Source organism: Mus musculus, chromosome 18 (assembly GCF_000001635.26).
Source record: "Mus musculus strain C57BL/6J chromosome 18, GRCm38.p6 C57BL/6J".
Classification (NCBI taxonomy): domain Eukaryota; kingdom Metazoa; phylum Chordata; class Mammalia; order Rodentia; family Muridae; genus Mus; species Mus musculus.
The window spans coordinates 28,063,110-28,207,288 of record NC_000084.6 but is presented as its reverse complement, the minus strand read 5'-3'; the positions used below and the strand labels follow the sequence as shown (position 1 = coordinate 28,207,288).

At 37.3% G+C, this 144,179-nt stretch overlaps 1 long non-coding RNA gene and 1 pseudogene across 6 annotated transcripts; both read left to right on the top strand.

The window, feature by feature from the left end:
- Gm5064 (predicted gene 5064) lies at positions 18,462-20,380 on the top strand (annotated as a pseudogene).
- Positions 20,381-45,628: 25,248 nt separating this feature from the next.
- On the top strand, positions 45,629-137,337 carry Gm33860. 6 transcript variants are annotated; one of them, XR_003952582.1, is made up of 7 exons: positions 45,629-45,689; positions 45,850-45,917; positions 59,776-59,905; positions 73,499-73,582; positions 73,673-73,727; positions 100,108-100,196; positions 105,599-105,810. It is a non-coding gene; the product is annotated as a predicted gene, 33860 (long non-coding RNA). The 6 variants fall into 6 exon arrangements; XR_386133.2 differs by having other exon boundaries at positions 100,088-100,196; XR_877261.1 differs by lacking the exon at positions 59,776-59,905 and having other exon boundaries at positions 100,088-100,196.
- The last annotated feature ends 6,842 nt before the right edge of the window (positions 137,338-144,179 follow it).

Below are 144,179 nucleotides of genomic sequence, written 5' to 3'. Positions count from 1 at the left end.
TTATATATTATTTATTTTTATTGTGATACTTCATTTAATAAGACATGTCATTCCACTGATTTTATTTTGGTGTCTTGGTTAAAGTAAATTTTCAGCCATATGTTCCTCCACATACACATTGTCTGGTATAAATAGTCATTGCATGCCTCCAATAATAAGAAGCTGGGAATGTTCACATTTTCAAAATCAAATAATCCTGTCTGACCCCATATCTGTGTCCCTATCGAAAAGTTTCATAAATGCACTGCAATTAAGAGGGTCTGCCAGTGCTTTAAGGTACAGAAATACAAGAGTTTATGAACATAGATTCTTTCAAGGGCTATATAGAACAGACAGCAAGAAAACTCTCAATAGCAACTTGACCATTAACTTGGATCTCATGTACACCAAGAAATGGATGCATAATAAGGAGGTATGTAAGTCCCCTTTAGAGAAAACTACTTTCTCCTTGTGTCCACACAAGTCAGAAAAGTGATTCAGGAATGACTTTTCCAATATAGTATATTAAAAACCCTTTCTTATGGTTTCATACTCGTGATGGCATCTCTATGATTTAACCTGATAGACTGAGACAGGATTTGCCTTTATTTGTAACCAACCTTAAGTGGAGAGCCTCTTGTTTTGTCTTCCCACTACCAACAGACCTGTATGCTCATAAGCACAATTGTCCCTGGGAACATTTCCTTATTTTGTATTTGCAAACCCCAAAATTATCAGTTTTAACTAAGTAATCGATTACTGACAATATATATTGTAAATGAAAGTTGGAGGGCCCAGGACTTTTCATAGTCTACTGGTGTGGGACATAAAACCATGCCGGGAAATTTGGTAAGGTAGAGCAGGTCAAGACCTGGAGACTCTCTGGGCACACACCTGAGGCTGAGGACACTCCTAGCTTCCTGCTAGACTCCTGACTTGGAACAGCAGGTGCAATGCTTCTCAAATAAAAGAGATGTGACCTGTGGTCATGTAGGTCCAAAACAGAGTTCTCCAGGATAATGAGGTACCTAGAGGTATGGAAGGCATAGTCAATGAGCTTCCCTTCCCAAACATTGCTTCCTACAAAAGGTATTAATCTCAGGGTCAACCTGAGAAGTAGGGTATTGTTTTACACATCCATTTTCTTCTATGACAATAAACTGTTTAGAACCATGGACTATCTTTTCATTGAGATCTGCAGTGGGGAGCCATGAAGAAGGCTTTCTTCTCCAGAGCAGTAGCCTAGTCTCCTGTCAAAGGCCTCTCTGTACTCCCAGCTACAAATGCCACCAAGCCTGCAGCTGCCAAGCTAAGGACAACCACTTCCTGCTGGGACAAGCCAGTGCTCCCCTTTTCCGTCTAGCCCCACAATAGCCACTGTTGCCAGCCAGCGGGCCCCCTATTCCATTTTCTGCTTTTCCACAATTTTCAGTAGTTCCTGGATGTGCAAGGGTCCAAGAACCCCCTGGGCCTGAGGACCCCTTCCCCTACCCATCAGCTCCGGCATTCCCACACCTAAACCTGTGCTTCCCCACCCCTAGAGCACAGAATGGGGTCTCAGAGCTTCCCTACAGCCCAGGTCAGTCAGTTAAGCACGAGACTTTTAATCTCAAGGTGGTGGGTTCGTGCCCCACTTTGTTGGGCACCTGTTGTAAGGTTGCCTGCCCGAGTCTGCTCAGCTACTGGGCACAGGTGCTTGGGGAAGCAGAACAGATGCTGGTATATGCTCCAAGTCTGGAGTATGGCAGGAAGCTGGGAGTTACTTAAGCTTCGGGTTTATGCCCATCAAGTCTCTAGGTCTTGATTTGTTCCATGTTACCAAACTTCCTGGCATGGTTTTATGTCCCACATACTGGGACTCAGTTCGTTCGTTCAAGATGATGGGAGATGTTGCACTGCTCTCCTGATAATTTCAAGTTCTCAGTTCAGAGTCATTGAGAACATCCTCATGACAGTTTTAGGCTGTTGTGGCTGGACCTGGACTCATCACTGAAACAATACTCAGATAAGGGATAGATATAGCAGGGATAGTTGCTGAGATGCCAGAGCTGTGCATCTCAGTTAACCTGCGTATATTTATCTCTGGAATTGCCCATTTTTTATTTTGAAATTCAAATCCCAGCACATCCTAGATATCTTTGAAAGCCTATGGTAGGTTCTTCCTTATGCAAAACAGTTTATAGAAGACTCCAGTTTCCAAATCCTATTGCATGTGTGTGGGGGTGTTGGTGGTGGTGGTAGACATTCCTTTTCACTGTGAAATTCAACAAGAACTCATATTCAACCTCAAACTCGCTAGTTTTCCTTTTAAATCAAGTCTATTAGGTAGTCTATAGGACCAAGTGTATTTATTTTATACTCAGTGCCTACATTTCACCATCTGTAAAATGGAATCAACAGAACTACTCATTTCATAAGACTAGTTAGCATTAGTGAAGCAATATTGACAATGCTCATGAAACAGAAAGTGTCATGCTTTAAGCATTGCACTTCCAATGTTGTTAACTCTCCTTTCTGATACCCAGTAATATCCCAAGCCTAATCTCCCTTTATATACTTTACTGTAAAGCCTTGAAGTCATGTTGTAGAGCCACACCTCTCCAAATCTGTCCCATCATTCTGCAGAGGACTGCAGCAGTACAGAACACAGAATAAAGTCAATCAACCCTTTACAGGTAATTTCTTTTAAGACTGAAAGTAATTTTCAAGGGAATAAACATTAGTCTGTTTTCTAGACCCAGTGCTCAGAGACATAATAAATGTCAGGTCTAGAGTTAAATATCAAGGGAATGCTGAGGACAACAGTGTTTGTGTTTCACACTACAATTATGTTTGCTGCATCTGTGATTACTGCCCTCCCCAATCTATTCTTGATGGTTTCCAGTTCACAGAGAAGACAAGAAGGCTTAAAATTGATAATAAAACCAGAAATGGATATGTTAAAAGAAGTCTGTCTGGTGTTGTCCTTACAGATCTAACCCCTGAGATTCTGCCTTCCCTCATGCCTTTGATGCTACAGTGTATATCCTTTAATTTTTTGGCTTTTAAAAAAACTTTTTTATTGCTTATGGGATGTAAAAGGATGATAGTTTATAGCATAGATAAAATGTCCATGAAGGTTTCCTGATGGTCCTGCCTTTGAACCTGATTTTTTTTTACAAATGTCCTGACTTGGCTTGTGACCACCAAAGCTGGAGAGGTCAGATAATAGAAATGAAGCAACTGGAATATGACCTGAAAACTTCTCCATGTATGCATGTTTGTGCTTAAATCACTCCTCCAACAGCTAAAGGTGATGCTTCCTAAGTACTTACAAGAAAATAGAGCTATACATGCTGTGTAAAGTAATTACCATGATAAGATTTCTTAAGTTTATAATTTTCCTTATAGGTAGGGTTGTTGGATTAGTACCTAGGAAGGAGCTTAAGACTGATCCAAAACAGGATATATATATATATATATATACATATATATGTATATATATATATAATTGCAATTACAATTTTCACATAGACATAAAAATCAACACATGAAATCTTGATGTAAAGTAAGGAAATCCAATGTATTTTATTGTAAGCTTGAAGAAAACTTCAAAATATGCATAATTTATGAAATACAAAAATTGAATTAAAAATCACTACTGAATACCGCCAATGATCTGGAGAAAGGTTCAGGGAAAATTAACTCTGTCTGGCAAGGCTCAGTGCATGGTAGTGCCCTACAAGTAGTGCAGAAGGCACATGTTAATTTAAAGGAACTTGAAGAAAGTTAATCAAAAGGCAGTTCTACAAAACAGTTTGTGTCCAGCCATATATTTTTATCGTCAGTTTCTTCTTTTTGTTGGAAATTAAACATAGATAAACATAGTTATTTTTTCCTGGACCACAATATAATCTTAATGTCATAGTTTGCAACAACATTGTGTGTGTGTGTGTGTGTGTGTGTGTGTGTGTGTGTGTGTGTATTAAGAAGGGTGTTAGTTTATAATTACTTATAATAAACTTTCAATTTTTCTTTGATGTAATTTCCTCAAGGAATGTCATTTTGAAGGATGCTTAAATACTTCTTGATGTTTAAGAGGACAAACCAAGGGGCTGGAGAGATGAGTCAGTGGTTAAGAGCACTGCCTACTCTTCCAGTGGTCATGAGTTCAATTCCTAGCAACCACATGGTGGCTCAGTACTGTCTGTAATGGGATCTGATGCGCTCTTCTGGTGTGTCTGAATAAAGCTAGATATACTCACATACATTAAATAAATAAGTAAAATCTAGTGGAAGAAGAAGGAGGCGAGGAGGGGGAAAGAGAAGATGGAGAAGGAGAAAGAGGAGGAGCAGAAGGAAGAGGAAAATGAAGAAGGAGGAGGAGGAGGGGAAAGATGCAGAGGAGGAGGAGGAAAAAGAGGCAGAAGAAGAGAAGGAGAGGAAGAGGAAGAGAAAGAAGGAGAAGAAGAAGAGGAAGAAGGAGGAGAAGAAGAGAAAGGAGGAGGCAAAGGCGAATTCGAAGGCAAAGAAGAAGAAAGAAGAAGAAGATGATGAAGAAGAAGAAGATGAAGAAGAAGAAGATGAAGATGAAGAAGAAGAAGAAGAAGAAGATGAAGAAGAAGAAGAAGAAGATGATGATGAAGAAGAAGATGAAGAAGAAGAAGAAGAAGAAGAAGAAGAAGAAGAAGAAGAAGAAGAAGAAGAAGAAGAAGAAGAAGAAGAAGAAGAAGAAGAAGAAGAAGACAACAAACCATGTAGTTTGCACCAGATTTCATCAACAGCATCTATAGCTTTGGTCCCCACTCTTCATGTTTACACATTTGCCTGAACGTGGACTTCCTTATTAGACTAAGGCTGAGAAACATGAATACCAAGTAGAATCTGGTTTTCTAAAGAAGGCAACTATAGAAATGTTTTAATTGGCCAAAATGTAACAGACCAAAAGATCTAATCTTTCCTTAGATTATAGAAATATTGACAAGGCAAATCTTAGTTTTCAATAGTTTCTATGTATTCAATGAATATCTTCTGAATAGAACAATTTGGCACTACTTATGATTTAAGTCACACAAATACTATGTGACAATCTGAAGTGCTATGAGGAGCATTGTTATTGAATCAATGTTATTCAAGACAATTATTAAAACAGAGTCTCACAGTTTTAAGAGTCTTAAACATTAAGCAAATGTAATGCTAGCTCATATGAGGTGAACTTTGTAGAAGTTTATGGAAAATGTATACTCAAAAAATGAAAATGGAGCTTAATTTATGTATAATATTATTTTAGATAATATTGATGAACCAGAAAATAAACCAATAATTACAGAAAATAAAAAATAAGGATGAACGTATTTTGTTAAATATTGATTCTGGTTTTCATCTTGAATTTTGGTACATTTCTAAACTGATTTGTGTAAAATATGTCTTAGATACTTATAGTATTAAAAAACAATGTCCTTATTTTGTAATAATTTTAAAACCATTTCATTTATGTATGTGTATGTATAACTTTAAACTCAATGAAAATAAATTCAAGGAAATTTTATTTTCTAAATTGTGTTTATTGGTATACTCTAAAAAAATCAGTATCAAATTCTTCAAAGTTCCATATCATATGAAGATTTTCTTTAGAAATCATACTATATGGTTTTAGAGCCATGTGCATAAAAAAAAATGGAGAGTAAGTCCTGAACTGTCCTCAAAGATGAAGTCTTCATAGAAAAAAAAACAGACTCAAACAATGAATCATTCATTCCTCACATTTTGGGTTACTTTAGTAGAAAACAAGCAAACAAAAGATTCACAAGAACCATTTCCAGTCCCTTTTCTCACCCAGAAAGAGCTCCACAGTCAAATCATAAAACCCTACTCTTAGTCAGACTCTACTGTTTGGGGCCGTAGAGAAGAGAGGAATTCCTTCAAACAATCCTTATACAAAACTCAGAAAAGAATTATCTGTGAAACAAAATTGCCTAACAGTGATGTGACTGAGAATGCATGAATATATATTAATCTATATGTAAACCCTGGTGTCTCTTTGAATTCAATCCCGGAAGCTAAGTAATGCATAGGCTTAAAGCATTGTCTATATTTTGGGATATGGAAGATCCTTGGGTCTGGAAGGGGACACCTACTGGCCATCCTGCTGGAAATCTCCTTATTTTGTTTAAAGATCATTCCAGGAAATGATAAGCATAGTGCTGTGTTACAGTTAAGATGAGCACACATTAAATATTTGATATGCCTCATATGAAAGGCAGGTAGATAGTATGATCTGCTCAAAGAGAGATCCAAATAAAGCACACATTTCTGCTAAATCAGAAGTAGATGCAAAGTGTTTTACAGAAAGAAAGACTGGAATAGGAGGTATTGGAATACATGCACATCATTTTTGCATAATTAATCATATAGTATGTGTACTATATCATGATATACTACTTGTCAGAATAAATTAATTAGCAAAAAATAATGAACTGCAATAGGACTAACAGACTCTTTAAATTAGAAACTAATTTATGGTATTTTGTTGTTGCTTGCTGCTTTGATTTCTTTTCTTTTAAAGTAATGGATTTATTAAAGCAAGAAAAAGAAGTCATTTTCTATTCAACCTGGGTCAACTGCATTCTAGCACTCAAATAATGTACCTTCAAGCACCTAATGACTAGCACCATGAATGGTAGTCATTAGGACTGATATGTCTAGTTGGACAACAATCAAATTTTCCATTTTCAGTGACATAAAGTTGTATGTCCAGAAATCAGGCTTTATCATCAGCTTGTAGAGAGTAACCAATAACCTTGAATTATCCATGAATTCTGTTTTGTTGAGAGAGTATTGGATCCGTTTGTCCATAGATTCAACAAGATAAAATTCATTGTTGATATTGGAGGTTTTACTTGGTGCTATAAGATGTATAGTTGGGGCATTGTATCTCCAGTAATTTAGTTAATCCACTTAAATTCCATAACTATCAATTATCTATCTACCTACCTACCTATCTATCTATCTATCTATCTATCTATCTATCTATCTATATCTATAGATATCTATCTATATCTATATCTATATATATATCTATATCTATATATAGATATCTATATATATCTATATCTATATATATATCTATATCTATCTATAGATATCTATCTATATCTATATCTATATATATATCTATATCTATCTATAGATATCTATAGATAGATAGATAGATAGACATATATATATATATATATATATATATATATATATAAAAATGAAGATTTTACATTAGTTGGTTTCTGTACAGTATTTCAAAGGCTGTTAGTTAGCCATTTCTCATTATATTCCTGTCTTTATGCTGTCTTCCCACCTCATTGAACTTCTCTATTCTCATTTCCTCTTCATCTTTTTATAACATTATGTTCTTGTCTCAGTTAGAGTTTTACTGCAATGAACAGACACCATGACCAAGGCGAGTTTTATAAAAGACACCATTTAACTGGGCTGGTTTACTGGCTCAGAGGTTCAATCAGGTATCATGAAGGTAGGAGCAGGGCAGCATCCAGACAGGCATGGTATAGGAGGAGGTGAGAATTCTTATCTTCATCTGAAGGTTTCTAGTAGAATGCTGGCTTCCAGACAGCTAGGATGAGGGTCTTAAAGCCCATAACCACAGTGATGCACCTACTTGAACAGGGCCACATCTTCTAATAGCCGCACTCGATGGGCTGAGCATATACAAACCATCACAGTTCTATTTCTTACCCTTGGATGATACTCCACAATGGTTTGTTCCCTACTAGCTATCTAAATTCTGTAATTTTTTTCACATTCAAACATACATATTTAAAATGTAGAAACTAACATTCACACAAAGAGGAAACATGAAATATCTGTTGTTATCAGTGTCATAGTGACACAAATGCTATGAAGTAAACACCAAAGTTTTATTATTAATTTTAAAGTTCACTTCATGAGAAGGAAGCCAGAGATTGTAATGCTAAATTGACCAATACCTGATAATAGATAAGTTATGGATCCAAGTGAAAAACCTACTACTAATTTTCTGTTAAAGAAACATAGTAATAAAATGACTCATAATAACATATTTCTGTACCTATAAGTTAATGTATCACTTAATCTTCATAAGAGACTTTTCTTCTTATAGAATGTGATAATAAACACAGAGGTTCATGATTGGACACTGTGAAGAAAAACAGAGACTTCGATGTGCTTAGCCATAAATGGGATGTCTTTATCAAAATCTCCTCTAAAGACTCAGGGTTCTACATATAAAAAGAAGCAGAAAAATAGAAGAGCAAAAAGTGGTGGATGACTCCAAGCAGCATAGAGACACAATAAGACTGATGAAGATGTGAACTCACAGAAACTATGCACGAGGTCTGCACAGATTCAAACCAGAGAAAATCCTAGCACTGAGAAGCAAAAGTAGGCACAAATCGCCAACCCTTAATATGTTATTTGTAATTGATATCAACTAGTGAAGGAAAAATCAGTTTTTCTCCAATCACATGTCACTGATTATATCAATCATACTCTAAGGTAACCAACCCCTTTCCAGAAACACTAACAAAAACCAGAATTCTCTCTCTGTGTATATCTCTGTCTCTTTGTCTCCCTCTGTCTCTGTATCTCACTTTGTCTCTCTCCCTGTCTGTCTCTGTCTATCTGTCTGTTTCTCTGTCTCTGTCTCTGTCTCTCTCTCTCTCTTTCACTCTTTCTCTCGCTCTGTCTCCTCTTCCTGATTGTTTTGTTTTACTTGCCTAGAATTTCAATTTTTGAAAGTGATGTGGAGGCAAAAATTAACTTGGGTAGGTAAGGAGGAAGGATATGGGGGGAATTCAAGGAAGGAGAAAATATGTCAAGATATTGTTCTATGGAAATAGTTTGATTAAAATATTAAGTTAAACAACATGAAATTTGCTCCATGAATCATGCACTGTATTTCAGATTTTTTTCTCCTTGCTGATTCAATAGACTTTCATAGAAGTAGAAAATCAACAAAATTTGTTTGTAAGTATACTATATTATTCTTATTTTATGTTTTGTCCTGTCATGTGCCCAGTCTGGTTAGAGGATATTTTCACGTAACTGGTAACAGATGCTGGCCTTTGTTACATACTCATAGTCAGGAACTTGATTACTGAGGCCATAAACAGCAGCAATGTCCTGTGTTCAAATGATACACCTTGATTTTTGACCATAAGTCAACTCTTCCTGTATTATCACCCAGAAGAAGGGATATATGAACCTGCTGCCCCTAAATTCATTACCAAACAGTAAGTAGTTCTAGAATAACTAAGATGGAAAAAGATTGAAAATAGTGATAATATTACATGCTAATATAGTCCTGAATTACTGATGAGTTGGTCTCTCTCCTGCCTTGTCAGAAAATGAACCTGTTTTTCTGTGTTCTCAAGCAAGACTGTTCCATATTTCGTTTAAATTTTTATACTCAGGTACTCAGGCATTATCACCACAAGGGTGCAAAACAAAGCTAGACATAATTACCAACTATCTGTGTATTTTAATGTCCTTGGGTATAAAAGAATCTACTAAATGTGATCTGTGAGAGTGAAAAAGAAGGCAGCCAAGCTGAAATTTAGGGAAACATATTTAAGACCAGTCAGTACTCCTTTTGTTGGCTTATCTCTGTCTTTCTCTTTGTTTGTCTTTCTTAGTCTCTATCTATCTTTCCATTTCTAATACCTTTTCCTTCTTCTGCCAGCCATTTCTGTGTGTTTGTGTTTTCTCTGTAGATACTTGTAGTTCTCAGGGCTTTGTTTCTACTACAAACTGAGCTGTAAGTTACAGGGTAGAACATCACTGCCTATGAGCAACCCTCTTCACTGATCAGCTAACCATTATAATAGTATAATAGCACATTTGGTACATAGCACAACAAGCAACTACAGATTTTGTACTGGAGTCTCATCTAGACTTCTAGAGCAAAGATGCAAATAGTCTATATTTTTACAGAAAATATCAGATTCTGCTTCCTGCAGAAGAAGCACTGAGGGTGGGCAGAGCTAGACACCATCTCTAATTTTACTTTTGATGCCATTATGGAATGAAATATTTTCTTTCCTTCTATTGGAGGCCAGCAGCTTCTGTGGCTAACACTTCCCCATGAAATCACAGTGTTTTTCTGTTTATCTGTCAATTCAAGATTAAATTACCTCTTATGATGAAGGAAAAGGGGTTGCTTAACCTCCCCCTATTATCAGCTAAAGAACTTGTCTATTTGTGTATATGCTTTGTTTATGAGGTTTATATAATTCACCTGGCTTAAACCATTGTATATTAATCAGTGCTCCTGTCTTCCTTCTCTTCTGGAGTTGAAAACAATATGTTGTGCATGTCAGAGAAGGTCTGGATGGCTCAATATGACCACGACATAGGGAAAATGTGAAATAGGGAAAGTATAGTCTTATAGTTTTTTAAAGCAATGACATCATTACCTTATGTAATGTAAAACTGGTCTTAGAAGTGTTTCACACTTTCAGCAGGACCTAGTATGTATCCAAACATGTGAACTTCACCATTTAGCTTAGCATGTTCTGACTAGAGATGACATAATGCTGGGTGGAGACTAATTGAATTCCATTGTCTAACGCAGAATTAGGTGTATCTACTCCTGTGAACATAGTCATTGTGCTTGGTCGGTTGGTCTGTTGCTTACTAGTATATCTTTAACTCTAAGAGTCATACTGAGACTTACAGTGAGTCAAGTGAATCCCCGGGGGACTCTGCCTTCGAACTCAAAGCTTCCAAAATGTCCACAGGTTTGCTCTGCATCTGGGCAATAAGAATGTGAGTGGGGAAAATAATGATACTGTCCTTTACAAAGTTAGCCTCTCACTGGAGGGCAGTGACATGCTGCATTGCATCAGTGGGGAAGCACACTGATTGTAGCTTATTTACAAGCAATGAACCTCCATAAGTCAGTGAGGGTGACTCACACTTTTAAGATGGGAGCATGGTATAACAGACTAAAAATTCTTCAGGGGAAATTTTGATTAAATATGAGTCATTGCTCTGCAAAACTGAGGGCTGAGAGGCTAGAAAAGGAGCTTCTAAGGCAAGCAGAGATCAGCCAGCAGTGAGTGGAGAGAGTCTCCATCACTTTAACTGTCTGGCACTTGAATTTGACTTGCTATGCCACTATGGCTCTGAAATAACTTGCCCTCTAAGATTCTTGGGAATAGTTAAGTGTCACAGATTGTGTCTTCTTAGAAAAGGGGGTAAGGGGGTAAGGGAGAGAGAGACAGAGAGAGAGAGAGAGAGAGAGAGAGAGAGAGAGAGAGAGAGAGAGAGAGAGAAAGAGGAAGAGAGAGAGAGAGAGAGAAGCTCTTAGATCAGTCACAACTAACACACTTAGCATGCTGGCTGATGTCTAAAGGATGGTTTCTTTTTTAAAATTAGAGAAAAGAAGTTAAACTGGTGTTATGTGGCTATAGCTAAATAGTAATGTCACATAATTCTCCTTGGACTATCATTCAGTTACAATGATTCACAGGAGAAAATGATATGCAACTATACAAGACTTAAAACCATACTGAACACCCATTTTTGTTTTAGATGAGACAATATTAGGATGAGGAAGAAGACCTTAGCCTGCTTTCTCTTGCTCTTGGTAAACATTGACTCTCTGTACATCAAGCAGATGACAGTAAGATACTTTAGCTCATTGTTTTGGAATGCTAAAAACGTGGAACTAAGGTTCCGAAGCCTTGGCTGTACTCTCCTGCCGACAGCATAACATGGATTACTTTCTTTCCCCTCAGGGCTTATTTTTGCTGTAGTTTACAAGTTGAAGGCTCATGAGCTAGGGCTATGTCTTAGTCAGTGTTCTCTTGCTGTGAGAGACATTATGACCAGGGAAACTGTTATAAAAAAGCATTTAATTGGGGCTTGCTTACAGTTTCAGAAGTTAAGTGCATTATTAAAATGGCAGGGAGCATGGTGACATGCAGGTAAGTATGATGCTAGAAAAGTAACTGAGATTTCTATGTCTGGCTCCACAGGAAGCAGCAAAATAGAGACACTGGGATTGGCTTGGACATTTGAAACTTTAAATCTTACTGCCGGTGACACTTACCTCAATAAGGCTACAACTACTACTACTACAGGGTCTACTATTCCTTCTCAATCTGTTGCTCCCTGAGGAATAAACATTCAATTATGAGCCTATCAGGGATAGTCTTACTGAAACCGCCATAGGCTGTGTACTCAGTGGAGGTCAGATCTACATGTGCTACTGTCCAGTGGTGGATCTGATAAAAGATGGAGCGTGTGTGTGTGTGTGTGTGTGTGTGTGTGTGTGTGTGTGTGTGTGTGGTGCTGAGGTAGGAGGATTGATTTCTGTAAGTGTATAAGTATTTTTTATTTATTTATTTTTTTAGTTTTTCTGAACTGAGCTCTCTCCAGTGTCACCTTTCACAAATCTATCTACCTTTGTCTATCTCTTGTACACCCTGGTACTTCAACCATTTCAGCATCATTCCCCACCAGCAGTCTAGGCAAATCTCAGCATCACACTTTTTTTTCAGTTTATTTATTTATTTTTTAGAGTTCATTAGATATTTTCTTTACTTACATTTTAAATGCTATCCCAAAAGTTCCCTATACCCTCCCCCCACCCTGCTGACCTACCCACCCACTCCCACTTCTTGGCCCTGGCCTTCCCCTGTACTGGGGCATATAAATTTTGCAATACCAAGGGGCCTCTCTTCCCAATGATGGCCAACTAGGCCATCTTCTGCTACATATGCAGCTAGAGACACGAGCTCTGAGGAAACTGGTTAGTTCATATTGTTGTTTCACCTACAGGGCTGCAGACCCCTTCAGCTCCTTGGGTACTTTCTCTAGCTCCTCCACTGGGGGCCCTGGATTCCATCCTATAGATGACTATGAGCATCCACTTCTGTGTTTGCCAAGCACTGGCATAGCCTCACAGAAGATACCTATATCAGAGTCCTTTCAGCAAAATCTTGCTGGCATATGCAGTAGTAGTGTCTGGGTTCGGTGGCTAATTATGAGATGGAATCCCATGTGAGGTAGTCTCTGGATGGTCCATCCTTTCCTCTTAGCTCCAAACTTTGTCTCTGTAACTCCTTACATGGGTATTTTATTCCCTATTCTAAGGAGGAATGAAGTATCCACACTTTGGTCTTACTTCTTGATTTTCTTGTGTTTTGCAAATTGTATCTTGGGTATTCTAAGTTTCTGGGCTAATATTCAATTACCAGGGAGTGCATATCAAGTGACTTCTTTTGTGATTGGGTTACCTTACTAAGGATGATATCCTCCAGATACATCCATTTGCCCAAGAATTTCATAAATTCATTGTTTTTAATAGCTGAGTAGTACTCTGTTGTGTAAATGTAACACATTTTCTGTATCCATTCCTCTGTTGAGGGACAACTGGGTTCTTTCCAGCTTCTGGCTATTATAAATAAGGCTGCTATGAACATAGTGGAGCATATGTCCTTATTACCAGTTGGAACATCTTCTGGGTATATGCCCAGGAGAGGTATTGCGGGATCCTCTGGTAGTACTATGTCCAATTTTCTGAGGAACTACCAGACTGATTTCCAGAGTGGTTGTACATGCTTGCAATCCCACCAACAATGGAGGAGTGTTCCTCTTTCTCCACATCCACGCCAGCATCTGCTATCACCTGATTTTTTGATCTTAGCCATTCAGACTGGAGTGAGATGGAATCTGAAGTTTGTTTTGATTTGTATTTCCCTGGTGATTAAGGATGTTGAACATTTTCTCAGGTGCTTCTCAGCCTTTCGGTATTCCTCAGTTGAGAATTCTTTGTTTAGCTCTGTACCCCATTTTTAATGAGTTTATTTGAATTTCTAGAATACATCTTCTTGAGCTCTTTGTATATATTGGATATTAGTCCCCTATCAGATTTAGGATTGGTAAAAATTCTTTTCCAATCTATTGGTGGCCTTTTTGTCTTATTAACAGTGTCTTTTGCCTTACAGAAGCTTTGCAATTTCATGAGGTCCCATTTGTCAATTCTTGTTCTTACAACATAAGCTATTGCTGTTCTGTTTAGAAATTTTTCCCCAGTGCCCATATCTTTGAGGCTTTTCCCCATTTTCCCCTCTATAAGTTTCAGTGTCTCTGGTTTTATGTGGAGTTCTTTGATCCACTTAGACTTGAGCTTTGTACAAGGAGATAAGAATGGATCAATTCACTTTCCTCTATGTGATAATCACCAGTTATGCCAGCACCATTTGTTGAAAATGCTGTCTTTTTTCCACTGGATGGTTTTAGCTTCCACACTTTTTAATATCCAGGACAGTGAGATAACAAAACCTCTTTACTTAATAAAATGTGAAGTCTCTGATGTAACACAAAAAAAAATCAGAAACTAAACGTATTTAAACAGACTATGTACACTGACAGAGATACTTTTATGGTCACAGAGTGCCAAGGGCATCTACATAGTCTGCTGTTGGGATGGAAGTGCACTCAAGCCCTTCTGTCCTGTAATCTGTCACCCAGAGGTTGGGAAATTAATTCAGTATTTTAAGGACTTATGGCTTGTTTGGACTTTCTTTTTTTCTTTCTTTCTTTCTTTCTTTCTTTCTTTCTTTCTTTCTTTCTTTCTTTCTTTCTCTCTCTCTCTCTTTCTTTGTCTGTCTGTCTGTCCTTGCTTTGTTGCTAAATAGTTCAATGAATTGTTTGGGTTAATAGAAACAGAATAAGCACACCCAGGATTTCTGGAGAAAACATAAATATGCCTCTCACTCTCATCAAAACTGCCTTTTTCAGTGTTACCAATGATGCTTGCTACCCTCATCAGGAAGCTACCTATTCTTTATTAGATCTCCAAGAGGAATATCTTTCTTGTTTGTGGATAATTATAATGGAACATTCCCCAAGGTTAGTAATTCTGAACACTCCAAGACCTTTGTCCATGGGGGGGGTTGTATTTATTGTTATCATTTTTAAAAACCCATTTCCTTAATTTTGTGTGTTCATATTTGTGCCTGAGTATATGTCTGCATACTGTGTGCATGTAGGAGTCTGGGACGACCAGAAGAGGGTCCATACCCCCTAGAACTAGAAAACATATGTTTATAAGCTACCTTTTGGGTTCTTGAACCCCAGTCCTTTGTAAGAGTGCTAAGAACTCCTAACACTGAACATTTCTCTAGCCCCTAATTTGGTTTCCCTATTTTTCAAGTAGAAATTGAGAAAAACAGTCTTGGACAGGACACAACAGAGAGAGAACATTTCAATCAATTACCAAATTCTGAATGTTGTTCCTCATGATACCTTGTAAAAAAATGAGAAAGGCAGGAGAGGAAGGAAGAAGGAGAAGAGAAAATGGAAGACAATAGGTCAGAGAAAATGCACCAAAAAATGCCACATCTTGTTAAAATGACCAAAGTTGATTAACTACAACTGGGATCAGTGGTTACTCCATTTGCAATACATCCTGGCTATTAGCAAGAGCAGCTTGTTCGTACGAATGGTAAACAAGACACTCTCAAACCACCCATGGCATCACTGAACATGCCCCCTTCAAGGCTTTTTTGTTGTATAGTACTTTGGGTATGTGAAAGAGTCGAGTTATGTGTGGCTTCATTTGTCATACCGCTCTAGTTGTTGAACTACAGTTCTTGCATCAGTGGCCTTTGGCTCCCTGCCATCTACACTTCTGTAATTGGAACTGAATCTTTCTACTAGGGTGAAACAACACATTCTAACATGTCGATTTAGGTCATAAATATCAATGCCAGCCAAAACGATAGTTGGGGAAGCTATCAAGTCAACCATAGCTGTATATTTTAGGAAATTAATTCAGTGAGTCAACCACTTATACCTTGGGGGAATAGAAATAGTTGTCCAACACCTTGACTAGAAACACAAACCAAGAAAAGTCCATTTGCTAGTTTGCTAGGGATCACAGACAAGGAAAGAGCTCATGCACTATAATGACACTCAAAATTGATTTTTATAATTAGTAAAAAATGTGATATCAACTCACATTTCAGATTGTATTTTAGTTAAAATATATGCTGTTCTTTTTCATGATGTTTCTGTAATCCTCTACTCCATCAGTGGCGAAGCATAGTGGGGCAGCTCTTTCTGAAAAAAAAATGAGTTAGAAGGAAGCAGAAGATTAGAGGTTTCTTTTCTTAATCACTATATTACTTCTCTGTAATAATGTTCCAAGTAAGCAAATAAATGCAAACTTCCTTAAACAAGCAACATCTACCTAGCACAGATGTGGAGCTCAGGAAACAAAATACTTTTGTGCAGAATTCATGGCGTAGAGGTCCTATTCAATTCCAAAATCAAGTTACTCAGCAAGTTACTCTTAGGGAGAATGCACTTGGCCTGCTATTTGAGCATTCAAAGGCATGATGAAAATTATATGGTAACATGTTAGTGAAGGACATTAAGGCCATTTAGTAATTCCAAAATGTTCTGTGGACAGTCTATGATGAAATAGAATTTTAACATTAAAAAAAAATAGGAATTTGTTCTTTTATGGGAAGGGTATGAAATAAAAGATAAGGAGACATAGGATCCAGAACTCAGAGAGAGGGAGACAGATGGTGTTTGCAAGCAGCTAGTAGAAATTCAGTACAATGACTACAGATCAAGCACTGAGAAAGGCCTGGGTAATGGCAAAGCTTCTTGAAGGTCATGTTCCCAACATAGTGACTGAATGGAACTTACTGTATACTCCAAAATATACTTAAAGTGGCTGTTCCTCACAGAACCACCTTAAACGGTGGTCTTGTACCTTTCCTATCAATACTCAGGATAGATTTGGATGGGGACATAGTGGCTGCTAGGCAATGGGATACATGAGACAGACAAAAGACAGAGAAGACAGAAGGATACAAGGTCAGACATCAAAATTAAGACCAGGGTTCAAATGTGTACAGCCTTAGGATCCAGAACATCAAGGGCTAGGTCTCAAGCTATTGCTTGAATTCCAGAGTGCTATTTTACATAAGAATCCCAGTATTACACAGATACATTCTTGTTTAATCTTTGAAATCTATGTCTTGAAGGCTGACTTGGCCCAGACAAGAGTATTAAGGAGTCAGCTACAATGATGTTAGCAAAGGTGATATGAGCACACAAGAGGAATGCCTTTTAACGAGCAAAATAGAACCCTGCATCTAAAGAGGATCTTCATCTATACATTGTTTATAGCATTTTATTATGAGCCATGTTGCAAGGTTACAACTCAAAAAGTAACTGTTCATAGATTCATTTCACAATTACAACTGTAAAACGAAATAGAAAATTATATCCTTACTTTATTTTTTTAAATTATTTTTCAAAGAAAAAATTGCTAAAGACATAATAATACTACAGCTGGGGACCCAATGGAGGGCTGCTAGTGAGGGTGAATTATTTTTTGTTTTAGATGTGCTAGGCAGAGGTCCAGGGACTCAAATAACTTTGGGTGCTGTTTCGTAACTATCTCTGTGAATATGAGAGAAAGACAAGTCCCTTATCTGGCATAAAGTTCCTTCTTGGGAACACTGAAACTGAGTTCAGGATACATGCCTCTTTGAAGTAGAAAAGCATATCAAAATTATTCAAGTCTTTGAAATTACAAAGCAAAATACACTAAATATGAGAGATGTATTGCCATTTATTTGTTAGCACACATAATATCAAATATATAGAAATAAATGAGAGGAGAATATCTTATGTCATATATATATATATTCTCTTCCAAAGAAACAGAAAATGTTCATTTATGAAGCAGTTTTATGTTCAGTATAGATTAAGGAGTTATGGAGAAAATCAGTACCACAATGTTATCTGTTAAGCAAGAGACCCAGGAAGGCTGGGGACATCCTGTAAAGGTTTGAGAACCAATGGTATAGCTTCTGTCTTGGTTGTGGAGATCTGAGCCAGTATTGCCGAGAGTCACAGAAGAACAGTGCCTAGCTCACTCACTCAGAGCTTATTCAGGTCCTTTAAAAAATGGACTAAGGTTCTCGGAAAACTCTATAATGGCCGGCCACACTGAACAGAATCATTTGTTCCACTCAGCTGCTAGCTAAAATGTGAATCTCTTCAAAATCTTCAGAGATACACAGCTTCAGTCAGCCATTTGGATGTCTTCTGGGCCAGGTAAGAAGCCAGGTAACCTTTAAATTCACTATAGTGAAAGAATATCTCTTTTACAACATCACTCTCCTCTTTTGATAAAGTCAAAAGCCTCCTTCATGGCACAAACTACTCCTTGACAATGAGCTTGTTTCTTTTTCAACAGCATAATGTTACGAGCACTTACAGCACCAGTGTGTTTATTGTTATCAATTGCAAAGTTAATTTTATCTCCAGTTTCCAGCTGAACTTTCCCTTCCACATCTTCAGGGGTGTAAGTCAGATAAAATACTTCTTGTCCGTTCATTCGTTCTTCAGGATGTATTTCTGGTTTTATCTTCACCAATTTAATAGCAATAGGTTTCCCAGTCCTCCAGTCAGATGATCCCTACATCCTGGAGATGACGTGGAACTCACAATCAAGTACAGAAATGCTAAAGAAGTTGCAACAGATGTCAGACTATTGCCTCAAGGAACAGTCATTTTTGAAGATATCAGCACTGAACATTTTGAAGGAACTATAACCAAAGATATCCCAAAAGTACCCAGTAAAAACCAGAATGACCCATAGCTAGGATGAATCAAAGTTGACTTTGTGAGTCCTAAAGAACTTCCCTTTGGAGACAAAGACACAAAATCCAAAGTGAACCTGCTGGAAGGTGACCATGTTAGCTTTAATATTTCAACAGACCGACGTGACAAATTAGATCGAGCAACCAACATAGAGGTTCTATCAAATCCATTTCAGTTCACTAATGAAGCCAGAGAGATGGGTGTGATTGCTGCTGTGAGAGATGGTTTTGGTTTCATCAAGTGTGTGGATCGTGATGCTCGTATGTTCTTCCACTTCAGTGACATTCTAGACGGGAACCAGCTCCACACTGCAGATGAAGCAGAGTTCACTGTGGTTCCTGTTATGCTCTCTGCCCAAAGAAATCATGCTGTTAGGATTAAGAAACTTCCCAAGGGCACGGTTTTAGTCCCTTCCCATTCAGATTGTCGTTTTCTGGGCACCATAGAAAAAGAAGCCACTTTTTTAAATCCTAAAACTACAAGCCCAAATAAAGACAAAGACAAGGAGGCAGAAGATGGCATTACAGCTTATGATGACTGTGGTGTGAAACTGACAATTGCTTTTCAAGCCAAGGATGTGGAAGGATCTATTTCTCCTCAGATAGGAGAGAAGGTTGATTTTAGGATTAGTGACAAACAGAGGCCTGGACAGATTGCAACTTTTGTGAGACTTGTAGGTCATAATTCTACCTCCAAAAGGCTCTCGAGTTATGTGGCAACTCTGAAAGATAATTTTGGATTTATAGAAACAGCTAATCATGATAAGGAAATATTTTTCATTAGAGTGAGTTCTCTGGTGATGTTGATAGCCTGGAACTGGGAGACATGGTTGAATACAGCTTGTCCAAAGGCAAAGGCAATAATGTCAGTGCTGAGAAAGTAAACAAACCTCACTCAGTAAATGGCATTACTGAGGAAGCTAATCCCACCATCTACTCTGGTAAAGTCATTCGCCCTCTGAGAGGTGTTGATCCAACACAGATTGAGTACCAAGGACTGACTGAGACTGTGAAGGAGGGGGATATGAAAGGTGAAGTGTATCCTTTTGGCACAGTTGGGATGGCCAACAAAGGGGATTGCCTACAGAAAGGGGAGAGTGTCAAGTTCCAGTTGTGTGTACTTGGCCAAAATGCACAAACTATGGCCTACAACATCACACCCCTTCGTAGGGCTACTGTGGAGTGTGTGAAAGATCAGTTTGGCTTTATTAACTATGAAATAAGAGATAGCAAGAAGCTCTTTTTCCATGTGAAAGAAGTTCAGGATGGCGTTGAGCTACAGGCAGGAGATGAGGTGGAATTCTCAGTGATCAGCGCACTGGGAAGTGCAGTGCTTGTAATATTTGGCGAGTTTGTGAAGGCCCCAAGGCTGTTGCAGCTCCTCGACCTGACCGGTTGGTCAATCTCTTAAAGAGCATCACCCTGGATGATTCCAGTGCTCCACGTCTAATTGTTCTTTGTCAGCCAAGGGGACCAGATAGCTCAATAGGATTTGGTGCAGAAAGAAAGATCCATCAAGCTGGTGTCATTGACTAACCACATCCACAAAGCACATCATTAATCCACTATAGTCAAGTTGGGGGTATTCTGGTGAAGGGTTCTGAATAACTCCCGCTTCATTCCTCACAAAATCTGGAATACTTATTCTACTGAGCTTTTACACCAGTTTTAACACCTTCCTCGTGTTATGTTAAAAGAAAAAATAAATAAATAAATTTAAGAAACCATTTTAAAATTAAAAAAGAAGAAGAAAGAAAAAGGCAGGTAAGATTAACCAGGAGTCGCCTGTCTCCTTCTATCTTGACAACCCAAGCAATATGCCTAAGCTCTGCCTAATTTCCATATGGAAACAATTCTTCATGAACTTGACAAACAAAGAACAACTTCCCTGTTCCAACTAAGTTTTACTCATCCCACCCTCAGGAGAGGAGACAAAGTCTGTGCCTGTCATATTTTACATCTGCTCTATACTCTACAGTGATGTTAAATTAAAGGTGTATATCATGGCAGTTTGCATATTTATGCTTTACTGGCAAAGAATAACAAGGGAGTGATGCCTGCATATACCAGTGTCCCTCAATAACCAGAGTTCACTGGTTCTAAAAACCTCTGTAGACACCGGAATATGTGACTCTCTTGTGCAAAAAGAGATTAGATTTGCATATCAAATATTCATATCCTCCTCTGTAGTTTAAATAATCTCTTACAGCATCCAATGCAAAGTAAACACTGCCTAGATAGTAGCTATACTATTTTGTTAAGAAGTAGGTACCAAAACATAAGAAGTCTGTTCATGTTCAATAAAGGTACTTTTCTTTTTTTCATTACAGGGTTCCTCTGTGTAGCCCTGGCTGTCTTGGAACTCACTTTGTAGACCAGGCTCGCCTTGAACTCAGAAATCTGCCTGCCTCTGCCTCCCGAGTGCTGAGATTAAAGGTGTGCGCCACCACGCCTGGCTACATTTTTTTTTTTTTTTAATTTCAGATAATTTCCTCTCATGACTGATTGAGTACACTGATATTGAAGCCACAGTTTTGTGTGTGTGTGTGTGTGTGTGTGTGGGTGGGTGAGAGAGAGAGAGAGACAGTCAAAAGGACAGTGATGACAGCCTACTGTATTAGTAATTTCTAACAAGTTCATTGATAGAATTAAACACCGTTATAAGGAAATGTGTTCTGCTCTAGAGGCTATCATGCTGGTGAGCATGAATGAGCTTACTGCCTCTGTTGTTTCTTTCTTGAAGATGAAGATCAAATAAACATTAATATTAAGGAAGAAATATCCAAACAAACACTGAAAGAATTCTTCTCTTAAGGGCGGTCAAAATAATACTTCATATTGAAAATATATTTTCAGGATATGAGTTGACACAATTAGCAACCACTAATTGGTAAGTGGCTTGAAGCTTACACAGCAACAGTTAGGTGAATAATGACATTTTATTAGGTAATTGTTGAGGTAAATAGGCAACATAATGTTATCTGTAGTTAGGGGGATCAGAAACCTAAAAACATTTCTGTCAATGCCTGAGGTCCAGTAGCGTAAATTCTAGCCCAGGTGTGTAGCTATTTTTTTTAATTAAACTGAAATAAAAATAATTTTTAAAAATGTGAATTTGTTTTTAAAATTAGTTTTCCTTATTTATTGGATATTTTTATTTATATTACAGAAAATCAAAATTAATTTTCCTAGTTAATTTTGTGATATTTATCTGACTACTCTGTCAAAAGAATTATGTAAAATCAAAAGTTGAAGTAATGTTTTTGGCTCCCATTTATGCTGTTGGTTTCAGTATTTCTAGTGTGGTACAAATCATGCCTACTTGGCCCCCTTGTGCTGATGTTTCTATTTTAGAACTTTTAACTTGAGTTTGGAGATGTAAGATATGATGAAAGATTTGGGATGTGAGATCTACAGTTAGGTAACTGAGTTATGAGCCTATAAGCTTCCCAACACTTCTGGAACTTCAATTAGCTTCCACAAAAGCACTTCTGTTATATTGAGAGATCCTTATCACAGGTTCTTTGACATGTATTATGTATGTGATCTTCTAAAGATAACTCTGCCAAAGTGATAGCATTTGCCATGATCCCACGAGAAGCCAGACAAATAGAGGTACTTCAGGGACCTATTTAGTTTTTGGTTACAAAATTTGCCCCTGGCTCCAGAAAATATATGGTACTGGATTGTAAACAAAAGGTGGCCCTTCATTCTTGATAACTTCAAAATCCATAAGCAAAGACTACCAGACACTCAAATTACAAGATACATGTTACTCACCTTCTACAGTTCCAAAATCAGATTCATGAGAATTCCTAGGCAATACACAGTGGTAAACAAAGCAAGCAGAAATTCTTTTGTGGAACAATCCCCTTTCTGATTTTACCTTTTATTCTTAGCACTTTTATCTGAAACTTCAGGCCTGAGCAAATATCTCTTAGCAGAAAGTACAAAGTCACAGAGAACAAAGCAGTGCAGCTAGCCCATGCAGATGCAAATTTTCATTTGAAATATCTGACTATGTTGTCTTGTATAGCTGACATTTATTTTTATTGCTTCTTAATATTTCATCACATAAATATATCACTCTTGTTCACCCATTTGGTTTTACATAGATATAGCATCTGTTTCCAATGAAAAAACTCCAAGAATTAAAGATGCTTGAAGAATTGTTCTAAAAAAACAGCTGGCCCTATGTTGTGAGGCAGGACTCACCTCCTGGGTCAAAAGATGGTCAGGTCTTCATCCACCATGGAAATCACTGTGGAGATTTATCAAAAAACTAAACATTAAACTGCCATATAACTCACTTATACAACTCATAAGTTTATGTTCAAAAAGCTGTAAGACAACACACAGTTTCCATATTTAAATATTCTGTATATTTCTACACTATTTGCAATAACCAGAAAATGAAACACACTGTGATATCCATCAGCAGAAGTATTTATAAAAAAAGGGGCAAACACACACACACACACACACACACACACACACACACACACACATACACACACACCACACCACACCACAAACATGCACACACTGAGAGAGTTGTCTTCCACTATAAAGTTGAATAGAATTATGTCACCTGAAGAAATATGGATGGGCCTAGCATCATAATGCAAGGTGAAATTAGATAAAGTCAAAGAAATATACCACATCATCTTGTAATGCAGGTTTTTAAATATAGATTCTAGGATCACTATTTAAAACACTTAATATTTAATAATGAAGATCAGATCCTCAAAATCCATGTAAAAATGAGGTAGTTTGGGGGGTATACTTGTAATTTCAGTGTTATCAGGATAGAGGAAGTGATATCTTGATCAAGGTGGCTCTAAAGACAAGCCATTTCTTCAAACTCTGAGTGTGAGACTTCTCAATGAATACGAAGAATTCTGACCAAGAAAGGCATTGAATATCAACCTCATGTTCTCCACTACTTAGCATTTACACAGACCCAATGTACTCATAAAATTTTAGACATGTTTTCAATGTATGCATACCAATAACACATTCACATATATAGATGTAAATATATATAATATTTAAGTATATAAACAAATATATGTGTACATGTGTCTGTATACATCAAGACATAAGAAGGTGAATCATAAAAAGAAAATCTAATAGTCTTCAAAGAAGTAGGTAAAAGAGTAGGTATGTACGTGTGACATAAAAGCAGAAGAGTGGATTCTTTCTGAGATAAGAAAGGGACCCAACCACAGGAAAGTAAGAGGCATAGAAAATGGAGGGATACCGTGGGTGTAAAGAAAATATGGTGATATATAGATATTAAAATGCCATAAGGAAACCCAGGACATTCTATGCAAATATAGTCAATGAAAAATGAAGATATGCACACCAGTTTTACTAGAATATGTCAGACTACTACCTTAAGTGGCTGTCAACCTACTATGCTTTTCACAGGAGAAAGAACCAAACCATAGCATATCTGACCAGAGTGTTACATATTAGAATAATATCTGTAGACAGTGTATGGACACGGCCCCTGACTTAGCGCTATTTTGTATATGAATCAGAATAGAAAAATACCCATATCATGAACATTTTATTTTCTCTTACGGGAAACAGAAAATGAAATTTTCATTCAGTTTCATTTTTTTAAAGGGTGATTTTTTAATTTAATTAATTCATTTATTTTTCTTCTCATAAAGTTTTTATTTTATTACAGTTTTATATAAATAATTGGAACCATCAACACTTCACAACATTTTTCTTGTTTTAATACATTATATTAGAAATCTGACACAAATTTTAATAATGATAGTATGTAGGGAAAATCTCCTGAGTACTATGTAGAAGCATCACCTCTCAATAAAAAGCTAGTGGTTATAATAAGCTAAGTCAGGGGCAGAACGCAGTACTTTGGGTTGGAAAAGAGTCAGGTAGAAGGAAAGGGTTCTTGTTTGTTTGTTTGTTTGTTTGTTTGTAACCAGGATGTGGAGGAGATGGACATAAGAAGCTGACAAGAGGAAATCAGCCCATGTAGCTGAACTCATGTACTTAACTTAAAAATTAAGAATTAGTTGGGGAACCAGTGCAATATGACCTAGGCATTTATTAATAGTATTAATCCTCTGAATTGTTATTTGCAGTGAAAAAAAAAAAAAAAAAAAACCTCAGGTGTTTTAAATGATGCCCAATGCATGGGCTTTAAGAATCCAGGTTTAGAACCAGAAAAACCACTGGGAAGGATGGATTAGCACACTACTTTGTGGTGGCAGGCAGGGTGATCTGTGAGCAGAGCAGCTGAAATCTGGCTGGTTTAATTAGGGAGCCAACAGTGGATGGAAATGAAGGCCTCTTACATACCCATCCTAAACACACACTCATACATGCATTGTGGCCAGTGCCCAGCCATTGAGGAGAGCAGAGGCCTATGAGCAGTCTGATCAGGAGTCCTCAGGGCACAGCCCCACAGTGAGCACTTCTATTGCACTGCATGCTGGTCCAGGAAGCCACTGCACTGCTTGGCAGGAGGGAAAGCTAGCACTGTGGCCTTGGGAATAGGAGCAGCCTTGTCAGAGCTGACTGAATCCCCAGAACCCCAGCATGCCAGAGCAAGTAGGATTGATATTTACAGCTGGCAGTGAAGGCCTGAAGCCATACTGAAGTACAGCTAGTCAGAAAGGTTAGACCAGGGACAGAGTATTAGCCTGCCAGATGAAGCTAAGGGGGCAAAACCAGCCAACAACACCAGCTTTCTACCTAAACCAGAGAAAGACAACCAGAGACAACAGACAGAAGAAATCAAATCCCAAAGCATCTTTGATAGTTTGGTAAATGCAAAAGAAAGAGAGAGGGAGAGGGAGAGAGAGACAGAGAGAGAGAGAGAGAGAGAGACAGAGAGAGAGAGACAGACAGAGAGACAGAGAGACAGAGAGAGACAGAGACACAGACAGAGACACAGATAGAGACAGACAGAGACACAAAGAGACATAGACCGTGACCTCACTCTGAGAGAGAGGTGGGGGAGAAAGTTTCTGAAGGAAGGAAAGAATTTGACTTTAAAAAATAAATATGTTTCTATGTTCAAAATGGAGAGAAAACCAATGATACAATGCATCTGGATCATATGGTTAATTTCACTTAGCAGAAAACAAGTTTTTTCAATAATAATTAAATTTTCCTATGTATTATTTTAGAGAGATCAAAGAAGGCAGACTTAGATGAGGTAAGGACTGAAAAAAAAATCTTGCTAAGTTACAAACAATGGAAAAAAATAGATAATCATTTGAATCATAGAGAAAATTTAAAAGAATCCAATGTAAAGTTTAGAGGTCCACCATGTAACAAGATTGACAAAATGTAGGCCAAATCTCTTACAAAACCTAAAATGATTTTGCCAGCCTTGTTAAGGGGATTAAATGGAGATGAGAGAATCCACAGGGTTATCAAGAATTAGGATGACAACCTATAGAGACACAAGATTTTAAAGATTTAAGGAAGTAGTAACGACTATGGCTTATACTGGTCTTATGTAAAACAGATGGTTAGTAGTAAGACCATGCATAATCATCTAATTCCAAAAGAATGGAAAGATTTTATAACAGCTATCTTAGAACCTGACCTCAATTAAAATGAGTAACATAGTGGTAGAATGAGGCGTCAATCGGAGAACAAAGAAATAGGATTAGAAAAATTGATATTGGAAATGATCAGTTATTAGGTGAGGGTCCATATTCTGAATTAGTATTACAGATTAGGCTTGATGATGCCATCCTGGAACAATGTCATACAATGGCCATAAATGCATGGGACATGATTGACCAACAGGGACAAGCTGAATATTTTTAAAAGATAACCAAATGTTCATGAATCTTCCACCAACTTTTTACAAAGATTGACTACAGCCATAAACAGAGCAATATCACATCTAACTACTAGACAAAATTATTTGAATCTTTTGCTTTTGAAAACGCAAATGCAGCTCTATAAGGACATCCTCTGATGGACTGTACACAAAAATTCCTAAGGATAAATTCTATAATAATTTATGAAGACAGTTTCCTGTAAAATATAAAATATGTTGAAGGAACAGACATAAGGCTCATAAACTTAAGTCATTCAAACAAAACTGAAGCAATCCCTTATTGTCAGAAAATGGACAAAGGAGCTTCCCTAAAGACCCAACCAAAAACAACATGAACCACTCATTTCCTGACAAACAGTGAATGATTGTTCTAGAAAAAAAAAGCAACAAAAAAAATAACTAAACAAAACAAACAACAACAACAACAACAACAACAACAAAATCAAAGCCAAATAGGACAAACAGAGCTGTTCAAAACTTAAATATAAACCATTTAACAGAGATAGAGAATTTTCTTTTTTTCTTTATTTTATTTCACTTTATTTTTTATTAGATATTTTCTTTATTTATATTACAAATGCTATCCCAAAAGTCCCCTATACCCTCCCCACGCCCTGCTCCCCTACCCACACACTCCCAATTCTTGGCCTGGCTTTCCCCTGCACTGGGGCATATAAAGTTTGCTAGACCAAGGGGCCTCTCTTCCCAATGATGGCCAACAAGGCCATCTTCTGTTACATATGCAGCTAGAGACACGAGTTCTGGGGGTACTGATTATTCATATTGTTGTTCCACCTACAGGGTTGCAGACACCTTGAGCTCTTGGATAGTTAATTAGCTCCTACATTTGGGGCCCTGTGTTGCATCCCATAGATGACTGTGGGTATCCACTTCTGTATTTACCAGGCACTGGCAAAGCCTCACAGGAGACAGCTATATTCAGGGTCCTTTCAGCAAAATCTTGCTAGCGTATGCAATAGTGTCTGCATTTGATGGCTGATTATGGGATGGACCCCTGGATGAGGCAGTCTCTGGATGGTCCATCCTTTAGTCTTAGCTCCAAACTTTGTCTCTGCAACTCCTTCCACAAATATTATATTCCCTATTCTAGGGAGGAATGAAGTATCCACAAGTTCGTCTTCCTTCTTGATTATCTTGTGTTTTGGAAGTTGTATCTTGGGTATTCTAAGTTTCTTGGCTAATATCCACTTATCAGTGAGTGCATACCATGTGTGTTCTTTTGTGATTGGGTTACCTCACTCAGGATGATGCCCTCCAGGTCCATCCATTTGTCCAAGAATTTCATAAATTCATTGTTTTTAGTAGGTGAGTAGTACTCCATTGTGTAAATGTACCAAATTTTCTGTAATCATTCCTTTTTTGAGGGTCATCTGGGTTCTTTCCAGCTTCTGGCTACTATAAATAAGGCTGCTATGAACATAGTGGAGCATGTGTCCTTCTTGCCGGTTGGAACATCTTCTGGATACATGTTCACGAGAGGTATTGCAGGATCCTTTGGTAGTACTATGTCCACATTTCTGAGGAACCGCCAAACTGATTTCCAGAGTGGTTGTACAAGCTTGCAATCCCACCAACAAAGGAGGAGTCTTCCTCTTTCTCCACATCCTTGCCAGCATCTGCTGTCACCTGAATTTTTGATCCTAGCCATTCTGACTGGTGTGAGGTGGAATCTCAGGGTTGTTTTGATTTGCATTTCCTGATGATTAAGGATATTGAACATTTTTTCAAGTGCTTCTCAGCCCTTTGGTATTCCTCAGTTGACAATTCTTTGTTTAGCTCTGTGTCCCATTTTAATGGGGTTATTTGAATTTCTGGAGTTCAGCTTCTTGAGCTCTTTGTATAAATTGGGTATTAGTTCCATATCAAAGTTAGGATTGATAAAAAATCTTTTTCAATCTGATGGTGGCCTTTTTGTCTTATTGACAGTATCTTTTGCCTTCCAGAAACTGCAATTTTATGAGGTTCCATTTGATGATTCTTGATGTTACAGCACAGGCCATTGCTGTTCTGTTTTTTTTCCCCTGTGCCTGTATCTTCGAGGGTTTTCCCCAATCACCTGCAAATAGTGATATTTTGATTTCTTCCTTTCCAATTCGTATCCCCTTGATCTCTTATAGTTGTCGAATTGCTCTGGCTAGGACTTCAAGTACTATATTGACTAGGCAGGGAGAAAGTGAGCAGCCTTGTCTAGTACCTGATTTTAGTGGGATTGCTTTGAGTTTCTTTTCATTTAGATTGATGTTGGCTACTGGTTTGCTGTATATTGCTTTTATTATGTTTAAGTATGGGCCTTGAATTCCTGATCTTTCCATGACTTTTATCGTGAAGGGGTGTTAAATTTTGTCAAATGCTTTTTCAGCATCTAACGAGATGATCATGTGATTTTTGTCTTTGAGTTTGTTTATATAATGGATTACTTTGATGGATTTCCATATATTAAACCATCCCAGCACCCCTCGAATGAAGCCTACTTGGTCATGAAGGATGATCATTTTATGTGTTCTTGAATTCGGTTTGCAAGGATTTTATTGAGTATTTTTGCATCGATATTCATAAGGGAAATTGGTCTGATGTTCTCTTTCTTTGTTGGATCTTGTGTGGTTTAGGTATAAGAGTAATTGTGGCTTCACAGAATGAATTTGGTAGAGAACCTTCTGTTTCTATTTTGTGGAATATTTTGAGGATAGTTGGAATTAGGTCTTCTTTGTCGGTCTGAGAGAACTCCGCATCAAACCCATCTGGTCCTGGGCTTTTTGTTTGTTTGTTTGGAGGCTATTAATGACTGCTTCTCTTTCTTTAGGGGAAATGGAACTATTAAGATTGTTAATCTGATCCTGATTTAACTATGGTACCTGGTATCTGTCTAGGAAGTTGTCCATTTCAGCTAGGTTTCTTTCCCAGTTTTGTTGAGTATAGCCTTTTTTTTTAAAAATTATTATTATAATGTATTTTCCTCAATTACATTTCCAATGCTATCCCAAAAGTCTCCCACACCCTCCCCCCCCCACTCCCCTACCCACCCATTCCCATTTTTTTTGGCCCTGACGTTCCCCTGTACTGGGGCATATAAAGTTTGCGTGTCCAATGGGCCTCTCTTTCCAGTGATGGCCGACTAGGCCATCTTTTGAGTATATACTTTTTTAGAAGGATCTGATGTTGTTTTGGATTTTCTCAGGATTTGTTCTTATGTCTCCTTTTCATTTCTGATTTTGGTAATTAGGATACTGTCTCTTTGCCCTCTAGTTAGTCTGGCTAAGGGTTTATCTATCTTGTTGATTGTCTCAAAGAACCAGTTACTGATTTTGTTGATTCTTTGTATAGTTCTTTTTGTTTCCACTTGGTTGATTTCTGCCCTAAGTTTGATTATTTCCTGCTATCTACTCCTCTTGGGTGAATTTGCTTCCTTTTGTTCTAGAGCTTTTAGGTGTGCTGTCAGGCGGTGAGTGTATGCTCTCTCTAGTTTCTTTTTGGAGACACTCAGGGCTATGAGTTTTCCTCTTAGGACTGCTTTCATTGTGTCCCATTAGTTTGGGTATGTTGTGACTTCATTTTCACTAAACTCTAAAAAGTCTTTAATTTCTTTCTTTATTTCTTCCTTGACCAAGGTATCATTGGGGAGAGTGTTGTTCACTTTCCACGTGAATGTTGGCATTCTATTATTTATGTTTTTATTGAATATAAGCCTTAGTTGGTGGTGATCTGATAGGATTTATGGGCTAATTTCAATATTTTTGTATTGGTTGAGGCCTTTTTGTGAGCAATTATATGGTCAGTTTTGGAGAAGGTACCATGAGGTGCTGAAAAGAAGGTGTATCCTTTTGTTTTAGGATAAAATTTTCTGTACATATCTGTTAAATCCATTTGTTTCATAACATCTGTTAGTGTCCATGTGTCTCTGTTTAGTTTCTGTTTCCAAGATCTTTTCATTGGTCAGAGTGGGTGTTCAAGTCTCCCACTATTGTTGTGTGAGGTGCAATATGTGCTTTGAGCTTTACTAAAGTTTCTTTGATGAATGTGGCTGCCCTTGTATTTGGAACATAGATATTCAGAATTGACTGTTCATATTGGTAGATTTTACTTTTGATGAATATGAAGTACCCTTCCTTGTCTTTTTTGATAACTTTGGGTTGGAAGTTGATTTTATTCGATATTAGAATGGCTACTCCACACAATATGTACTCACTGATAAGTGGATATTAGCCCAAAACCTAGGATACCCAAGATATAAGATACAATTTCCTAAACACATGAAACTCAAGAAAAATGAAGACTGAAGTGTGGACACTATGCTCCTCCTTAGAAGTGGGAACAAAACACCCATGGAAGGAGTTACAGAGACAAAGTTTGGAGCTGAGATGAAAGGATGGACCATGTAGAGACTGCCATATCCAGGGATCCACCCCATAATCAGCATCCAAATGCTGACACCATTGCATACCCTAGCAAGATTTTATCGAAAGGACCCAGATGTAGCTATCTCTTGTGAGACTATGCCGGGGTCTAGCAAACACAGAAGTGGATGCTCACAGCCAGCTAATGGATGGATCACAGGGCTCCCAATGGAGGAGCTAGAGAAAGAACCCAAGGAGCTAAAGAGATCTGCAACCCTATAGGTGGAACAACATTATGAACTAACCAGTACCCGGGAGCTCTTGACTCTAGCTGCATATGTATCAAAAGATGGCCTAGTCGGCCATCACTGGAAAGAGAGGCCCATTGGAAACACAAACTTTGTATGCCCCAGTACAGGGGAAAGCCAGGGCCAAAAAGGGGGAGTGGGTGGGTAGGGGAGTGGGGGTGGGTGGGTATGGGGGACTTTTGGTATAGCATTGGAAATGTAAATGAGCTAAATACCTAATAAAAAATGGAAAAAAAAAAGAATGGCTACTCCAGCTTGTTTCTTCAGACCATTTGCTTTGAAAATTGTGTTCCAGCCTTTCACTCTGAGGTAGTGTCTGTCTTTTTCCCTAAGGTGGGTTTCTTGTAAGTAGCAAAATGTTGGGGCCTGTTTGTGTAGCAATTCTGTTAGTCTATGTCTTTTTATTGGGGAACTGAGTCCATTGATGCTAAGAGAAATCAAAGAAAAGTAATTGCTGCTTCCTGTCATTTTTGTTGTTAAAGTTGGGAATCTGTTCTTGTGGTTGTCTTCTTTTAGTTTTGTTAAAGGATTATTTTTTTGCTTTTTCTAGGGTGTAGTTTCCATCTTTGTGTTGGTGTTTTCCCTCTATTATCATTTGAATGGCTGGATTAATGGAAAGATATTGTGTGAATTTTGTTTTGTCATGGAATACTTTGATTTCTCCATCTATGGTAATTGAGAGTTTTGCTGGGTATAGTAGCCTGGGCTGGCATTTGTGTTCTCTTAGTGTCTGTATAACATCTTTCCAGGGTCATCTGGCTTTCATAGTCTCTGGTGTGAAGTCTGGAGTAATTCTAATAGGCCTGCCTTTATATATTACTTGACATTTTCCCCTTACTGCTTTTAATATTCTGTCTTTATTTAGTGCATTTGTTGTTCTGATTATTATGTGTCAGGAGGAATTTATTTTCTGGTCCAGTTTATTTGGAGTTGTGTAGGCTTCTTGTATGTTCATGGGCATATCTTTCTTTAGGTATGGGAAGTTTTTTTTCAATAATTTTGTTGAAGATATTTGCTGGACCTTTATGTTGAAAATCTTCATTCACATCTACTCCTATTATCCATAGGTTTGTTTTGCTCATTGTGTTCTAGATTTCCTGGATGTTTTGAGTTAGAATCTTTTTGCATTTTGCATTTTCTTTGATAGTTGTGTCCATGCTCCCTATGGAATCTTCTGCATCTGAGATTCTCTCTTCCATCTCTTGTATTCTGTTGCTGATGTTCACATCTATGGTTCCTTATTTCTTTCCTAGGGTTTCTAGTTCCAGAGTTGTCTCCCTTTAGGTTTTCTTTATTGTTTCTACTTCCATTTTTAGATCCTGGATGATTTTGTTCAATTCCATTGCCTGTTTGGTTGTGTTTTCCTGTAATTCTTTAAGGAATGTTTGTGTTTCTTCTACCCGTTTAGCAGTATTAGCCTGTTAAGCAATGTTCTCCTGTAATTCCTTGAGGGATTTTTGTGCTTCTTCTTTAAGGCCTTCTACCTCTTTAGCACTGTTCTCCTGTGTTTCTTTAAGTGAGTTATTAATGCCCTTCTTTAAATCTTCTACCACCATCATGAGATATGATTTTAAATCTGTGTCTTGCTTTTCGGGTACGCTGGGTTATCCAGGACTCGTTGTGGTAAGTGTTCTGGGTTCTGATGATGCCCAGTGTTCTTGTTTCTGTTAATAAGTTTCTTATGTTTGCCTTTTGCCATTTGGAAATCTCTGGTGTTAATGATCAAGCTATCTCTTGTGGGAGCTTGATCCTCCTGTGATTCTGTTAGCCTCTGTCAGCACTCCTGGGAGTCCAAGTCTCACCTGAGTTCCAGTGATCAGATCACCCTCTGCAGGCAAGCTCTCCTCTTGCAGGGCAGATGTCCAGCAGTCTGCGGCTCTGATCCACCTCCGAGATTCCTTTGAGCTGATGTTGCGTTTCATTCACAGGTGATCCCGAGGTGATCACGAAGTTCTGAGGTGTGGAGAGCACTCTCGAACCCTTAGTGGCCTCCTCTGGGCTCAGAAGGAAGATGGCAGGGTGGCCCTGACTGGAAAGGATCCCAGCCTCTGGTTAGGTGGGGCTCCTCTGTCCCTGTTTCTGCTGGCACAAGACCCTCCATGATTATTTGGAGTTGATGTTGAGTTCCACTCACTCGTGATCCAGAGGTGATCCAGATGTCCTGCAGTGTGGAGAGTACTCTGGGTCCCTCAGAAGGAAGATGTGGGTGAGAATTTTCTATGGATATAACAAGAGAATCTTAAAATACAAAAAAAAAAAAAGAGAGAGAGAGAGAAAACCCACGTATTTTGGCAAAATACTATAAATGAAAAGAGACCAAAGTTAAAATTAGAGTTAGATGAAATTGAGATCCATGGATTAGTGGATAAAGCAGCAAATGTAACTGTAATATCATGAGAGTCCTGGAATCAAGATTAGCCATATCAAACAGTATAAACACAGCTCTTAGAAATTGGGACATTGACTCAGATAAAACAAATTTAAAAATGGATTATATACATGAACCAGAATGTTAAATACAAAAATTAAGGCTACATATGCCTAATATAACCATAAATATATGGTGAAGAATGGTATTGCAACAATGACATGGACAGACTAGCATTCCTAAAGCTTTAAAGACTATATGAAGGAAGAACATTTCCTAATTAAAAAAATAATTCAAAAAATGATTTTAAACATAGTTATGTTCTGTCCAAGCTGTCCATAAAGAGGATGCATCAGAAGCGTATACTTCAAATTTATATGAGGAGACACTGCTGGTTTATCACATGCTACCTTGCCACTAAAATAGCACAATGATAAACATATTGGGGTAGAGCAGTGTCCTATGATGGGAGAAAACATGGAGCTACAAGAATGACTTGTGTCAAAGCTGCTAGATGTACAACATATAAAAGAGTCCGCAAGATCTTGGAATTCAACTATATTTGTAATTAAAAAGAAATCCTGGAAATGGAGAATATTACCAGATCTGAGAGCTATCAAAAAAAAAATCATTCAGCCAATAGGCTTTTTACAAGCTGCAATACCACTTCTTTCCTTGCTATTATTCTTTTCCTTGAGGCCTATTATAGTAAACAATTTAGAAGCTTGCTATGTCATAATCCCTTTTTATGAGCATGATAAGGAAAGGTTTGCTTTCTCAGTACCTACTTATGACAATAGTTGCACAATAAAGTGATAGCATTGGAGGATCTTTACACACACACACACACACACACACACACACACACAATGTTAAACAGTCCTACCTTGTGCCAATATTTTGTTAAGCAGACATTAAAAATAATTCATATGTAGTTTACTCAGTCCATAGTTTACCATTGTATGGATGATACATTATTAGCTGATTCAGATATAAATGCATCAGGAAATATATAGTGAAGTAAACAGAATTTTACTTTTCTGGGAACTGCAAATTGCTCTTGAAAAAATACAAAAATGAGGTTCTAGTAATTATCTTGGATACCATATAGACCTACAAAGATTTGACCACAGTATGTGTAAATCAGGAGAGAAAAGTAAAGAACTCTTAATGATATCCAAAAAAAAAAAAATGGGGGATATAATAATTGGCTAAGGCCCATAATTAGATTAACTACTTAAGAGTTGAGTAATTTATTTCAAATCAATCTTGCAAGGTGGTAAGGACTTACACACTTCAAGAAAATTATCAGTCGAGGATGAAAGAGAATTCTCTCTGCTAGAAAAACAAGTGCTTATATTTTGATTACTTTGCCTTCTATTCATTCTTGCACAGTAATTCTTATGCAGAATGAAGATAATATATCAGTAGGATATTTTTAGCACATGGAGTAAAAAACTGAAGACCATGGGGAAAGATTTCCTGAATTGATTTTGACAGAAAAAAAATGAGACTTTATCAATTAGCAGTAAAGATCCAGTAGAAATCGTAGTACCTTTCACTAATCCTGAGATTACCTTCTTATTGGCAGAAAATCAATATTAAGAAAGAGCTTGCTGTGATCTTTTTGGAGAAAGTAACAACAAATACCACAAAACAAGTCCTTTCAGGTTATAAAAATAACTAATTGGATTCTCCTTGATATAGTGAAGTTGACACAAATTTCTAGAGCCTCTCCATTCTATACTGATTGAAATAAGATGGAATAGGCAGGTTACAAGTCATAAAATATAAGTCAAGTGCATTAGAGCCCTTATAATTCAGTTCAAAATTCAGAACTCTATGCCATTCTTATAGTATTAGTAGATATTTTAAAATCTCTTCCTATAGTTACTCATTGCAGAAAGATTTGTTCTACATATAGAAACTAAGTTATTCATAATTATTCTGAATTAATTTCACTATTTAACCAACTGCAACAGGTAATCAGAAGGAAAAATTACCCATTGTAAATAACACATATTGGATGCCTATGGGTCTAATAACATAACTAATGGCACAAAGCAATGATAAAATTGATCAGCTGTTACTAGGAAATCAGTTGTTACTAGAAGCCTTAAAAATGTTATTAGAATATGTTAAGTGCAAAGGTTTGAAAAAGGATTTTTGTCACTGTAGACAAATAAAATTTGTCAAGTTGATGTTTTATTTTTTAGAATTTGAAAAACTAATGTCTGTATACCATGTCATAGATATATATTCACCATTACATTGGGCAACTGCTTTAAGTTCTGAAAAGGCTGATTTTGTATTACACATTTATACTCATTTATACTTATATTATGGCTAATATGAGGATACTTCTATGAATTAAGACTGACAGTACTCCAGCATATGTCTCTAGTAACATGAAGCAGTTTTTGCATATTATAATATAAAGTACATTATAGGTATACCACACAATTCTACAGGACATGCAGTTGCAGAGAGATCTAACCATACATTAAAAGAGATGCATAACAATCAAACAAGTGTATCAGAGTTCCAGAGACAGATTACATGGCATTTTATTGACTTTAAGTATGGGATGGAGGTGGGGATCTGCTCAACCAGAACAGCCTATTTATTTTAGGATGTTCAAACTTATGACCCGAAGGCAGGAGATGTGTTGCATTGGGGAAGAGATTATATCATTATTTCAACAGGAAAAACAACAACAAAAACAAGTATGGATTCCATAAACATTAATAAGGATTAGATTGGACTGGTGGAAACCACCTGGAGATCCTGGTTGCAGAGATCAAGGAAGAAACCAAGAACAACAAAATACACAAACTATATGCTAATCCCTTTACACATAGTAACAGCTCTAAATCTAGTTGAGACATGGTCTTCAGCTAAGCATAGCCAATAAATTTTTTTGGCTACAGAGACCTCAGGATTTATCATGTCATCCTTTTATATGGTATAGATAAAAATTTATATTGCAGTCAGTTATACAGTCCAAACTAACTTAAAAGACAGATGCTTTACCTGTTCAAACAAAAAAGCAGAGAATCGTCTTTAGCTGAACTGCTCATACCTCATAATCGACCCATGTTTTATTGCAGACACGTATATTACCTCTGTATGATTATGGGTTCACAGAAACAACAACAACAACAACAACCAGATATCAAAGAAGAAAAAGAAACCCTGACAAGACTCACCTTTGAGAATGCTAAGGATGCTAAGACAATGAAACACATTTATTCAAGCATCCTGTTTGATCCAACCTCAGCAATTCCATCAAAACTCGCTTCCAAGACAGCTTGAAAATTGCTGAATCCACTTGTTCTACCTGATCAGACTGTTCCTTTCAGAACTTCAGTTAAGTCCTGCATTTTCATATCACACCAAGACTGGACAACAAATGTTACATCTATCATTTATTTTTATTAATTAATTAATTTATTTGTTTGTTTGTTTGTTTGTTTGTTTGTTTGTTTTTCGAGACAGGGTTTCTCTGTGTAACCCTGGCTGTCATGGAGCTCACTTTGTAGAACAGGCTGGCCTCAACTCAGAAATCCTCCTGCCCCTGACTCCCAAGTTCTGGGATTAAAGGTGTGTGCCACCACCACCAGGCTATATCTATCATTCTTAAGACTGGCAAATGTCCCAATTTTCTTAATGCTCACAAAAGAGATTTTATCTTCAGGCAGCAGGAGAAAATGTAAAAGAATTCCCAAGAAATGGGGACAGTGGTTGGGTTGTTTGCCATGTGACTTTGCTGTCATTTAAGATCATTGGTCACAAGGTATTAATGATCCTGGTCAGATAGGAAACAAAATAAGGGAGGTTGGATTTAGGGATTTCTTTTTGTCTGTCTTTTTCTTCCCCTTATCCTCTGTATCTCATATCTAGTATTAGTTGGAGAAGAGGGGGAGAGTGAAGAAAAGCAAAAAAGATAAATATAAAAATAATAGAATAAAAGGGTAGATTTTGAATCTATTTTTAGATGAAAGAACATCAACAAGCCAAATATTTTACATTCAATATGGAAGTTGTATATTGATACAGCCTTGGGATTATGTTTTGCTGCAACACACTCTGTGTATATGTTTAAACTATTGTGTAAGGTATTATACCTATATATTTCACCTAATGTAATGTGAAGTTCAGGTACTTTAAAATCTGTTATTGAAAACTGCTTAGAATAATTAAGAAATACAAGTTAGTAGTTAGTCAATCAAACTTATGGTCACATTAGGTAATATTTTAGTTAATTACAGGAGTAAAGTTTAGTTAGTCTCCAGAAGATGCATTCAAGGTCACTCAAATATTAAATTGTTACAAACAAGCAACACTTACCCATGCAGGTATCCTGTAGATAGCTAGATGGTCTTCACAAACTTCAGTAATCTACAGAATATGGTATTTAAAGATGTTTTATTAATAGATGGCCTTTTAGAGAGTGAGACATGTCTGTTCCTGGCAGCACCCCCACACTACTTCAAAGAAGAGTATGTGTGTCAAAGAGGCCTCCATATGGAACCTGCATCAAATAAGGCAAGCTGGTGACTAGATAAAGAAATTGCCCTTGCTTCAACCACAGACAGAATGCTGTTCAAGATCTGGGCAACCAAGATACAGGGAAGTTGACTTTACCAAGACAGAGTAGGCAGTCCTTTATAATTTCTGCTTCACAAAATCTTCTGTCAGATATTTGGGCCAGAAGGCTGAAGATTTGTTCAATAATTCAGAGATATCTTGGATAATTGTCCAGGTATCCAGCAACCACTGTCCTTTCTATAGTTTTGAAAGCTGCTTGCTCTGCACTCCCGATTACTCAAGTAATTTTTATCCTTCTGAGGTCTATGATGGGGTTGAAGACTAGATAGTTATAGTCTTACACTTAAGCTTAAGAAAATGTTTTAAGGTCTAAAAAGATATTCAGAGGTTGACAAATGCAAATTATAATAAAAATAATTTAAATACAGAACTTTGGGTTTACCGTGATAGTATGGGTAGTAGAATACTTTCTCCAACTCTGTCAAACACATATGCCTGAACATTGTAATTATAATTCTTACCTGATAGTTTTTATAATTCTTCTTATTGTATATAGTTTATTTATTTTAGAGAAACCCCCTATTATACTAAAAAGAAGAGATGTAAAGATAATCACCTATGTACTGTGTGGAAGCCTTACTTTTCAATAAAAAACAAACAAAAACAAACATACAAACAAACAAAACACTAATGAACCAAAAGGTAGGGAAGGAGTCTAAGGCAGAATTTCCAGTTGGCAAAGAGTCAGAATGGAGGAAAGGAGGTTTTGATTGGGATGCACAGGACAGGGACTAAAAAAGCTGAGAAGAGGAAAATAGCCACATAGATGAACTCGGGATAGAATAAACTTTGATATAATTTTATTGCCAAATTTTCTTTATAGAATTAGAGTAATTTTCACATTTGGTTCAGGTGAGATTGTTATAAAACCTTTGTTCCTTACAATAAATTTAGTAAGTTGCTGTCTTTATATGTCCTTGTAAAATAGCAGGATAGTGATGTACTTAAAATGTTTACAAATCTATAAGTCCATTACACTTACAATATTTTGATAGAATTTTTTTATTACAGATTTGAGTAATATTGTTGGTCACTGTCTTAGTCAGGGTTTCTATTCCTGCACAAGCATCATGACCAAGAAGCAAGTTGGGGAGGAAAGGGTTTATTCGGCTTACACTTCCATACTGCTGTTCATCACCAAGGAAGTCAGGACTGGAACTCAAGCAGGTCAGGAAGCAGGAGCTGATGCAGAGGCCACGGAGGGATGTTCTTTACTGGCTTGCCTCCCCTGGCTTGCTCAGCCTGCTCTCTTATAAAACCCAAAACTACCAGCCCAGAGATGGTCCCACCCACAAGGGGCCTTTTCCCCTTGATCACTAATTGAGAAAATGCCTTACAGTTGGATCTCATGGAGGCATTTCCTCAACTGAAGCTCCTTTCTCTGTGATAACTCCAGCTGTGTCAAGTTGACACAAAACTAGCCAGTACAATTGACCCCTTGTCAACTTGACACACAAAAACATCACTAGTAAGCCTCAACCCTTACAATCTTATTCATCCCCAAGATCTAAATAACTTTAAAAGTCCCACAGCCTTTACATATTCTTAAAATTTCAATTTCTTTAAAATATCCATCTTTTTAAAAATCCAAAGTCTTTTTACAATTAAAAGTCTCTTAACTGTGGGCTCCACTAAAACAGTTTCTTCCTTCAAGAGGGAAAATATCAGGGCACAGTCACAATCAAAAGCAAAAGTCAATCTCCAACCGTCCAATGTCTGGGATCCAACTCACAATCTTCTGGGCTCCTCCAAGGGCTTGGGTCACTTCTCCAGCCATGCCCTTTGTAGCACACGCATCATCCTCTAGGCTCCAGATGCCTGTACCCCACTGCTGCTGCTGCTCTTGGTGGTCATCTCATGGTACTGGCATCTCCAAAACACTGCATGACCCCTTCAGTCCTGGGCCTTCAATTGCAACTGAGGCTGCACCTTCACCAATGGCCTACCATGGCTTCTCACAGTACCGATCCTCAGCTGCTTTGCGTGACCCCTTCATGCCTTCAAAACCAGTACCACCTGGGTGACCCTTACATATTACCAAGTCCCACTGCAGCAGGAGTACAACCTTGGCCATCTCTGGAACACAGCCTCTTTGTGCTTTCAGAAAACACTTCCCAGAAGATGTCACCTCAATGATGCTGGTCTCTTCTTAATCACCGCTAATTTCTTAGCTCCAGCTAACCAGCATCAATAGTCCCAGTAATGCAAAGTTTTTGCTTTGGTAGTTCTGGTATCTTGTTAATCACAGCTGATTCTTCAGCCCCAGCTAACCAGAACTACAGAATCTTCACAATCAAAACAGCAATGGCCCTGAAAAGAGTCTTTAATTTTCCCTCTGAAATTTCACAAACCAGACCTCCATCTTCTGCAGTGTTCTCAACATTATCTTCCAAGCTCCTACACAACATTTGACAGAGCTCTTAACAACGGATGGATCTTCAAGCCCAAAGTTCCAAAGTCCTTCCACAGTCCTCCCCAAAACATGGTCAGGTTGTCACAGGAATACCCCACTCTGCTGGTACCAATTTGTCTTAGTCAGGGTTTCTATTCCTGCACAAGCATCATGACCAAGGAGCAAGTTGGGGAGGAAAGGGTTTATTCAGATTACACTTCCATACTGCTGTTCATCACCAAGGAAGTCAGGACTGGAACTCAAGCAAGTCAGAAAGCAGGAGCTGATGCAGAGTCCATGGAGGGATGTTCTTTACTGGCTTGCCTCACCTGGCTTGCTCAGCCTGCTCTCTTATAAAACCCAAGACTACCAGCCCAGAGATGGTCTCACCCACAAGGGGCCTTTTCCCCTTGATCACTAATTGAGAAAATGCCTTACAGTTGGATCTCATGGAGGCATTTCCTCAACTGAAGCTCCTTTCTCTGTGATAACTCCAGCTGTGTCAAGTTGACACAAAACTAGCCAGTACAGTCACATTATTGTGAAAGTTTTAATTTTTGTTGTTTTCATAGCTTATCTTTTGAACTATTTATAATTGTCATCTAATTTGTATGAACATGAATTTTATTTGTTTAATTAATCAATACATTAATATATGAAAATCTACCAAGATATTCTCTTTAGTTCTTCTTTTTTAATTATTTCATCCTTGCCTTTATCCTTAACAATCTTAAATAATTTTTTAACATTTACAGATCTATCACATTAGTAAGTATATACATTTTACCCTTAATTTTATGTACAATGTAATGTTCATTTTATTTTGAAATTGACTATTATTATATTACTATTTCTTTCATAAGCATCTGAGTTTATATCTACTATTTTTGTTGTAATATGTTCATGTTGTATTAGACAGTTATATCATTGGGTAATTTAATAATTTGTTAATTTGTGAATTTATTATATTGTATTCTCCCTCATAGACTTTTTCTTCAAGATCTGCATTGCTTGACAAGTTGGCTTGAATCACAAGCTTTCCTTGTCTTTTTATATGTGTCTCTTATAAATAGCAGTAGCATTTTATTCTGATATGAACATGACTGTCTTCTGTTTGAATTATTGAGTTCATTTCTATTTAATAGAATCCAGCTTTACACCCATTATTCTATTTCATGCTTTTATCTATTTCCCCTATATTTATGTACTCTTTCCTTTGTGGTGAAATATTAAAAAGACACATAACTCAGAAAAGTATAAAATTAATCAAAAATTTTATCTTCTTTCTGTGTTATTGTTAGACCCTCAATACCTACATGAGATATATAATTCAGTATAACTTGGCATTGCATTTGTCTCTTCCCTGCTCCCATTCACTCGTTCCCTTCTCCTCTCCTCCCTTCATTTCTTCTCTTTTCTTCTCTCCACACCTCTTCTCAGACATTTTTTGTATTTTCTACTCTGTTGCTAAGTACCACAGAATTTATGTAGGCAAGTGATCTTCCACAGAGCCACAGTACAATCCTCCCCTCAGCCCTGCTACCTTTATTTTTGGAAAACCTGAAAGAAGACAATGCTAGCTTTGCTTTCATAGGCAGTATCTTTTTACGGTGACATTTTCAACACTTTTCTGCTGATTAGAAGTTGCCACAGACATTTTATAAGGAGTTTCATTTTTGGCCTGCAATGTACACTCAGTCTATTAACCAAGACCTTTGAGAGATACATTGCCTTATCTTCTGCCTTAAAATATCCCAAATTTGACATTAGCCTTTATGGGTATTTCATATGTGTAGAACCAAGGCAGAGCTGATACTTGTGAAAGACTGAAGATGCCACCCCATACTTCACTGATACCGTTAACATCTAGCACCCTTAAGGTGAGGTTTAAGCATGATTGTCTATGAAAACCTGAGTATCCCCTGGTAGGATTATTTTTCTGAATTTTAATATCAACAATTTCTCTGAGATACATCTTAGTGTTACTCTATATTGTGTATATCTTCTTGTCCCTGAGTCTGTATAGTGGTGTATTATCGATTATGGCAAATTTTGCCTTTATCTTGTGCAAATTGTAGCTACAGAGTCCTATTCCCAGGCTTCTTCGTGTACTCATCTGTTTCCTAGAGCCCTGTTCTTGTTCTTGTCCTTCAGGTTTGGTGTCTTCATTATGAACACCTTATTATCTACCCATCTCTGTGCACTGTCAATGCTATATATCAATACTTGAATTATTTCCCACTGACTTTATGTAATTTTTTTTTTGTAATTTGTATTTCTAAAGTCCTATTTTCTTCTTTTAAAAATATTTTCTTGTACTTTTCATACATCTTGCAAGTAAAAATGTAAGTACAGACATTTTATAACTCATTTTTTCATTATCTGTCTGAAAATTTGAAAGTAGGTCTTTTGATTGTTGAAATATGCTTTATTTCCTCTTCTGATTTAAGATTGTTTTAACTGACATATAAAACATAAAATCCGTTAATAATAAAGAAGTACCATGTGATAAATATTCCTTATGTGATCTTTAAATCAAATTGACCAATATTTATTCATAATTATTTTTTATAATAAAAACATATCTTTATTGAAATTTCTTCATATTTCCTTAAGAATCTAATCAATTTTAGGGAAGAAGGGGAGTACAAAAGGAGAAATGTAATGAAATTATAAGATAATTTCTCTTATCTCTTTCTATTATCCTAAACTTTACTAGTCTTTTTATCTTAAACTTAGTAAATGTGTATTTTTATTACCTGTGGTGAGTACTGCCATTTTCTCTTTACAATGAATTTATCTAAATGTTTCTTTAAAAGTGTGACAATAATACATGGATAATATTTTATTCTTTCTTTATATTACTTTATGAAATATTTATACAAATGAAATGAAGAGTGTTGATGAAGATATACAAGATAAAATGAAAGCACAAATAAAGATTGTAGAAGCATCCTTGACAACGGACGGAACTATTAATGATATTTGGTTTAGGAAAAAAGCATATGAATTTGTTAAAAAGTATCTAAATTTTGCATCACTTATGTTTGAAGAGATGGTTTTTTTCTCTATCATATAAGAATTTCCTATGATTGTCTATTACTTTAGTCACAGAAAGAAATCATTGGTAGATAAACAAAACAATATATAGACCTGTGTTCTATTTCCATCTCCTTTTTATTTTTTCATAATGTTCACTTTACATTTTACTTTTCTAGTTGAAGATTTCTAATAGTAGAATGATTTTAGGGAAATGAGAAAAACAAAAGTACCAGGAAAAAAAAAAACAACAACACAGGAATAACAGAACGGCAACTCAAGGCCAGTTATGGATTTATGGCTTTTTTGCAATATCTGGGAACATTTATCCATCTTCAGCTATAGTGTGTGCTGCCCTGAGCTTTACATACACTAATCTCAAATGCTTCCCTTCTGTAGAGCCTGGATCTCCGGTGTTTCAGTTTTGCCAACAAGAGTTTCAAAAGTTGGAAATATTGAGCTGCTGTCACTCTTTCTTCTTGCTTGAGTCTTTCCTTTCTTTCTGTTCCTCCAAACAGCCCCCTCATACAATTTGTCACTTTAAGACTGAGTCCGTTAGGCATTCCAGCCTGACCTGGAACTCATAATCATCCCATTCCTGCAGGCTGGGATCCATTGCTGGTACAGTCTGTTTGGTTTCTCAGAGTCCAGAAGATACTTCTTTGGGTCACAGAAGTATCACCTATGAAGACTTGCTTAATTTTGTTTTATTCCCCCCCCCCCCTTGGGTCTTACCAACATAAAATATTTTTTGAACCTACTACTTATCCAATTTACAGAATATCTACTTAGAGATTTGTTTTCTATTGTACAACCGTAAATATTATTCACTATGGGATTTTCTTTGCTTCCTCATAAACTGCACTTCTTTCTCATTGGTATAATAGATCTGAGATAGAATGGTTCTTATAGATTTGCCTTCCTCTCCATCGCTAGGGATGCCCATAGATGAGATCAGAATTAGCCCTTCAATAGATATCCTAGAGAGAGAATCAAGCAGTCATTCTGAATACTGAGAACTATGTGCCCAGGTTAGACAGAATGCATCCCTTCCTCCGTTATGGTTTGTTAGGCTTCTACTATTTTCACTGGTCTTCATCTTTGAACTTGAATAGGAATTCCTCACTCTTTCACCTGCTTGTTTGTTTCAATAACTGTATATTGGGGTATAGATTCTTCTGTATATCCCCATACCCTAGAAATCATTCCCTTATATTTTAGATAATTCCATACAAGGATATTTTCACTCCTTAAACATGTTTTAAAAGACACTGTACATTGTACCTGCCTCTACATGCAGCTAGCTAGAATTATGCTCAAATATTGCCATCTGCATGTCTTTGCTCATTAATTTAATTGGCCTATAGTTATCGAGTCTCCCATAGGGAAACAAAATAGCATGAAACCCTTCACCATTTGTGTTTTAAGAGGAGGGAAAATGCTTTATTTGGAATATTGCAACTTTTATTTGATGAAAGTTACTATTAACATATTTTCATAATCTTCTCAGCCTAGCAACAGCAGGAGTAAAAGGTGTGAGGGCCATGCAATATTCATGAAATTAAGAAGACTGGAGATGAAAGAGAGTTCCATTAGAGAGACCAAGTGTGACAATATGACACATATTTGCATATTTTACACTTTAAATCTTTTCAGCACATCCAAGTTGATATATGGATGTAAACATGCATTGCCAGTTTTTAGCATATTATAAGCCCTCAAGACTTTGCATGCATTTTAATATGTTTCATTATTGCTGTAGATTTTAATTTCCAAACTGCACAGCTTTGATGGAAGGAAGCTGCAAGTCAAGGCATCTGGCCTCTGCCCCAGGCAAGCACAGTGTTTTCTTTGAATATTTTTGGAAGAAACCAGTCTATTTATTTGTGGGGTAGTGGGAGAAATCATCTTTCTTTCTTTCTTTCTTTCTTTCTTTCTTTCTTTCTTTCTTTCTTTCTTTCTTTCTTTCTTTCTTTCTTTCTTTTTTCTTTCTCTTTGTGTGTGTGTGTGTGTGTTTGTGCTGCCCAGAAGCGAGTTTTGTTTGGTACACATACTAATTAAGTGTTAAAGTAACCATCCTGGCAGGGAAGCTAAGGCATTCAGCTGTGGATGTGCCCAAGGAGACAAGCTATGTAAGTTCCTGAAATCTCTTCACCCCTTTTAGCCAGTCTGGGCTCCTATTCTTTGAATGTGGCAATTACTGAAAAGTGAGAGGAGTAAAATAAAGCAAAATAAAGGGCTTGTTCTTTAAAGAACTGAAAAGAGAATCCCAGTTGCTCATTTTGTTTTTAGGAATGTGGACTCTGTGGTGGTGAGGGGAAAGACTCTCCTCACAGAACAATAAGAACATGGGCCCTGAGGTAAGTTTTGTGCCTTGGTTTGTTTTCTTTTGTACAAGGATAGACATTCCAGTCATTTAACCTGTAGGATCTTACTTGTGTACATTATGTCCAAAGGAAACTAAAGTTCAAAACAATGGAGAAAATATTACCTCATTATTTTAGCCTTTAGTAAAACAGAGAAGCTTTAAAAATAGATTTCATTTTTAAAATTTCTGTCATTGGCAGAGAATCTTGTGCACTGTTTAGTGTCTGTCAGGCAGACTTTATTCTTTGTGTTAATTTACAAAGCTGTGCAGAATAGTTCGGAACAAGGTATAGTCTGTTCACCCATCCTACTGATGTGGTGGAAATTATAGCATTCACAGACCATTCAGGATCTACACATAGGAAGGAACTGTCGGAAAGAGGGATAGGGCAAAGCAGTCAAGGCCTGCAACACCCCTCTCTATGGGTTCCAAATCATGAAAGGAGATCATGCTTAGCTTTTCAAAATGTGGCTCACTATTCTAAATATCTGGCCAGTCATTTGCAACTGAATAAGCAAAACTTCCACCATTGGTTTCTTTTTTCTAATAGATCATATGTAATTTAAGGTGATTGTAATGGGTTGGAGAGTGGATCATCATTTAAATGTAGGTACAAATCTTTGAGAAGACCTAAGTTTACTATGCAACTCTCTCTCTCTCTCTCTCTCTCTCATCAGTTGGCTTACAAACCCAGCTCCAATGCATTCTGAAAACTCTGACCACTCATGTACATGTCTGTCCTCACACAGACACATACACAGAATTAAAACTACTTAAATCAAATTTAATAAATGATTACTTTTATTTTGGAGTATTACCTGCACATAAATTACAATAATTGGACCATTGGTAAGCCAACACACAGCAGTGCACTGTGTATCAGAACAACAAATTTGTATCTGATACATTCCTGTTGCTGAGAGTTCTAAGATGTGTACATTTAGTCATCTGTTTCCTTGCTAATTAATTTGGCATTATTTTGTATAATAAAAATTATCTGATAATTTTAATTTGGAAAATACATAATATTAGGATTTTAGTCCGAATTCAGTTTCTTTTAGTTGTGCCACTATTGTTCAGGCTCCTAAATCAAGCCTTCTCATGAGGAGAAGAACAGGCCAGTGAGTATAATTGGAGCCACACTTTGTAGCAAATGGAAGTTTGAAAGTTGAGAAATGACAGTTCAACCATCTCTCCCACAGGACAACATAAGCTTAAAATGTTCATTGACATGAGGATGAACACTGCACTCTGTGAGAGCTCTCTAACTTTACTGTGTCAGTTTGAATATTTAAATCTTTCTCATTTGTCCTCTTACCTGGTAAAAATTGATGATTTATTCTTTCACCCTCCTCCTCAATAAAGATGGCAGACTTTTTACCTATCCCCCTACACGGTCTGTTATAAAAGACCAAAGGTAGCCTCACACTACCCAGTCCATCATCTGGGAATCTTCAATCAAGAGATATCTTAGCCACAGTCAGATGTTACTTTCATGCTTGACAGTGCACATCTGTGTGGTGGGCTCTGCTCTGTCCAGAAAATCTCTATCTGAGAGTTTTGTTCTGCTTTTCACTGTACTGAGCTCATATTATTCTTTGAAAAATGCCTACAGTTTGCTAAGATATCCTCTCTGTTCTGTCCACTCTATTTTTTCCCCTCCTGTTCTGGGTTCTGACCTTCATTTCTCTACTTACCCTCATGGTCCCACCCCAGTGGGCATCTGCACACTATTCTAGGATAACTCAACACTGAGGACCAAACAAACCTTGTTGTGAAGCTGCTGTCATTGAATCTCTTGTTTGCTGCATGAAACACATTTGTCATGAATGAATACCAAATATTTGTTGGTTTATCATCTTTAAGCATTAAAAAAAAAAAAAAAAAAAACCAAGTGATTTGCAGAAAATTGAGTTGTTCTGAACGCTGCCCTGTCCCTTCATGTAAAAGTGACAGTGCCAGAACTCCTAAACTCCATTCATGTTCCAAGTATCTCTGTGGTAGAACATCATGTCTGCTTGATTATTTATTTCTTCTTTGAATCTTACATGACATTTAATCAAAAACCACAATCAGGAAACTAATTTAACAAGTGCTCATAACTCAGGCTGAACCTTTCTACCTCAGAATGAAAAGTGTGAATACTAAGTGATACAGGGAAGTGCAGTGCTAAGACACAAATGTAAAGGAAGTTATGGATAGGGTGGGGCAATTTGTTAAGTGCTTGTTTTTACTTAGGCTCTGGAACCACATTACTGCTGCTTCTTTAGAAACTACATCTGCTTTCATACCCATAGTTTTTTGTTTGTTTGTTTGTTTGTTTGTTTGTAGAAGAAAACTGAGTTTTAGGGAGTTTCAAAACTTTTTATTACAATTGTAGGCCTGAGCCACAGGGGCCCATTGCTTTGGCATTACTGTAGAGTCTGTTAGCTTATGTTCTCTTGACATGTGGTCTGTCAAGGATGATTTTAAGAAATATTGTCAAAGCTGGGCAAGTTAGCATACACCTATAATCCGAGTACTCAAGGGCACGAATCAAGAGGATAGCAATACATTTAGGACTTTCCTGAGCCACAGAACATGTTCCAGGCCAACCTGGGCAGTATATCAAGATCATGTTGCTAATAAAAGCATTCAAAAGTTCCTTTCAAGTCAAATGCTGATGAAGCAGAGGCTCGTGCTGATTAAGAAGAAGTCCTTCATCCATCTGCAGTAATGTGTGTGTGTGTGTGCGTGTGTGTGTGTGTGTGTGTGTGTGTGTGTGTGTGTGTGTATGTGTGTGTGTGTGTGTGTGTGTATGTGTGTGTGTGTGTGTGTGTATGTGTGTGTGAGTGTGTGTGTGTGTGCGTGTGTGTGTGTGTGTGTGCGTGTGTGTGTGTGTGTGTGTGTGTGTGTATGTGTGTGTGTGTGTATGTGTGTGTGAGTGTGTGTGTGTGTGTGTGTGTGTGTGTGTGTGTGTGTGTATGTGTGTGTGTGTGTGTGTGTGTGTATGTGTGTGTGTGTGTGTGTATGTGTGTGTGAGTGTGTGTGTGTGTGTGTGTGTGTGTGTGTGTGTGTGTGTGCGTGTGTGTGTGTGTGTGTGTGTGTGTGTGTGTGTGTTAGGGATTAAATGCAGGGATCAAAATCTAAACTAATCCATGTTTTGACATCATCAAGTATCCGCTAAATATTCTTCTCTCTCAACTAAACAGTCTATTAGCCAAATTGCCAATCTCTTAATAATTTTCTCATCAATCTACAACTTCCACCCAGTAGATTAACTCTCTATTTTCATATTAGTATCAGTTTTACCTCATGAAAATATCTATTTATGGTTTCTGAGTGTTATATTTGGATCTCCCAGAGAAGCCAGTTTTATCAGCCAGATATATTTCAGCTTGTATGTCATATGTAACCTTCTATAATACAATTGATTTAATCATTTACTCAGTTCACAACATTCAAAGAGCTTCTCATTACTACCATGTGATTAATGTCATACACTCACATGAACTCAGGTTATAAAATAACAAAGATATCAAATTTAGCCCTGCTCCAACAGAAGTACAGAGCTGAGAATGGAGAAGATGTAGAAGGAAAAAAAAAACAATTTTAGCAAGTGGCAGTGATCATGGCCAAGGGTAAATCATAGAGGAGCAGGAAGTCTTACAAAGACATTGCTATTGAAGAAATCCTGAGGAAGCATTGGGAAGAGGAACAGCCCTAAAGAACTAGATCTAGATTCTGTCTTTTGGGGAGAAGCTAAAGGAAAGTTCTGTGAGTCAAGTCAGGACCCAGTCAGCAAATGTGGCAAGGCCACGGTGAAGACCCCAAGAAGATAAGGGGCACATCATAACACACTTTTCAATAGCATAACTGACAAAGAAATGAAAATAAGGTGACTGTGTGTGTGTGTGTGTGTGTGTGTGTGTGTGTGTGTGTGTGTGTGTCTATATACAAAAGCATCAAAAACAACTGGCTGATAAGACATGGGAAGTGAGAAATAACCAGGTCTTTGTTGATAGAATCTTGCAGTATCAACAACCATCACCAACATTACAGAGTGAAATAATAGGTGTAGTTAATGGTTAAATAGTTGCTATTCTGTGCTGTTTCTTATGTCAGGCACTCAGTTAGACTCTGATTTTCTATAAAAATAGATTGTAAGGTCAGAAGTCCTGGTGTCATCTTGCTTTATTTCTTTTGTATCTTTTAAGTAGCTCAGCATGAAATTACAATAATAATATAGGATCAATAAATGTTTTCCAATAGCTTCTGATTAGAGCTGAAAGGTAATATATTAAGTTTGAATCTCAGGATTTTTTTTCCATCTATAAAATGAGAGTTGAAGTTCCCATGTCTCTTTGGTTCCTTTCTTTTATGTGCTGGTTCTCAGAGTGAGGTTTTTACAACTCAATTTAAAGGCACATACAATTACACTGCAAAGGCAGATGAGAAAAAAAACTCCTCTCTGTAAAAGCCAGAAAGGTGGGAATGTATTAAAACCATTCCCATGATGTTAAGGAGGTAAGAAAAGAGCAGCAACAGATCTAAGCTTTCTTTTCTAGAAATTCACTTTGGCATTGCAAAGTCTTCCATGAGTTTGTGCTTCTCCTTTCTCCAGGACTATCCATAACTGCTGGCAAAACCTCTCCACTAAAAGACCGTAACGCTTCTCACAAAGCACTGCAATTATTCAGAGTCACTCCATACTTTTTAACTTAATCTTCCAAGGTGCTCGGCTGAAGAAACTGGGCCCCTGCTCCAAATGAGTCTAATGTCTCTGAAAATCGTACTTCCTTTCCAAGACAAAGTTCTGTTTCTGAATGGTTCCAAGGCAGAGACAAGGGAACTGGCTCTTTTAAATGTCTATGGGCATTTCACTGTGGGCCTGTGGGAAGGCTTCAGAGTAAGGGGGTGGGAAGATAGTCTAAAGCAAACTTGTTTATATCATGCTCATCACAAGCAAGGAGGAGGGAAGGGAGGAAGGACACAGAAGGAAAGAGAGAAAGACAGAAATAAAGAGAGAATACGAGAGAGGAGAGAGGTGGGAAGGAGTGAGGAATGGAGAGAGGGGGAGAGAGAACAAGCTTAGAACAAAATAGGGGAGGAAAGGAGATGAGAGGGGAGGGGAGGAGAAGGGAGAAGATAAGGGAGGAGAGGGAGGGAAAGGGAGGAAAGAAGAAGGAAGAGCTGGGAGAGGATGGGAGGAGAAGAGAGGCAAGGCAAGGTGAGGTGAGGCAAGGCTGGAGTGTCCTGTTACCAATTTTAGAATATTTCCACTGTGAATATCCATTTCTTTCCAACTTCTAATGTGACACAGCATACTTCCCAGCTGTGAAACGAGCGAGCATTGAGCACATGGTCTTTATCAGGTATTTGAAACCAAACAAAACAGACAAACCAATGATTAAGTAGTAATTATCTTTAGTGTTCTGGTGCAGAGCCATCCTCTGTTCTTTCCATAGTCTCTTGCAGGACACGGTCATCTATCTGAGTGGTTAAAATCTGCTGCTGACTCCAAATTAACTTTTAACCTAACATTTATACACTGGACATCTACTGAAAGAATTGCATACTAGAATATCAATCAGGAGAGAAAATTCATTTTTAGAACATGCTGAATACTTCTTTAGGCTTATAATACTAGAAGCATCAAAATAAAAATGGACAGGTTGAAAGGTATGTAGAGGAAATCAATGGATAATTTTAAAGGCTGGTTAAATGTAAGAAAAAAAAACAAAAGCCTAAGACACTACAGTAAATGACTCCCACTTAAAATTTGAAAGAAGAAAACAACAAACACTGTTATAAATAAACATCAAAAACATAGACCTGGGTCACATATGGAGGGCCTTACAAATATCTGGACTTAATCCAGGGAGCCAGGAGGCACTGCTGTAAAATTTCAGACACAAAATATATATAAATAGATATGTCTTATAGGCACTTACTGTGGCTGTTCTGTGAGACTTACTACACAGCTGGGTAAACAAAAGAAATGCAGATGAAGAAGTCAGTGGAATCACTAATGATTACATTGTGCCAACATGATTAATGCAAGTAATAAATGTGGCTGAAGATAAGAAGAGGCAAATACTTTGAGATTGCAGGGGAAGTCTTCAAAGAGAAAGAAAAAATTGAAATTTCAGTTAAGACATGGATGATATATGAGATCTAAGCTGGGGAAAAGTAGAGCTTTTCCAGACAGAAAGAACTGAACTCTACGACTCACATGAAGACTCTGGAAGTCTCCAGGAGTTTTTTTTTTTTTTTTTTTTTTGGAATGGAAAACTTACAAGTAAGCCTGGTGTAATGGATTTACATGGAGGAACAGCATAACTATAAGGAAAGGCTTAAATATACAGGGTGCTTTGAGATAGCATTTGAAATGTAAATGAAGAAAATATCTAATAAAAAAGAAAAAAGAAATGAATAAATGAATGAATGAATGAATAAATAAATAAATAAACAGATTAAAAATAAAAAAAAGAATGACACACTTGCAGATTCTTAGTAGGCATTTGGAGGCTATTTAAGTAATTAGATCAAGAAAATCAGGCAATATGTCCGTGCTTTAGAATGATAACCATGGTGGAATATGATCCTCTAGTGAAAGCTAGATAGATTAGACCTACACCATTGTTCATGAAAGGGCTCATGAAGTCTAAACTTATCAGCATTAAACTGAGATACCAGGAAGGAAACAGAATGTTGTGGTGGTATATGAGAACACTAGGAAAGAAGAAAGAACTTCAGACATAGAAAATATTATCCATGTTGTTCTAGTGTTGACCTAGCAACTCTTTAACCAGGAAACATATTTGACTACATATAGCTCAGGATGTGTTTCTCAGAGGGAGCAATTCCTTGTTTCAGAAGGAATTGAAATGATTGAAATGGTTCCTTCCAGAATTTTCTTTTTTTAAGTTTGGATCTGAGCTTTTATTGCAATTTTACAGTACATAGCACTTTAGGAATAATTGTTCACAGATCAATTATTCAAAATTGTCAATCAATTCCTACTTCCTGTTTAATATCAGTGATAATCATACAGTATGGACAGTGTTCCCCATGCTTTAGGAGAATGGTCTTGATGATGTGTGACAACCTGCAAAATGGTGTAGAAGAAGGTTCTCTAGATGGCAGGTGTTTGGTTTCAAGCCATGGACAAATGGCTGAGATACCTATTGGACGTATCAAGGCAGACACTGGCCTCCAGCTTCTCCCTGCAACCCTCTGTCCCCACCTGTTACAGGGGCCTCCTGGCTGACATCCCCAGCCCACTACCCTAAATGTTTCCAGTCCAGGGACTGGATTTTCCTCTCCTCCTGCAGCTGCCCTTCTATATATAATTTGACTATTCTAGTTACCTGCCCCTTTCACCTTCTCTCTTTGGGTCTTTTGCTGCTGTACCTTCTCAATCCCACATCTTGTATGGCTCAGGAACAAGTCCACATCTACACCCAGATGTCCTTGCTTCTAGATATGTCCCTATTTTAGCTACAATAAGCTTTCCTCTTTACCATATTTAGGACCTGATATGTCCTTTCCTTTTTAATTTCTTTTTCTTTCATTTGGTGCAGAAAACCAAGACCAGTCATGTCCTGTGCTTTTCCTTCTTCCCCTTTTCCCTTCCTTCCTTCCTTCCTTCCTTCCTTCCTTCCTTCCTTCCTTCCTTCCTTCTTTCCTTTTTCTCTCCTTTTTCCCTGTCTTTCTTTTAATTAAATAGGCAGAAGTTTTTAAGTGTGGTATGTTAGCTTTAACGTAATCTATGACAAGAGAAGAATTAATGTCATGACACCAAAATCAAAGATCTGGTAAATTAACTCTAGTGTTTGCTGCAGAGAGCCAGGAACTCTTTATTTATTTTTTTAAATTAATTCATTTGTTTACATTCCAAACGCTGCTCAATGTCCTGGTCCTTCCCTCACTGAGCCCCTCACTCATTTTCTCTCCCCTTCTCTTCTGAGAGGCTGGGAAGTCCCTGGACATCTCACCACCATGACACATCTAGTCTCTGCCAGATTAGGCACATGCTCTCCCACTGAGCCTAGGCAAAACAACCATGAAGACTGAGCTGCCTTTCTACTACATATATGCTGGGAGGGCCTCATTCCAGCACATATATGTTGCATGGTTAGTGGTTCAGATTTTGAGAGCTCCCAGGGGTCCAGTTTTGTTGATTCTATTGGTCTTCCTGTGGGTTCCCATCTTCTTCTGGGCTTTCAATATTTCCCCCAACTCTTCTGTACCTGTCCCTAAACTCTGTCTAATGTATGGCTGTGGGTATCTGCTTATGCTTCTGTCCACTGCTGAGTGTATCTGCTCAGAGGACAGTTATGCTAGGCTCTTGTCTGTAAGCATAACAGAGTATCATTAATAATATCCAGGATGCGTGTTTACCCATGGAATGGCTGTTGAGTTGGGCTGGGTATTGGTTGGCCTTTCCTTTGGTCTCTGCTCTATCCCTGCATTTCTTTTAGACGGGAAAAATTGGGGTGTTGAAAGTTTAGTGGGATATGCTTTTAAATCTAGGTCTAGGTTCTCAGGTGTGTTGGGGTTCCCTGGACTGGGCGAAGTGGGTGTGCTGGGTTCTGGTGATGGTGAGTGGTCTTGGTTCCTGTTAGTAAGATTCCTATTCCTGAACAGAACAGCAATGGCTTGTGCTGTAAGATCGAGAATTGACAAATGGGACCTAATGAAACTCCAAAGTTTCTGCAAGGCAAAAGACACTGTCTATAAGACAAAAAGACCACCAACAGACTGGGAAAGGATCTTTACCTATCCTAAATCAGATAGGGGACTAATATCCAACATATATAAAGAACTCAAGAAGGTGGACCTCAGAAAATCAAATAACCCCATTAAAAAATGGGGCTCAGAACTGAACAAAGAATTCTCACCTGAGGAATACCGAATGGCAGAGAAGCACCTGAAAAAATGTTCAACATCCTTAATCATCAGGGAAATGCAAATCAAAACAACCCTGAGATTCCACCTCACACCAGTGAGAATGGCTAAGATCAAAAATTCAGGTGACAGCAGATGCTGGCGAGGATGTGGAGAAAGAGGAACACTCCTCCATTGTTGGTGGGATTGCAGGCTTGTACAACCACTCTGGAAATCAGTCTGGCGGTTCCTCAGAAAATTGGACATAGTACTACCGGAGGATCCAGCAATACCTCTCCTGGGCATATATCCAGAAGAAGCCCCAACTGGTAAGAAGGACACATGCTCCACTATGTTCATAGCAGCCTTATTTATAATAGCCAGAAACTGGAAAGAACCCAGATGCCCCTTAACAGAGGAATGGATACAGAAAATGTGGTACATCTACACAATGGAGTACTACTCAGCTATTAAAAAGAATGAATTTATGAAATGCCTAGCCAAATGGATGGACCTGGAGAGCATCATCCTGAGTGAGGTAACACAATCACAAAGGAACTCACACAATATGTACTCACTGATAAGTGGATACTAGCCCAAAACCTAGGATACCCACGATATAAGATACAATTTCCTAAACACATGAAACTCAAGAAAAATGAAGACTGAAGTGTGGACACTATGCCCCTCCTTAGAAGTGGGAACAAAACACCCATGGAAGGAGTTACAGAAACAAAGTATGGAGCTGAGATGAAAGGATGGACCATGTAGAGACTGCCATATCCAGGGATCCACCCCATAATCAGCTTCCAAATGCTGACACCATTGCATACACTAGCAAGATTTTACTGAAAGGACCCAGATGTAGCTGTCTCTTGTGAGACTATGCCGGGGCCTAGCAAACACAGAAGTGGATGCTCACAGTCAGCTAATGGATGGATCACAGGGCTCCCAATGGAGGAGCTAGAGAAAGTACCCAAGGAGCTAAAGGGATCTTCAACCCTATAGGTGGAACAACATTATGAACTAACCAGTACCCCTGAGCTCTTGACTCTAGCTGCATATGTATCAAAAGATGGCCTAGTCGGCCATCACTGGAAAGAGAGGCCCATTGGACACGCAGACTTTGTGTGCCCCGGTACAGGGGAACGCCAGGGCCAAAGGGGGGGAGTGGGTGGGTAGGGGAGTGGGGGTGGGTGGGTAAGGGGGACTTTTGGTATAGCATTGGAAATGTAAATGAGCTAAATACATAATAAAAAATGGAAAAAAAATCATTTAAAAAAAAAAAAAAAAAAAAAAAAAGAAAGTTTAGTGGGTATGTTGGTGTCCTTATTCTGTCACTGCAGGTCCTGCCTGCCTACAGAAGGTGGTCTCTTTAGGGGCCATATCCACACTATTAGGCATTTCCACTAAGTCACCCACATTGACTCTTAGGAGCCTCTGCTATCTCAGGTCTTTGGGACTTCCTAGAGGTTCTCCCTCCCCTCTGTCACCAATCTCTCACAGCTGCAGATTTTTTTATTATTATTAGGTTTTTTTTTCATCATTTACATTTCCAATGCTATCCCAAAAGTCTCCCATCCCCTCCCCCCCACTCCCCTACCCACCCACTCCCACTTCTTGGCCCTGGTGTTCCCCTGTACTGAGGCATCCATCCCATAATCAGCCTCCAAATGCTGACACCATTGCACACACTAGCAAGATTTTGCTGAAAGGACCCTGATATAGCTGTCTCTTGTGAGACTATGCAGGGGCCTAGCAAACACAGAAGTGGATGCTCACAGTCAGCTGTTGGATGGTTCAAAGGGTCCCCAATGGAGGAGCTAGAGAAAGTACCCAAGGAGCTAAAGGGATCTGCAACCCTACAGGTGGAACAACAACATGAACTAACCAGTACCCCTGGAGCTCTGGAGCTCGTGTCTCTAGCTGCATATGTAACAACCACAAATTTTTGTTCATTCTTCTGGCTCACTCTGACTCTCTCCTGTCTCTCCCCTCACCTAATCCTGCCTTCCCATTCCCCTCCGCATGTCCTATTCTCCCCTACATCCTTCTCTCCATCTGTCTCCTATGACTATTTTCTTTCCTATTCTATGTGTGATTCAAGCATTGTTTCTTAGGCCTTCCCTTTTATTTAATTTCTTTGGGTTTGGTAGGGATATATCACAGGTAACCTATAGTTTATGGCTAATATCCACTTCTCAGTGAGTACATACCATGCCTGTCCTTTTGGGTCTGGGTTACCTCACTAAGAATGATATTTTCTAATTCCATTCATTTGCCTGCAGCATTCATGAAGTTCTGTTTTTAATAGCTATATATATTCCAAGGTATAAATGAACCACATTTTCTGTATCCATTCTTCAGTTGAGGAATATCTTGTTATTTTTTTGTTTTGTTTTTGTTTTTGTTTGTTTGTTTGTTTTTGTTTTTGTTCACAGAAGTAAAACTCTAACCAAGACACAGGTTATTACAAATAAAACTGCCATAAACATAGTAGAGCACGTGTCCTTGTGGCATGGTAGGGTAACTTTTGCATATATGTCAAAGAGTGGTATAACTGGATCTTCAGGTAGAACTATTTCCAGTTTCCCAAGAAACCACCTGACTGATTTCCAGAGTGTCTGTACAAGTTTACATTTCTACCATCAGTGGAACAGTGCTCCCCTTTCTCCACATCCTTGCCGGCATGTGCTGTCTCTTGAGACATTCGGACTGGTGTAAGGTAGAACCTCAGGGTGATTTTGAGTATACTTCCCTGGTGCCTAAGGATGTTGAGCATTTCTTTAAGTGCATCTTGACCATTTGAGATTCCTCTCTTGGGAATTCTCTGTTTAGTTCTGTGCCCCATATTTCATTGTTTAATTTGTTTGTTGGAGTGTAACTTCTTGAGTTCTTTTTTTTTTAAATTTCTTAAACAGTTTTATAGTTATTTTTCATTACATTTACAATAAACTGTAAATAACTGTACAATATTTCTATAGGTAAACAATTCTACATCTCAGTCACCACAGTGAAAAGGGTGAGGGTTGGAGACAGGCAGTAAGAAAATTCTAACTTTTCTAGAATATACACATCTTTATCAAAGTGGATATTGAATTGGTATATTTGTATATGGTTTAAAATATTACTAATTTTATTAGATATTTTCTTTTTTTATATATTTTTTATTATTACGTATTTTCCTCAATTACATTTAGAGTGCTATCCCAAAAGTCCTTGAGTTCTTTATATAGTTTAGATATTAGCCCTCAGTCAGCTGTAGGTTCAGCTGCAAAAACAATCCTGAACCATAAAGGGATCTCTGGAGGAATCGCCATCCCAAACCTCAAGGTGTACTATAGAGTAAAAGTGGTATTAATATTAGGACAGAAACAGAAAGGTTGATCAATTGAATAGAATCAAAGCCCAGAAATAAACCTACATATCTATGTATACTTGATTTTTACAAAGAAGTCCAAAATCTTACAATGAAAAAAAAAAAAAAAAAAAAAAAACATGGTGCTCATCTTCTTGGATATCTGCATGTAGAACAACACAAATAAGTCTATATTTATCACTCTACACAAAACACAAGGATCAAGTAGATCAAGGACCTCAAGATAAAATCAGATACACTAAACCTAATAGAAGAGAAAGTGTGAAATTACCATTGAAAACATTGGTACAGGAAGCAATGACTCAGGCCCTAAGATCAACAATTGATAAATGGAACCTCATGAAACTGAAAAGCTTCTGTAAGACAACAATTTTTACAGGCTTATGCTAAAGTGTTAAATGTTTTCAAACTGCATGGCAAAGGGGACCTATGCAAAGGGTGAAGATGGAAACACAGGTATTAGTTCCCATTGAATAAATATCCAAGAATGTGCACAAGCACAGAACCCATCAAGGTGTAAATAGAAACAAAAGAGAAGCGAACAGAAGCTGGTGTGATTCAGTCGTCAAAGTCAATTGTTTTGAATTTAGCTCAATAAGAAAAAGCAGACTATTATTTCTTCCTTCCACTGTATTTGCATAATTTGTACACATGTATGTGGTAGTGTTAACAGTAGTGAATATCACAAGAGTGAAGGCAGCATTATTTACAAACTCAGAAAGCATCCTAAAGCTCAAAATTGTAAATAACTTTTGGGATATACTGGTATCCTTTGAGCTGTTGTTATCATCCTGGCAGGTACTAAGATCTTCTCAAGAGAAACATGAGTATCCTTCCACTTGACTGTTTGACTACTGAAGCAGCGACACATAGAATTGGGATTTACCTAAGAATTTCATGCTGGGAGACAGAAAACAATGATGCCTGCCACCAGAGAAAAAAAACTTGTCTCCCAGGTGTGGGACAAATTGACAGAGTTCTGACAAATCCTATGCTGGTAGGAGAGACTGAAGAGACATTTATGAGGTAGATAAGTGTGGGACCACATTTTAGCCATGAATGCTGAGGCATGTGTACCTCTTGCCCAGTTTTAACTTAACCCTGGAGACAGATTTGAGAAATTTTGCTTCTTAGTTTGCTCCTCTCCCCAATGTGGCCATGGCATAACTGGCATTTTGAAGATGAGCATCTGAGCCTAGTTTGTTGGGACTAATAGGACCAAAGTTTGGATCATAAAGATGTCGAAATTATGAACCCTAGATGAACATGTGTGACAAAGGATGGATGAACAAATCCTAGTGATTAATATAATTTCTAGTCACTTCAACAGAACCCTCATCCTTACTCATCATCCTGAACGCCATAAAGCAAAACATCTAGAAGACATCTACTGTGCATCCCTAAGCACCAAGGGAGATCACAGCATGTCTTACCCTTTAAAGATAAATTAAAGACATGCAAAAATCATGAGAATCCAATTAATCAATAAAACTACCAGAATTAACAGAATGAGAAAGAAATAAGATGCTGTAAATGAACTGCACTGTGGATGTAAGTTCTGTGGATTTTGATATTGTTGTTGTTGTTGTTTTCCTCAAAGGTGCTTGAAAGATGCTTAAAGGCTGGTGCTGGGAATAGCCATACTCTTCGTTGCCTTCACTCTAGTTATTACGATGGAAGTCAATGCCACTTGGACACATCCACATTCAGCACTACTCATAAAGATGACTGTAAGTCAGATTACTAAAAATGTATGGAATGATCACAATCCAATCTTCTTTATATAAGGAGAGGGGCTGAGTGTGATACTGACAGAAACACAGTTCTTCTTGGGACTGTGGAAGGGACAAAACTGAGTATTGGTGACTCTTTATACCAATTGTTAAACTCCTCATTCTATAAACTTGTTATACTCAATTTCAACTATGTTGATGGAGTAAGGGTAAACATTGCAGAAATTTATAAAATCCCATTCAAAACCCAGAACACAAAATTCCATGGTGGATGAGGGGCAAATTTAGGACTAAAGAATAGGACAGGCAATTGAGTAACTGTTCACCATGGAAAAAGCAGATCACATTGGAAATAATTCAAAATTCTCAAATATGGGATGCATGAATGTGTTGTTCTCTTCAGATTATGGCATCCTTGATTTTGTTCTCTTTTTCTAGTCACTTTTGGCTGATACTCTGTATGGTAAAAATTTTGAGGTTATAATTAGCATTTACTGTATTTTGGAATTTTGAAAAGTTTGGAAATATGAAGAAAGTAGCTCTGACCCACTCATATAAATTTATGATTCATTACTGACACTTTAAAGGCACAGAGACTATGTTAAGCCAGAAGTATGTATTGACCCATTATACATGAAACTGTCAAGACAGTAGCGTTTTGGACAGGTGATACTTCACTGTGTGTGCATATGTCTGCATATCTTTGTCTATTTGCCTGAATATTTGAGATGTTTATGTGTATGTGCATATGCTTATTTTAATTATATATATACATATGAATATCACTATGCATTTGCAGTCTATATTTATGTTACCTATGAAGAGGTTTACTGCATTTGTTCATATAGCTATGAAGGCTGTCAATTTCTATAGGATGAATAAATGAAGCCTAGAGGAGCTACTGTGAATATCCAGTGTGAATCCAAAAGCCCAAGGACCAATAAAATCAATCCCATTCTAGAGACCAACACTGAAGACCTGCACCAGCAATGATTTATTTTAAGTCTAAAAAGAAAGGAAGCAAAGTCTCTAAGAGGAAGGCCCAATGACAGTAAGAACTCCCTTTGTTGATAATAGATTTTTTTAAATTAGGTATTTTCTTCATTTACATTTCCAATGCTATTCCAAAAGTCCCCCATACCCTCCCCGCCAACTCTCCTACCCACCCATGGATTTTTTTTTCACAAAGTATATTTTATTATCATTTCCCTCCTCTCAACCCCTCTTAGTTCTACCTCAGCCCCCCACCTATCCAAACCACATCCTTTCTTTCTTTCTCTCAACAGAAAACAAAGCCATGTAAAAATAATAATAAAGTAAAGGTAAACAAATGGGATGAGGACAAAGCAAACAAACGATCGCCAGTAAATGTCCAATTTTTTTTTTCTTTGTAAAGAGTTATCAACTGGAGATAGCTTCTGGGTCAGGAAATAGGGATTGTGTCCACTTCAAACCTCAGCCCATTTGGCTTAGACTACTGTGAGAACTGTGCTTTCTGCCACAGTCTCTGTGAAGGACTTACATTTATGCAACAATTTGCTCCATGTTGAGGCCTTTCAGTCACTAGATATGGCCTGCTCTAATTTATAAGGCTCATCAGCATGAATTAGTTTATAGAGTAAGATTTATATTTCAACCAAAATGACCTCATAGAAATACTGAGAACAATATTACTTAAACTACACAGACACCTCTAGGCATAGCTAAGTTGACACCTAAAATTAAACGTCATAATATGCTTCAAATGGAACTTTGATGAACATTGGTGGCTTTGGCCATGACTTCTAGTTTAAAAGCTTCTGGACAATGTCAAAACTATTCTGCACTGCCATTGTAGATGAAACTTTATAGAACAGGTATCCTCATGGCCAATGCCATGCACCCTGAGATGTTTAGTAGTTCACAATTCATTAGAACTGGAAGAAACTTAGCAGTACACAGTTAAAATAACTTTTGCCTGCAGGAGCTTCAAAGAATATTTTTCAAAAGCATATTTTAAAAGTTCTAAAAGGAAAGGTGAATCATTCTATTGCTTACACATAAAGAGCAAAAAAAAAAAAAAAAGCAAAGTTTGATGAGAGTGCTTTTCAGAATATATTTCTGCTCTTATGATAATAGAGGATGATAAATTCTCAGATTGTACTCAATTTTCCTAAAGTGCCTGAAGATTTGTATCATGTGTGAGTGTGAGTTTGTGTGTGTGTGTGTGTGTGTGTGTGTGTGTGTGTGTGTGTGTGTGTGTGTGTGTGAATCATCTTCAGGGCATCATCTAGTTCATTTATCAAATTTGCTAAAGATTTGTGCCTTTTCAAAATTAACTCTTGCTTCTATACTTTGATTCTGCAAGTTGAGTGGAGTATCATGATTGTTAAAAGGAGAAGGAAATACTGGGAAAACAAAGGCATCTTATCCTTCCTCACACCTGCTCTTTCTCCTTATGCTCACCATAGAAAACAAATAACCTTCCACTGTATATACCTTACCCAGCTTGTGGTATTCTGTTATAGAAGTAAAATATAGGCTAAATATCTGAATATGGGGAAGCCAATTGGTAAGATTCTCACATGGAACACCTAGAAGTTCAATTTGAGCTGAACGTCAGAGGTCACCCAAGGCTCTGCTTGTGTATATCATCCTACTTAAAACTACAAAAGAGAATGAAACCACTCACTGTGGATGTGCCATTTTCATAGAGAATCCATACTCCAAATTTTAAAGTTTCTCTTGGCCACCTAGACTTTCCTCACCCAAAACCCTCAGGTGAACAGATATGAACCCTTGCAGAAGTCTCAGAGTTGGCTGTAACTTGTGAGAGCATCATTTAAAGTATTTTCTTCTATGTCATAATAGTGGACCACTAAAGTTGGAAATACAAACTTATGGCAGTTATGGTAATAGAGGACAATAAATTCTCAGATTGTACTCAATTTTTCTAAAGTGCATGAAGATTTCACAGGTAGAAATTGTTCAGGTTTCTTCACACTGTGCAGAAAGCCTATTAAAATTACAATGAAGCCATTTCTTCATAAAACAGGCACTCTTAAAAAAAAAAAAAGAAGAAGAAGAAAAGAAAACCAAGTGATGACATTCAGAAACTGGAAAGTTAATGAATCCTAAATAATTTACCTGACCCCAACAGCTAAATCCAAATCTGGCACTGAACAAATTGAATAAGTAATTCACATTGTACTGTAGGAAACCTAATTATCTCATGAACTGGTAGCATTCTGGCAGAAATGTTAAGAAGTCTCAAGACTTGGGATGGGCAATGATTCTGCAGGGAAACTGCCTGTTGAACAAACATGAAGACCTGAGTTTTGGTTTGTATTTTTAGTTTATGTACATTGGTGTTTTGTTGCATGCATGTCTGTGTGAGAGTGTTGGATCCCCTGGAAAAGGAGTTCAGACAATTGTGAGCTACCAGGTGGGTACTGGGAATTGAACCTGGGTTCTTTTGAAGAGCAGCTAGTGTTCTTAACTGAGAAATCTATCCAAAGATTTCTAATACTAATGGAAAAGCCATGTGTGGCATTGCAGGTCTGTGATATTGGGTGTGGAAAGGCCAGGAAACAATATAGCTAAATGACCAGCCAGCTTACTATGGGTAAGATGCAGGTTCAGTGACAGACTGTCTCAAAAACAAGGTGAAGGATAAGAGAGTATGGTACCCAATTTTAACTTCTGGCCTCCAAATTTACATGGGTACATACACACACACACACACACACACACACACACACACACACATACACACACATTCTTGGAGTCTATGTGAGTGGACTTAAACAGAGCTTAAAGGAAGAAATATAAATGAATCACAGTATGTTTGGAAATTATTTCTCAACTTAGGTAGTTTAATCTCCAGAGAGTTACTGAGGTAGAAGATAGCAGCACAGTCTATGGTTTCACAGCAACCATGGGGAACACCCACATTTGTTGTCTGGTATCACAGGTAAGACATTCCTGCTTTGTTTTTAATAAGCCTCAACAACAACAACAACAACAACAACAACAACAACAACAACAACAACAACAACAACAACAACAACATCTAACCTCAAAGTCAAATGTCTCTAATTGAGGAACTAATTTGTAATATCTGGGAACCTATTTCTTTTTTTTTTCTCTTTTAATTTTTATTTATTTTTGCTTTTATTAGATATTTACTTTATTTAAATTTCAAATGTTATCTCCTTTTCTGTTTTCCCATCTGAAAACTCCCTATCCCCTCCGCATGCCCTTGCTCAACAACCCACCCACTCCTACTTCCTGGCCCTGGCATTCTCCAACAATGGGGCCTAGAGCCTTCAAAGGACAAAGGGCTTCTCCTCCCATTGATAACTAATTAGGCCATCCTCTGCTACATATACAGCTATAGCCATGAGTCCCACCATGTGTACTCTTTGGTCCCTGGGAGCTCTGGGGGCACTGGTTAATTCATACTGTTGTTCTTCCTACAGGCCTGCAAACCCCTTAAGCTCCTTGGGTCCTTTCTCTAGCTCCTCCAGTGGGGACTGTGTTCAGTCCAATGGTTGGCTGTGAGCATCCACCTCTGTATTTGTCAGGCACTGGTAGAGCCTCTCAGGAGACAGCTATAATAGGCTTCTGTCAGGAAGCACTTCTTGGCATCCACAATAGTTTCTGGGTTTGATGACTGTATATGGGATGGATCCCCAGGTGGGGCAGTCTCTAGATGATCATACCTTCAGTATCTGCTCCACACTTTGTTTCTGTAACTCCTTCTATGGGTAATTTCGGAACCTATTTCTTAATTTACATTGTTAAGTAAATCCACCCAACCCCAAAACTGGTCGCCCCACCAGAAGACTGAGATTTTATTCTCTGAAGAGGCTAAGCCCTGATTTTTTTTTAATGGGGATATACAACATCAGCTGCAGTTTGGGGATTGTTTCTCAGTTCAATCATTGGAAGACTAGCCATCAAATGTTCAGCTTTGTTTTCCAGTAGAAGTCCCAGAAATTCAAGGGAGCTGCTGCCCTCTACATAAAAGAAATCAAGAGTTTTCTTTGGTAAACACAAGCAGCTCATGGGGAATATTCTCAATGTGCTGACTTAGAGGAGTCCTCAGTGAAATAGCTAAACAGATTAGCATCACTGACCCTGCATTTGATGGCTCCCACCATGCTTTCAGAAGTTCCAAGAAGGGTTTTAGTAGGCGCTTCTAAGCATAAGCAGGCAGAAAATGACAACCAGGAGAGCAGTCATCCCAAATAAACAAATGAGAGCACATAGGTGGGAAGGAAACTGTGCAGAAAAGTAAAGTATAAAAGACTCCTCAGTGTCCTAAGAGAGAAAAAGGAAATTCCACCTCCAAATGATCTCTGGGAGATAGCTAGCTAGATAAACAGGGAGGATGGTCAGATATGAACATTTACGAAGTCTAAATTCAGAGAGTGAAAATCTCAAGGGAGGAAATGTAATCTAATTAAGTAGACTGAAACCAAATTCTGAGAATTCCTCAGAAAGGGGATCATAAAGACCTAAACAAAATAGCAAATTAAAAACCTATAAATCAGAAGGCCATTTTTATGAGAACTAGAATCAAAATATCATACTTCAAAATGAAACTAACATAGAAAATAGGAACAAGAATCAAATGAAAACTAAATGTAGGAAAATTATCAAGCATAAGAAATGGAGTTGCTTGGCAGGGGCCTCATGGGAAGTTCTGCAACAGTCAAGGTAAAACCTCTGGACAAAAGAGACTGGAGTTTCAGAACACTGAGTATAAGCAGAGTACTAAGAGTTAGTACACAGAAGTACTAAGAATCAGTACACTAAGATTTAGCAGTATAGCAGTACCACTTTCTCCCTGGAAACTGAAAATAATTGATTATTAATATAATTAAGGGCTGCTTTCAAAGTCCTAATAGAAATTTATTTTCAATTAATAATATTATAAAGACACATTTAATAGTGAAGTTGTAATAAAGATATTTTAAACATGTAAGATGACAATGCTTTCTTTCCATATATCTTTCTTAAATCATCACATTTTTTTTTTTTGCTTGATTGCTTATGTGTGTAGGAGCATGATTATGCCACCCTGTTTTTGGGTGACTGCCAGAAGACAACTTGGTTGATTAAGTTCTCTCCTACCATGTGGTTTCCAGGAGTAGAACACAAGTCAGCAGGCTTTGTAGCCAGTGCCTTACATACTGAGCATCATGCCAATCACGCCCTCTCCTTTAGTATTACAGTATGGTTTGTCCAACAAAGAAACAAACATAAAACCTTGGTTCCTACATAATATACATGGAAAGGGAATCCTGAAGATAAGACCGAAAGAAAGTACATTCATGCAAGGTACCAGTTCTTGAGCAAGGTGGACTGAAGCCTGTGAGAGAAAGTTTGTAGAAAGTCTTAAGACCATGGCAGGAAATTGGTATGGTTTCATTTTAAAGGAATGTTAGAATTAAAAGATGGAGGGAGGAAAACAGATATTCAGTCAGCTCTGACTGAATAAAAAGTAGGACCACCCCCAGAGCTACACTGTCCCTAATGACTGAAATAAAGCAGAACTAGGTATCATAGTAAAATATTATTGTCAGGCTGTCTGTCTGCCTCCGCTGAGCCATTCTGGAGACAGAACAGAGTCCACAATGGGGGTTCTCAGCCCATGTTTCTTATGTGGAAAACAGCGAATCTGGGGTAGTTGCAGTGGTTTTCCATTTCCTGTGTACCTAGAGGCCACTGCATCTAAGAACCAGGCAGAAGGAAGGGGAAGGCTGAGCCCTGCATGGGGGTGGAACCCCAATTGGTTCCAAGTAAGAGCTGGGAGTACAGAGGGGCTGGAAAAGATGAGCCTTGCTTGTCCAAGCTGTTTTATTTGATGGCATGTGTGAATGCATACACTTTACTCAAGTGATACAGGGATTAAATATCTTTTATGGGAAGGAATACCCAGGAAGGGAAGCGCAGTGGCTAAACACTCTGGGCCTATCTAAATAACTCACTAGCATGGAGAACTCCAGGTTTCTCTGCTCCATAACTAATTGCCATGGTCCTTTCAGTGGCTTCTCATAGTAACTTGTTCCAGATCAGATAATTTAGCAGGGAGCTGGCTCCATTCTGGCCCTTCTCAGTTCTGAGATTCCCAATGATCTAAGTCTTCTCAGCCTTTCCAGTTACTTTGATGGGTAGCAAGGTCCACGTGCCCCACATATTACAATATACTGAAGTAAAATTTCTACCAAAAGAACACATTATGGTGCTACTTTAAGGAAACACAATAGAAAAGAAACAAAGACCTACTGTGACCTTTAGAGACAATACAACACATCAATGTGCCGGTTACCCTTTTCTTCTCTTTACATTCTGGGGGACTGAACCGTAAATAACAGATTACAAGCATATGAATCACAACACTATGTAACTGGTAGGATTTGTTATGAAAACGTTGAAACCCACTAAATGGACAATTCAAATATACAATGAGAAAAGATTAATTCAAATAAAATACATGATGAAGAGGAGGTGTTTCTGCATTTCTTGCTCACTGGTTTGCTTCTCAGCCCTGAACATGGCCACTCTATGTGGTGCAGAAGCTTCAGGCTTACATTCAGCAGGTACACCCAGCATTCAACTCCCTGCTGCATACATCCACACTAGTTAGAACACACCGTTCAGATTCAAGTCCACATGCAGGCAAAACTTTCTTGCCTCATATAGACAGAATGGCTTAATCATGGAAAACATAGACACTTCATGTTTTCCTAAGTCATTCCTAAGTATGTAAGCATCACATCAGTAAATTTCCAATTTTGATTTGGTTAAATTTTTTTAAATTCATAGTTGTTTGAGCTAGTAGTTTAAATTTTATTTGTAATGATCCTAAATGATTTCTGGTTTAGGATTGGTATAAGATTTACAACATTTGTTAAATGGCCACAAACTATTGCCTTTTCTTCTACATATTTATGAAGAGTGGAGGTCATCTAACCATTAGCTGTTATAAAATCAAAGTATTGATTGACACCAAAGAAATTGAAGGCAATTTAAAACCTATAGTCTTCAATATTCAGCCAATATTCAACTGTATGTAAAAGTAGACAAGCACATCCACTCATTAGTATGAAAACTTCTTTTAGTCTTTATTCAGTGGGAAAATTGTATTCATTTAAAATAAATGTCTCTAATATATATTAAAAGAAAACATATTATTTTATCATGTTTTATTTATTTTTAGACATAGAAGACACATGAAAATTTCATGGAAGTAAAGGGGGCTGCAAATGAAAAAAATAGATATTTCTTAGTCAAGCACTCTAATTCTGAACTGAACTAGAACCTCTCTCTGATGTACAACCCTCATATATATTTTTAATGTCAAAGATACAAAGAGTGAACAAACTTGAGGTTGTAGTACTGTGAGAAAAACTGGTAAGCATTTATCTTTATAAAATTTAAAAAGACAGGACACAAATATGGTAGAAGAGGGTCTTGCTAGACTTAGGGCAGAGTGTGGAAAGGATATAATTAAAATCTATTGCATGAAAATCTCAATTAATAGAAACTGGATTAAAATTCTCTGCAGAATATGGGGAGCATGAGTCTGTTGGTAAAGTACCTAGTAAACAGCATGAATAAAGTGTTATGATCTCCCCTGCATCTCTCTAAAGCTGGACATTGTCATACATGTCTTTAATCTTAGATCTGGGGGCTGAAGACAGCTTGATCCCTTGAACTTTCACATGAGCCAATTTAGAAAATCTGTAGTATTCAGCTTCTGCAAGAAGTTTTGCTTCATAAAGTAAGGTGATGAACAATTGAAATAACATGCACTGTCTGCCATCTTCATCCATCCATACACATGTACACATGCATATGTGTACATTTATATACTATGCATACACACACACACACATACACAATGGTGCTAGAGAAAATTGTCAAATTAATATACCAAAGGATTAAAGCAGCTCTTAAGTATATTTTCCTTCTGAATAGTAATCAATAGAATGAGTGTTTAGTACAATCAAGAAAATTATTCTAAAATTGTAAATTTGATAAATCTTCTCTATATTTATATTTCAAGATTTATGGGGAAGTGGGGGGGGAGAATAGGGGGGACTTTTGGGATAGCATTGGAAATGTCATTGAGGAAAATACGTAATAAATTAAAAAGAAATAAAAAAAAATACCAAGCATTAAGGAGTTACAGAGGCAAAGTTTGGAGCTGAGATGAAAGGATGGACCATCTAGAGACTGCCATACCGGGAGATCCATCCCATAATCCGCCTCCAAACGCTGACACCATTGCATACACTAGCAAGATTTTGCTGAAAGGAACCTGATATAGCTGTCTCTTGTGAGGCTATGCTGGGACCTAGCAAACACAGAAGTGGATGCTCACAGTCAGCTATTGGGTGGATCACAGGACCCCCAATGGAGGAGCTAGAGAAAGTACCCAAGGAGCTAAAGGGATCTGCAACCCTATAGGTGGAACAACAATATGAACTAACCAGTAACCCATCCCCCCCACCTCGTGTCTCTAGCTGCATATGTATTGGCCATCAGTGGAAAGAGAGGCCCATTGGTCTTGCAAACTTTATATGCCTCAGTACAGGGGAACACCAGGGCCAAGAAGTGGGAGTGGGGGGGGGGGTAGGGGAATGGGAAGGGAGGGTATGGGGGACTTTTGGGGTAGCATTGGAAAAGTAAATGAAGAAAATACCTAATTAAAATAAAATAAAAATACCAAGCATTGAAACATCTAAAAAAAAAAAAGAATCAAAACTAAAAAAGTATCTAATTTTGAGAAAATAAAAAATAAATTGTGTACATTCTAGCTTGTGTACTATGTGGCAAATTCCCCACATTATTCCTAAGTAGGAAAAATTAAAGAGCTGGGAGAAATGCTTTTGCCTTAGGCGCTTCAAATTCCCTCTTTATAGTACTATTCATGTCAACTATTTAATCAGTAAACAATTTTGTTCTGTCAAAAATTCACACATACCTACATACCACACTTTAAATGATCACAAACCACAGTCAGGATATAAGATCAAATCAACATGATTCATGCCTTTTGAAGTGTTAAAAGAGATGGAGTTGCTTTTTTCGGTAGAGGTAAAACAAGGAGTATATGCATGTAAGATTGTAGCCCAGTGTCTGCTTCTCCCTTGGCATAGCCAGGACTGTTGTGCACCTGTCTGGACTGATGGAAAGAATGCTTAGCTGGGCATGAGTGAGTGCAGTTGAGCATCTTGGTTTGTGATGAGTACACAGGTAGCAAACACACCTGGGAATAGGTTTGAAGAACTGGATGGTTTTCTGGGGAGTGGGGAGAAGAGGGTATAAATGTCCATGGAGAGGTGCTCAAAGTCTCTGGGGCAAGGTTCATGTGGATGTGGACTATTGTCCAGGGAAGAAATGTTGGAAGATGCTTCATCTACATACTCAGGAGATTTAGAGTCCAGCAGCGACACCTCATTATGTCAGATAAGGAGAGAAGCCCGATAATTATCAGGGTAATAAACTCTTCCTAGGATTGAGAGTGGTGGAGTGGCTTTATAGTGCCAAGTTGGGAAAGAATAGGTAGCCAACTCCTGCCATCTACATGTTTAAGGTACCTGGAATTAAAGCTACCTTGACCCTTCTTCTGAAACCCTAGGACATTATGGTCACACATAAAATCTAAGTTAAGACTTAACTTTCAATAATCTCACAATATAATAATTAAAACATATGGGTAAATAAATGTTAGTGTATTAGCTACTTTAATATATGTAGCATTCAACTTTATAAAAATTTATTTATTTTTATCTTATGTGTTTTACCTCTATGTTCCTATGTGTTTTACCTACACATATCCCTTTGTGTTCCTGGTGCCAGGAGATGTCAGAAGAGTATGTCAAATGCCCAGCAACTAGAGTTAGATAATTTTTGAGCCACTATGTAAGTGTTTGGAATTGAATCCTGGATATTTGTAGAAGATAGATACTCCAGCACTGCAACATTCATTTTTAATAGCATGTATTGATATTTCATCATAGAAATATTTATAACCTTATTGGGTATATGTAGTGACTATCAATGAACAGGTCTTTTTTTTTACTAATGTAACCTCCATATTGTCTAATTTGAGCCCGTTTAGAAGTGAGTAAACTCAGATTCAAGACACCTACATCAGAGGGAACCGTTTCTAAAGCAGTTTTTTCCCCTGTGTTTGTCAGGGCTTTCCATACATATCCTATGTAGAGATGGGCTTTTCACTGCTAATTGCTCTGTGTGCTTCCAAATATAAAGCAAGTCTATATCTGTGACTTCCATCAGCAAGGGTTTGTGCCACTGCCAACTAGAACTCCCTATCCTTACCTCAGGCCACTTGTCTCTCTACACGTGATTGAGCGGTCCCATGTACCTCCTTCCAACAGCCTGTTGGGGAGATTTCCAGTCATTACTGTCCTTTTCTCAGAGATTAAAAAATTACTATTTTGGGTTGTATATCACAAAAGTTAACATATTATGTAAAAAGATAATCTAACCTTCATGAGTTTAAATCATCTTTTCTCTGGTGTGAATGACTACTATTTAAAGGTGATCTTCCTTTAGAAACTATCCTCTTCCCACTATAGAGATCCACCAGCTTGATATTTTCTTTTTCTTTTTGGTAAGGTTTTCTTGCTATTTGATGTCATAAAAGTATATATGATTTTTTTATTCTTCTTTAAAAGTGTTCTCAGTCTTCTTTATGGATCCAGGCAACTGCAACTCACGTATTTGCAGGGATATATTTATGTTTTAATTGTTTTTGTCATCATGACTAGATACCTCAGAGAAACAACCCAGAAAAAAATAGAGTTAGTTAGTTAGTAAGTTAGGTCATGTGTGTTTGGTCCAGTGAATTTTAGCTGACATCAGGGTCAGCATGACTCAGTGATGTGTTAAGTTCCTTCATCTATGGTTCTTCCTTATGAAAAGTGATCCTATCAGTGGATCACCCAATATTGTAAAAATCTGTGTGACAAAGAGGCACAGGTACAGGTTTTGTAACTGCTGTGTGGATTCTGGAATACCTGAAAAGCAGATTATTTTTGTCTGACCCTGACAGAGCAAATCCTATGTTCAGACAGGTTGAAATTGCTAATTTCTAAAGGAACTTCTTGGTGGAGGGAAACATGAAATTATGTGTTTGATTCTATAGTCACATAATGACAAATGGCTGAATAATTCCTCTTGAGTCTTACATAAAATTATGGGATGTTTTCTGAAAAATCTTTTCATTCTCTGGTGTGTGTTGTGAACTTCCACACGGAATCCAGACACCTGAATGTATTTGCTACCCCAGGGCTTTGAGCCTATACCCTTCAACAGGTTTTCAAAAGAAGGTTTCTTCCTAATATCCTAGGAACATACTCTTCTTCTGGAGTCACCAAAATTAGTAACCATTAATGTCAGCAAGTGTATCTCAAAGTATACTCAAAGAGTATCTCAATTATAAAATAAGTTGTTTCCAGACCCAGAGAAGCAAACCAAATATGAAATTTCCTTATCTCTATGAGTAGATGGGGAAGGAATGACACTTCATGCCTCAGAATCGTTCACATTAAAGAACTCAGAGAAGTAAGATCTATGGAACTTACAGAGACCTTATTAAGAACTCTAAAATAAGCTAAGGAGAATACACACCTTCAAATAAAGAGCATGTCTCCCTGCCCTACATCTCACGGGATGACAATGTCCTAGATGCTTTGTTCCAGGGAGACTTTGGCTGTCTTTTTCACTGCTCTTTGCTAAACAAGCATTCTTGAAAAGATAACACACAGAACAAATGCAATCAACGCTCTGCTGCCAAAGATGTAGATACACAGGGGAACTGAAGAGAATTGTATCCCAAAGGCCTTTGATGTACTTGCCACTTCCAGCACAGCTGGTCTGATCTCTTTGGGAACACTCTGAAGGTATCATTACCATATATATTTCCCAAGGTATCAGAGGGTTGTTCCCAGCAGAGACCCAGTTTCTGTTAATGGATTAGAGAAGAAAAAATTGAATGAAAACTGGAGTTTTGGTAACAAAGTTATGATTTTGTCAGGAGGTAGGATGGTCTGCTTTGCAGTTCCTACACTTGACTTGGTCTGCACACATCCACAAATATTATAAGAGTGTACATCTGTTCTCAGGAAGCATTTTTCTGTGAATTGTTTCCATGGAAGCATGGACTCAGGCTGGCCCTGATAGGTTGTTGCATGTCATGCTGCATCCTGACGTTCCTGGCATCAGAGTCATGATAAACTGGAAAAAAAAAAAGTGGCCATTCCTGAGTGTTTCGTACTATATAAGTAAAAGGTTCTTTTCCACGTTCCTGCAGAGCATGGTCTTCCTAACTCTAGGTATCCTATTCACTCCTGAGCTCTTATTTCTTTTTTATTCATTAGTACCAGAAACTGCAACTTCTCTATCATTTGACATGGAAATTGTCTTCATATCTTCACTTGACATCATAATGTTCTGTAAGAGTTGTATCGGATGATCCTTTCAGCAGTACCATCAATTCTATGATGTGGAAGAGCAACCCTAAATTAGTAAAGTCTCACTCATCTAACTTTATTCTCCATCCCTTAGGATCATTGCTTTCAGCATCTGTGTCCTATGACTCCCTCGATGCCTGCTTGGATACAGAAGCTAGGTTCTGCCTGGATCTATAAGGTAAGATCGTTTTCCCCTCCTGGCAGTGCCCATGATTCTTTTGATGGGTTTACATATGATTTAATCATTGCTTTATTGTTGTTTATTCAGGAAATACAATATGACCTGATATCCTTTAAGACTAGGCATCATCTTCAAGCATGGGGTAAGTACTAGCCTATCACACAAAGGAAATAAATAATTACGTAGTTTAGAAATCTCAGAGAAAGCTGCTAATGTAGGTTGGAGTGCTTCATCTCAGATGTCCCCGTTCTCCTTTCACGGGTCTGCTCACTTCATTCATTATTTAGTGAAATGGAGAAATCAACTCCTCTATGCTTGTGCTTGTCACACACAGCCTTGATCCTTGGCCTTTTCAGCTGTTAGTGGAAGCTACTACGGAATTACACTTATCCTTTGATGGGTGGTGAATCACTTTCTGCCTTTAATGTTTTTCTCCAAGATACAGAGGATGCCAGAACAATCCATTACATTTCATAGCCCCCAAGATTGCCACCCCTTCTGTGCTTTTTATCTGCTTAGTAGACCCCACTCTTCTCTTCCTACAAGAACACAGTCTTTAATGGATTACATAATCAAACTTAAAACAAAAACCCTTTTGCTACTGCTAAGGTGAAAAACATGGAAGCTGTGTAAAATGCTTATCTTTAACAGTTAAAATCATTGTATAATTATACGCAATGTAAGTGTTCTACATATAGTAGTTAAAATAAAGAGTGTCCCACAGACTTTGGCATTTGAGCATTTGGTTTCTAATGAGTATCACTGCCTAGAAGATCTAAGAAGTATGTCCTGCTACAGAACTTCCTCATTGGAGAAGCACTTTGATGTTTCAAAAGTCTCATATCATTCTCTGTGTTCCTCTCTCTGCTTGCTGTTTCTCATAAAGAATGTGAGCTTTCAGAATCCCACTTTTGTAACCACAAAGCATCCTACTTCTTGTAAACATGATGTTCTCTCACCTTTTGAAAACTTAATCTTTTTTTTCCACTTAATCTTTTTATTATTATTATTATTTTATTTATTACGTATTTTCCTCAATGACATTTCCAATGCTATCCCAAAAGTCCCCCATACCCTCCCCCCCACCCCACTTCCCTACCCACCCATTCTCATTTTTTTGGCCCTGGCTTTCCCCTGTACTGGGGCATATAAAGTTTGTGTGTCCGATGGGCCGCTCTTTCCAGTGATGGCCGGCTAGGCCATCTTTTGATACATATGTAGCTAGAGTCAAGAGCTCCGGGGTACTGGTTAGTTCATAATGTTGTTGCACCTACAGGGTTGCAGATCTCTTTAGCTCCTTGGATACTTTCTCTAGCTCCTCCATTGGGGGCCCTGTGATCCATCCAATAGCTGACTGTGAGCATCCACTTATGTGTTTACTAGTGGAGTACTACTCAGCTATTAAAAAGAATGAATTTATGAAATTCCTAGCCAAATGGATGGACCTGGAGGGCATCATCCTGAGCGAGGTAACCCAATCACAAAGGAACTCACACAATATGTACTCACTGATAAGTAGATACTAGCCCAAAACTTAGTATACCCAAGATATAAGATACAATTTGCCAAATGCATGAAACTCTAGAAGAATGAAGACCAAAGTGTGGACACTGTGCCCCTTCTTAGATTTGGGAACAAAACTCCCATGGAAGGAGTTACAGAGACAAAGTTTGGAGCTGCAACAAAAGGATGGACCATCTAGAGACTGCCTTATCTAGGGATTCACCCCATAATCAGCTTCCAAACGCTGACACCACTGCATACACTAGCAAGATTTTGCTGAAAGGACCCAGATATAGCTGTCTCTTGTGGAAACTTAATCTTAAAAACGTAAAAAAAAAAAAAAAACCACTTTTTTTTTTTCTGTAAGGTTCCTTGTTCATGGCATCTTACCACAGCAACAGAAAAATTTATTAAGATACCATGCAAAAATCACTTGCCATAACCCTTTTGATGCTTTTACAATCAAAAGTATTAATGTAGCATGGTGTTTATAAACCTCAGATAACACAAAACTTAAGCTATAAAAAATGTGTGTGTGTGTGTGTGAGAGAGAGAGAGAGAGACAGAGACAGAGACAGAGAGAAAGAGAGAGAGAGAAGAAAAGAGAAAAGAAGGAGGAGAAATATTTCTAAAATAATCAGCAGAAAACAGCTCTCAGCAGAATCTACTGACATGACAATGTCCCTCTGATAACCAGAGTATGTGCTTTCAGCAAGCATCAGAGTTATCTCTGCTATATGAGGATAATTCAGTATAGACTTTAAATCCAAATGTACAATTTGCATACTTTTACCTTACTGGATTATTTTACAATTCTTCTCAAAAAAACTCAATAGCCTTTTCTATATGTGCATTCCATGAGTATTTGATACACTCTCTACAAGGCACAGTAGCAGGTGGCTTCAGACACACGATCCTCATTAAGAAAATCTAATTATCAGAGCTGCCACTGTTCCAGCACTGTCCAATATAAAGAGATCAATCCCACATCAGTTGCTCTAATTCACTCTTGATTTTGGTAGCTTCTTGGGTGGCCATTGATATAATAGGATCAATTGAGTTATGAATCTGTATAATAGCTTCTAAATTTGGGGAAAAAAGGTCACTGCAGCTTTTGTGCTAAGATCAGCAATTGGTTCAACTAAAATTTCAACATTATAAGAACTGATAAGAAAGCAGCCAAAGATTGAATGTGTGAATTGTTTAAATTCATTGCTACTGAGACAAACGTGTGTAAGTTCCAAGAATATGAACCTGTGGCAAAGGGCAAATGACAGAAGTCTTTACTGAGAGACAAACAGAAGAAAGGTCTAGAAAATCTCCCCAGGAATTGATGATTCTTTAAACAATGCACAGAAGTAATAACTTTAAAAAAATCTATCACATAAAGTTAAGGTTTAGGGCAGAGTGTAGTCACACAAAAAAACTGATGGGAGGGAAGGATAAGACCCCAGACCATGGGACCAAGAGCAGGTTCCCATGTTGTGATGAGATATGTTATACCAGAGCACATCAGATATTTCTTGTATATAAATATCAAGCCTTTATATTGGAATTCGGTCACACAAACCCGTAGCTCCTACAGGTCTGATCTCAGCTGCCTATATTCTCTTCTCCAGGAAAGGAAACACGTTCACTGACAAAAAGTTATATTGTCATAATAAATTTTCACTGTCATACCAGCCTGTATTACTAATGATCTGGGTACATAAAATAATCTACCACTCAGAAGTTACCTCCTAAGAGCCCACCAAAGGCCACATCTCTTTTTGGAATTCCCAATATTGCAACAACCCAGAATTGCTAATCTGTTTTATTCTTTCCCTATTTATTTGGTCAGAGAAACTTTTAAAAATATAATTGAGGTGAAAATCCAAATTTAAAAAAAAATAGTTAAACCTGCATGATAGGTACTAGATCTTCTAATATCAATGGCATGTCTACCAGTACTCTAATGCCTAGAAGGTGTATGTGTGTGTCTCTGTGGGTGTTTGTTGTGGGTGTTTGTACACACATATGTAAGCATGTAAGCACAGCTGAATCCTTATAGAACAAAGGCTTTTAATTTTTGTTGGCATATATACCTATGAGTGCATGATATTATAGAAGAAAAACTAGAAATAAATACTTGTATGATCAACATGGATATAGATGTTTTCTCTATAGTGAAATGTTTTCTGCTGGGTGGAAGAAAAAGACTGAAGTAGAAAACAGAATTTACAAGACTCATAAGACCACACACCCCCGCCCTGCCACAGCCACATAATAATTAACAAATTCTGGACTAGTTGTGTACAAGGTGAAAAGGAAGCTGCTGTATGCTACATGCTGGGTGGTGTTTTAAGGGATACAGATGCCTTTAAGACACACATGCTCCTATTCAACGGCCCCAATAAACCTTTTGTTCATCAAGTTAAGCTTCGGAGGCATTACTTCTTTAGACTGTCCTTAGTGTTCTAAGGAGTGAATAAATATTCATTTTTTTTTCTGGAAAAAAATTGCGATGGTAGAGATGTTGAGGAAGCAGTTGAGATTTTCCCTATTTGGATAAAAGAGAACTTTGGAGAAATGTACACTATTAACTTCTATCACCTCTACCATCTGCACTCCAGCTCATCAGAGTTGTCTTCAATCCTTAGTGATTATGAAGGATAGAATGCCTGTTCTTAGTCTCTGAGACACTGGACCAGTGAATAGCATAAGTACTTGTGCAGGATGCCAGAAGGTTTAACTTCGTGTTGTGCAATTTTCAGCCTAACTCTCAGCTAGGCATATATTTTCTGATTTTCAGAAATGTACAATACAATATAATACAAAAAAAAAGAAAAAAACAGCCAAACAAACAAACAAAAAATCCCTACATCGCAGAGGAAATGTAATTTTCCTAATTTGATAAAAGAAAGAGTATGTAAGCCTTGGTACCTGTAACTTAAAGTTAAACCTGGATTCTGGATACGTATAAAAATTGACCCAAACCAAAATTTGAGACCGTTGATCTGCAAGCTGAAGACAACCCTGAGGAAGAGACTCAATCCCCGAGAGCAAGCCACACTGCCTGTTACTGACCAACAAGTGGATGAACAGAAAATAGCACATTACTTTGTCTCTGGACCACAAGCCCCACTCTTCAGAGGCTCAGAGAAAAGGAAACTGGAGAGATCTGTGAATATCCACAGACACTGACCAGAACAGAAAGTCACTAGACACAGAGAGGCACAGGCAGATGTTGCAATCCTGGTAGAAGTCTGAAGGCCTGAGCCACTTTACAGATTTTCCAGCAGCACAGATAAATCCCATGGCCTCTGCCATGGCTCCCAGAACTTCAGGAACTGGAATCTACTCCAGAGATGAAGAGTTCCTTGTACAACTGGGCAGACATATGCACATGAGAGTCTTATTCTGAGGTGGGAGGGACAGGCATGGCATGCATTGTGCTGCCTGAGCCCTGCACAGAGATGAAGCCTTTGGGGAAGATGGGCAGAAAGCAGCTTTGAGACTGAGTTTTATGGACTGAATGCTTTGAGTTCCGGAGACAGAAGTATCTTTCTGTTCATGGACTATTAGTGGTGATTCCAAAGAATATCTTGGCTCCTACATATACCCGTTTCATCAAAGAAGACACTTTCAAGGATATTTTGCATCATTCACTTTCATCTTACACATTGTTTTTAAATCTTCAATTTTTATTATTGTTTCTTGTTCCATTATTGTTTTCTCTTGCTTGGTTACATTTATGATCTTTTTTTTTTTTTTTTCTGAACAATTATGTTGTGTTCCTGTTTTCATTTATCGTCAATCAACTTAGATTCCTTAGATTTCTCCTTTACTTCTTTTTCCCTCTCTTCATTTCTTCTCTTTTCTACTTCCTAATTCCATTTTCATTACTTAATAATATTTAGAGTTACATTTTTCTCAAAAACATTCTTCCTGAGCATTTAATTAAAGCATCCATTTCAGTGTTCATGCCAGGCATGTTGCTAGATGGTTGTTGCTATGACAAGTGACTATATCTCCCTCCAACCATCATCCAGGATCAGAAAGAAATTAAAATTAAAATTTGTTACTAAAAAAAGGATCCATAAAGTAAAACAATGTAAATAGTTGTACAAGGAAATAAAATTAACAGAGTTCTCTCCTAACATGGGCAAACTGTAACAATAAGAAGTTGAATGGAAAGGCAAGAGTGTGTACAAAGCCCCAAACTTTTCAACAACTGAAGCAAAAGAAAAAGAAATAAAATATCAGAGAAAATGATTCAATATCTTATAGTGAAAATTGTCAACAAGCCTTACAAAATGTTTGGCAATCTTAAAGACAACTTAAACAATGAATAAAGAAAGCAATAAATCAATCAGTCTTCTGGATACAAAATTTTGCAATGTAAATAGTAAAGTTAGCTGAATAGACAAGAAATTGAACAACATAGAGGAAACATTCCACACTAAAGTTGACATTTCGAGAAAGAACCAAATGCAAATGTTGGAAATGAGTCTGTCAATTAAATAAAACACTGAGGAAAACATGTTATAGAGAAATCAAACACAAAGAAGAACATTGCTGGTAGAATGGAGGCAGAAGAATTCTCACATTCTGGGAACAATAAAAGACGTAAAGAAATAATCAAACGAGACCATAACTTCCAAGAAGTTGAGATTATGAAAAAGATGAAACTGAAGAATCCACATAACAGAATACAGTTCTTTGATCAAAGCTAAAGGGATATGAAAATAAACAGATAAGTCTCCCAGTTGCAGGAACGATATGAACTCACAAGTTGAGGGCTTGAATTTTAATAAGACTCTATCTTGACTCCTGCATTGATTTATTACTCCAGGTAGATATAATCTAAAAAAGTCTCCAAGATTCTTCCCCATTAAAATGTTAAAGCTATAGAACAAAGAAACATTACAAAAGCTGTAAATGAAACATCTAATTCATCTTCAGAAATAAATCTGTCAGAAAGATATTAGGCCTCTCTGCTATAATCCTGAAAGTTACAAAAAGCATAGAATGTCATATTTCAATTCATAAAGATAAATAACAGCCAACCAAGTTTCCTTTTTCTTTTGTATTTGAGGGAGAAATAAGTTGCCAAATATTAGTGATATCTAAAGAAATTCAGGGCCACTAAGAAACCATTAAAGAAAATTATTAAAGGAATACTATACAAGGAGGAAGAATAAAAGGCAGTTCCAACAATATAGAAATCAGTGACATGGGAAAAACAATACTGGGAGGCAGAACAAGAGCACAGCCCTGTCCAAATGAGTAAATCAGCAAATATCCAAATTGAAGAATTATTATAGAAGAGAACATATTATATGTCCAAAAATATCATAGTTCATTGAAATTCAAAGACTGAAATATTATAAATAATGCAAGTGGAAGCAAAGAATGCCTATTCTGTAAACTATAAAATGAGAATTATGAAAAAATTTGTCAAAATAAAGATGCTAATTTTTAATAAAAAATATAGCCAATCTTGAAGATGTAAATGTCTCTCCCTCCTGTTCCCTCCCTCCCTCTCTCCCTCCGTTTCTCCCTCCCTCCGTCCCTCCCTGTGTGTGTGTGTGTTTGTGTGTGTGTGTTTGTGTGTGTGTGTGGATTTGGTGTACACAATTTAATGAAACAAATACTAATGAACATATAGAGAAAGATACAGTCTAGATGTAAAATAAGTGGATCAATTTCCTCTCAGCCGTAGCTTAAAGGTGCAGATGAAACTCAACAAAGAAGTTTTAAAATTAATCTACATAACAGATCTAGTGGACTTACTAGACTTTGAACAGCACTCTACTAGTAATTTCTTAATCCGTAATGGACCAAATTGATATGCCACTCTAGAAGAGTAAATTGAAGCAGAGTATCTCTTGTATGCAGGACAGTGAAGAACTAAACACAACTATACACATTACATGATAGGGATCGGCAGACAAGAATAGAGTAGTGCACATAGTCAGCATTCAGAACATTTTCTTCTATTTTGTTTGTTAATTTTAAGCAAAATCACAGAAAGAAAACATAAAAATGTCCTTGTTAAGTTTTAATCCTAACATTGTCCTTAATAAGTAATTTGTTTCATCCATGCCTGGTATGATATCCTGATCTTTTTCTCTATTTTGATGAACAGCAGTCTGTTTTCATTTGTTTGGGTTTTTGCTGTTTGTTTGCTTTTGTTCTACTTTTTGGCTAGCTTCACTGTTTACCTCTCTCATTTATGGAGTCAAAGAACCCACTGCTGTTAGCATGATTTGTTGTTATTCTATTTTGTTCCATTAATTTCTGATCACATCTTTCTTTTTTATCTCCACCTGCTAATTTTGGAAGTTGTGTTTCAGGAGATTCTTGGCTTGGGCAGTTATAATATTTCACATTTTTATACAGGCAAATTTATCTATGAATTACTCTCGTATGGCTTCTTTCACGTATCACAAAGAATCTGGAAGATGTGTTTTCATGTTGAGCCTAGGAATTTTCTAAGTTCTTCCATGATATTTTTGAACACATAGTTTAGATTACCCAAGGCGGAATTATTCACTTCCACGTGTTGCATAATGTTATAACTCTATGTTTTGATTGCCTACTATGTGAACTCTCCTAGGAATGTCAGTGGATCACAGATTCGTTCTTTAATTGCCTATTGTTCTTAACTACCATGCATACATTTCATTGCTTCTTTCGCAAATTTGAGCATCAACTCATATTCACTCTATAGGTCACACATACCCTGTCACCTCCACTGTACCCTGGTCAATTGATACTCTCTATAAATCCCCAAAACAAGTTTGAGTGCCTTTATCCTTTAATTAATCAATGTATTTATTACTGTAGATTTTCTCTATTACCACAACTCCTTGCTGCCCCTCAGCGCTGCTGCCACTCCAACTTAGACCAAAGAGAGAATCCTTTCCTTCTTGAAAAGAGTAGACGCTTTATGTTTTTATGATTTTCCAAAATTATTCTTGTCCAGGAAAAATTCCTTTGGAATAGCGGTATATATTGTTTCCTGTCTAATGCATCTCATTTTCTGTCACTATTCCTCTCTTACTGAATTAGGCATTAAATTTCATTACATTTCAGAATTCTACCTTTTCCCATAAAATCTCTAATTTTCTAATTGAAGATAAAATCACTTTCCATAACTGTAGCAACAACTACAGGTATAAAGAGAGAAAAAAACAAAAACATGGGGAATGTTTTTTAATGATGCTGCTACTTGAGACATAACCAAATACCATGTGTTGGAGAGTACATTTCATTATATCTAAGGTAGAATTCCACATTTTTATTTACAAGAAAATATATTAATTTCTTATGGGCACATTGTACATAGGTAGTAAAAATTATGTGGGTATTTAAGAAGTTTTTAATGTTCAATTTATTAATAGGAATATAAATATCAGGAGGAAGAATGAAATTGTTTGTATGGATAAACCTTTAGCTTATCTTTTGTCAAGAACTGCAAGTTCTCCATAACTCTACAAAAACCCTCAGAGATAACATCCAGCACAGCTCTCACCTGAAATCTGTAGAGAACAATGCTTGCTTCCATTGTCTTGGTATATTACATACATCTCAGTATCTTTCTCATCCATCATGATATTTGTCAGTACATGGTGACTGGGTGTCAGGAAGAGGTTTTTCAAATTGTGAGAAAGAGGATGTGATGGTAGGTTGCATTAAGCAAGTATCTCTTTGCTGTTCTTGAAGCTACCCAAGCATGTAATAATTCAAATAGAATTTCAGACAGACAGAACCTTCAGACGAGGGAATCTGGCATGACATTCTGCATTAAGAGAAGTGCCCTATACATCTTGGGCAAGGAACACGATGTCCGTTGAGATATTTTGATCATCAAGAATGACTAGGCCAGTACCAGTGTGACTATTCAAGAAAGGAGTGCAATGTGATGTAGTCAGGATGTTTTGTAGGAAAGCAGTAGCTTGCCTGTGCATGTGCAGCCAGCATTAACTCATGTCATCATTCACATCTCAAGATGTGTTTGCTTTGCTTTATTTTCAATCAGAAGTATTATTCCATAATAAATGTTGCACTAGAGATGAAAAGAAACTCAACAAATATGTTTTTAATTAACATAATTCCTTAAAAGTAATAAGCTATCACTCTCTGGAAGATTTACTGTAGTTATGAGTCATTCAAGAAATTTCAGCTGTTGTGATGTCATGGGGACAATAGAAGTAGTTTCCATACACAGAACAAGGTTGGCATCACAACAGGAAAGGGAAACAGAGGCAGCGCAAGAGCTGGAGACACAAAATAGATTAAATGACATTTTATTGGATGTGGAAATAAATTCCTTGAAATATTGGAAATGGGTATTTAACATCCTCAGTTGTGTGACAGCATGCTGCAATATGGTTAGGCACCAGATGTGGTGCTCGTGATAGGGCACCGCCAAAATCAAAGGTCAGCTTCCACAATTAGAGCTCTTTACATGGTGCACATAAGAAAGTAGATTCATGAAGACTTTTTACCTCGTCACAATAACATGCATACCTTGTGTTTGTGTTGTTTCTTCATGCCAGAGAAGCTCAAAGAGTTTAAACAAATGAAAGTTAACATTGATTAATTAATCCATCTGGCCATCCCCTCTCTGAGGCTCTAAACATTGAGCAGCAGTTTCCTCATTACAGATGCCTCTAATTGCATTTATTACTCTAATTAAGCTTCCTTTGTGTTTTAATTAAGTGCACAAAGGTTGGAGCATAGTCCCTGTCTCCCCTAAAATGGGAAATGTGTACCTCTAAGCTGAAAGGGACTCAAGGTACTTAATAGCACTTTGAACATGACATACTTCAAAAAACTTCTAAAGCAAGACTCAACGAATAGATTTTAAGAAACGCATTTCACACTCACATAAGTAATGAAAACATCTAAAAATAAACATCAATCCAGAAATATTTACCTAAATTGATCATGTGCAAAGAGCTAAAATTAAGAAAGTTAAGATGATGTAGACTTAGCTCAGCCTGAAGCTCAACATTTCAAGGAAGGAATGTTAATTTTGTTATCATATTTATGTCCTGAAACACTTTCCAGAAATATATGAGGCAACTTATAAGTTAATGTGATCAAACAAAACAAATGAAGATACGAACATCTCTGGGGGCAGACTCAGCTAATTTAAAAATATTTAAACCCATTGGAGAGTATACAAAGCATGGAGGGGAAAAAAAAAGAGTCAACCATTCCCCAACTACACGTTTTAGGAGTGTTTAATTGAATTATCCTCTTATGGTCATATTGGGGCACATTTATCTAGATTTCAGAAATTACTAATGTTTGTGAGATGAGCAAGTTATAATATGGGAAAAAGATGTGCCTTTCATCCAAAACCAGTGGAAATTGACGACAGAGAGCATCCAACTAAACCAAGGCCTGGAATCAGAATCTCTGAGTCATCTTAGGTTTCTCAGATTTTTTCCAGTAACCCTCCTAAATGATATGTGAAAATAGGAATGTGACTTTATTCTCATAAATACAAATGCTAGCAAGTACCCAGCTACAACTAACACATCAATATCTTCCTTTCAGCAAACAACCATGTGATTAATGCATTTGTGACAATACTCCAGAGCTTCACATTCCTCACTAGGGAGTCTGCCTTGAGTCTGTAGAACAATATGAAAGTACTGGTTAAAAGCCTCTGGGCTCCTCTTAGTTCTTTTGCTAGAGAACGAGGTTTTGGGGCTGTATTTTATCATAATATTGACTTCTCAAGGCTTACTACTGTTCAGGAGGTCTACAATAGATCAGCTGTTTTGTAGTGACAGTAAATAAATTACTGGAAAAAAAGATGTGCAGGAAATCAGATTTCAACCCATTGAAGTCCAATGTCCTCATCATCTTTACCAAATAAAGTGGATTAATGTACAATTACTTGATGCCTGACCTCTATGAATGGTTTAAGACTGTACTGAGTAATATATAATTCCAATGCTTAAAATGAAAGAAACTACGAAAACAAACAAACAAACAAACAAACAAACAAAAATGTGTTCTGGACAGTTGTGAGCATTTGCAAATTTCTTCCTGGGTTCTCTATGAAGTGTATGCTTCTCTCACTTGCTGAGTTCCCAAAAAGATATCTGCTCCTTGTTCAGCAGGTATTTTGAAGTTCATTATTGAGAGGAAAATGCTAAAAGCTCTATTCACTTATTCTTCCTTTACGTAGCTTATTTAAAGCTTCACTACTTAATCACTTTATATAAACACTTGGCAAGATCCTCTCTATATTCCTCAGCACATCTTGCAGATCATAACATATAAACATTCAAAGGTATAAAATGGCAAATATATTTTTCATTGTTTCTTCTTCTTTTTAAACATTTCTTTTATATTTGGATATTATGATATAACTACAAAGTTTTCTTTCTTCCTTCCTTTTTCTTTTATTAATTTTATATGCATATGCATGTATGCATATACACATATGTTTGTAAGTATAATGTTCTCAGGTCATTACCTTTGTGTATTTTTCAGAGATGACCATTTGGAATTGGATAACCAATTGTCTACTGTTCCCTGAGGATTTCTCTCACTTTCAGCATCCTCAGTTGCTGTAGTTCTTTATGTAGGGTTGAGGCTTCCTTGGATTTCCTTTTCTATATTAACATGTCTATTGTTCTTTTCCAAATCACATTTAGGTAAGGACATTAGTAGGACTTTATGGGTATAGCTTATGACATTCCTAAGAAACACAATCTCATAGAAAATTTTCTATTTCTCTAGTTCTTATCCTCCTTCTAGCCCTCTTTCACAAAGATCTCTGAGTATTAGGTTTGAGAGTTGTGATGCAGCTGTATCTATTGGAAGTATGCTCCACAACTCTGAATTTTGATTGGGGGTATTTTTCTATATGCCTCCATCTGTTGCTAAGAGCTTTTCTTTTAAGTATTATTTTGGTAACAATACAACTGGAATATAGATCTTTGTTGGGAATGGTGTTAGTAAAACTGATCTTTGGTATATGCTTGAAATGGAGGAGTAATATGAATAAGACTTATTCTTATTTTCAAATCAGTAGGTGCCAGTACATAATATTTTAGTACCTTATGTGCTTTGTCTAATTCTACTTAAAATTATATTCATCCTTGTTAGCTTCTCCAGATCACAGGCATCATAGATTACATTATTCATAATAATCTCTTGGGGTAATTGTGAAAGAATAGACTACTTTTGTCTATGAAAAATGGTCATGTTTGAATAGAAAGGCTGAAGAGAATCTTAATGTATCCACTTATATTCCATAACGATAGGGCAATTATAAATCTGGTATATGCTAGAAATTAAAGAGAAAGCATATATGGACAGAGAAAATTGGTTTTTTTAAGAGCTCATGTGGAAAAGATCAGATCAGACTATAGGTCAACTTGATGGGAAAGAACATTTTGTGCAGCAAGCACACACTTTTGAGACAGACACTGTGAAGACAAGTGCCTAGGACAATGGCCAATGAATTGCAAACTATTCCATGATGGACCCAGGAGATGTGTGAATATGGTATTATTAGAATCATCCCATCTTGGAAAAATAGTGTAAACAGTGTGCATTTTAAAATATGGACATCATTTTTCAAATGATTTGGAAGAATACTGAAGTCATTTTGAAGCAATTTATTGAAAATTAATCCTCAGCTTCACAAGACAGGTAGCTGTTTTGCTCTACTAGAAAGACCTAATAAAAATAAATTGGAGTTCCCATTGCTCTCATCTCTCCTAAGGTTTAGAGTTAGTATTTTGGATTTTAGACATTCTAGTACTCACATGGTTCTTTCAAGCTGTTGTTCAAATTTGCAGTTACTTCATAATGTATATTTAACAACCATTGGTAGACTTACACACTGTCTACTTGACCATCTATACATGTTTGTTGTTGAACTCTATGCTTCTCTCCTTTGCCCATTCTTAGATTTTTCAATTAGATACTGGCTCCAGATAGCAAGAAAGCATGTATTTGAAAATGACTGAGAAGAGATAAGTAATTTTACAACTAAATGTGGGAGGGAATATATATATATATTAATTAGGTTTATTTTGCATTGCCCATTATATACATATTCCTAAACATAATTTTTTAACTACATAAACACAAATATTGTCAATTAATACATTTTAAAAAGTAATTTAGATATGTTCTTCAATTTTTCCTAGTATGTGACTTTCTTTCATTCTCTTCATAATGTTTTTCACAGAGTATAAGATTTTAATATTAATAGGATCCAATTTAGCAATATTACTTCATGGGTCATATATTCAGTATTGTATATAAAAGTAATCACCAAATCTAATGGCATACAGACACTTTCCGGCAATATTTTCTAGAAGGATTTTGGTTTTGTATCTTGTATTTAAGTCTAGGTTCATTGTGTGCATGTAGTTGGGGGAAAATTCAAGGTCAAAGATTAGACTGCCTCTGTGTATAAAATATAGTCACACTGCTTCTGTTTTTGAAAATGAGAATTCCTTCCTCACTGAATTGTCTTTGCCCCTATGTCAGAAAACAGTTCATTTTTCCTCTGAGCCTCATTTGATCCATTTCTGCGCACTCTACTCTGCTCCACTGATCTATCTCTTTTGCTACCAGTACCATCCTGTCTCTATTGCTGCAGCTTTATGATAATCTTGAGGTCAGTTCACAAACGTTTATAACATGAAATAATGAGTGGATAACTCTCCTTTGAGTATCCCCATGAGGGCATTCACAGGCATCAGACTTTAAACGCCTCTTTTAGAAATTGTGTAGCATAAATAATTACATGAAAATAAATATTTAAGACAGCATCCTTCAGTAAATATGATAACACTTTTCTCTGGTTGAGTGAGGCTTCTGGAAAAAAAAGAACTATATTTTTCTTTCTTCCTGTTAAGAAATAATTTGATAAAGGGCAAGAAGGGAGACAATGGAAGGATTCTAGGGAAGAAAGTGATGGACATGATGTAATTATATTATAATCTCAAAGATTAAATAAATAAGGAAAGAATATGTTGACAATTTCAAAATGAAAAAAGTAAAGTGAACATGTTTACAACAGTACTCAGAACTAGGAATAAAGTCTTCGGGATGTTTAGATAAAAGACATTGACCACACAGACCTAGCAATCCAAGCTGTTTGTTCTACCCTTTCCTTCTCTTTTTTACATTTTTCTAAAATTATTATGCTGGACAGTTTCATGTCAATTTGACACAAACTAAAGTTATTTGAGAGTAAGAAACCTTACCTTAAAAAATGATTCCATATGATCTCGTTCTTTTGTAGGCAAACCTGTAAGGCATTTTCTTGATTAGTGAATGGTGAGGCTGACCTATCACATTGTGGGTGGTGTCATTCCTATGCTTTTGTTACTGGATTCTAGAGAAAGTAGGCTGAGAGAGTTATGAGGGAGCCAGTAAGCAATACCCCTCGATGGCCTCTGCTTTAGCTTCTGCCTGTAGGTTACTGATTTGCTTAAGTTACTGCCTGGAAACCTTTGATGATGATCAGCACTGTGGAAGTATAATCCAAATAAACCCCTTCTTTCTCATCTTTCTTTTGCTCAGAGTATTTTTCATAGCAATGATAACCTTAACTGAGACAATTGTATGTGTTAATGTTCACCAACAAGTCGTCTGCCATTTCCACATGAGTAGGACAAATAAAATGTGATGCAGAACAAAGCTTCCTGTAGTCTTTGGAGTTGTAGCTAAAGATGGTCTTCATCTGGTAACTGTTTTACATTCTTCTCCATCAGTGCTGGGATTACAGGCATGCACACAAGACTGACTTCATGTGGTCTGGATGTTTATCCCTGAGCTTAGTGCATGCTGGTAAATATTCTATTATCTGAATAATCTCTCCTTTCTATGTGTTGTTCCACTTTAAAAAAAGTGATGTTTCCAGTTCAATTCTGATAAAATTACACATTCTAATGCTATGATCATTAAAACCAGCCAATCCAGAACACTCCATGATTTCATTATGTATAAGGACTGTGTTCGTTTGGGTTTTGCTGCTGTGAGCATGCACCATGACCAAGGCAACTCTTAGAGAAACAACACTTAATTAGGGCTGACTTACAGGTTCATATGTTCACTCCATTATCAAGGCAGGACTATGTCATTGTCCAGGCAGGCATCCTGCAAGAGGAGCTGAGAGTTCTCCATCTTCATCTGAAAGCTTCTAGAAGAATACTGGCTTTCAGGAAGCTAGTATGAGGGTCTTAAAGCCCATACTCACAGTGACACACCTCCTTCAATAAGGCCAGACCTACTACAACAGGGCCATACCTTATAATAGTACCCCTTCCTGGGCTGAGAAAAACCATATACAAGCCATAACATTTAACTCACTGGCCCCAATAGGCTTGTTCAAACATATGAGTCTATAGAGGCCATACCTAAAAATAGCATAATACAAAATGCATTTAGTCCAACTTCAAAATTTACCATAGTCTACAGCAATCTCAACAAAGTTAAAAATCCAAAGTTCAAAGTCTTCTCTGAGATTCATCCAATCACTTAACTGTAATTCCCAAGGAAAGACAGGAAACCAGCTGGACAAACTCCAAACTCTGCATCTCCATGGCTGATGTCAAAGAAGTCATCAGATCTCCAACTCCTTTTTATGTTTGTTAACAGCAAGAAACTTCTTTCTCCTGGGATGGTTCCTCTCCAGGTTAGTAGCTTTCCTCTGCAGCTAGCCCATGGCTCTGGCATCTTGAACATCTTGGGGTCTCCAAAGTGACTTCAATGTTACAGCTTCTTGTTTCAATATCTGTCATCCAGACATGATCTTCTGGGCTCTTCCAAAGGATTGGTACCATTTCTCTAACTCTGCTCTCTTTAGCACTCTAAGCTCAGGTTGATCTACTCCACTGCAGCTGCTGTTCTTGCAAAGGTCACTCCTTTGTGTGACCCCTTCAGTTCTGGGCCAACAATTGCAACTGAGGCTTCACGTTCACCAATGGCCTTCCATGGCCTCTCCTAGTGTCAAGTCTCAGCTGTTCCGCAGGATCCCTTCATGCCTTCAAAACCAGTACCACCATGATGACTCTTATACATTACCAAGTACAATTACAACTCAAAGTACATACTCAGCTATTTCTGGATCACAGCTTCTTTGTGTTCTCAGAAAACACTTCCCAGAAGTTTTATCCTCAGTGATGCTGGTCTCCTCTTAATCATAGCTAATTTTTTAACTCCAGCTAACCAGCATCAGTTGTCCCATTAGCCTCTTCTATTCTGGAGTGTAAAGCTAGAGCTATGTGGCCAAAGATGCTGAGTTCTCCTGCTTGCTGAGGCTGGAACATGGCCAGTCCCCTGTTCTATTACATTATCAACAGCTTTCTGTTTTTCCAACACCTTCACTGACTAAGCTTGGCTGTTCTGGAACTTGACTATAGACTGACTTTGAACTCAAGAAATCGGAATGCCTTTCTCTTAAGCATTTGGAAATAAAGCCTGGATTTAAGTTTTTCTTCACCTAAAACTTGCTCTGTTCTATGTTGGCCTTGAATTCAGAGATCTGCTTGTCTTTGCCTTCTGGGATTAAAGACTTGTATAACCATGCCTGGTCCTAAGTTTAGCTGGGCTGGATCTTGCCCCAAGGTCACTACTCTCTTAATTCAATTAATTAATTAATCCTGTTTAATCCTTGAACACAGTATTCAGTTTCATTTCACTTCTTGGTACCGCTTTAATACTTGAAATATATATAAAATATTTTTTTCTTTCTCAGCTTGCTATGATTGTTTAAAATGCTCTTCATGAGACTTAACTAGAAAACAAAGTCTATGATGGGCATTGCTTAGACTTCCTTTATGAATGCAATTAACCAGAGTCTCTTCACCTTAGCATCAGGCAGACTTTTCAGACAAATTCAATAAGTAGCCACATTCTTCACCAAAATATCACAAAATCAGTCTCTAGGTCACACATTGAAATTCTGCACTGAAATTGCTTGGGCAAGGTCTGTACAATTTAAATTACTCTCAGTAACAAACTCTTCCATATTCCTCCTAGACTAGCCCATCATACCCCATTTAAAGCATTACATTGTTTTCTAATCCAAAATCCCAAAATTCACATTCTTCCAAATGAAAGGAAGGTCAGATCTCTCACATCAATACTCTGTTCCCGGTATATTAGTCACAGAACTTATGGAATGTCTCTCTGTATTATGGGAATTTATTGTGGTGACTTATAGTCTTTAGTCCAACTATCCCAACAGTGGGCAGAATCTAAGAATGCATGTCTAAGGATCTAGTAGTTACTCAGTCCCACAGGGGTAGTTTCAGCTGGTCTTCTGGGCTCCAACAGATGTTCTGGCAAGTAAGTGCAAGTGGCTGGAGAAGAGTGACTATTTCTTCTGTCAATGTCCTTTTGTAGGCCTTCAGCAGAAGTTGTGGCCCAGATTAAAGGTCTGCACCACCATGCCTACCTCTGGGATTTGCTTTGTCCTAGGCTGACCTTGAACTCAGAGATCTCCTTGCCTTAGTCTCCTGGGATTAAAGGCACATACTACCCTGCCTGACCTAAACTTTTCATGGTCACTGTACCTCAAGATATCTATGCTAAGATCCAGGCCAGAAATGTTTGTCTTCCTGCCTCAAGATCTGGATCACAATTATGCCCTCCAATGCTAAACTGTAGTTCAATCGAGATGTAGCCAAGATGTTAACCAGGTATAGTCATTAAAATGACAAGCTTTCCAAATAAGAAATTGAACTTTGTTTCTTGTTCCTCCCTGATCCCAATTGGTTACTTTGTTTTTAATTTTATTTGTCTTTGGTTTTTCCAAAGAGATTGCTATCATATGATGTCTTCTAAAGCATGAAAATATTGTATTCATTTATATTTCTGATTTCTCCTATCATATTATCTTAAATATCTTCTAATCTTTAATTATGCTAGAGTGCTTTATGATACAGAAAGCCATGCCTCCAATTCTACTTTAATAAATTCCATTCAATTATTTACTCTTAAGATTATAGCCTCACATAGGTCATGCTGGCTCTCTGGATGTCTATATTCCATATATATGCCCAAATTAAATATACTCCTATTGGGAACATACTTTAAATGGTATGGAGTTTAATACTGGACATAGATTTATCCCTTAAACTTTTCCAAAAGGTGCCCATTGATGCCCTGTAGCATGACACATAATCAAATTATATTTAAAAACTATCTTGCAATGGTCTAACTAGCAGGATGGCATAACACATAGAGAGGTTGATGCCAAGAGTTAAAAATGTGAGTTCAGTTTAGTCACATGTGTGAAAGAAGGAACTGATTCTTTGAAGGTGTCCTCTAACTTCATGTATTTATTACAGAGGACATCTATGGGTGTGCTTACATGCACACACATATACACATATATTCACACACGTATAGGTACAATATAATAATAAAATATACAATATAATAAAGTTCTCTTCCATGAATAGATGAAAGTTTGAAGGAAATCAGTGACAGCCATAAGTATTTTAGGCCCGCAATAATTGAATCTCCTTTACTAAGTGCAGAGAAAGAACAACAAACCCATTCCCACTCAAGTCAATCATCTGGGTAGTGATGAGCCCATGATTTTGCTTCTGCCTCCTCCTCCAAAATACGATAGCATCTCTGAGGTTCTCCTCCACTGAGCAGACGCTTCAAATGAGAAGACATTTAAAGCCTGTTGGTTATAATTTACATCGTATTAGTCTAAATAAAAACATGCATTATCAAAAGTAAAATTAAATGATCATCATGTTAATTAGCTACTTTGCTGTTATTATGAAGTTTATTGTTCCAATTGTATCATTGTAAATTGGAAAAATTCTAATTGTTCAGAAATCCATGTATTCATTTTGACCATAATGTAACTTCAGATAAATGTCATTTAAATAACAGCAATTCAAGAGCTTCAGATTGAGAGATACTAAAGGATAGAACCTTCTTTTTTCAGAGAACACAGGGAGGGACAAAAGGCTGAAAAGGATGTCACTCAATGTCATTCTTGAACTTTCACCTATGTAACTTTAAGGGGCTAAGATGGTGCTAATGCATATACGCAACGGCAACCACACAAGGCATGGTAACATGTGGTACCCATCAGTAAACCCCAGACACTCATAAGCAGGGATGCTCAAAAAGACAGGAAGAAGATACTCTTCTATAAATATGAATGAAGTCATATCAATGGAGCCTTGACTATAATTTCGATTCACTCCCTCAGCCATAATTCAATTAAGGAGAATACTATTTTGATTTTCCTTCTTTACTGCTTCCAATATGATGGATCCGTAGTTTATGACCTTGCCTTTTAAGTATTAATGTTATTCTTTTAAAGTTTATTTTTACTTGAAAAAAAGTTGCATCACTTTCACTTATGAAATCACACACACACACACACACACACACACACACACACACACACACACACCCCACTGACCTATTTATGGCTTCAGTTATGGGTCCAGGGCTGACCACTCTGCATTTAAATAAATTCAAGAGTTTTATCCTTGGGAAAAGCTAATTCTTGCTCCAGCAGTCATTAGTTGCCTGTAGTTCTTTCTTTAGAGATGAAATACCACGAAATTTCTCCCTTAGACATTAACATGTCCACTTGTATGACCCATTGTTCTGATCCTGTTTATTAGCCATTACTAAAAGGGATGAATCACAGTCGATTTCCTTGTGTTTTTGTTTGTTACTATCTTCCCAACCTAAATGCATGCAGTGTGACTTATCCATTGTGACTCAATTCCTCAGGACCTGTTGATTTGTAGGCTCTGTCTAGTTGTAGCTTTACTGTTAAGTGACTCTTATCTAATTAGATAGCTGTCCATGGCTACCAACAAATGAGTAGCACTTATCATTGTTCATAAAGGCTGCAGTTGAGTAGGACTATTGAATTACTCCTTTCCTTACTGTGAAAGTATTGGTCTGATTCTTTACTTTAAAACCGTTCATGTCAGTTAGTCCTTACTTAATTTTCTCTTATACAGTTTCATAGTACATAGAGTACTCATAATTACTTAAATAATTATTTACCAATCAAGCTTCAACAAGTCAGATATTGTAGGGGAACTCCAATACACTATCTAAAAATTCTTTTCCATGAAAGAGAGAGCCTCAGATTTCTCATTTCAATTTTTTGTTTCTGTTTTCACAAAACTACCAGAGGGAAATCTAATAGATACATTTTGTCTTCCCTGTCTTCTTATCCTTTTAAATTTGAGTAGTAATTCTATGCATTTCAAAATAGAGGCCAATTGTATGTCAGTGATAAATTGTTCTCTCTCTCTCATATATATATATATATATATATATATATATATATATATATATATATATATATATATATATATATACATCTCCTCACTCACACTTAGTCTTTTCAACTCTGGTTGCTGCCCTGGCTTTGCTGTTCCTATTCCTCATCTTCATATTGGTCTGCCAACATCTGTATCTTTTCCACATTTAATTCTAAAAATATATGTTCTGTACCTTCTTGTTTCATTGATTGTTTTACTCGCTGAGTCCTTTCTGCTTTTGAAGTCATCTTGCAAATCCATCTAGACATATTGTCCTCTATGGGGCTCTTTCTACATTCATTGGTCTAAAAGGTCTCCATTGGCAGCATCATCCAAACAATTATTGTTTTTCCAAACAGATAAATATGCTGTGGAATGGAGAACAGAGATAAAAGTCTATGTGAGTTCATCCTTAAACCCGGATTTACAGAAATAGTGATACAATAAGCAAGGCAGAGATTTATAGTACCAGAAATAAAAATGTCTGTATTTTTAGAGGGCTTGGGAGGTAATGTTGAAAATGAAGAAAAATGTCATTTTAAAATATTGGCCATTCTTGTTAGAACATATAAAATATGGCAATTGCATTATTCATTTACTATACTCTCTATGAGTTCAACCATTATCTGTGTGTTACACCAAGGCACTATGGACCTTGAAGAAGAAAGTCCAAAATATCTTAATTATTTGAAACATGCATGGGGAACAATTCTCTTCCTTTCTGATTTGCAGAAGAAGGTAACTCTTAACCTGATTTGCTGCCATGTACACCTTCCTTGTTTACAGAGCAGTAGTTAATAGATAGGATGCAATCAATATCACTTGGCCAGTTAGAGTACATCCTATACTGGCTACAATGCCAACTGTTTTTCTTTTTAAATAATACAGTAACCAAGTTAAATAATAAACAATAGCCCAGAGAGAGGGAACCTTGAGTGTTTTATACAAAGAGGGAAAAATTGGCCTTTCTGTTGAATGTGAAAAAAATTTAGGAGTTTATAAAGTAGAGTTCAAGGATTTCATACATCATGGGAATGAAGGCTCACTGTTTACAAGGTTCCTGTAATTATTCGTAATTTTAGAAGCCCGTTTGAATATATCACCGTAAAACAATGAACTATTTAGTAAACATAATAAATATTTGCTTAAAAAGCAATACAATATTGAACTGTGGTAAGAGGGATCATCTTCAAAGGATTTTTGAATCATGAAATTGGAAGAGAAAGCACTATTAAATGGAAGATTCTATTATTCACATAGCTTTCCAAGTCTGTAGAAATCTATTTTATGATAAAATATGTTTAAGAGCAACTAGAGCATATAGTGATTATACTTAAACATGTAACAGAGAATCAATGCAGCTATGTTTACACTTCCTGAATTTCTATCGTAGAATGTCCTGAATTTCTATCATAGAAATTTACCTGTAGCTTATTTGCATATACATTGACAGTAAAATGACCTCTCACTTCATGCACTATCATCCATGGACTCCCTTGTATTTAAGTAAATAGGCAGTAATCTTGTACAACTTGAGAATGTGGTAAGAGGTTTCAATACCCTTTTAGAGGCAATGTGCTATGAAAGAGAATTGAGGACATACACTTCTTGGTTTGGTGAGAGTCTCTTGCACATTTGTATGTTCTCACCATCAATATGTCAGCCAATTATAGCAGCTTCTGGTGGTTTCATTTTTCAGGAAACTTCAGCTCTAGTGCCATGTAACATTGTATGCTTTGTTACTATCTCATGGACGCCCTTTCTTCAACCCTGAATACACTAACTTAGGGCATGTGGACTACACTGAGAATGTTGTGGAAGGCAATTCTGATTGCTTATATAAAGACACCTTTCTGAGAATGTGTCCCAGGGTGTTGCAGGGCATAAACATGCAGAAGGTATGTCTTGATAGATCAAAGAAACACCTAACTTTGCCTTGGCTGTCGACATAAGCATCTCGGTGTGCAAATATCAGAAGTAAGACATATCCATGAGAACTGAGAAAGGGAAGTGACTTGGGGAGAGCAAACACGTGGATCTAGCCTTAAAAGTCCCTACAGCGTTAATCACTCCACTCTACATCTCTTGATGGAAGGCAGCCTAGTCTGAGAGCCAGGAGGCCGAATTTTGTCCTGGTGCTTAGAACATCAACTGACAGTTACTCAGGAAAGCAATTGCTTTGAATCCTTAACATATTGTGGTTATTCTATCTAGCTCCATCAAAAAAAGAAATAGACAAGGGAAAGTGCCATTTTTATTCTTCAAAGTATGTTTAATCAAAAGTCAAACCCCATAACAAAGAAGTTATAATGATTTTTCAAAATCTACTCTGGGATTGTCCTTTAGACTTAATTTTTCCACAAAATTGTCACCAATTAGAATCAAAGTCATAGAGAATGTTCCCCAATCAGGAGAATATTACCTCATCAGAAATTGCAACCTTTCATAACTTATTTTAGAGTAAATATATGAAATCAACAAGAGAGAGATGAATATTTTAGTATATGTTCATATGAATATTTATATTTTGATAGAGAAAGATATTATTAATAGTTCTAGGATCAAAGTAAAATTCTCCAAAGATAATTTAGTTTTCTGACTACCAGAAAAATAAGAATAGAAAAATCTTATATATGTTTATGCAGGCTTTTCTCTAAGTATGTGTTATTTGTGTGTGTGTGTGTGTGTGTGTGTGTGTGTGTGTGTGTTTGAGTGTACAATGGACATCATATGCATTCATGCATGTTTATGTTATATGTGTTTTTGTGTGTGCTTGTATGAATATGGCTGTGTTGGTTATATGTTTATTTATATGTTTGTGTGTAGTTCTCTTTATTTGTGGCAAATTATGTGAGTGAAAAAATATGCACTTATCAATTTCTGAATTTTTATTAATTTTGTTGACACTTCTAGAAATTTTTTTCTAAGCCATAAGTTGTAGAGTTATGTTTTGCTTTGACCATTCTGATTAGAAGACTGGAAATGAAGATTTTAACAAACATATGACATCTGCCTAGCAGGAGAAATGCTGTTTGAATTTGGGACACCCAATGAAGAAATCTTGTATGAATCACTACATGTTTTTATGTTCAGTTATTTATTTCAGAAGCTTAAATGAGAACTACCATAAAAACCATTTGCAAACTGGTGATCTATGTTTAACATTTCTATTCACCAAAAATCCCATTTCTAATCATGGAACAAACCTGGTTCATAAAAGTCAAGGCATTAGAGTAGGGAAAAGGATTTCAGGAGGCATTTAGCTATTGTGACAGGCTAAGGACAAGAGGGTTCCTGAATAGTTAAGCAATCTCATAGAAGCATCTAGAGTCTGGCCTGTGTGTTATTGAAAAAGCAGCAGCAGGTCACATTTCCAGTTAGGTCAGAAACAAATATTTAATGTTTTTCAAATAAAATATGTCTGGACCCTCATAGCATCTGAAGAAGATATAAAACTGATAACAGCCAGCATATGCTGAGGACTCCTCAAGTGTTCAATGAACCACTGCTCCGGGTCAAACTGTCACACTGGTTGTAGGAGAAAAGTGAACCTGGCCGGAGGAACACCAGAATTTCAGAGTTTCTCTACTACCCATGTATTCTGTTTTTTGTTTTGTTTTGTTTTGTTTTGTTTTGTTTTGTTTTGTTTTTGTTTTTGTTTTTATGCTAGAACTGTTTAAAGATGCAGGGAGGATCTCTATTCAATATTCTAGCTTTGTTCCACCAAAACCTGTCCAGCTGCCAAGATAGGAGGCCCAAAGTGTTGCATCTTAGTTCCTTATTTCTACATATATCTTTCTTCAATGGCATTTAAAAGACAAAAAGCACAAATCATAAAACATGAAAACCAAACCTGGCTAAATTGGAAGGAAGTGTAATTTGTTAGAGTGTGTAAGGTGAAGCATCAGAGGGAAGTACCGTCCCACCGAGCTTCTCATATTCATTAAGGTAATTTTAAGATGAAGACAGTAAATAGTAATATTTTGTGATTCACAATAGAGGTGAGCTCATACACACACTCATAATTCTGTTCTTATTTCCTTCTCTTGGGGGGTGAGGATGTAGACAAGTGTGTGTGAGCAGAAGATTTATTGTATAGACAATGGATAGGTCATACTTCAACATGAAGTGTTCCGGGAGGTAGCTCTTCAAACTTCATTTCTCAATTAAATGGGGATAGGAGAATTATGGGCATTAATCCTCTTTGAGCAGAGACAGGGATTAAAACAAAAACATGTTTCACCTAGTCAGTAACCCCAGGAATCCCGGAGACTGGAGCTGCTCAGATCAAATTTATTTTGAGAGCTCATTGAAGTATTGGAGCTCCCTTTGATTAGATGGTGTCATGACGAGCCAGCAAAGTACAATGAGGGAAACATTGCCGAAGGCTTCAAGATACTAGCATCTTTCTTTTTTTCTCAGACATGTAGCCTTTTCATTCATTTATTTATTTTAATTTGGAAAATTTTTTGCCCTAGAAAAAAAAGAGTCACATGAGGTTCAATTTGTGTGTGTGTGTGTGTCTGTGTGTATGTGTTCTTTGGATGCTAATAATTTGTGTTTGTTTAGAGAGCCTGTTCTCTCACTGATTCTCTGCCTTATGATATATGATATAATTACAATTGATCTTTGACCAAATCCTTGGTACAATGGGATGGAAATCTCTTTTCAAGTGCCAAGGTTATACTTAATGACACAGAGATGTTTGCTAAGGTTTGGAGACTCTCTTCACAAAGCTCTGACTGACCCCAGGATTGACCGTGTGACTTTTTTATCCTTTCATTCATCCAACTTAACATCATGAAATATGTGACATAAAAATTTGCTAATTATTAAAAGACTAGTAGATACTAGAGACCAATGCTAATGTGCTTTGGTCTGGAAAAATGAGAGATCTGATGCAAGGGCCATGTTTGAAAGCATGTCTGGGGTGTTTCTAGATGTAAAATGTGACTACACCCACATGCCACAAGACTGAACTCTACTGGGTTTCTGCATCTTTCTGAGTTCCTGTCTGCTGTGCTCTAAAATGGATTTTCTGATAGAAAAGATCCTAGAGACTATGTGACTTTTGGGTTGGAGGTGGGGAATAGGACATCATCAAGACTTGTTGTCACTCATTGTAGCTCAGGTGATCGGAAATGTAAATTCCATCATTACTGAGGGGGTTTACAGAGTAAACCTGAAACTTATTCTAGTTAGAAGCCTGAAAGGTTGAAGCCTGTCAATGATTGCCTAAGGGTTGGTTAATTCCTTTTGTAATATCTAGTTTGGCTAGGGGGCTTAAAAAAAAAAAAAAACCTCAACCCTGAAGGGAAGATAGACTCAGGACGTAGGGCAAGAAGGTTAACTGGACTGGGCTAACACAGAATACTTCTGCTGTGAAACCAATTAGTGAATGAGCTACCTGGAACTTGCACTGACCTTACGTGAACTTCATCGAGCCACCTCATCAGGGTAATCCATACAATTCATTGGATATTGATGTCTCTAACTGGATCACACATCATGAAGACGAGCAAAGCAGTGCTGAATAGATTCTGTGCTTTTTCCTGGGGCTGAGTGCATGTTTGGAATATATTACAATGCATCCTCCATTACAATCAAAAGTAACGATAAATAGTTATATAAAGTGAGAAGTAACGTAAATAGAGTCACTAATCATAAAACTTTCCACTGTTTTTGGTTGTTTATAAAGACTCTCCCTGTGACAATCAGGTAAATAACCAGAAATGATCAATGACATTTTGGTGAAGAATGCTACACTGTCAAAAGTACATAGTCAACCAAGGTATGGAAAAGCCAAGGTGAGTTATTGTCAATGTATTGAAAGAAAACTGTATTTGGTACTATATTGAACATAGTGTGTCATTTATAATCATAAAATGTAAATATACACACAACCTCCCCCACACACATACACACACAGTGGCCCCCAGCTTTCTTCCTCTCCAAGTCCTGATGATTTTCTGTGTTTTGTTCCATGTTGAAGAGAAGCTCTAGCACAAGGCAAAGGTCATATTAGATTTCTTCCCTCAGTGACTCCGTTACTAAATTAGTAATGTAGACACAGTTTAGGAATGTAGCTCCCTACCCCACAAGGAGAGGAAACAAAGGGGCATCAGCATCTCTGCCGAGATCAGAGAGAAGAGCTCAAACTAATCAAGAGTTTGCACAAGGATACGGACTGACACATTTCAGACCATCAAGTAAGTTGGTTAACTTCGATGAAACTGTGAACACTTTTTAAGGATGTTGGACTTAATGCTCCTTGTGATTGGAAAAGTTTAGGCCTGAATTCCCAGCTCTCACTTAACTGAATCCTAAGCAGAGCATTATCTGAAAAGAAATGTATTAGGATTTGTCTTTTTTTAAATATATGGAAAAGCATTGATCGTTAAAATCTTTCGAGTACTTAGGACAGGCACAAACTTTATGATTTGTTCTGAGGTATAGTACACATGTGGATTAATTACAAGTAGTGCCTAGTCCTATAGAAAGTTTATATATACTGGCAGGTCTTCTGGAGTCATATTAAAAACTTGTGAGCATTGAAATAATATACATACAAAGAGCACTAAATAACTAAAGATATAAAACTGAAAATAAAATCTTGTATTATATATTTATGTGTTTACATATAACATATATGATAGACACACACAAACATATATATATATATATACACACATACATACATATATATATATGTTTTTTGTGTGAGAGACAACAATTAAAGAAAAGGAGGCCATAGTTTTTTAAAAAGTAGGGGGCCTCAGAGAGTTGGAGAATGAAAAGGAAATGTGAGGAAAATATATAATTATATTAATTTCAAAACAATTAAAATGTATTAACAGAGAAACAGAGAATGAACTGGAATGAAGTAGTAGCATGATGGCCACAGAACAACAGCCCAGAACACTATCGTTGTTTAAGTATTAAATACATGGCAGTAGACGGGAAATCACAAGTCATGGGTGAAATATTTTATTTGAGATAACACTGTAGAATGTTGCTAGAATCAAGTTAGCATTTAATGATTTACTGGAAATAGTGATAGTAAAATGGTTCCAATCAGCAATGCTATGGATCCCAGTGCTGACAAAAATGTAAGAATTTCTCTTTTGGAAAAATCCTGTAGCAGGTTGTTATTGTTCATTCCTCTAGTGTCTCAACAAAAAATAGACATGAATTTTAGTTGTTATTTGGATACTTATACAGATTGGTTTAAAATTTTAGAATATCTTTCAGTCTAATATATTTAAGAATGTTTTGCCTGCTTGATTATACATTGAATAACTTGACTGCTTAAGAACATTCTTTGAGGTAGATGCTCACTGTGTAGCTCTGACTGACTTGGAGCATGAAGAGACACGTGTGCCTCTGGCTGAAAAGTGGGGGCTTTAAAACTCTTATCTGAACTTAAACTAAGCATGAAAAATGTGAATATCATATTATATGCAGTGCTATTCCATTCCACATTCCCAGCACTGTTTTCTCTTGTACTATCTGCCTAACCGACATGTTATTCCTTTTGTCAAGATCTTTCCTTAAATCTCTGAACACCTTCCCCTTATTTCTATCTCTACTATCCATGCAGCTCATTCAAGAAAAGGTAAACATAATTTAAAATAGTTTAGATATGCAAAAGTGTGAAGGGTTTTAGATATTGGTTTAATCAAAATGACGAACATAGATGCAGAAAAATACTGAAACATTTTTTTTTTTTTATTTTTTGGAAACATATTCCTGGAGTTATCCTTGGGGAGCACTTAAGTCAAAGAACTATTGAAGTTGCTTCTCTTTATGCAGCATCATGGTAGGCAAACAGAGGCTTTCTGGTATATGAAAAATGTATGGTTCATTTCTATATTTAACAATATATATATATGAGTTTGGGTGAGTCATGTATGTTTGAGTAATACAGAGTAGTAGAAATGCTTTTATTTCTGATTTATTTCAATAAAATTTTACTGTCAAAATGGAAAGATATGCTTATCTAGAGAAGGACAAGGGTTGCCTTGTAGTTCACATTACATGTCCTCTCTCGAAATGTCCTTTTTCTTTCTCTCTGGCTATCAATTTTCATGGCAGCTTCTCTGTGTTGATTTCACACAGATGTCAGCAGTAGGTGACACTATTGTTGGAGACTTACTATCCATACCTTGCCTTTCCCAAAATTTTGAAATTTGAAATTGTTGGTTTAGAATGTTTCAGAAAACCTTTAAACAAGGCAAGTGCTGTCCTCTATACATTGGTGGATTTCCTCCTAGATTTATATTGGAGAGCTGTGAGCAAACAACCTGGAGAGAACAAGGGGAACACCTCAGAGAACTGATATGTCCAAGGTCCTCTTACCAAACATTTTGGAACACAGCCAGACTCTTCCTGAGTTCTGTGTGACTTCATATTGCCTTCTAAAACGTCCAAAGACTTTTAATTTACACAAGCAGCAGTTCTTCAATTTGTCCAAAAAATGCTATAATAGAAAAATGAATAGAATTTTACAGTTTTAGTCCTGGCTCCTCACTCTTGGCTCTTGAATTTTATTGCAGTTGCAAACGCAGGTGCCAGACTATCCTTGAGTTGCTCTTTACAATGGATACATGATAAACTTTTAGCGATTTTGACAACTCCATAAACCAAGAGACTGATTTTCATAGCCCAGAATTATTAGCGTCAACCCAGTATAAACAATACTGGGCAAGAGTTTTTTTGGTTTTTTTTTTTTTTTTTTTTTTTTTTTGTGACTCCATAACCAAAGCAGTAGAAAATTATTCCAACATTAGAATACCAAATTGGAATAAGACAGAGAGTGCAAGCCCATGACAAATTTGATTCATTTTCATCAAAGGTCTTCCGCTTATGTATTTTGGTTTTGTATAGTGTGTAGAATAATACAACAATCCTTCTTACAAATTTCAACTTTTAGTGAAAACAATTTCTAATAATATATTAACCACCAGTAATTTTATTTTATAATAGTGTCTACCTTTCATATTTCCTCTTTGTCTACATATCATCTTTCTATCTATACATATGCCTATTTATCTCTTATTTTTTGATCTACAAATAATCTACATTGTCTATCAGTCCATTCTTTTTACCTCTACGTATATAACCAAAGACTTCAAACACCTTTAAAATAAGTTAATATACATACACACATGCAGTGAACCACATTGTTAATTTCAGCCAGTCACATTAAACTATTACTCAATAATTTCAACAAAAGAAAGGGAGGCAGTCTGACAATTTTCAGGACTCGGCAGGAGTCATTCTACTTAGAATTGGCAAGCAATGCACTAGATTCCAAGAAGGATGCCATTGAGTGTAACTTTGATATCATAATTTAAATTTGTTTTTTCAGAAGTTAGAAGACAAGACTAGGCATTTAAGTGCCTATTATAGTTCATGTTGTTATAATGATGAATATTACATATATGATGAGATGAATTCAACATATTCTCAGGCATAGGACATGTGTTTATCATCTTCTCTGCTATTGACTACAATCACACTTATCCTCCTAGATTTTGACAGTGGAAACGATTATACATGTAGTGTTATCATCACTTAATATAGGACTTATTGAATATGACTCAATAAATATGGGAAAAAGATGATTCAAGATTAACTGTATCATGGTGTAGCTAGAGACCTGGCTTGGTTGGAAAGTTTCTGTTGTGCAAGTGTGAGAATCTGAATAAAAATCAAAGTATTCTGGTGCTTGTCTAGAACCCTTGCCTTGGAGGATAGCAATAGGCAGGTAAGCCCCTGAAGATCAGTATCCTGCCAGGCTAACCAAACAAATATGCTTCAGGTTTACAGGCAAGTCCTTTGTCATAAAATAAAGTGGAGATAGGTAAAAGTACCCACTATAAAATGCTGGCCTCCAAAGGCATATGTACAAATATCTACATGCACACCAATAGATTACATACTACATACATCACACAACTATTATACGACACATGCAAACATGTGTGCACATACTCATGAAAATATGTGCCATACCAAACCCCATAATTCTTCTATGATACGGATAGAGTAATTTTAGTGAGTGAGCGACAGGGAATTGTAACCAAGCATGTGTATGTCTATAAGAACAATATTTAGCACTAAAGGGAAAGAGTAATTCTGGGAAAAAATGTACTATACCTCAGCAAAGTTAAGCAGCTGAAATGTGGATTTTCTGCATGTGTCCAGTACTTTGTGTATGTAAAACTGATCATGCAAAGGCTTGGGAGGTTACTCACTCAGGGTTAAGAACATGTCCTGCTTTTATAAAAGACACAAGTTCAGTTCATGGCACCAACTTAAGAAAGCTTACAATTGCCTCTTACTACAGCTTTGGAGGATCAGACATCCTCTTCTCTCCTCCTTAGGCCTTGGCACTTATGACTCATGAGCACACACACACACACACACACACACACACACACACACACACACACACACACACTATCTTAGTCAGGGTTTCTATTCCTGCACAAACATCATGACCAAGAAGCAATTGAGGAGGAAAGGGTTTATTCAGCTTACACTTCCACATTGCTGTTGATCACCAAAGAAGGCAGGACTGGAACTCAAGCAGGTCAGGAAGCAGGAGCTGATGCAGAGGCCGTGGAGGGATGTTACTTACTGGTTTGCTTCCCCTGGATTGCTCAGCTTGCTTTCTTATAAAACCCAAGACTACCAGCCCAGAGATGGTACCACTCACAAGGGGCTCTCCCACCTTGATCACTAATTGAGAAAACACCCTACAGCTGGATCTCATGGAGGCATTTCCCCAACTGAAGTTCCTTTCTCTGTGATAACTCCAGCTTGTGTCAAGTTGACACATAAAACCAGCCAGTACACACACAAACACAAACAAACATAAACACAAGCACATGTTTTGAAAAATGGATCTGGCAAGTTCCTTTCCCCAGGATTCTTGAATATGATGGATAATTTTGAAAAATTCAGTAACTACCATTGCTTTCCACCATCACACACACAAAAAAAAACTATTGATGTAAACAACTAGATGGTCTATGTCCATAGTGCTTTGCAGAGGCTTTGATACTCGTATCATAACCCATGTGTAGATCAGACTCTGTTCTCAGGATGTTTCTCCTCAAGCAGATCTTAGTGTCTTTAATGCTGTCTCAAGCTTTCAAATGCGAGTTTGGATTGTTAACACATCAAACTTTTTCCTTTCCAGACATTTAACTTTTTAAAAAGCACAATTCGGCAACCCCGTGAGAAATCCAAGAGCTGGGCAAATATTCTTTCTGAGAAGCTCTGAGAAACCTGAGCATGGGATTCCTCCATGAACGTTTGCAAATAGAATGTTACCTTTAATTCATCCTTGCGTCCTTTGAATAACTGTTTTGTTGTTTCAATAAAGGTCAGAAAGCTTATTGCACAGAGAAAGGTTTGCTCAGGTTTTTTTTTTCAATGAACACAAATACAAACTGTGGTTCACTGGTGGCTTTGAGATACACAGTTTTCTTTTCTAAGAAGCGGTAGCATTTTTAAATCACAGTCTAGATCCCAGGACATTCTGAGCCCTCATATAGACTTATGTCGGAGCCACTACTTTGGGATGAGAGCCATTCTGAGAATGAAGGAGGAAAACAACTGGTGATGTCCTTTAGTTGAAATATTCTATTTAAAGTGATTATTCTTGCTTTATTATTAATGTGTCCAGTGTCTGTCTGTCTGTCTGTCTGCCTGTCTCTCTCTCTCTCTCTCTCTCTCTCTCTCTCTCTGTGTGTGTGTGTGTGTGTGTGTGTGTGTGTGTGTGTGTGTGTGTGTGTGTGTTATGTATGAACATCTTGGTACATGCTACCACATGCCTATGGAAGATAGAGAACAATTTTAGGGAATCATCTCTCTCCTTCCACAGTGAGATGTGAGTTTCATGTGCAGCAAACCCTTTATCCACTTTGCCATCTTGATGACCTAGAGATTGCTCTTTTTTATAATTTTTACTTGATTATAATTCTCACATTTCCTTTCACTGTAACTATGCAGTTTAATAGGTAGTAGACATTGATAATTTTCATTTGTTACTTTTGAACCCAAAGCCACCAATCTGGATTCTGAGTGAAATGGTAGTGAGAATAGAGCAATGATGCAGGAAAACACTCTGGGCTGATGCAGACCTGCACAGCTCCATATGCACATACTAGAGCAAGCATCCTTTTGCTCTAGATCTTTTGAGGCAGGTTCTGGGGCACACATTGGACTTATTTTATAATTACTAAGTTTTTTTCATTTTTTAGTTTTGAAATTCAAACACTGTTGTCTTTCTTCCCTTTTCTCCTTCCAAACTATCACATTCAGCCTTGTGCTTGCTTTCAGATTCATGTACTATATTCCTTTAACAGTTGTTATATATATCACGGATTTCTCTTTTACATACACACATATATAAATATTAATGTGTATATATGTGTGTAATATATATAATGTTCACAAGACTGGTAACCTGAGATTGGTACCCACCTCCCACTGTGGAAGACAGGTGACTTTCAAAAGTTGTTCTCTGACTTTCATGGACATACTGTGGCATGCACACATGTGCATATACACATACACATATGCATCACAGCCACATATATTATGTATATATGATATATATTGAACATACATATATGTATATAATAAATACATATACTTAATATGTACACACATATATATTCCCAAGTATTATATGTGTATGTATATATATTGTATATATATGTGTATATATATGTGTATGTATATATATATTCATAAATCTACAACACAATCATCTGAGTTGTATAGTTATGCATATTGTGTATAATCTCAGTTGTATAGTTATGTGTATTGTGTATGTACAATCACATGGCTGACCACTTGGTATTGCATGATGATCTGTGACTTCTCACATGGGTTTTGACATGTTATTCTCTCCCTTGACTACTTTGACTACCTCTAACTGTTATGTTGAGCACTGGCTGAAGTGCTTTGCTTGTGCACTTCTGATATAATTAGAGATTTATCAACTTATCTGGAAAAACTTGCTTTCACAATAGTTATATATATATATATATATATATATATATATATATATATATAATAGTGGTGATATATGTTCTTTGATCATTTATTGAATGTCAGGAGGAACTGAAAAATGTTTGAGAGGCTCGGGTTCATGTGGTGTTAAGTATTGCAGAAGGAAAAATACCAAGGTTGGACAAACCTGTCCAGGCTACGCAGATCAGAAGTGGATGTCAAGTGTCTGTGGATGTTTTCATCCCTCTTCTTTCATTACCTGCTATGACATCCACTCTTATAGTTATCTGACTTCCCCAAAGCAATTTGGGAAATGTCAGCATGTGTTCATATAAGTTACACATATTGATAAACAGAAAACCACCATAGAAATACCTTCCTGAGTAAAGAAATTGTCGTTTCATTTTATAGGGAGTTTCTGGAGTTTTAAAGATGTTAAAATATAGCAGAATCAACATTTATCTGAAAATTTAAGTAGAACAATCCTGCAAGCAAAAGTCAACCATTCCTTAACATAGTATAAATCTGAGGATATATAAACTTTGGTTTTTTCCTCTGGGCCTCAGTTATAAAGTGAACTAATGTGAATAAGTTAGCTCTTATATTCATGGAGCTGATTGAGTATTGCAATTTCAGAATCTCTAGTAGCCTAATGTAAACCCAATCATAACACTGGGAAAATGGACTTCCAGTCTTAAGTGTGCATACAGAGAATGGTCGTCAGAAGCTTTGAGATATGCATTTGGCATTGCAGCTCAGGTTACAGAATCTGTAATTCAGCTTTGGGTTTTGCCTCTCTAGGGCTCCAAGCACAGATCAAAGGCTTCCCATTTATATTTTTTATGGTTGCTTCTTAAAAAAAGAAGCCAGTCTCATGCCTAGATCTTCCATATTGGTATTCTCCTATGAGCTGATCTCAACCTTTCTGACACAGAACTCCATGTTTGTGCGATCTGCATGTAGACTAGCTCAGCCACTTGCCACAGGAAGTGACACCTCCATCTCTGTTCAAAGCCCATAGTACAGATCTTGGAATCTAACCTGGCACATACCTACTCTGGAACTCAGGTTGTCATTTTTAGTTCATTTTGGTAGAAGATCTTATCTAGGAAGCACTCTCTACTCATTCTGTATGATGACAAGGGAAATGCTTTGACAAAAGTGACAAAAGGCTGCACATAGTTAGCTGGAAAAATTGAACAGGGACAATTGTTTTTCAAGGAAAATTAACATTTAATCATCTGTCTGTTTTCTATAACCTTCACTGCTATCTAAACTTCATTATATTATTTACATAATTGTGTATTAACATACTGGTATACTGTAGAATACCTTGAGTGTATTATAATTTTTTTTAGCAATAGAATCACATCAATTCCCCCCTTTTTGTCGTCTCTGCAAAACTTTCCATATACACTTACTTGTTCTCTTTCAAATTCATGCCCATGTTTTCATTTGATTGCTATTAGAAACACTTAGTTGGGCGCTCACACACATATGATCTATAAATGCATAAACACAACCACTCAGTACAGTACCACTTTTAAGGCTGATCATTTGATACTAGACGAAAATTAAAGTCTCACTCCTATTTCCCAGTTCATTTTAAAATATTGTTAATTGAGTTGAGGGATTCCATGGAATAGATAATTAGATAATTTAAACACGATTTGGATTGTGTTCAAAATTAAAATAAAGTTCATTTAATAAGATTCACATTAAAGAGAAATGACCAGAGCATGTCAAAGAATAAATTGTGAGAAATAATCGTAAATGTAAGTACGAGTAGGTGCTGGGTAGGGATGAGTCATTATACAGGCAGGAATGGTTGCCAAAATCAGGATGACAGGAGGAAAGAAAAGAATGACAACATGAGACAACCCACCTTAGAGCCCTGCTGATCACACATGCATAAGGCCTAGGTAATGCTGTGTTCATCAGGACAAAAGGACCATAGTTTTAATAAGTGGTTTGCAGTTTATATACCAAATCATGTCTGGGACACTACACAACTGGAGCAGTGGAAAACCTATGCTTATCTAAAATAAAACGTTTTCAAACAGTGTTTTTTAAAGTAATGTTGGTTTCCTTCCTGTTTAAATGTCATGCCAATAGGATACCTTCTCTTTTCTTTGCCAATACATCTTTGTGGTCTAGCTGACACTCAGATGACACGTGCAGTTTATTGTTCATATTCTTTGAATATGTTTCGCTGATCACCTCTCAACACCCAAATTATCCATCTTGCTTCTACTGAATCCTATAATTTTCTGTTTCTAAATTTTAAGGTCCTGTAATATAAATTATTAGCACAACATTCTTAATCAATAAATCGTAATTACTATAACTCAGTAAATTAGAAGTCACAAGCTACCATACTGATCATGACAAGGTTATAATGCATAATCGGCACCAGTAAGTATTTCTATTCTAAGTGGAAATAGATAGAACGTGCTCCTCATATGCTTAATCCACACACAAGTGTCATTAATGCCACAGAGAAACTGAGGCAGATATCACTCACACTACAACATTTCCATAGTCATTTAGTCTTCCACTGCAGATAATCAGAGGGTGGATTGTATTTTCCTCAGACTTATGCTATCAGAATCTAGCACCACAGATCTGGTGTGAAGTAATAATATGTCATCCACCATGCCAGCCTCATCTTAGGTTGACTTTGCAATGATGTTTTGCACCTTCTATGGTCTTCCCGGGAAAGGTGTGTATTCATTTCAGTGATTCTTCAGAAACCAACAATCCTCCCCCTGCAGTGGTTCCTTCCAGTGAGCTGAAACAGTGATGTAAAGCCTTCAGCATCCATTATCCAGGAACTGTCCATTCATGACTCCACCAAGCTTAAGTGACAAGCCCAGGAACACTATGGGTTGGCTGACCCCTAGAAAGGAGAGTTGGTATATGCTGTCCTTGAAGCCTGGGTGAATATAAATATGCCAATGACATTTTAAAAACAATTACAGAGAAAAACAGCCCAAATATATTCTGTATAGATTTATTTCCAAATGAGTAAATACCAGTAATTCTATCTTGTTTAGTATAAGAATTTTAAAAAAGGTGGTGTTGACATTTGCTTCCAAATATGCAATTTATAAATGTATGCTATATATACATGTTCACAAACACATACTTTATGAGGCACTACCATCTTAAAATAAAATATTTATTCACACATGTATATACACTTTAAACTATACAATTAGCTGAGAGTTCAGCCGCCAAGGCTTAGGTTATACACTCCATGGTGTAGAATCTGTGAGGTCACTTTAATGCGTAGATTGCAGAAGTTACAGGGACAGGGTTATTGTAGTTCTTGTTGCCATGATTCTGAAGTTGTTTCTCTCAATGGTTTCACTAGGTGATCCAAACACCTGATCACTACTTTAAAAATATTTAGGCTAAAAATTCTTGCTAATAATCAAAAAGATAGGAAATTTCAAGCATTTCTTCACTGTCCACAATGTTCTATCTTTCTGTCTTATAAAGGCAAACACCTCTTGAAGAGGGCCTGCTTCCTCCACAACCCTATCTTCAGTCCTGCAAGCTTTGTGTCCAATGATACAGCGGTCATTCATTCAGTTCATTCTCAGAAGAGGTTCCTCGTAGGAAGAAGCTTGTCTAGTTTGTCATCTAGATCAAGCAGAGCATTTTAGCCTAGGCCCTTAAATAGAATTACATTTTTTTCCATTGAAACCAACTTAAGTACAAGAGAAAGATTACTGTATTCGATTTTCAACTATACCTTACTGAAAGTGAAGCTGATCATCAACTTTTTTGCCGTTGAAATCCTCACAATAATCAGTATGCAAACTTTTCAGTAAATATGTGAATGAGTGTCAAGTAATGCAGATGTGCAATGCAGATGTGCTACATAATCTCATCATGAGCTTCTGGCCTTTCGCGATTCCCACTGTGGATGATCCCAATATAAAAAAAGGGGAGGGAGTTCCTTCCATATCACGTGCAGACAATAATGAAAGATTCATCTTCAGTTTCGACAATCCTAAGCTTCACATGACTATTTCATTTGGAGCTTTTCTTTGCTTTGTTTCTTTTTCATTATGCGTTTTGGAACTCCTTACTTGAATCATGAATGTTTATTTTTTCCCTCCACTTTGTCACCACAGTGCTTTCTTCGATACCTGTTTTGGGATGTTATAAGGCGAATTATGTGCAAAATATGAAAAATACACAGACTTACAAATAGAACCTAAAGATAGCTGCTAGATGGATCAAATGCTATCTTAATGTCCAAAGTCCCAGTAGATGTTCACTAGTGATGTCCTGAATATCATTTCCTTACCTGGCACCTCAACTTTTCTCTTGTAATGGCATTTTGGCCAATATATCTATACCAAACAACCTTGGTTATATTCAATAAGATCTCTTATCACCCATTTCTTTTCTCCTGGACAAAAATCACTATCACAGTAAGAGATAAAACAAGGATGTGTGTCCAATCAATTTATATTGAACACATGAATTATTGCCTAAATATTTCCAGGCCTCTTTCAAATACATAAAAATCATCAAACAAGCAAAAGGAGATCGTTGTGCTAAAGTCCTATCATTCTTTTGACTTTGCAGCTGAGATCACCCTGGTTCTATAGATTATGTCAACTAAGTTACAGATGGCTACCTTGTGCTAGCAAATTAAATCAAGCCCAAAACCTAGAAAAAATGAGAAAGTTGCTTTCTTATGTGTTATTGATCTGTTGTGGGTCAGTTGGATAGTTGTATTCTATAAAACTTAGTTCACTCATGTGTTGTAGTCATATTGAAAGGACCCAAATTCTGCCAGGATACAGCAACTTCTCTTAATTTTGTAGATTTTAGTCCTTCAAATTTACTTTGTGCTGCTTAAGTATTCATGACAGTGTTGTCAACTGAAGCACATCTAGGGGATATACATTCAATGAAACCATGAGCTCATCAGGGGAAATACATTCAACAAAAACCATGTTTCCTTTACCAAGCAGTAAATAAATGTAATTCACCTAATGGCGGACGGAGAGGTGGTTAAATCTCTCTCCATATTGGAAGTTGTCTGCCTTAGGCCTGCCAGACATTTATACATGCTGCCACAAACATGATAAATTCATATAGCAGCTTCCCTGTTTCCAGGAGATGTCTTCTTGTGGTCCTATGCCAACCTTTAGCTCTTAAAACAATTCATTGGACAATGAAAAATGACAAGTGTAGTCATTTTTACCTACCATGTTCCTGAAAGAACCAGTAGGAATTAGAATACAGCATGGAGACCTCAATAATGCATTTTATGGGCTATAGCAAAATTGTGGAAAAGAGAAGAGCGAAGATAAGCTTCTGGAAAGGGGGGAATATGACATTTAAATTTGGATGGGTCAGTCACATACTAGAATGGATGCTTCATATATTACAGTATTAATTAAATATAAATTCATCATTCTCAAGTAAAAGTGATAGAGGTAAGACATTTCAATTTGATATGAGTTTAGTTCAGAAGAATGATAGAAGTTTGCAACTATAAAGCAAGAGGGAAAACATCTGACCTGGTAGCAGCAAGTGGTCTCGGCAGTAGGGACTGATGACATCAGCTTCTGAAGAGAATGAGTTACTGACCAGCTACAGAATATTGGTGATTCTACACAGTGGCTAAGTACAAAGTCAAGTCCAGTTGTGGAGTTACAGAGAAGGGTTGTTTTCATATAACTTTCTGTCTTAGTAAACTACACTAATATGAGTTGGAAAGCAGAAAAGTGCCTTCTAAGATTCTTCTCAATTGGTCACATGTAGGAGGGACATGTGTATCACAGGTTAAATATCTGATAGGAATCTATGTGTAACTTGAGCTTTCTGCCAGCAAATTCAGGCAGAAGTAAACAAGGGCAGAGTAAGGAAACTTGCTAAAATATAACTGAGTTAAAGGTATTGAGGTCTATGGAAATAACATGTGTTTATATTCATGAGTAAACCAGGGGATATAGAAATGGTTACATGAGTAATTATCTAATTTCAGCTTCAGAAGACTCCATACCCTTATCTGTCTCTATGGGCTTCTTCTCTCTCTACCCACATCTGTTTCTCCCTCTGTTTCACTGTGTCTCTGTTTCTGTGTCTCTCTCTTTGTATGTGTCTCTCTCTGTCTCTCTGTCTTTCTCTGTCTCTCTGTCTCTGTCTCTCTCTCTCTCTAACACACACATATACACACACACACACACACACACACACACACACACACACACCACAAATGCCCAGAAATGAAATAAAGTAATCATTGAAATAAATTTAAGAAGCAGCATAGAAGAATCAGACCATAAAAATTTGTGTTAAGGAGACTTTCTAAAACTGTGGTTTCAGGGTTCATCTTTGATTATTTTGGAGTCCAGGCAGGATAATAAGGAAAGGCATTCGGTAGTATATTTGACTTAATATACACAGAGAATGAACTGAGTATATAAAATGAAGAACAGATGCAAACCCCAACTTTCCAAAAATCTAAAGATGACACCCTTATATCTCACTAATTGTCTACTGCAAGGACGTTGAACAATGTTCTGATAGACAATCCCTGTGACTTTGTTCACATAATTCTCTTGTATGACAATTCCCACATCTAAGTCCGCTATCTCCATTTGTTTCTCAAATATCCCTGAAAGTCATATCAGTCCTGCCTGTTTTAGTGTCAGAAATTATTTTGTTTATAATATGAAAAATCTTTTCTGAAAAGTAAGCAGTTTAGTTCCCTAAGATTAAACTTAGAAAGTTTTGTAAATTCTGAGACAATTCCATACAACCACAGCTATTAATGTTTGCAACCTGCCTGTATGTCCACATTCAGATGCTGTCAACATTGCGCAACTTGCCTGTGCATCAATTTGTCCCAACTTTCCAGATGCACCTTCTTTATTTTATTCAAAATAATCCTCTTATTCATTCAACCAAAACATTGGTACTACTCAGCACATATGAATATCTGGGATGCCTAGAAGTTGGCTTTATTTTTATTCATATTATTGATAAAACTTTGATAAACTTTTAAAGTTTGCATAAGATATTCTGGGCCAAAATGGTGATATTATATTTTCAATAACTATCCATTATAAGAGAATTATTCTTTTTTGACTGGGTCTTGCTGGCTAGATAGGAAGTGGGCTAGAGAGATAGGACAGAGATTAAGTGTTCACTGATCTTACAGAGAAACAGAATGTGTTTTCCAGATCTCATGTAGGTGGTTCATAACTGCTTGTAACTCCAGCTACAAGGAAGCAGACACTCTGTCAAAATATACACATGACATCATTGTTTCTCACACACACACACACACACACGTGAACACACATATATACTCATAAAAATCAAACTTTTAAAACAGAAATAAAGCCCTTTTGCCAGTGAGGAGTTTTTAGACCAAGACAAAAATAAAGAATTGTAGCAGTTGCTGCATCTCAATAAAGTCTATGAAGTAGCACAGTGCAATGGTACTGAGAATAGAAGGGCTTGTAGAGGGTCCCTTACTATAGGCTCATTGTGGTTCTTCAGGATGCTGAATACACACCTAGTGCTTGGGTCCTTCTTCCCTTCTTCATACAATGTGGAAAATGACCCATTTTTTGTTTTCCCTTACACTTCACTCTCTCAACATACTGGGGTTGTCATATTTTACTTTTACATTCACACAAGAGGACTGGTTTCCCATGAAATGGAGAAGACTTCAGTCAGCAACATATCTTCAACAGTGTTCCCACTATCAGCTGTTTTCTTAGCTGTTTTCTGCTTTGATATTAGGGGAGTTAGAAAAAAATTAAAACAATTTTTTTGTAGAACTACAGGATCCTTTATGGACTCAGAGGTTTAGGAGATGTAAAGGAATCAGGAAACATGTGATTTATATGCCAATGATTACTGATTTTGACTAAGACAGGACTTGAGAAGAGCACAATCAATATTTTATGTCATTGTAAGTACTAATTGTTCTCATGGTAATTGCATTACCCTGATGGTCAGAAACCTTTATTCCTCCAGAGAAAGTTGCCTATGTTTGTCTTATCCAATCTTTGTGCTGACACTATAAAATAAGAAGGATGGGATATAAAAATGAGAAAATCATTATTTAATTGCAGAGATTTGTTGCTTATTCTTTTCTTTTTTTTTTTATTTTTCCATTTTTATTAGGTATTTAGCTCATTTACATTTCCAATGCTATACCAAAAGTCCCCCATACCCACCCACCCCCACTCCCCTACACACCCACTCCCCCTTTTTGGCCCTGGCTTTCCCCTGTACTGGGGCATATAAAGTTTGCAAGTCCAATGGGCCTTTCTTTCCAGTGATGGCCGACTAGGCCATCTTTTGATACATATGCAGCTAGAGTCAAGAGCTCCGGGGTACTGGTTAGTTCATAATGTTGTTCCACCTATAGGGTTGCAGATCCCTTTAGCTCCTTGGGTACTTTCTCTAGCTCCTCCATTGGGAGCCCTGTGATCCATCCATTAGCTGACTATGAGCATCCACTTCTGTGTTTGCTAGGCCCCGGCATAGTCTTTTCTTTTTCCTTTTTAAACTTTTCTTTTCTTTTCCCAAAGACTTTTAATTTAGCATCAGTGGAAAGGATGCAAAGATGACTGGCAGTGAGAATTGTTGCACTCATAGCTAGCAACCTCTTGGAACTATTTGTAGTGAATTATCCCCATACCCACATCTATGCTCCCCAATGTTGTGACATTGATTGATGCTGTTTTCTTTATGAGGTGGAGCCGAGGATGCAGTCTTAGATCATGACTCAAGGTCTCAAACCTGAAAATAGACTCTATAATGGTACCAAGTTGTAAATTTTTATTAAACCCCCTCCACTGTTTACCTTGGGCAATATGGTTTTTCATTATCTCAGACACACTTAATATTGTAATCTCATCTTTTTTCAAGCCTTCACCCAAATTAATTGCAGAAGTATATGTCCTGGATCATCCAGGACCCTAGGATAGATACATTTCTTTCCTTTATAAAACACCCAGAAATATAAAAATAACATATTTAGAGAACAGACAATTCTGCCAGAAAATTACCAGTGTTGAACAACAACAACAGAAGACATAATGAGTTTACTGTAACATCCAAAGAGTACTAAGTGCTGATATTCTTCATGAAATATAATTTAGCCTGTAATGTTAGTCATAGCATTAGATCTAAAACCTCATCCAGGAATATCTGTCTATTATTCCAATTGCCTGCCTGGCTGGTTTCCTCTGTACCTTCCTTCCCTTCCTTCCCTTTCTTCCCTTCCTTCCCTTTCTTCCCTTCCTTCCCTTCCTTCCCTTCCTTCCTTCCTTCCTTCCTTCCTTCCTTCCTTCCTTCCTTCCTTCCTTCCTTTCTCCCTTCCTTCCTTCCTTCCTTCCTTCCTTCTTCCTTCTGTCCTTCTCTCCCTTTCTTTCTTCTTCCCTACTGACCTCTCTTTCTTCTTCTATTTCTCCTTGTTTTCTACTTACCTTCCTGAAGTTATCCCTTGATATTCAATATAGCATCTTAGGAGATCTTCATCACAATTCTTCTGGTTAACCAACAATTACACTTCTCTGCCACATCCTCATCAATGCTAGCCACTCTATCAGATGTGCCATGCTCCTCCCTCTAGCATACATCATGAGTATGATCTCGAAGATTATCAGTCACACCACAAGGAGCTTCAACAATGAACTTGTACACATCTCCTGACTGTTTTGGGGCATGTTCAAATTCAGTCTTTAGCATGGAACCACAATGAGACTGTGTGGTGTGCTTTTAATTTGACATCTTCTCCAACAAAATTTGCTCTTAGATTCCTAATATCTAAGAGACTGCAATATTAGAAATTCACAAAAGTTTTAAATAACTAAGACAATATTATGTATAAAAATCAGTTTAAAAGGCTAGTGGTCATTTAGTTCAGAAAGAGAAAACAACAACTACAAACCCCTGAAATTTTCATAAACATTACTATATTCAGATGTAAGAAAAATGTCTTTTCTAGCACACCTATATAGTTCTTTAGTCTTACAAAATAACTTTTCAAGCTAGAGGTTATAGCTTATTTTCACAAGTTTTACATCTGAAAGGTTTGGGCAGGGGAAATATTCTAAGTTTAAGATCTTGAAGGTCTACATAGTGAGTTTTGGAACAATATTGTCTCTAAAACAACCACAAACAAACAAAAGCAGAACCACAAGAAAAATAACATTTCCTGTGACAAAAACAAAACACATACACACACACACACACACACACACATACATACACACACACACACACAAAAAAAACCTTAACATCTATAATTCATACAACTATTAACATTTCAGGACATAATAAGGCATCACAGTCAGGTTCCTTCATATTGTCCCTTGGTAGTGAGGATTGTCCCTTGAGAACACTGTTTTTTTTTTTTCTTTATGATTGAACCAAATTCCAGATTGTTATACAGATGACATGATGTATTCTATTAAATTTTGAGACCTAAAGCCATTATGAAAATTTCTGTTGTGTTCCTGTGCTGCTCTTTGTGTGTATCTGTGGTTAGGACCTTTAAGGTTTTGATTATTCCATCATACAGATGAACTTATACCTGCCTTGTTCATATGTTTTCCATAACTGTACATGCTTATTCACTGAAAGACTTTTAAAATATGCTTGAGATACGATGGAAAACAATCTAGTTTTTCCTAATGTACAATAACTAAAGTGTTTTTCTTTTTATACTTGATCATTCTTAAAAGTACCTTTTAGTTTTTAAAATTGGTTTTCTATCAGTTTGAGTAAAAATTATAAATCACTGTTAAATGCGGGGGGAATTCTATGTTATTTCCTTTACTTGGACAATAAAGGCTGTATCATTTTTCCGCTATTTAGCTCTGTGACAAGCATTTTTTTTCTTTATTTGTCATACCTCATTCTTTGGTTGTTGGAGACATCACAGCACATTAGTGTATGATTAGCCTTTTGACAATAAGCCTTCATATCACAGAATCCTGTCAGATGAACAGGTTTAGAAGTCAAATCTATATTGGAAGACAGAAATTTACCACACACTGAAAGATTATAAACCATAAACTAGATTCAGTGATAATCAAATGAAAAGTCTCCACTGTGGCCACTCTATTGCCATCAAAACATGGGACAAGTGTGACCAGGAAAGGACAAAGTTAGACAATGCATATCCTTTGGGCTACAGAGTGGCTCATAGGTTATAGGCCCTTGTAGCTTTTCCAAGGGACTCAGGTTTGATTCCTAGAACCCACATGACAGATATTAAAACAGTCTCTATAGGTACAGGTATATCATTATATATCAGTTTGTATATATATATGTATGTATATATATATATATATACACACATACATACATACATACATATATATATATATATATATATATATAAGTGTATACACACACACACACACACACACACACACACACACACACACACACACATATATATATATATATATATATATATATATATATATATATATATAATTTTCTCTACAGGTACTGTATATTGACATGAAAACATGGAGGACAAATACTTATATACGGCAAATAAAAATACAACAAAAATTTAAAAACAAATGAATAAAAGGAATGAAGTCAAATGATTTTCCCTGGTGGGAATTCCAATATCTAACACTGAATTTCCATGAAGGTTTTATTATCACCCATTCTGTCCTGTTTCTGGCCCACGTGGATGAGGTTATGTGAGAAAGTGGGCTGCGCACACAGACAGCCTGGTCTGGAATCAAGCAAACGTCTGGAACCCCAGGGACCTGATGGGTGGTGATTTCCAACTACATAGGACCGAAGGTGTTAGATCATATCTCCCGGAACCCTGGTTTCTGTCCAAGTTACTGCCCCCACAGCCCCCGAAGCAGAGGTGTGTGACTATCAGTCATGCAGATGAAGCCCCTGGCATTCTGGCTAGACTCCACCCCCACAGTTACTTGACTATATCCAGGTATGCTCCTCCCCATAGGTACCTGGCAACAGCAAGATAGCCCAGCCCAGTATAAAAGGGTCTGCTTGGCCCCTCCTCACTCTTTTTAAGCTCTCACCTTTCTTCCTCTCATCTCTAGCCCTCCTTCTCTCTCTCTCCCTCCCCCCCACCTCCACATGGCCATGGCCGGCCTCTCTCTCTTTCTACCTTCTCTTTCTCTCTGCCTTTCTACAAGAAAGCTCTAAAACCACAGACTGTCTCTGCTCATCAAGGCCCACCGTGCTTAAACGATGGGATAGGCTTTCCCCTAATGAGCAGTGTCTAACTTCCCTCCAGAAGACCTTTCTGCATTCTAGCCATGAACCAGACCAAAGACTCTCACCCGCGTGGGAACCACCCAGTGCGCCCCCTCCCTCCCCTCTTCTTCCTTCAGCCCTGTGGCTGACAGAGCAGTCCCCGGGGACCCCATTTTGATCTCAGTTCTTCCGCTGTGTCCAGGTGTGTCTGGGATGCCTGAGATTGGGAACCTGTTACCTAGGACTGCCCCTTGTCCACCTCCCCACTGATCTGGGGTTCCAGGGCTTCCCACAGCCAGACACCAACCCAAGTGCACTTGGAAAGCATGTGGCAGTCTGTCTTCACCCAGAGCACCAGAACTCTGGCGGGATGTGGGTTTTCTCCCACTCCCTTTATTTCCCCCATGCCTGATGCTCAACAACTGGTAGCAAAGGATGGTTGCACCATCACCCACCCGGGGTCAAATAGAAAGCCTGTGATAGTCTTCTGTGTCCACCAGTCCAGAGCACCAGAACTCTGGTGGGACACCGGTATTCTCCCACTCCCTTATTCCTCCACTCCCACTGCGCAATAAGGTTATAAAATGATATTCAATCGTCTTCTTTCATATACATTGAGTCCCACATCACCGTCAGACATGTCATCACAGATGGATGCTTGGAGAACTGTAGAGAATTTAATAGGAGAGTCTCTTGTTACTCTCTTGGGTTTTACAAGTGGTTTCTCAAGATAAAACAAATATGAATACATATACCCTAAGTCCTCTACTATCACAAGCTTCAACTAGAGATAATCATCGTACATTCAATCTTTTCCCATTTATCCCAATCTCGTTAAAATATCTCCTTTTATGAAGATCATTGAAATATTTTTAGACCTTCTCAAATGAATTATGTTGGTCCTTCAATGATATTCTATAATCACTGTTCTAATATTTACCTATCATGTTCTGTGATACTAAACTCATTAGACATCAGGCACCCTGTCCACATGACTATTCTTCCCTTCTTCAGGATCATCTGTGGGGTTCAACTCTGGATTTGTCTTTCCTGAGGAAAGCCAGTTATCTCCTGGGAGTGAAGCATACAAATGTTGCAGATAAACAACAGTCAATCGATTGCTTTGAAACAATACACTAATGAGCAATAACAAACATGCTAAGGGGCTGACATTCTGAAAGAGCATTGTGACTGTTATATTTCTCTTTCTAGATGACATGTAGTACTCAAAACTGCTGTTTTTGTCTGTACTTGGGTGTATAAAGATAGTCTCTTTGATTTTTCACTGTTCAACACATAAATTAATAAGAAAGTGCCTCGTATTTACAGAAGGAGAAAGTTGAACCTACCCTTGTCCCTTATTGAAGAATTAACAAGGCAAAAACAAGTTTTGACCGGATAATTCCAGATCCGGCTTTTCTTCTGGACATCATGGAGGAGGTCAAATATTTTCTTAATGTACATATTATTTATTAAATCAAATTGTTTGAGAAGAAGACCAGTTAGTATATTAACTTGGGAGTGCAGCCACAAAAAGCACTACAGACCAAATGAGCCCAATCCCACAACCAGAAATTTAACAGCTGTAATAGTTTTTTTCATTCATCTATCAATTTTCAGTGTTTATAGATCTCATTGTGTCTCTATACAATTAGACTTACATGTAACTCTGTGACATAAATTTATTTCTTTTAAAAAAAGGTTCTATGTATCATCGATTAAGATATAGTCTAAAGATTTTCTTAACAGCATCATCTCTGTCAAAACTCAATCTCCAGAACAGCTGTGATGGTGAGGATTATGGCCTGATACATGAACTGAGTCTATAGCACTCATGTAATAAAACATTGGCACACGTCATTATATACACAGATTTGATACTGTATAGCCATGAAGAATTTTACATTGTCACATTTTCTGAGTAATTATGGGCACAACAACACGTTCATAGCAAATTTAATTTTTAAAAATGTGTTATAAGGTTATCTAGAATATAATCCAAAGTATATAAATAAAGCAATTTACTTCTTTTTTTTTAAACAGAAAAACAACTTTTTAGAAGCTAACTTTTTATTTATTGATATATAATTTCTTAAGATAGAGCCCTGTGTACCTCTCTGGCTGACCTGAAATTCTTTCAGTAGACTTTTGAACTCACAAAGATCTGTCTGCTTTTGCCACTTTAATTCTGCAATTAAAGGTTTTTGCCATCAAGCCTGTCACTACCTAACATCTTTTAAAAGCTTCACTACCAATAGCGTTTACAGTTAGTGTAGGACTATGCTGTGACACTTGGTAAGTCACAGGAACTGCCACCACTCACTGACTTCTAGCTTCTGGTGATATTCTGTCAAGCCAAACTATTTCCCTTCTCTCTGATCCTTACTGTACCTCTCTCTGTGTGTGTGTGTGTGTGTGAGAGAGAGAGACAGAGAGAGAGAGAGACAGAGACAGAGACAGAGAGAGACAGAGAGACAGACACAGACACAGACACAGACAGACACAGACAGAGACACAGACACAGACACAGACACAGACACAGACACAGACACAGACACAGACATAGACAGACAGACAGAAAGACAGAGGGACAGAGAGAGAAACATGCAGAGAAAGAAAGACAGAGAGAGAGAGACAGAGAGAGACAGACAGAGACACAGAGACAGAGACAGAGGCAGAGGCAGAGACAGAGACAGACAGAGGGTCAGAGAGAGAGAGAGACAGAGAGAGAGAGAAAATATGTATTTGTTCTGAATTATATGTTTTGATATATGAGTGCTCATACATGTGTATTTACATGGAAATAAAGAAGAGGGAAAGTGAGCAGGAGAGAGGACTAGAGAGGAAAGTGACACAGGAAAGGAGAAGAAAGTTACTAATTGGTATTTTTTTAAAATTATGCTTAAAATAGTCAGAGGAAGTACCATAGTGTAGTGAAGTATCTTCCTGGGAATCTATATAGCCCTACCCATCATCAAACTGAGGAAGGAAGGCTTGGGTACTCTACATTGTTAATAGACATTTTATGAACTCTGGTCAGTGGTAGTGTTGCATTTCCTAGGCTTATCTAGAAAGTAAAATAAGACCTCTGTCTTCTTCCACTCAGTACAAGCAGATAGACACTACTACGCACTAAGGGGGAGAAATGCTATTAAAGTTGATATGTGCTCAGTGAAACCTTACAATAGTTTTATAGCAATATTTATTTGTAAGATACACTATCTGTGATGCATATCCTGCTTTCCTTGAGACTTTCTTATGAAGTCATGTGACTCTCTACAAAAGATGCAATATCGAGAATTTCTGAATCAAATTGCCTGGAGCTATGACTCTCAACTGTTCGTGCTGAACACAATCACCTTGAGGGCTTATTAAGACTCAGATTCTTCAGTGCTCTCCAGAGAGTCTGAATCAGTAGATAATTTACATTTCTAATCAGGTCCCAGGAGATCCTGGTGCTGTCCTTTCTTGGATTGTATTTGTAACAGCAGTGGCCCTGAGATGGGGGATGTACCCAGTTCTTCTTCATTTCAGTTTAAAAACCACAGACAGGGAGAAATGTTTCCTTGCTCATATTTACATACTGACAAAGGAAAGATGACTGAAAGAAAAACAAGAAGGTCACAAGTAAAAAGTTTTCAAAGTAATCGACATGTTTTGGGGACGGTAATATTTTAAGAGAAGAGCCTTTCTAGTCAGCATCACTAGGTAATTCTTTTAAAATGAATAGAAACACACACACACACAAAGACACAAAGACACAAATGGTTCAAAGACCCCTTATTATGTTCTACCTAGCTCTTAGCTTTCACTGATAAAGCTTTAAAATGATGTGTTTCAGTCACTCAGGCAAAAACTTGGAGCAGCATGCTCGGCTTCAAATGTGTTTCACAGATGTTTCTGGAGCTATGTCGAAAGCTTCAAGTTTTGGCACAGCCAGACCTCAACTTACCTGAAACTTCAATATGGAAGACAACAAACTTGGACATATTAAATGCACATCTTTTTAATATTTCTTAAAATACTAGCCTAGAGGGGTGAGAATGAGCATTTTAAAGTGAGAGACATAGCTTTATTCATATATAAGGCTTGACTTGGTTCAATCCTTTGAGGATTGAATCTTCAGAAGGGGGAAAAATGAAACTAGCAGATGTTGGCACATGAGATTTCAAGAAAGTAGCCTTCTCCATAACACAGAATTGTGAAGGAAAGACGCGATTGAATGTGCAGAAGATTTCTACGGAATCAGGAAGATCAGGGTAAGGTGGGAGAATGTAATTATCCTGAGCCACAAACTGGCAGTAAAGTTGACACCATTGTGTGTGTATGTGTGTGTGTGTGTGTGTGTGTGTGTGTGTGTGTATGTTTGTGTGTGCGTGTGTGTGTGTGCTCGTGCATGTGTATGTATGAGTGTGTTTGTGAGTGTGTGATTGTGTTTGTATATCAGTGTCTACGTTTTAGTGTGTCTGTGTGTATGTATTTATGTTTACATATTAGCTTGCACATGTGATCAGATGCCCATGTACCTAATAGCAGGTGAATATGAGAGCTATCTAAACTGATTTTTGATACAGGATCTCTCAGTGATACCTGAGCATCATTGAAATCTTTTTGAGAATTATTCACCACATTGATCCCATTAGTGATATTCTTGATATTCTTGAAGAAACTACAATACCAATATTATTAGGACTTAAAAAGAGGTTAATCCCACACATCCATACAGCACATCTGTGAGTTCCAGAGGTCCAAAATTTGGCAGAGAGAGCCTTTAAGGTGTGATGAGAACAGCATTAGAGTTATAATTGGAGCAGACCCCTGAAGGTGTGAGGCAATCACAGCTTTCTCATGATAAAATGCTAACAAGAGAGAATCCACTATTCATGAGTGAGCAACAGAAGTAGGTTCTCACTTTAAATCCACTGCTGATGAAGATGCTGTGAATACCACTGAAATAACAAAGAGGATTTAGAAAGTTACATACCCTTACTTGGCAAAGCAATACCAGTGTTTAAGAGGATTGAATCCTATTTCAAAGAAAGTTTTCTTGGCACCAGAATGCTCTAAAACATTATTGTATGCTACAGCCAAATTATTTTGTAGAAGGAATGACAAGCCAATATAACAAACATCATCATTGTTTTATTTTAAGGAATGATTATGGTTGTCTTAACCCTTTTCTCTGAGTAAGCTGATCAAACAGAAGATGTTATCACTAGCATAACCCTCTTCAGGAGAAAGAACACCATGGCTCCCTGGAATCTCAGACATTATTAGTAAGTTTTATCAGTAATTTATTTTTTACATTAAGGCATGAACATTTATATATGTCATAGTATTGTACACTAATATTATCCAACATTGTAAAAATGAAACTTCTATTTGTACTAGGAAAATAAAATAACATGGTGTCATTACAGTGATCCTTAGTATCTCTGGCCTTGTTTCTTCTATAATCCTAGAGAAAATGAATGTTCCACCTTTATAAAACTAAGTTCTACAGAATCCCCTATACCACACTTTCTCATTCCACTGTTGTAAAACAATCCCTTCCAAGTATTTATAATTCAGTCTACATTCACCTAAAGGCCTTATAGTTATTGTAGAGAGTAGAGGAAAGTAACAAGCAACAATAATATTTTGTGGGAAACATCTAAGGTTTTAGGGTACAGATATGAAAGAAGTCATGTAGAGATGCCTGAGACTAAATTCTCCTCCCTTTCCAGGGTAAACAATCAGGTAAATATTGACTTATTTCATTTTATTCCTTTCTGTGTGGCTTTCATTTTCCCATGGTGGACAGAAATTTTGGAGTTAGAAACTGAAGTGTGCTAATGCATCCACAAATCCTTATTGCAAAAAGTCATCATAGTGGTGGGCAAAGCATAATTTTTCAAGCAGGTTAAAAGATGTGTTGGGATACAGGTTTTTGTTTTTTTTTAACTTATTGTCTTCAAATCCAGAACAGCTATTAGAAAGTGTTAAATTATCAAGTTATCTGATTACTTATTTGTTCTTGACTCAATGTAATTGTCAGTTTGCTTTCTGAAAGTAATGCTGATACAGTCACATATCCAAATTCTTTCTGTTATTTTTCTACTATTCATGATTAATACAAAATCATTCTTTAAATTTTTGGATTATGAATATGTACCACATGGCCTTCTTTCCAGGAAATTCGGAAAGTGATGAAGAAATGCTTATATTTTATATTTCAATAAATACATGCATTAAATAAATGAGATTTAAACAAGTTGTCTATTTATTCTTTGACAGTTTGCATACTTGTTTATATTAATTTTAGCAGTTTTGAGCCCCTACCTTGCATCCCTCACCTCTTCTGAAAGAAATTCTTTGCAGTGCATGTGTGAGGCACACTCAATCAATATATTGAAAGTTAGCCCAGTGCAAGAGGGTCAGGAGCTTTTCAGTGTTCTTAGATCACCAGGGTGGACTTTCTATGAAAACAACTAGCTGCTCAATGAAAGAGACAAACGCCATTTATTCCTTGCATTAACTCAATACATCAGTCCAAGAATTCAGTACCCAGGAGGGAGGGAGAAAACTCTCATCAAACGCTTTCATGAGTTCATGACTTGATCTTGCTCCTCTCAAGTTTCAGCATCAAGGGAAATAAATGTATATGCTTTATCAATTATCTACTCCAATGTATTTTGCTATAGTAACCTTACTGGGTTAATTTAGAGGTATTCATTCACACATACAGATAAAAATCAAATGTATACTAACATACTAAGGAGACTTGCATACCAAATAAGACATTTCATCAGGATCTGTAACTAACAATGGTACAATGTGACAAAGGATGCATCAATACAAACATGAATTGGTAGAAATTCAAGGAAATAATATGCATTTGTTATTCTATTTATATCTACCATGGAAACATTTTACTACTAGGAGGATTTTGAAAGGAGCTAGATTCTTGATGTCATACAGGGTCTCTTATCTGTCTGCTGTCTCTCTCTCTCTCTCTCTCTCTCTCTCTCTCTCTCTCTCTCTCTCTCTCTCTCTCTCTCTCTCTCTCTCCGTGTGTGTGTGTGTGTGTGTGTGTGTGTGTGTGTGTGTGTGTGTGTGTGTGTAAAATACCTTCTAATTAGGTTCTAATCATCTGTCCATTTAGAGTGGATAGACGCATTTATTATCACTAAAATAATATAAAGATGATGGAAATGAAAGAAGGCTTAGAAGCTTGGCTTATACAGGTGGGTTACCTGAACACGAGTTTATACCACAAATCTGCTGCTTCTTCATGGCTTATCTTGCTAAAAAGTTATTTTGTAAGTATATTAAAAAGGCCAGTGTGTATCACATCCAGTTTTCCCCTACTTGACAAGTCTGCCATGGACACATCTGTCTGAGAAACAGATTGATTGCTGCAGTATAATGGGAAAGCTGTTTTAGCCTAGCATCTAGAAGAAAAGCACAGGTACTAGACAAGAAGACTAAAGCGTCTCTGCAGAAGGATCTTATGGCTTTGAAGAATGCAAGGAGGGACCAGAGCAGGCAGAGAGTTGCAGAAGATGCACAGACCAAGGCATGCTTGGCCATAGAGGGTCCTTCTGAGGACCCATTCTGAAGAATGGAATGATACTGCATCTTCAGACCAAGTCAGTGAGGGAAACAATACCAGCTTCCTCCATGATTTGAGTGCCCTATATACTACTTCTGGGGCACGGGTGATAACAAATTTTATAGATTAGGAAACTGGGTTTCAGGAAAGCTAGAAAGACAGAGAAGTCACTGAGGCAGTATAAAAGCTTATAATGAAGAGAAACATTGCTTCTAGAATACACAGGGCTAAACTTGAATGACCAGAAGCCCCGAGGCTGAACCTCTCAGGACGTAAATGAGTGTTGGGAAGTGGCTACACACCACTTGTGTGCATGTGTGGACCCGTTTTATAAGGAGAGGGGAAGTGGGTATTCAGCATGTGGGTGGCCAGGGATTTTAAAACACCATTTTGCTTATAACAATCATATATTGACCTGTCACCCAAACATAGACCATGGAGGTCTAATCCCTCTGGGTCATCCTATTGCTGGAATATCAAGTAATATCAACAGAGTTTTGAATGCAAATACTATTTAGACTGAGGATGCTATGAGGGAGAATTTACACTGCAAGTTAGTGTATCTGCAACCAGAGGCTTTGCATATCTGTGCTTCTTTAAAACCTTCCTTGTCCTCTTCTTCTTCCTCTTCTTCTTCTTCTTCTTCTTCTTCTTCTTCTTCTTCTTCTTCTTCTTTTCTTCTTCTTCTTCTTCTTCTTCTTCTTCTTCTTCTTCTTCTTCTTCTTCTTCTTCTTCTTCTTTTCTTCTTCTTCTTCTTCTTCTTCTTCTTCTTCTTCATCTTCTTCTTCTTTTCTTCTTCTTCTTCTTCTTCTCCTTCTCCTCCTCCTCCTCCTCCCCCTCCTCCTCTTCCTCCTCCTCCTCCTCCTCTTCTTCTTCCTCCTCCTCTTCCTCTTTCTTTTTCCCTTCCTCCATTGTGTCCCTACTTCATAGGCCACTACACCATCCCCACAAACACTTTTCTCTCGCTTACAGAGATGGAAAAGGAAAGGAAATTGATGCAGTGGCGGGCCTAACATGACATTTGAAAAGTGACTTTTTGATTTTCAATTAACCTTGCACAAAGAGGAAATATTGAAATTCACCCCTTTGTTCTTGTCTGAGTCTGAAGACTGGCTGTTTGGTGCTGCAGGGCTGAAGAGACTTGGGGTGGGGTGGTGGGAAAAGAAGAGCCCAGAAGAGAAATGGAATCTGCACCCACCATAGCTCTTTTTCAGTTTGCACAGAACAAGGGAGACTACCTGTAGTAATTACTCTCAGAAGGGAAACAGGTAGGAGAGAACATGTTCCTGTCGTTTGCTTGACTTAATTGTATGCTTTTATGAGCAGTCTGGCAGGAAGGATTAAAGTTACTTTTAATAACAACTCCTTTCAGGAAGAATTTGTTTTGAAGTTTCCCAGCAGGGCCTCCAGGTCCACAGCAGGGCCTGTTCCCCTATCTGTGTTCCCCTCCTCCTTTCCCTTACAGTCAGCCCTCTCCCCTTCCCTTCTTTGAAAATGCCCATTGTTCTGTTTGCAGGAGAGATGCTGGCGCTGTATTGAAACACATCATTTTAACTCTCTAGTGAACACTTTGCAGATTTCCTATGCAATCTTTGAGAAAGCAAATATCCCTTCATACCCCACTCGTCTTCTGAGAGGAACGTTGAAAATTATATACGAAAAATACAGTAGCTTGACTCTTTGGACCTTGTGGGGCTGCGTGTGAACCCTGCATGGAGACAATAACAGCTTCCATAGACACATACAGACACATCATGGGGCACTGTTACCCTGATGGAGCCTTTCTGTCGGCTTTCTTCTTTGTGTCTGTTCTGACAGGCTTTGCTCCTGTCTCCCTAGCTGTTTGCTCTGTGTCTTTCTTCTCACTGCCTTTGTCTGTGTTACTTCCCTCCTTGCGGCTTCAGTCTAGTGGATCTCTGCCAGGGTGACGTCAGTGAAGTCCAAGGAGGCTGACTGAGACCGGGAACTGACCTGGATGAACCTTGGATGAGCAGCCTGGGTCCAAAGAGGATGTCAGGGGCCCGCCCAGGCTGAGTGGTCCATCCCAGAGCCAGAGCGCAGAGGATGCCTCGTTTGGTCCCTAGATGGCAGCAGGATGCCGAAGCTCGGGCAGCTCACAGCAGCATGTTCAGGTCTATTTTCTTGAACAGATTGCCAGTGGATACGGCGGCCAAACTGCTCGCCTCGTCCCCGGAGTGTAGGTCAGGCAGAAGAACCAGGCACAGGGCTGCAGCTGGCGGGGCCTCCGGGGTCAGCTTCGGACAGACGTGATAGGAAAAAGGCGAATGTGGCCTCCAGGAGACTGCGGTGGTAAAAGTGTTGACTTCGGATGGTGACAAAGTCCTGTAGGTTTGAAGACAGGACACTGACCCCGTAAGAAAACATTGTTGGCAGGCAGGAACCCTGGGGCTATTCGGGAGGGTGCACACTCAAACCTGACTATCCCAGACATACAGATGCACTGTGTCTACCCTCCCTGAACTTAAGATACCTTCTCACCGGAGCCAGGGTACATAGAACACATCAGGATCATTAGGATCATGGACAGTAACAAAGATGCTAGGATGCAAGTTGAACCAACAACCCTGGTTTCAGGTTTGGCTCAGAGCAGGACTGTCTTCCCCATGGTGCACCAGTGCTCTCACTGTTTATTGTTACTATCCAAAGACACCTTACTTGAAAGCACAGTGGGTGGGAGGCTTAAAAGCTAGCAGCTTCCTTACTCTGAAAACCATAGGAATCTGAAATCATCCTCCCTAAAAACTTACTTCTACCCAATAGCTAGTCCCTAAAAGGGGAAGGATTACACGGGGAAGCAGAAACAATTGTTATCAGGGGATGCAGTGGTAACGTGGCATCTGACCTACAGTGTGAGTCAGAGAATTATCTACATCACTGACTCAGAGGGAAAAATCCATTTTCTAAATCCTTCCTCTTAAGGTATACTTAGGGGTATCTTTGCCAACAGTACACCGATGGAAGCCTTCCTCCAAACGCCCCAAGACAGAGGCTGCTATTTTCACTTCTTCCCTTGCCTGGTGGCTGTGTCACCATCAGTGTCTCTTGATCCCAAATTTCAACAATGAAGCCACAACTGGATATGTTCTCAGTCCGAGGAATTATACTGTCTATGTACAATACAGACAAATTTACACTGAAGAGTAGGAAAACTCATTCTCTGATGTTAGTTGCTGTTGTTTATGAGATTTCACATAGAATCAAATTGAGACAGGAGTAAGGGAAAGGTAGAACCCATGATGAGACAAATTGAAACAAAAGGCTCATCAGAGTCTCCCATCATTCTTGAAAACTATGCCCGATCTTGGTCCAAGAGGCAAAGACACTGTCTCTTCCCAATTATCTCCTTGTCTTGTATGAATCCTGTGACCTGAACCTCACCTCTCCTGTCAGTCACTCCAACAATCTCATAAATCTTATAGTCTAATATTGATCTATCCGATAATCACTTCCTTGGGGTTAATTTTCTCTCTCTCTCTCTCTCTCTCTCTCTCTCTCTCTCTCTCTCTCTCTCTCTCTCTCTCTCTCTCTCTCTCTCTCCAAATGCTTCTGAAGTCCTCAACTTTGACAATGTACCAAGACAGGGGCATTCCCTTTGCCCCCTACACAGTCTTGCCTGGCACCCTTGCCATGCTGAACCTCAATGTTTCAAAGACTTGGCTTTCTCTTCTAATGAAAGTGTAAACATAGCTGTGAACCTGAAGCAGGCAGCACTGACAATGACTTTCCCTAAAGACAACAAGATGGAATTAGTGGCAATCACACAGTCTTGCCTGTTGTCATCAATGTTTGTTGCATTCAGTTTACATGGGTCCTTAATGTTGCTCAGTATTCTCTTTACTTCTATGTCACTGGCTACTTCATTTATTTATCTGTGGATTGTTTTCCTTCATACTATCCATACTGAATATATCTCCCCAGGCTTCCCACCACTAACTTTTCATTCTTAGCGTAGATATTCTGTTCTCTTCAATTGCTTTGTAGAAGAATGAAGTCCTTTAAGGAGAGTAGAATTTTAGGTCCTTACTCCATTTTAAGTGTCATTCTTTCTGGGTAATTCCCCCCTCCTCCTTTTTTTTACTCTCAATAGGTGGAGATCTTTTACATGATATGGGGTACATAAATCAGCAATTCTTGTCATGTGTCATATGACTTAGCAAACTCTGATTTGCTCTTTAATCAATTAAGTGTCTTGTTTTCTATATACTTGTTGGGACTAAAGTCCTTGAGAGGGACATGGACACATGCTGGCAATACATGCATCCATGCATACCAGCACAAATGCATATGCACATATAGGCATATATATATATATATATATATATATATATATATATATATATATATATATATATATGCCATACATCCTGTTAATCCACTATGTTCTTTGCTTTCTTTCCTGCATATTGCAGATTGCTTTCTTATTTATTTCTCTCTGATTTTTCTTCATCCTTCATGGAAGCAGGGGTACATATCCTCAATCCTAGTAACATTCATTTTCTTTGATATCTAACAGAGGTTTTATTTTACTTTGCCTAGCAGGAAGCATGGGTATAGCAGTTAGCATATGCGTTCTTTCTTAGTGTATATGCATTTTTGTTTAACACATTTCTCAAGCCCCAAAACATTATCTATTAACTTTATTTTTAGAGGCAAATGTGGGCTCTAACACACCATATTTTCAAATGGGATTTGTGCATATCCACCACATTCCTTTCAAAGCTATTGCCTGCTCAATAATAGCACACATTCTGGAAAATTGTCCTGTGCCATATGACCTCTCTCCTTGTTTTGCTGATTTATGTACCACATATCATGTAAAAGATCTCCACCTATTGAGAGTAAAAAAAGGGGGAGGGGAATTACCCAGAAAGAATGACACTTAAAATGGACACTTAGATCATGTTGAGTACAGGTCCAAAGTCCCACAGGCCCTATTGGTCACTGGTCTGTCACATGAGTTAGTAGAATGTTCTTCTCAAAGACTCATGATATGGTCAAGAAGTATTCCTGGCATTGAACTGGATGCTCTGGAAAACAGAAAGATGGTGGCAGAATAGAAACATTGCAGGTCATGAAATAACTATAGCTTCTTAGTGAGCTGAAGGTGAGGAGCAAAAGCAATGAACCTGTACTTGGTCAGATTCCAAGGAATCATCTACACCAAGGCTTTTCAGCTTTGTCAAAGTATGCCCTGATGTGAGGCATCTCTACCAATTGATGTTCCCTCAGTGCACATTATCTGCTTTTCCCTTCTTTTCATATCATCTAGTGAGCACTGCAAAGATATTGTCAAGTAGCTAAGTCCAACCTAGTCAAGAAGACAGAGTGATAGACACAACAAATGGATATTTACCATAAACAAGTTTCTACATTTTTGTTATTACCACACTTACTAGTAGCATCACCACCTTCCTGATCATTATCATCATCATTATCTTCATCATCATCATCATCTCTATGTACCAGGCACTACACTGAAAGTATGCATGTGTAAGGAGTTCAGTTTTTCCAGCAACTCCTGGATGTTGTTATTGTAATAATTTAAACCTGCAATGTGAAATTATAAAATCCAGGTCATTTAACTATAACATATAGTCAATATTTGGAAGCCATTAAATATACATACATTCTCGTATATTATCAGAACTAGTACAAAAAGATGAATTTTCCCTCAAAGACTTTTTCCTGTAGCTTTTTATTTAGTTTTTTTTTTCATAAAATAAGAGTTGGCATTTATTTGACTATACTTTTGATTCAACATGGTATCTAGGCATGAAGTTATAAGTAGCCCCATGAGGTAGGTACCCTAAATTTACCTTCTTAGTCTTTTCCCTTATTAGTAACACAATATCATAGACTAGACATTTATATCTGGTTCATGGTCCTGATTCAGGTTCAAAGACATCAGACAGTGGCAGTATTATTTACCAAAGGCATAAAGTAGGATAGGATAACATGCATATGTACCTATTGGTATCTCCTTGTCCTCATTCTAAAAAGCAGCCATCTTCTACTCAAATGACTTCTTTTTCATATTGTGTTTCTCTATTCTTTGACAATTTTATTCAAGAATGTATTATATTTTCGTTATACTTACCCCACAATTCTGGTGTCTTGATAAGTCTATAGAATTATTTTATACCAGTTAGTTCTCTCTCTCTCTCTCTCTCTCTCTCTCTCTCTCTCTCTCTCTCTCTGTATGTATATGTGTCCAGATCTATCTCTTCCTTCCCTCTTTTCTGTTTACTTTTTTCTTTTCTTCCATCTTTTATCTTTTGTCCAAATATACAAATTCTTTAAAATTAAGAATTTTTTAAAAAAATATTAATATCTTCATAGGGTCTTGGACAGCAGCTGAAGTTATTTCCTTTTCTAACAATTTCATTTTGGAAGATCTTGACATTCTGCATCACCAAATTGAAGTGGGAAGCTGCTTAATCTTTGTGTTCAGAGGGTTTACAGCTCTGGTGTATCCCGGAGATTCTTGCTGAGCATGGTAGGCCTTGCAACGGTTTGAATACAATTTTTCTTTTTCTTTTTGCCTCAGAATATCCATGAGGTTATTTAATTCTTATTTGTGAGATATTACAAAACTAGTATTCCAATTTGTCTACAGTGTTGATAGGTGGGACTTTCTGCTTGCAGTCAGTATTGAATATGGACATATGACTAATGATCACTAAGCATTAAATATTGACATCCATATGTCTCTCTCCAAGACTTAGGGGAAAGAAACAATCTGAAGGCTGAACCATAAGAAAACTGCTTTACTCTTTTCTTTTCAAAATGTAAATGAACAATTATTTTAATTTGAACATAAATGAGATTCTGAAATTTAACCAAAATGGTAGAACAACTATATCTAGAAAATAACTCTTAAAAGCTAATTGTCAACATAAAAAAATATCTAGACTTGTCCATCTGTGCTGAAAGCTATCAGTGCGCTAATAAACAAGACTGTTTGTCAAAACTGTAAGTGATATGCAGTTGTGAGGACAGTGAGCAAGACCTATTCTCTTCTACTCTATACAGTTGCATTGACTGATGATCCTACTTGGTCAGGTATTATGAGGTTCCAGAACTCATTATGTTTCTTAGTCACAAGGAAGCCATATTGCTATTCGTGATACATGGGCTCACACGCATAAAATGTGTCAAGCCATATCACATGAAGACACAATGATGTACTTTCTTATGCTAACTCAACTCTAATTTTTCCTTCCACTGGACTATTTCTTTGACTCGGAAAAGGTAGACCTGATATTTCCTATCTACAAAATCTTCATTCTGCCCTTTAATCTGTGTACCACTCCATGCACAAAAATATACAGAAATGATTAAAGGAATGTTTTAGGCATCTTCTGATTTTCAGTATGATGCAAAATAGTATCACCCATTTTATTGGTCATTTCTAAGCACCAAGCCTTGACTTCAGCAATTTGTAACAGTACAGGGAGGGTACAGGTCTGTTTAATGTGAAACTCTGAATAATAACGAATATCTATATATGTTGGTTATCAAATTTCTTCCTGTATTTGCACACTGTTCATTTGAACAAATGTAAAATGGTGGTATCAATTCTCCAATTAAATGAACATCTTACTGATATCAAAGCAGTGACATTGGGACTGAACTTGTAAGTGGCATGGGATTGTGACACGCTGCCAAATTAAGGAAATTCACATCATCATCGCCCAAATTATGCTATCAAGATTAACTTTTATTATATATGTATGTAATTATTATATATATATAATATACATATGTAATACACATACATGCACAAATACATATATTCATTCATCTATCCATCCATACATACATACATTCTAGTTTTGTGAATAGAGTTCTGGGATACATATAACTCAGGCTACAATTGAACCATAGGCTATCAACTTCTCTTCCCTTCCAACTGCTAGAATTACAAGCATGGTCCACCATGTGCAACTCTGACTGGTGAATTTTATGAATGGACACTGACAAATATATGTGTGCAGATATAAGTGCAACCAGTGGTAAAGTGCCGAACATGTGGGACATAGCATTGTTGAAAGCACTGAATGTTCAAATTGAAGAAGAAAAGGAAACATGCCTGACATTTTGCAACAGAGAGGAGAGATTAATCTGATTTTTTTAATTCTAAGTAGTATTTCTCATACCTAAGTAAAATATATTGGTCCATAAAATTGAACTCAATATATGAAGAGAATGAAGAACGCACGAAGAACCCCTGAATACAGTAATGAACAAACCACAACAAACTATCAAGAAATCAATTCTTGCCACTCTTGACATTTCTTCACAACTCATGTATAAAACACTTGGACAGAGGAGGTACATCTGCATCTGCCAAATTCTTACCATAGGTTCTCAGAAAACATCAAGGAAATCTCAGATTATATTAAGAGCCTTCAGGACCAACTTCATTCTTTGGCTACTGCAATACTCCAAAATTAAAGAAAACTCAATCTGACTATTGCTACAGAGGGACGCTGTCCCCTCTTCCAGAAACAATGTTACTTCCTCTCTTGTTTCTCCCCTTAGTCAATCCTAGTCCTCCTTATTACCCTCATGTTTACATTTTTACTCTGACTTTTAAATGATTGACATAAGTTCCTCCTGGATTAGATCACTGCTGTTACTAGATCCACATTAGGAAAATGTCTGCTCTGGTGTGCTTTTTATTGGGTCCTCTAATCCAGTCTCTCCCTATAAGTTTCTGTTTAATGAAATGCTTTAAGGTTTGTTTCCAGGCTTCATGAAGTTAAAACTTTTCTCCTGCTTCATCAAGTCAACCTTCATCATTAGATCTTGGGGCCAGAGCCTCACTCCTCATCCATTGGCCAACGAGAAACTGGGTGAAGTCCCACTCCTTGCTTTTCATTATGTCCTTGGGGAACAGAATGGTAACAACTTAAATAGCCTTCGTTGGGCTGAGTAGAACTGTATAGGAATGTAGACTCAACTGACAACACTTTTGGTCTTTTAGAATTGGAATGCTTCTGATAAGAAAACGGACATATCAACATCTTTGGTATGTACTACTTTGAGACTGCATACAAACTATCCTGCCAGTGGACTCTTGGATCCTTTCTCCCAGAGTCAAGGATTACTGTTTAAATTTCCAAGAGTAAGATGTAGTTCTTTGTTCTGCTTAAAAGACAAAATGCTTTGGCAAAGAGGGAGTGGAGGAGGGGGAAGAGGGAAGAGAAGAGGGAGAGGGAATGGAAGAAGGTTGGACAGAGACAAAAAGAGACGGAGAGACAGAAAGAGACAGAGAAGACATAAATTCAGTTGATGTGGCACAACAATGAAACCCCACGGTGGTGCTTCGACTGCTTAGGAGGACAATGCCGGCAAAAATCAAGCAGTTCGTGGCCACAGCTGATGGCTGTTTAGTCCATGTAGTAAGCTTGGTTAGTAGCTACACGCTAAGTGTGATATTCTAAAATGATGGTTAGAATATTAATTTTCACCAGCAATTTGTCAATAGCTAGCTATGCCATCTAACTCTGTTTTAGGATATGATAAGGCTTACTTACTTTTCATCTACTTGATTCTATTATTTATTTAGACCCCATTTCCTATTTTGGTGTTACAGATGCAATTCGCCGAGAAGAACAATTCAAAGTTTAAATCATTTTGAATGTAAGTCTAAAGAACCAGGTCTGTGGAAGGAGTAAGAAAAAACATGCAAATCTGATTCATGGAGTGGATTGGTAAGGGTTGAATGTTTAAAGAAGAGAAATTACAAGGCAAGAGCAGCCATCAATTTTGAAAAAGTCTTCCTCCTCTTGGGGCAAAGACAATGGGATTTCTTCCAGATAAGGAGCCCTGTGCCTTTATATGATTTTTATCTGTTCTCTGGCCCTGATGGAAACTGAATAAATTTATGTGACTTTTCTTCCATTACTTTTAAACGGTTTAAATTTTCTCACTAGAGGATTCACCGTGCATGGTGCGGCAGTATCAAAGAAGGGTGGCTCTGAGGATGCCTTAGCAAAAGGAAAAAAGAACAACAACAACAACAACAACAGCAAAACAAAGAAGAAGAAGAAGAAGAAGAAGAAGAAGAAGAAGAAGAAGAAGAAGAGCCTACACCCTTCTTAACTAACATAGTTCTGTTTTAAAACAATTCCAATACCTCTAGAATAATGGTATTAACTACAGCTGCATAAAAATAAATAATGCTTTGACATTCAAATAGATGTGTTGACAATGATCATCAGGAAGAACTAGAAAAGATGACTGGTTATAATTCATTTTTTTCCTTCTGTGAGTAGCTGCTTTCTAGCAGTTGTTTATTTGCTGCCAACGATATTTTCAAATTATTTAAGAAGAGGCTTCTAGATTTCAGAAAGGTTAGGTCTTTACCTGAAGTAACTGCCTTTGAGGGGCAGAAGCATATCAAGCAGAGACTTGATTGATCACAACTGCTCTTCCCACATGGTGTTCAAATACAGTAAATTTTGAAACTTGTTGACATAGACAGTTAATTGTTTCAATATAAAATTAACTTGCAACAGAAAACCTTCCTCTATGAATTGAACAAGAACATCTTTCTTAAAGTGTGTCTTATGCTTTAGCTCAGGGTGACCTGTAATTTATTATGGAGCTGCAGGCCACTGTATGACCTCAAATTCATGGCAATTGGCTTGACTCCCACTTATGAGTACTCATATTACAGGTGAGAACTCACTTACTTGGCTGTTTTCTTTTATAAAATATATTAAAACTAATGCTTTGGGCTATAAAACCACAAACAAAGTTGTTGCCTATGACCTAGTAGCAAGATTATCTAATTGCAAACATATAAAATATAATGAGTAGTTCTTTGGCTCATTTTTTAGCTTCCTTTAATCCAGTTACTTGCATCAGAAGGAGATTATTACATCAAGACAGATTGTCTCTCCTCATAACACTATTCTTTCAAGGTCTATAGATGACGAGATTGGTGACTCAGTCATCAATTTCCAAATAAGCTAATTATTCCAACATTGTGGTATCTGATATTACAGAGGCAGCATAGAATCTGTGAAGGTCATTATTCTACAAAAGCTTTTACAGGCACTGGGTATACACCAGTAAAGGGGCATATTGAAAAAAGTCTGATTCATTGAGGGTTATTTGTGGAAAATAATACAAAACTTCTAAACCTCACTAAGCAATCAGACACATTAGAAAATAAGCAGAAAAATATCTGGAAGATAACATTTCAATTACAATAAGCACTTATGAGGGCGCTAGATTTGCCTGTTCTAGAACAGGGAGAGAGGTTGGCGATGTGCTGATATTGGACTCAGGCTGTTGTTTGAGGGACATGGTTATCCAGACCTTCACTGACTGCGCCAGATATGTTGATGTTAGCAAAACCACATGGAGAAGCTACTTATTTTTATATATTTAAAGGGGGGAAATGGCTCTGATTGGCAATTTTTAACATACCAGTTGGTCCTCTGAATGAGGAAATGGAGCAAGAGAGACCACGGACATCAGACTGCTGCATACAGTAGCAGGAAAGAACAGAGGAGCCATGGAAGGACAGAGACAGAATGACCAGGCAGTTCTAGAATAAGAGGCTGTAGTCACAGCAGCAGATGCTCTTGGGAAATATCATGTCATGGGAAAGGAAAAAAGTGAATGGAGGAAGTCTTTTTGTTTGGCTTGAGCAGAGTGGATAGCTGGCTTCTGAAAGAATAAACTGGAGGAGATGGACAAGCCAAGGAAAGCCGAGGTAGCAAAGGAAGGATGGGGAACATAATGAAGAGTTCTGTTTTGAGCTTGATAAATATGAGATGCATATTAGATGTCCCTTAGAGATACTCTCCTGGAGATGGGAGAAGAGGTCAAGGCTAGAGATACAGTTTGGGAGTCATTATCATATAGATGAATTTGAGGCCATGGGAATAGATGAGATTACCTATGGAGAGGCGATAAAAGATGCCAGGAATGAGCCCTGGGGCACTTCAAAAATTCGAGAGTGCTATTTTTTCCTTAAATAAATGTCTTTCTATTTAACCAGTAGTTTTAATTTCTGGAGTTTTCTTTTCTATGAAAGTATCATAAGCCAAGTCCATGCAATCATTATTTTTCCCCTTTAATATTCTCTAATCCTCAAGCCCGGAGGGCCACATATAAAGTTATAAGTAGCTTAATAAGACAAAATACGCAGTAACACAATTTGCTTCAGAGGGGATTCACAATGGTTGCTTTGCAGTTATAGAATTTTTTTTTCTAGCTTTGAACATGAACTGCCTTCAGCCCTGTGCACTAACAAGGAATGATCATGTGCACTGTCCCATTCTAAACAGAGAAGGAAATACTGCATTCTATGTCCTTTGCTTTAGATCTATATGAGTATAACCTCTTCTGTGAGTGTAGTTGGGAATACCTTTAGCCCTGAACAAATCCAGCTTTAAGCTCTGTAGTTGAACATACTATGGCAGCATTCAAAAGAACACTCAGCCCTACAGTTTGGTGACAATTATATCAAGCAGTGGCAATCTGAAGGCTTGTCAAATGACAGTTGAAAATAGTTGTACCCTGAAAATCCAACATTTAAATCTTAAAAGGTGGATCTCCTTCTAAATATGATCCAAAAACAGAGCCCTGAGGAATGACTGAGTTAGGAGTCTCTCTGATAATGTCCTCAGATTTATTCTTTCCATATTCCAGATAGGAAATAAACTTCCCAAGAACTGTACTACACATGCAAGCATCTCACCTCCAGTCTTAATGCTCTTTCTATTTCTTTGTCCTTTTGGTACACATCCCATTTGTGATTACTGACCTCCATTCATCTAGAGAGGAGGCAGTTTCTTCTAAAAAGGTGCAGATCTATTTCTAATGACCAACTTGACTGGCTAATTTGTAGGAGTGCTTCAGCCTTACTGCCAAAAGAATTGGGGTTTGCTTACATAAATATATGTAGGTTCTTTAAAAAGCGCAAGAGTATAATATCTCAGCTGAGTGTATTCGGATTCAGATCTTCCCCATGTAATGTATGTCTCAAGATTCCACTACTCATTCCTGACGAATGTTTATGTTTCATTCTGTCTTAGTTTTCCCTCTGTCAGTTTTACACTCATCAAATCCTTCTGTCTATAAAGGAATTGCCAAGTCTATCTTCCTAAATTGTAACGTGTCTCCTGGAAGGGCACAGATGCTCAGGACCCTACAAACATACTTCCTTCAGGTTACCATGATCATCTCAGACCTGTTTTCAAGCACAGCCTCAGCCTCAGAACTGTGGCTCAAAATCAACTGAATCCCCTTCTCTGTGACATCATTGTCACGACTGCATATTTTGCCATTTTACCTGATTTGTGATCATCTTGTCTCTTGAAATTGAACAAAGTTTATATTAAGTTACCAAAGCAAAGTCCTACACACACAGCGGTGATGATTTTTATGTCCTTTAGACCAAATGTTTGGATTCACGCTGGATAAAAGAGAAAATTCTGACTATAACAAAGATGGCTTAGTAGTTCAGAGCACTTACTGCTCTTGCATAGGACCCAGATTTGATTCTTACAGTCATTTGGTGGCACAGAGCTCTCTGTAACTTAAGTACTCATGAATCCAATACCCTTTTCCAGCCTGCTTAAGTACCAGTCATACAAGTGTTTCACAGTCATATATGTAGGCACAACATCCATACATAAAATGTTAAATTAAATTAAAATAAGAAGACCCATGATAATGTATTCCTGATTGCATGAACTAAGTCTGTGTCTGAGAATAATTATCCATATTGAAAGTTTTCATTTTATTCTTCTTATAGCTTTAGTATTTTAAATGTGGTTTAAATTTTAATTTGAGAGTTTATTGACTTAAAACAAAACAACCTATTCTTTACATCCTTGTCTCAGTGTCCTTTCCAAGGTAGAGGGAATAACCAAAAGTAATTTCTTCCATAGCAACCTTCCTCTTCTGCTAGTTGTCAAAGCTTTCCCAGTAAAGAAGTTAATAAAGATAAGCGACTTTGATGATGACAGCTCTTAAGCAGTCTGAGCTGTGACTCTACTAACCTTAAAGTAAATGACGCTAGATCCCGTGGCTGCATGATCAGGTGCTCTTATGGGGTAATTTAGTCCAATTGAATATTACCTTAATGGGGAAGAAATGAGTCTGAGCACACTGAACTTGCTACTTCACCTAGAGAATTAGGCTATGCAATATCCATGTTCCCCAGTGAGTGCAGCTGAAATGAGGCTGGGCCTGCATTATGAAGGTGAAGGTCATGTCAGTTGACCTCGCTTTCAGGAATAGATGTCACACAGAAACCACACATTTTTACTTGCTTTGAAAATTGTTTGTGTTTTCTACTATGTTTTGAGCAATTAGCTTAAATATATACTTACCTATATTATAACATTTTTATAAAGTTATTTTTCACCAGTTAGCATGGGGTTCTTAAGACATTGTGAAATTCTACAATTCTACAGCAATGAAGAGACACTACAACTGAAATCTTCACAGATACAAAAGAATCTAGTCACTGAGAATCTCCTGAAAATATTTGTTAACATTGTTTCTATGCACTGATGGTTTATAGTTGGATATTTTAATGGACATACTTTAGTTCTAACTAACAAAATAAAAATGATTGTGGCACAAAATATAGTGTATAACCAATTATTATTCATATGCACTGATCAGGAATATTATTGCTTCTATTCAAGTCATTGATCAAGATACCCAAATCATTTTAAAGCGAATGCCAATCTTTACAGATTCCATGGTATAGGAAAAAAACCCTAAGATGTGATCAAAGGATAGTATCATGTCAGGAAGAGGTGGCAACAAAAGGTGAATAGCAGCAAATTTCAGAGTAATTAGGCAAGATGTGGCAGTATAGGAAACCAACCAATAGAGCATAAGGCCTAAGTCTAGAAGAACATCAAGAGCAACTGTTTTCCATATGGCTAAGATACTCCTTATCTAATAGCACCTTGAAAACAGTATGATCCAGTATTTCACATAGAAATATTTGTTTCAAAATTTAACAACTAATCCAAAAGCTGTCTAATGTCTAAGTCATATTCATGATAAATGTCTGAATCACTAGTAAGTGAATAGAAGACATTCTCATAGATGCTGATGAAAAACTCTCAATGGTTAAATTATGTGAATAGCTTTCTTTTGCACAGGATGTTAACTTAATTCAAGTATTTGTAATAAGTAATAGACATAAAGACATGACACATATAATGTCAGTGTAAACTGTCTAATCATAGGATGCTGGCTCCTATTGCTCCCCAGTTTCTCTGATTTTCCTGGCTCTATACTAGCTATTGAGTTGATAGCAACAAACCCCACCTTTCATAAGCCATTCTTATATTCACCATACCATGGTGAAAACCACACAGACCCTTAAATGTCAACTCTTTCTTCCATTAAAGTGTTAGATATATAATCCAGTTATAAGGAAGTTTATTTTATATCATTGTTTTTCTTTTGCAAAGATGTAGATTGAATCTACCATATGCTAGACAAGTTCTCTGCCATCGAGAAACATCCTTGTTCCTTTGAAATCGTTATTTAAAATTAACTTTTACCTATGTAACTCATTGGCCTTTCTCAAAAATCATATGCGATCTGTATTTTTCTATCTTTATATTCCATCAAATGATTATGATTCATTTTATGGGCACAATTTACATGCTCCAAGAGATATTATTCTATTCCATTTATTTGCCATTGTGTTCCCTACAAAAGATAAAGCATAATTTGGAGCATTGGCTTTTTATTTCTGCCCAGTCCTTTCTACACACTACTTGTAAGACAGAAAGCCCTCCTTATACCCTTCTTTCATGGCCCTTTAAAAAATATCTTTCCTTATGTAAAAAATATATACCACAATTTCACTTAGGTATGTGAATACAATTAAAATTCCACTGTCCTTGTTAAGTTACTTTAGTGAAATTACTTGCTGCCAAAATTAGGGTAGCTGTAAATGAGGTTTGAAACTCATTTTACTCAGAGACGAAACAAAACCCAAATTTATGTTCACAATTGGTGACTATTTTTTCCACTTCTGCAAGCCAAACACATTCTAGTGTTCAGAGACACATGTCACCTTGAAGCCTGTGATCCTATTTACTGAAGGTCTTCTGGCTTTCTCTCAGCTCTCTCCTCTTTAGTTCTTTATAGATTCTCACAGCTTCCTCATCTTGATCATCATTATTGCCATTTGTCTAAGGTCTTTTGGAGTTTAACTGAAAAATTCAACTTGGGAAGGCATAAAGTCCACTGCACCTGTGACAATGTTACTTTCTATGTTAGACAAGAAAGAAAATAAGCTAAAGAAAACATAGGAGTTGAAAAGCAAGACTAAATGGAGTGCTTATTTAAACATATTCTAAAATATGTTTGTCTGCTTGACCTAACTGCTGGCTTAAATGCAATAAGAAGGCATTTTAACACCATTAGTATCTGGATGTCTGCCAGAGAAAGCTCCTTGCTTTATACCCCCTTAGGCAGTACTGATGAAACTACCTAAAATGGGGTTTAATAGCACTTAATTCATTTTAAATGCTAAAGCAACCAGTAAAGTGTATCAGATGATCAAAAAAAGACACTAGAGGTTAAAGAAAGTATTCCAGCAGGAACGACAATGCTTATAAATAAAATGTGTCATGTTTTTCTCTTGAAGTCCTGGTGAAAATCCCATCTTCTAGTAGACAACGATTTCTGGCAAGTCCTGCCTTAATCCAGCAGCTGAGAATGACTGCCTTCACCACTGTACCTTGCCCATCATCATGGTTTCTTTTTGATTGTTTATGTGGCAGGTAGTGGCAGTCTAGATGGAAGATATGTTGAAGCCTTCAAACTTCTTCCTATGCAATGCATTTAACAATCTAAATTCCAGATGCACACTGCCCAGAGC